The 143,303-nt window shown below is 54.2% G+C and overlaps 2 protein-coding genes across 8 annotated transcripts; one reads left to right on the plus strand and one right to left on the minus strand.

The window, feature by feature from the left end:
* Positions 1–1,025: 1,025 nt before the first annotated feature.
* On the minus strand, positions 1,026–58,322 carry fhip1b (FHF complex subunit HOOK interacting protein 1B). 7 transcript variants are annotated; one of them, XM_052026439.1, is made up of 13 exons: positions 58,228–58,280; positions 57,520–57,575; positions 35,711–36,082; positions 32,863–33,462; positions 30,600–30,758; positions 28,306–28,392; positions 26,718–26,885; positions 23,295–23,374; positions 19,717–19,886; positions 14,333–15,550; positions 6,826–7,004; positions 4,910–5,072; positions 1,054–1,711 (listed from the first exon to the last, which is right to left on the minus strand). In XM_052026439.1, the coding sequence occupies exons 3-13, from the start codon at positions 35,837–35,839 to the stop codon at positions 1,416–1,418; spliced, it is 3,249 nt and encodes a 1,082-aa protein (XP_051882399.1). In that variant the 5' UTR covers positions 35,840–36,082; positions 57,520–57,575; positions 58,228–58,280; the 3' UTR covers positions 1,054–1,415. The 7 variants fall into 7 exon arrangements, with proteins under 7 accessions (XP_051882402.1, XP_051882400.1, XP_051882399.1 ...); XM_052026442.1 differs by lacking the exon at positions 57,520–57,575 and having other exon boundaries at positions 1,026–1,711; positions 58,228–58,322; XM_052026440.1 differs by lacking the exons at positions 57,520–57,575; positions 58,228–58,280 and adding an exon at positions 37,372–37,675 and having other exon boundaries at positions 1,026–1,711.
* LOC127576106 (cyclic nucleotide-gated cation channel alpha-4-like) lies at positions 52,588–74,630 on the plus strand. Its single transcript, XM_052026492.1, has 7 exons — positions 52,588–52,685; positions 54,976–55,104; positions 57,160–57,240; positions 68,285–68,389; positions 69,994–70,100; positions 72,686–73,681; positions 74,146–74,630. Exons 1-7 carry the CDS (start codon positions 52,588–52,590, stop codon positions 74,628–74,630), a joined length of 2,001 nt encoding a protein of 666 aa, XP_051882452.1.
* Positions 74,631–143,303: the final 68,673 nt, after the last annotated feature.

A 143,303-nucleotide genomic window follows, 5' to 3' on the forward strand; every position in this document is an offset into this window, starting at 1 on the left:
AGGAAGTGCTGCAGTGATGAGCTGGGGTGGACTGTGATGATCTCCATAGTGATTACAAGGTACAACCCCTCCAGTGCTCATTCCCAGCGACCCCATCAGTGCTGCCTCAGTGTCACGTCCCACTTTGTGTCTGGAGCTCAGCTCCATGCTTTGACCACGTGGTGCGGAGTCCACCGTCCTGACCAAGGCTGATCCCAGCATGGGTGTGTGGGTTATTGGTAAACGCCCCTTAATTACACAGCCAACAACACCCTCAATCATTGAGCTGATAATCTGTACTGGCCCACTGAAGTGATAGTGGTGGTGTCCTGCTTGTTATGGACATAACAGGTGAGGTTACCAGATGATCACACCAGCACTGACGGTGGTGGTGTAGCTGAAGGAACAGCTTGGCTGGAGTCACACCTAGTTCTGGACCACACCGTCTGTGTCCGACACACAGCTCAGGGTGGTTGAGGACTAGCCTCTGTGATGGTGGGAGCCTCACGGAGCAGGTCTGTGGATTGTGCCCTTCACACCAGCCTGTCTCTGGGAAGGACAGGAAGCTGAAGGGACATTTAATCTAAGTTACGAGAGGCTTCCTCTGTGAGCTGGGAGGCTGATCCCAACTGGCAGCGAGGGTTATAACCAGTGACAACAGATTCAAGGAGAATGGGAGAAGGATTAGAGGAGAACATCTCCCAGAGGTTGGGGTCTGGAACTCACTGCCTGAGGAGCCCTCCCCACATTAAACCCACCATGACCTGCATGGCTAAAGGCACTGTGTTGGGAAGGGGGAATTATTGGATCGATCTTTGTTGACTAGCCCAGACAATGGGCTGAAGGGCCTCCTGCTGTGGGGTAAAGTTTCTGTGATTCCCTGTCAGTGAGGGGCTGGCAGAGGGATGAGGCTGGGATATTCGGATAACTTGCAGACCCCATGGGACAAGTGGACCCCTTCTGTGCTTTAGATATTGACCATTCCAATACTCACAAGCAGCAGGAACGAGAGGCATGAAATGAACTCCCACAGGCTGATTTTTCTTAAAAAAATATTGCAATATTTACACAGCAGAAATCTCTGCTTTACATCATCCATAGAATAGTTGTGTGACTGTAGCACCCCTCGAGGGTCCCCCAGTACTGCACCCCCTCACTCCAACGTGTAGCGTGTTTGGAGAGACGATGCTCCTGTTTGCACTATGCCCAGAGAGATGTGTGTGTGTCAGGAGGAACCTCAAACAGCAAGGAACTGTGGACACTTGACAGGTAGATCAAGTAATACATTCTGATTCCAGATGCCGCTGAGGAATTCTTTGGATGGAGTTGGGAGTGTCTACCTCGGCACCAGTTGGGAGTGCGACGTACGTTCCTCAGCAGTGGTGGGAGTGAGCTGCTCTGCCCAGTGCCATGAGCTGCCTCTGCTCCCAGTCTGCTCACTCCCCCTCGTCTTCCAGCAGGAAGGGAGAGGTCACGGCGTGCTCCTGAGCAATGGCGGCCAGTTCCTTCAGGAACTCGGAGAAGATCAGGGAGCAGTAGACGGCGTTCTTCACCCGCAGTGCCTCGTTCTGCTTCTCCGCTGAACTTTTGAACATGGAGCTCCCTGTCAGGGTGTGCAGGACCTGCCCCTCTCGTACGTGCTGCAGGGCCAGTTGGGCAGCTTGCCGAGCCCTGGTCGGACTGTTGGTGTGGCGAAGGATCAGCTCACCGAGGGACGGCTTCCGACTCTTCACTGGCAGGAGGAACACAACAGGCTCAGTGAAGGGGCAGTGGGAGGAAGGAATCAGTCCAGTACATGTGAACACACACTCACTGCCTGCATGAACTCACCATTCCTACACACACTCACCGTGTGAACACACATTCACCACCCCAACGCTCACAGTCACCACCCCAACTTGGTCACACTCTGAGCACAGACACACACTCACCGTCTGAAATGGGGAAGCGAGGGTGAGTGTGTGTTGTGGTGAGTGTGTTCATACACTGACTGACTGTTGTTGAGACAGTGAGGGTGCATTGAGATGGTGTTAAGGGGAAACACCATGTACAAACACAAGAGTCACAGGGACAAAACAGAGGTCTCCTTGCCTGTGCACACACAGCATTTACAACAAGGTGGATGAATGAATGAATACACAGGTTGAGATGTGGTTGCACAGTGACCTTTGATGGGGAACGGATATCCCAGGATCCTTGACTTTTAGTATTAATGACATCTGAGTCATTAATACCTATCACAGCAAGGGTCCCAGCACTGAGCCCTGTGGTACACCACTGGTCACAGACTCCCGTCAGAGAAGCATCCCTCCATCACCACTCTCTGCCTCCTACCACCATGTAGCCAGCTCACATGCCTTAGCGTTCTGGCCCAGCCTACCATGAACGACCTTTTCAGATGAGTTACTAAAGTCTATCCAGATAATGTCTACTGCCCTGCCTTCATCAATCCTTAGTTACAGAGTCAGAGACACACAGCACAGAAACAGGCCCTTTGGCCCAACTTGTCTAGCTGAGCTAGTCTCATTTGCCCGCGTTTGGCTCATATCCCTCGAAACCTTTCATGAACCTGTCCAAGTGTCTTTCAAACATTGTAACTGACCCACCTCTCCCACTTCCTCTGGCAGCTCATTCCACACACCCACCACCCTCTGAGTGAAAGACTTGCCCCTCAGGTCCCCTTTAAACCCCTCCCCTCTCATCTTAAACCTGTGCCCTCCAGTTTTAGACTCCCCTACCCTGGAGAAACACTGTGACCATCCACCTTATCTGTGCCCCTCATGATTTTATAAACCTCTGTTAGGTCACCCCCCAGCCTCCTGTGCCCCTGCCTTTCCAAACCATAGAACCATTGAACAATACAGTACAATACAGGCCCTTCAGCCCACCATGTTGTGCCAACCTTCAAACCACTCCTGACTATCTAACCCCTTCTTCCCACATATCTCTCTATCTTAAATTCCTCCATGTGCTTATCTAACAATCTCTTGAACTTGACCAACGTATCAGCCTCCACCACCTAAAGGTACCTAAATCCTATGCCTTAGGATTGTCTGCAACAATTTCTGTACCACTGCAGCAAGGCTCACTGAGCTGTTCCCTGGCTCACCCCTGCTGCCTTTCTGAAATAAAGGACTGATTAATAAGATGAGAGGTCATGGAATTACAGGTAAGATAACAGAATGGGTGGAACATTGGCTGGTTGGCAGGAAGCAAAGGGTGGGAATAAAAGGATCCTGTTCTGGTTGGCTACCGGTTACCAGTGGTGTTCCGCAGGGGTCGGTGTTGGGGCCGCTTCTTTTTACTCTGTACATTAACGATTTGGACTATGGAGTAAATGGTTTTGTGGCTAAGTTTGCAGACAACACCAAGATAGGTGGAGGAGTAGGGAGTATTGAAGAAGCAGGAAGGTTCCAGAGAGACCTAGATAGTTCAAGAGAATGGGCAAGGAAATGGCAGATGAGATTCAATGTTGAGAAATATGCTGTTGTACACTTTGGAAACAGAAATATACGGGCAGATTATTATCTAGAAGGGGAGAAAATTCAAAGTACAGAAGTACAAAGGGACTTGGGGGTACTCGTGCAGGATACCCTAAAGGTTAACCACCAGGTCGAATCGGTGGTAAAGAAAGCGAATGCTATGTTGGCATTCATTTCAAGAGGTATAGTGTATAAAAGTAAGGAAGTGTTGATGAGGCTCTATGGGGCACTAGTGAGGCCTCATTTGGAATACTGTGTACAGTTTTGGGCCCCATATCTTAGGAAAGATGTGCTGATGTTGGAGAGGGTTCAGAGGAGATTTACGAGGATGATTCCCAAAATGAAAGGGCTTACGTATGATGAGTGTTTGTTGGCTCTTGGACTGTACTCACTGGAGTACAGAAGAATGAGAGGGGACCTCATAGAGACATTTAAAATGTTGAAAGGACTGGACAGAGCAGATGTGGCCAAGCTGTTTCCCTTGGTGGGTGAGTCCAGGACCAGAGGGCACAATCTTAGAATTAGAGCGCACAGGTTTAAAACAGAAATGAGGAGAAATTTCTCTAGCCAGAGGGTAGTGAAATTATGGAATTCCTTGCCACGTACAGCAGTGGAGGCCAGATCACTGGGGGCGTTTAAGGAGGAGATTGATAGGTATCTAATTAGTCAAGGTATCACGGGATATGGGGACAAGGCCAGAAATTGGGGCTGGATAGGAATAGTTTTAGTTTAGCTCATGGAGCAGACTTGATAGGCTGAACGGCCCACTTCTGCTCCTTTGTCTTGCGATCTTGTGACCGATATTCGCTCACCTCCAGTCTCTGGAACCTCACCCATGGATACTGAAGATGCAGAGGTCTCTGTCAGGGCCCCAGCTATCTCCTCCCTTCCTGCAAATAACAACCGAGGATAGATCCCAGCTGGCCCTGGGGATTTATCAACCCATGACATCTAACACCTCCTCCTTCTCAATACTGACCAGGTTATCCAGGAGGTGATCTCAATGAAATGTGCAATATTTTTATGGGGCCTGACAGCCTCAGAATTCAGGACAGAGATGAGAAGGAGTATCTTCACCCAGAATTCTTGACCCAAGGGGCTCAGTCACTGAGTGCAGGAAGATTTTTGGATATTAAGGGAGTCGAGGGATATGGGGTCAATGCAACAGTGGGACTGAGGCAGATCAGGCAGGTGGGTCGAATGGCCAGCGGCCCACTCCTGCTTCTTTTTGCTATGCTTCATATTCACTGTTTATCCACTCACAAGCTCCCACCACCAGAAGCACTGGCACAGTCGATGCCCAGGAGGCGTGTGGTATTCCCACAGGTGAGGATTGGGACCTGGCGTCTGGGGACAGGGGAGGGGACGGGGCAGCGGTTTGGAGGTTTCTTGTCCTGGACCGATCTCCATGCGGAGCCAGGAGCTGGGGAGAGAAGGTGAGAAGTTACCTAGGCTCTCGGAGCGCCGCAGGGGAGGCACTGAGTTGGGGGAGTCGGACCAATCAAGCTTCCCTCTGGCGATTAAATATTTTCTGGCTTTGTACAGCATCATGGGAAAGTCTTCCTGAGAGGCAGCGAACACCTCGATCTTGTTCTTCACCGACCCGAGTACCTGAGGGAGGGGACAGACGGGTCACCAGAGAGCTTCAACATAACATGATAGCCGTTGTCAGTACGAGTGGGTGCAGTGTGACCCTCCCTCAGTACTGCCCCTCCCACAGTGTGACCCTCCCTCAGTACTGCCCCTCTGAACCACAGAACTCTCCCTGTGTTATACGGAGGATCTGGGTAGATTTGTACCAAGTCTGTGGAGCAGGACTTGAAGCTGGATGCAGCCTGACCAGAGGGGACCACCTCAGGATGAGCCACTGCAGGTAACGGCAGTGCCTGGCATTAGTCCGGCATCACCTGAGGAAACGGGTGAACCGCTCCTGCTCCACATCCACCCGCCTCCTCTACTTCACGCTCTCCCTCAGATCTGCTGGGTCGCTGCTGCCTCACGAGCCCTTCCAGCAGCCTCCCTCCCTCGTTTCCCTGCAACCTTTCCTCTCTCACCTGCCTGCCTCTCCCACTACCCACCTGCAGGAGCCATCTGCAGTGACTGATCCACCAACCTGAGGCGTGGGAGGAAACCGGAGCAGCAGGAGGATGCCTGTGTGTTCAGAGGAAGAACGTGCAAACTCCACACAGACAGCGCAGAGGTCAGGGTCGAACCCAGGTCACTGGAGCTGGGAGGCAGCAGCACCACCACTGCACCACTGTTCGGCCACTGGATCGGCCAGGTCCTGCAGTTCCTTGTGCTCCCCGAACCCCCCACACCAACTCCCATCTCCTTATCCTTCGGTTTCACTGCCCCTGCCGTTCATCCCTTTGGATATCACCATTTGATTCAGCTCATTCCGTGACAGCAGTTGGACCTTCCCACTGCTCCGGGTGAACGGGGTTTGCTGGGAGTCCTGCTGGTTTACTCTCTCTGTGCTGGTCGGGAAATGCCTGGGTACGTACGGCTGCAGAAACCCAGCGGGCTGAGCATGCTCTGAGCTGGATGGAGGTGGCAGAGGGGTCTCCCCATCTGCCCAGGAACCTCCGACGATGTCCAGCTGGTTTCAGTGTCTGGTGCTTCAACAGTGACCCAGAATGTTGATCTGATCTTTACAGAGGCATAAAATCTTCTGGATCCAACCATTTTATTATTCTATTAATCTCTATTTCATTAGGAGGGGATTCGGTAGGTCACCAAAGACCGTTACAAATTTCTACAGATGTACAGTGGAGAGCATTCTGACTGGCTGCATCACCGCCTGGTACGGAGGCTCCAATGCACAGGATCGCAAGAGGCTGCAGAGGGTTGTAGACTCAGCCAGCTCCATCACAGGCACAACTCTCCCCGCCATTGAGGACATCTTCAAGAGGCGGTGCCTCAAGAAGGTGCCATCCGTCGCTGAGGACCCTCACCATCTGGGACATGCCCTCTTCTTGTTACTACCATCAGGGAGGAGGTACAGGAGCCTGAAGACCCACACTCAACGATTCGGGAGCAGCTTCTTCCCCTCCGCCATCAGATTTCTGAACTGTCCATGAACCCATGAACATTGCCTCGTTATTCCAGTTCCGCATTATTTATTTATTTTTGTAACTTATAGTAAGTTTTATGTCCTGCCCTGTGCTGCTGCCGCAAAACAACACATTTCACAACATCTGTCAGTGATAATAAACCTGATTCTGATTCAACCCTGGTCAGAAACGTAAACTGCTGCTAAGCATTGTCGCTGCGCACCTCGGGGCCAGACACTGGGCATGAACCACTACCTGACCCTGAGGGTGACAACACCCACTCAGTGTGTGGGGAACCACTAGCACCATACCTGGATGAGGGACTTGACACTGGGCTGGAACACCATGTTGGTGTTGAGCAGGAAGGAGCGCAGGAGGGGCTGTGGATAGCAGGCGAGCTGTGCAATGATTCCCGTCAGTAAGAAATTGACATAGAGCGAATTCTGTAACATGTTCTCCAGCTTCGCAAACAGGACAGCGATGAACGAACCTGAAGGGGAGAGACAGAGGGGGGGAGAGAGAGGGGGGGGAGAGAGAGGGGGAGGAGAGAGAGGGGGAGGAGAGAGAGGGGGAGGAGAGAGAGGGGGAGGAGAGAGAGGGGGGAGAGAGAGGGGGAAGAGAGAGAGGGCGGGAGGGAGAGGGCGGGAGGGAGAGGGCGGGAGGGAGAGAGGGAGGGAGAGGGAGGGAGAGAGAAGGTGGAGGGAGGGAGAGAGGGAGGGAGGAGGAGAGAGAGGGCGGGAGGGAGAGAGGGAGAGGGGGAGGGAGAGAGAGGGGGAGGGAGAGAGAGGGGGAGAGGGGGGAGGGAGAGGGGGAGGGAGGGAGAGGGAGGAGGGAGAGGGGGAGGGTGGGAGAGGGAGGAGGGAGAGGGGGGAGGGGGAGAGGGGGGCAGGGAGAGGGGGAGAGGGGGGGAGGGGGAGAGGGGGGAGGGAGAGAGGGGGGAGGGAGAGAGGGGGGGAGGGAGGGGGGGAGGGAGAGAGGGGGGGAGGGAGAGAGGGGGGGAGGGGGGGGAGGGAGAGGGGGGAGGGAGAGAGGGGGGGAGGGAGAGAGGGGGGGAGGGAGTGGGGGAGGGAGAGAGGGGGGGAGGGAGGGGGGAGGGAGAGAGGGGGGAGGGAGAGAGGGGGGAGGGAAAGAGAGGGGGGAGGGAGAGAGAGGGGGGAGGGAGAGAGAGGGAGAGGGGGAGGGAGAGGGGGGAGGGAGAGAGAGGGGGGAGGGAGAGAGAGGGGGAGGGAGAGAGAGGGGGGAGGGAGAGAGAGGGGGGAGGGAGAGAGAGGGGGGAGGGAGAGAGAGGGGGGAGGGAGAGAGACATCATCAGAATTAGAGACCAGCTGCACATGGTCAGCATTTCTAAACCAGCACACAGGGACCGGGGGGGGAGGCGCGGTTTGGGGTGGAGAGAGAGACATAGAGGAGAAAAGGAGAGGGGGAGAAAGGGAAAGGAGAGGGGAGGAGGGAGAGAGAGAGAGCACGTGAGATGGAGAGGGAGGAAGGGAGAGACTGATGGAGAGAAACTAATGGGTGTGAGCAGCTCATAAAATCAAACACAGGGAAAGGCAGGGAGTGAGGGAGGGAGGGAGAGGAAGGGAGAGAGAGAGGGGAAGGGAGGGAGGGAGGGAGGGGGATGGATGGAGAGAGGGGGAGAGAGGGAGAGAGAGAGGGAGAGAAGGAGAGAGAGAAGGAGAGAGAGAGAGAGAGGGAGAGAGAGAGAGAGAGAGGGAGAGAGAGGGACTGAGGGAGCATTAGGTCGTGAGAAAGGGTGTTTGGACTGAAGTGAGTAGCCGAATCTGTTATACTTGCTCTGGTCACACACTGATGGATCTTCAGTGCCTAATTTGGGGGCTGCATTACCACTACCCGACCCCGAGGGTGACAACACCCACCTTTGTGTGTTTTTTACAAGCAAAGTGTCTGTTGTTGAAACGGTTCTGGCGACTGCACCAAACATTGCTGCAGCTGACAAGCGTTGCGCAAGTTTAACATGAGACTGACGCAGGGACAGGAGGCGATTGCTCAGCCTCTCACCTGCTCTGCATTTCAGTTAGATCAGGACTGGTGCAATGAGCCCCATTTACCCACCCTTCACCCACACACCTAACTAAACACATCAATGTACCCCAGCCCTGGAAGCATCAGAACCTCTCAGGCTTTGGGTGAGAGTGCACTGCATCTCCAGAGCCCCCTGAGTGACACATACCTTCCAGTCAGCACAGTATTCTGGACTCCTCTTCCCACACCATACAGTCTGAGCAGTACAGCACAGATCAGGCCCTTCAGCCCATTTCAACCATGCAGACCAAGGTGCCCACCTAGGGTAGTCCCATTTGCCCGTGTTTGGCCCATATCCCTCTAAACAGCTTCTATCCCACTGTTATATGACTATTGGACGGTTCCCTTATATGATGAGATGGACTCTTGACCTCACAATCTACCTTGTTATGACCTTGCACCTTATTGTCTGCCTGCACTGCACTTTCTCTGTAACTGTAACACTTTACTCTGCATTCTGTTATTGTTTTACCCTGTACTACCTCAATGCAGTGTGTAATGAATTGACCTGTACGATCAGTATGTAAGACAAGTTTTTCACTGTACCTGGGTACGTGACAATAATAAACCAATACTTTATTACGTGACAATAATAAACCTTTCCTATCCATGGACCTGTCCAAGTGTCTTTTAAATGTTGTTAATATACCTGCCTCACCCACTTCCTCTGGCAGCTCGTTCCACACACTCACCGCCCTCTGTGTGAAGCAGTTGCCCCTCAGATGCCCTTTAAATCTTTCCCCTCTTACCTTAAACATACGCCCTCAAGTTTTTTGTCCCTCTCCCTGGGAAAAATACTGTGCACATTCCCCCTGCCTATGGGAGGAGTGGAGGGAGGCGGTGGTCAGAAGAAAAGAACTCAGACAAGTGCGAAGTGTTGAATTTTGGGACATTGGACAGTGAATGTCAGGGAGTGTTGTAGATCAGGAGATCTAGAGGTACAAGCACATGGTTCCCTGAAAGTGGCAGCACAGGTAGACAGGGGGGTGAAGAAGGTGGTTGACCTGTTGGCCTTCATCAGCCAGAGCACTGAGTACAAGAGGTGAGACATCGTGCTCAAACCTCCAGGACTTTGGTTAGACCACACTTGGAGTATGTTCACCTAGCTACAGGACGGATGTTGTTAACCTAAAGGAGCTGCAGAAAAGATTCATGAGGATGTTGGTGGGACTGGAGGGCTGGAGTTACAGGGAGACTGGAGAGGTTGGGCACTTTTCCCTGCAGTGTACGAGGCTGAGGGGTGAACTTATCAAAACTTGCTCACACCCAACCCAATCTCGCTCACACCCAACCCAATTTCACTTACACTCAACCCAATCTCACTCACACCCAACCCGATTTCACTTACACTCAACTGAGCCTCACTTTTAAGGGGTGACCTTAGAGGTATATAAAATAATGAGGAGATTAGATAAGGTGGATGGTCGCAGTCTCTTCCCCAGAGAAGGGGAGTCTAAAACTAGAGGGCACAGGTTTAAGGTGAGAGGGGAAAGATCTAAAGGGGACCTGAGGGGCAAGTTTTTCACCCAGAGGGTGGTGGGTGTGAGGAATGAGCTACCAGAGGAAGTGTAAGATGCAGGTACATTAACAACATTTAAAAGACAGTTGGACAGGTCCATGGATAGGAAAGGTTTAGAGGAATATGGGCCAAATGAGGGCAAATGGGTTTGGCTTAGATGGACGATCTGGTTGGCATGGACGAGTTGGGCCGGAGGGCCTGTTTCCCTGCTGTATGACTCTTCTGGCTCTGTAATAAGATGGCTGATTTTTGTCCATGTCCACACTTCCCGACACAATAGCAGGGAAAGAACATGGATGAGACTGAAGATGGAGGCTGGAGCATAAGATGAAGGAAATCTTGCTGCAACTGTACAGGTGAGGCTACACCTCAAGCCCTGTGTGCCGGTTTGTTCTTTGTGCTGAGGATGAATCATTATGTTTTTCTGCATTTTAATTGGTCCCCTGTTCCTCAGAACCTTTGTTCCCAGTTCGACCTGTGTCATTGGTTCCTGAGTGGACCACAACAACGGAGTGTCTGTAAGAGGCAGCGAACAGTGTCTATTCCCCTGGCCTCTCACAGCACCTTCCCTTCACTCCCGCCCTTTGAACAGACTCCTGTACTGTGGTGCCGTGGCAGACTGTCCAACCTTCCCGCAGTCTCTGTCACATCTGTCCCTTGTACCTGGTGAACAAGGTCGCGGCTGAGAATCACCACCTCCAGCTCTCTGTACCTGTCTGATCACTGCCCAATCCAGACTATCCCTGAGCAAAGGGGTACGACTTCCTCCAGCTCTCTGTACCTGCCGCTCTCCTTCCCGAATGGAATACCAGCTCAGTGGCCCTGAACCAAACTCCTCAAGATGTAGACGTCAGCACAGGCGATCGCTGAGATCTCACTGCTCTCCAATAACTCCCACACCACCCGCCCTGCTATATCCGTGCTCAGTCACAGAGTCAGAGGCATACAGCACAGAAACAGGCCCTTCGGCCCAACTCGACCATGCTGACCAAGGTGCCTATCTGAGCCAGTCCCATTTGCCTGCATTTGGCCCGTATCCCTCTAAACCTTTCTCATCCATGGACCTGTCCAAGTGTCTTTTAAACATTGTAATTGTCCCCGCCTCTGCCTCTGGAAAGGGTGCAGAGAAGATTTACAAGGATGCTGCCAGGATTTGAGGGACAGATTTGCAGGGAGAGGTTGGACAGGCTGGGACTTTATTCCTTGGAGCGTAGAAGACTGAGGGGTGACCTTATAGAGGTGTATAAAATCATGAGGGGCATCGATAGGGTGAATGCACTCAGTCGTTTCCCCAGAGTTGGGGAATCAAGAACTAGGGGGCATGGGTTTAAGGTGAGAGGGGAGAGATTTAAGAGGAACTTGGGGGCAACTTTTTTTTTTACTCAAAGGGTGGTCCGTATGTGGAACGAGCTGCCAGAGGAAGTGGTTGAGGCAGGTACAGTAACAACTTTTAAAAGCCAGTTGGACAGGTCCATGGAAAGGTTTAGGTTATGGGGCAAACGGGACTAGCTTGGATGGGGCATCTTGGTCAGCACGGACCAGTTGGGCGAAGGGCCTGTTTCCGTGCTGTGTGACTGTGACTTTCTCTGGCAGCTCGTCCCACTTACCACCATCTGTGTGAAAACGTTGCCCCTCAGATCCCGTTTAAATCTCTGCCCTCTCCTTCCTGATTTCCCTCTCCTGGGGAAAAGACTGTAACCATTCACCGTATCTGTGCCCCTCATGACTTCATACACCTACAAGGTCACTCTTCATCCTCCATTGCTCCAGCCTCTCCTTAGTGCATTTCATTAGTTTCTATTTACTTTATATTTAGTCATTAGTTGGTTTATCGACTTAAAGTTAATCAGACCCCATCATTTACAGCTAGTATGCTAGTTCGCCAAATTTAAAATAAAAAGGAACACAGGACCTCTTTTAGAACTATAACTTCTTGTTTCTACGTCATCTTTGCTTTGTTCTTGCCACATGTGAACACATCACCTTTCTCGGCATTGAACTTCACCTGCCACCTCCCCAGCTCTCACTGAAGTCCATCACTGTCCATCACATTGAAGTCAAGTTCACTGCTGCTGATCATTGTCACCTGGAAATCTGCCCTGTTCACTCGAGCCCAAAGCACTATGGATATTAAGGAAAGCCGTGGGCCCAGTACCAACCCTGGGGACTTCCACTATACACCTCCCCTGTCCGAGAAACCTCCTGTCTGAGGAACACCTTCCACCATAACTGTCTGCTTCCTGTTGACTAGTCAATATTCTATCCAGCTGCTTCAAGCCTTTTATCCACGACCTTCAAACTTGATGATGTTTATCTGTGTGTCCAAGTGTATTGTTTCCAGAACTTTCCCCACCACTGACGTTAAGCTGACCGCTCTATTGCTACTGCTGCTTGCCCTGCACACACAGAGTGCTGGAGGAACTCAGCGGGTCAGGCAGCATCCGTGGAGGGAAATAAACAGTCAACGTTTCGGGCCGAGACCCTTCATCAGGAACAGAAAGGAAGAGGAACAGCACCGCCCTTGTCTGTGGGTTTGGTAGTGAGATTAGGAGTAGTGCGGAGAGGATGGAGGGCAGTGTGTTCTGAGGGCGTGAGGTTGGAATGGTGAAGCTGAGACGGTTAATGTCCCGTCAGCAGTTGGAGATGAAGAGATCCAGAGCAGACAGAGGCCAGGTTCACGGATGGGAGAAGGATGGACCAAGGGGATATGCCCTACAACGAGGTGCAACATTTGTGACTTTCCAGTCCTCGGACATGGTCTTGGATCTAATGGTAACTGGCAGGTTTATTTCCCTCATCAAAACCAAAGAACAACAGACACTGGAAATCTGAAATAAAAACAGAAGATGCTGGAAACACTCAGCGGGTCAGGCAGCGTCTGTGGAGAGAGAGAGACAGAGTTAATGTTCCAGGTCGAAGACTCTTTATCGGAATGGGTGATCCCATCTGGACCAGGGGATTTATCCACTTTACCTTCTGATCACCTTTCTACCCCATCCTTTAGCCCAGCCAGAGTCTCAGGCACATCTTGCCTTGCTGAGACTCCAGCAGCATCCCCTTCCAGGGTGAAGACCGATGTAAAGGCTTTGCTCAGTCCTGTCTGGCAGCTCTCTCCCTCTTCACCTACCCACAGACTCTAGTTGGATGCCCTGTGGTGGTTGCTGCCAGTCCCTCTCTCTCTCTCTCTGATGCTCTCGCTTTTCCTCTCTCACTTCCCCTTTGACCTTCCTGTTACCAGTTTGGTTCCACCTGACGTCTATCGGATGCTCCTTATTTCTGCTCTGCTTTATTCCCTATCTGGTCATCCAAGGAGCTCAGACTTTAATGTCACAGAGTCACACAGCACGGAGACAGGCCCTTCGGCCCAACTCGTCCATGCTGACTAAAATAATCCCATACTCATTACCCTTATTATAATCATTCTACACTTTTAAACTTAAATTCTATGTACGTCAGTGCACTCTGTACTAACCCAATGTAACTGCACTGTGTAATGAATTGACCTGTACGATCGGTTTGTAAGACAAGTTTTTCACTGTACCTCGGTACAAGTGACAATCATAAACCAATACCAATTTGGCCCAAATCCCTCTCTGATCCCTGAACCTGTCCAAATGTCCTTTACATGTTGTAATCGTACGCACCATTTCCTCTCCAGCCTACACCTCTGCCCTCTCGTTTCAGACTCCCCTACCCCAAGGAAAGGACTCTGACTGTCTACCCTGTCTATGCCCCACATAATTTTATAAACCTCACCCCTCAACCTCCAACATTCCAGTGAGAATAAGCCTGGCCTGTCCAACCTCTCCCTATAACCACAGCCCTGTATTCCAGGCAAATCCTGGGGAATCTCCTCTACACCCTCTCTGTTGCTGCCGCATCCCTCCTGTGGAGTGGTGACCAGGACTACACACAGTGCTGCAGATGGGGTCCACCCAATGTTTTGTACAGCTGCAGCCTGATGTCCCAACTCTTATACTCAGTGCCCGGCCAACAAGGGTAGCCATTCCATTTGCCTTCTTCACGACCCTATGCCGTGCTGATACGTCCAGAGGGCCGCGGACGTGAGAGTCTCTGCCTGTACCAAGCCCTCAGGCCGTGCGTTCCAGATTCCTACCCACCTCTGGGGGAGAACATTTCTCTTCAGATCTTGTCTAACCATCTTACTCCTCACGTTAAACCTCTGCCCCCAGTCAGACCCCGTGCCATGGGGACAGGGGTCTCACTCGCCGCTGCTCTGGGCTGGTGTCTCCTACCTGTGTACGGCTGGCCCTGTGCTTGCTCGGGGAGATGAACACTGACAGGCACCGGTGCCCCGACTCTCTCTGATGACCGACTCCCGGGGGCTGGCCGGCACTCGTCGTTCTGATGCGAGGGGCAGCCCTCGTCCTCCTCCTCCTCCTCTTCTCCCTGCTCCTCCTCAGAGGCCGCGCTGTCCTCCGCCCGGCCCCAGCCTCCCATCTGGGCCTCCATCTCCTGCAGCTCCTGTGAGAACTTCTCCACGTTGAGCGCCTTGCCGTTGGCCTCGGCCGGCGCCTGATCCAGCAGCTCGTCGATCAGGCTGTCGATGGACTTGCAGGCCGCCAGGGCCTCAGGGCGTGGCTCGTCACCCGCCCGCCGCTCCTGCTCCCCACCCTCCGCCAGCGGTCTGCGGGCCGAGCCGCTGGGGGCTTCTCCCGGCCCCCTCGCTCCGCTCCAGGTCCCGGTCACCTCCCTCCTGCCACTCTCTTCCCCGGGCCCGTTCCTCCGCACCTTCTTCACCACCACACAGTTCTCGGGCCGCTCAGGGGCTCCCAGCACTTTGCCGTGCTCGTCCTCGCGCATCCCGTTCAGCAGGGAGCCGCCCTGCCCGCCCGGCTGGTGTCCGCCCAGCCCCCGCTCACTGTCACTGCACCCCCTGCCCCTGGCAGAGCTTGGGGGAGCCCTCTTCTCCCTCTCCCTCTGCAGGCCTCGCTTCTGGCTGCGCGGAGTGGTGTTGATCTCCCGCTTGCCATCCCAGTCGCCGTTTTCCAGCCGCTCCCTCCTGCCGTCCGGTTTGAGCTGGGCTGGGGCCTGGGCCTGTGCCGGGGCCTGGGCTGGGCTGGTCCGGAGCTGTTCTGGCCCAAAGTGATCCATGTGCAGGCTGATGATGTCAGTGTCCCCCAGGATGGGCCGAGCGGAGTGGGGGTCAGGTTCCCGGCCGTCGTACGGAGCCGACCACTTGCCGCAGGCCTTGACGCAGAGGTCGATGTGTCTGCGCGCGTCCCGCAGGTACTCCAGGTAGTTGGAGTCGAGCTCGGACACCTCCTCCCACCGGCTGTGGGCAGGGCTGCAGGCGGCGGACTCACCAGCCGCCCCTCCCGGCGACCGGGGCGGGTTGCCCCCCTCCGAGCCTGCGCTCTGCTGCCGCATGAAGAGCGAGAGGCGGGCGGGGGTCGAAGGCTTGGGCACGGCCGCTGTCACCGTCGAGGTGTCGATACTTGGGCTGCCGTGGGCTGCAGGAACACATGGACCGTGTCAGCACAGCCTGCCGTCACGTGGGAGCACCGCGATGGCACCCCCACCCTCACCCCCCACCACACACCCCCAACCCCAACACACACCCCACCCCCAACACCACCCGCAGTCACATGGGAACACTGTGACACGACAGCCCCCACCATCACCCCCGACACTCCCCCCCACCCCCACCATATCTCCCCCACCCCCAACATCCCCACCACACCCCCCACACCCGCAGTGACGTGGCAACACCTTTGCAACACGGCACACCCCCACCCCCATCAACCCCCACACACCCAGACCACCCCACAAGCCCCGACACCACCCACACACCACCCGCCCCCCGACCACCAGCAGAGGGGAGGTGACCACCTGCACTCCCACCAGGCCTCTCCCACCAGCTCAGCCACTCACAGCTCGACTTTTCCCCAACTGACCTGGAGCCAGAGTCACACGGCATGGAAACAGGCCCTTCGGCCCAACTGGTCCATGCCGACCCAGACTCCCATCTAAGCTCGTCCCGTTTGCCTGCATTTGGCCCAATCCCTCTAAACCTTGTTGTTATTGTACCTGCCTCACCCACTTCCTCTGGCAGCTTGTTCCATATACGGACCACCCTCTGGGTGGAGAAGTTGCCTCTCGGGTCCTGATTAATCACTCCCCTCTCACCCTAAACCTGTGCCCTCTGGTTCTTGATTCCCCAACCCTGGGAAACAGACTGTGTGCATTTACCTTTTCTTATGACTTTATCCACCTCTATATGATCCCCCCTCTGTCCCCTACGCTCCAATGAACAAGTCCCAACCTGCCCAACCTCTCCCCATAGCTCAGTTCCGAGTCCCAGCAACATCCCGGTAAATCTCCCTGCACCCTGCTTCTTCAGATCTCTGTCCGCAGCAGTGGAACTATGCTGAACCTGACCCACAGACCTAAGCTTACAGGTGGTGACTGCAGGTTTAGTGGTTGGATACTGAGCTGGTTTGATCCTGGGGATCACCACTGACCAGAAACTCAGCCGAACCTGCCACATCAATCCTGTGGCTACAGGAGCCGGTCAGAGGCTGGGGACCCTGCGGTGAGTGACTCACCTCCTGACACCCCAAGGCCGTTTCACCATCTACAAGGCACAAGGCAGGAGTGTGATAATTTATGTGTAGTTTATATTCTGTGTGCTGTCTGTACCTCTGTGCCTGTGATGCTGCTGCAAGCAGGGTTCTCACTGTGCCTGGACCTCACTGTACTGGTGCACATGGCAGCAAACTCGACCTGATGGAACATGCATCCCCCAAACCCGCCACCCCCACCGCGCAGAAGGACAGGTCAGCAGGCGCAGGGGAATACCACCAAGATTCCCTCTGGCTCGTGCACCAGGCTGACTTGTGGCTACTGTGGCAGCACCTTCACCAGAAGGTTGTCAGTGGTTCAAGAAGGACACACATCACCACCTGCCTCAGGACAGTTACGGATGGGCAGTAAACTCTGGCACTGCGTGAATTTATAGAAAGCAATGACAAACAAGCTGCCTACTGCAGGGCAATGAAATCGCCCAGGTCACTGGGAGTGAACACAGAAATGAAGTGCACTACCTCTGCTCTAAGGCTGGGAACTGGACCTCCGCGGAGTGTGCCCTGAGATCCCTTCAGTAATCTGCATTGGCCACAAGATGGGGCAGAAGCCCAGGTCCCCCACACAGCAGGGCCGTGTGTACTGGTTGGGGAATGTACTGCTCTGTGTTCACTGAGGGACTGATCTGACCAGGGCACTGGTCTCCACAACCTCCTCCTGTGCAAGCACACTTACTCTGAACTGAAAGATGGTACGAACAAAGACCCCTTCAGAGACCTGGCACAAGGTCCCAGCAGGCACAGTACTGAGGGAGGGTCACACTGTGGGAGAGGCAGTACTGAGGGCCCAGGGCCCGGCGTCTCTCGCGGGAGGCGGCTCGGCGCAACCTGAGCCGCCTGGCGGACACGCCGATGGTGCCGTTCCGTGAGGCGCTGAGGCGGTTCTTGTACGGGCTGCTCCTGCACACCTTTCACTTCCTCGCCCTGGTCTGCCGGCCGGACACGCCGTGACAGTCCATCTTGCTGGCGAGGGTGGTCCCCGGTGGGGGTACCTCTACGCGGGAGTCCTCCCGCTGTACATCGGGGACCTGGGGTGGAGGGTGTTGCACCGGGCCGTGCCGTGCAACCGATTCTTGAGCCGGTTCACCGACACCCCGGCCGCCCGTCACTTCTGCGGCTGGGAGGAGACGGTGTACCACGCGTACGTGGAGTGCGAGAGGTTGCAGCCCCTCTTCGGGTATCTGCGGGGGCTGCTGCTGAAGTTCTGGTTGCACTTCAGCCTGGCGCTGTCGGTCTACGGGCACCCGGTGCGGCGCGGGGAGGGGCGCGTGGTGGATCTCCTGGTGGGTCTCCTGCTGGGCCTGGCCAAGCTGGCCATCCACGGGACGCGGCGGCGGGCGGCTGAGGGTACCGGCAGGTCGGCCTGCCTGCCTGTCTTCCGCGCTTATGTGCTCGAGCGGGTGCATTTAGAGAGGGAGCACGCTGTCTCCGTGGGTGCCCTGGCCGAGTTCCGCGCTCGGTGGGCCCCTTAGGGGATCGCATGTGTCGTGGATGACACCAATACGATTTTGATATGAAGTATTGAGTGTTGTGGTAGCAGGCGTAGTGATGTATGTGTGTTTTCGCGGGTGTCAGTTTACAGAAATCTCTGAAGTTCTGTAGTTAACTAGCTGATCCTTTCTGTATTAGATGTATATATTTGTTATTTGTAGTCTTCTGTAGTGCTTTGAGCTAATAAATGTTTTAATAAATGAGGGAGGGTCACACTGTGGGAGGGGTGGTGAGGGAGGGTCACACTGTGGGAGGGGTGGTGAGGGAGGGTCACACTGTGGGAAGGGAGGTATTCAAGCAATGCTCCACAGGGTGTGAGTGCTGGGTGTGCTGTAGGAGTGGGGGCACGTTGTAGTCTGTGGGAGCTCGCTGTGCGCCAACTACCTGCCCTGTTTCCGAGGTAACCTGGTGACTACTCGTTGGCAGCTGAAACCGTGTCACCAGCCCAGGCTCTGCAAATGCCAGTCTGCTGATCTACCCGACTGGAAAGGATGTGGGGGCTTGGAGAGCTATCCTTCCCAGCTCTGCTGACATTCCCGCGGCTGGATTTAGATCGTGGGATGGGGAACCCAGTCTGTATGAGACACTTTGGACAGGAGTCATGTTGAGCTGCTTCTCGATGTGGAGATCACTGAGGGGACATGGGGAGACATACTGGGGCTACCTTCCAGTGGAGACCATTCACTCACCTGACTGTGCTGGTGGGATCCCCCCGGCCCCCATCACCCCATCCCTTCCCCCTCCCACACCCTCTGCCCATCACCCACACACCCCTCCCCACCTCCCTCCCTTACTCCATGCACCACCTTCCTCTCCCATTCAGCCCTATGTCACTTCCACCAGCTTCTGACACCATCCCTCCCTCACCCGCCTGTCACCCCCCCTCACCCGCCTGTCACCCCCCCTCACCCGCCTGTCACCCCCTCACCCGCCTGTCACCCCCTCACCCGCCTGTCACCCCCCTCACCCGCCTGTCACCCCCCTCACCCGCCTGTAACCCCCCCTCACCCGCCTGTAACCCCCCTCACCCGCCTGTAACCCCCTCACCCGCCTGTAACCCCCCCTCACCCGCCTGTAACCCCCCCTCACCCACCTGTAACCCCCCCTCACCCGCCTGTAACCCCCCCACCCGCCTGTCACCCCCCTCACCCGCCTGTCACCCCCTCACCCGCCTGTCACACCCCCCTCACCCACCTGTAACCCCCTCACCCGCCTGTAACCCCCCTCACCCGCCTGTAACCCCCCCTCACCCGCCTGTAACCCCCCCTCACCTGGATCCACCTATCGCCTGCCAGCTCCTGCCCACCCCGCCCCCACACCTTTCTACACCGACTACCTGCCATCACTGAGGGAGACCCTCATCTCCCCTCATTCTCGCTCCCATCCCGGTCCCCTCTGCCTCCTGACGACTGTCCCTCTGAATTCGCTCGTGTCCTTCCCTTTCCCCACTCCTGCCGCCTGGATCGCCCAGGCCGCAGCCCACCCTGTCGGACGCTATCCCAGACCCCAGTCACCGCGCCCCTCAGCTGTGGGCGGAAGCTCACCTTTAGACCAGACTGCGTGCTCCTCCTCTCTCTCCAGGACTCGCAGGTTGTGGGGCTTGCAGCATTCCGGGATCAGCGACAGGAACTTATCTGCTGTCTTCCCGTAGAAGTCTTGATCCTTGACGGCACATCGTTGGCTCAGCATCACGTGATTGCATGGAATCAGGTACCTGCCGGCATTGTGACGATATCTGGTAACAGGTGGGTCCCTGCCCTGACAGTGTTGTGCCGGGTCAACAGTACCTGACCCACCCACGGCAGCCTGGCACCACCCCTGCACCGTCCCTTGGGTGAGAGACCTTCACTCAACAGAGTGCTTGTCACAGCAGTCTGGCTGGACTGTAATGCTCCACACTAGTGTCCTTCCGTGTCAGGAAGGGGTTAGCCCACCGTGTCTATGCTGACCACACCTATCTACACTAATCCCACATCCCTCCCCACCACCTTAAACCTGTGCCCTCTGGTGTTAAGACACCCCGACCATGGGAAACAGACTCTGGCTGTCTCCCCTACCCATGCCTCCCATCACGTCGCCCCTCAGCCTCCTTTGTTCCAGGGAACAGTCCCAGCCTCTCTGGTCTCTCCTGTCCATGCAACATCCTGGTGAACCGTTCCTGTACCCTCTCCAGCTTAGTCACTCTATCCTGTAGTGTGCTGACCAGAACTGCACACTACTCCAGGTGTGGTCTCACCAGCCTTTTGTACAGCTGTAACATGGCGTCCCAACTCCTGTACTCAGTGTCCTGATCGACAAAGGCCAGCGTGCCATACACCTTGTTCACCACCCTGTCGACCTGTGTGGCCATTTTCAGGGAACTGTGTACCTGCACCCCGAGGCCTCTGTGTTCTACAACACTCCCCAGGTCCCTGCCGTGCACTGTGTAAGTCCTGCCCTGGTTTAACTTCCCAAAATTCATTATTTTGCACTTGTCCAAGTTAAATTCCACCTGCCATTCCTTGGCCCACTTTCCCCGTTGGTCAGGATCCTGTTGGAACCTCAGACAATCTTCTTCACTGTTCACCTCTTGACCAATTTTGGTGTCATCCACAAACTTACTGACCATGCCACCTAAGGTCTCATCCACATTGTTAATGTAGATGACAAACAACAGTGGACCCGGCACCGATCCCTGCAGCACACTGCTGGTCACAAGCCTCCAGTCTGAGAAACACCCTTCACTACCACCCTCTGCCTCCTTCCACCGACTCACCCTGGATCCCATGTGAGCGAACCTTCCGGACCAGCCTTGCTAAAGTCCATATCAGCATCCACCGCTCTGCCCTCATCAATCACTCAGTCACCTCTTCAAAAACTCAATTAACTTCGTGAGGTGTAACTTCCCATGCACAAAAGCCGTGCTGATTATCCCTAATTAGTCCTTGCCTTTCCAAATGCAGGTCCTGTCTCTCAGAATCCCGTCCAATAACTTCCCACCACTGATGTTCAGCTCACCGGCCTGTAGTCCCCTGGCTTGTCCCTGCAGCCCTTCTTAAACAAAGGCACAACATCAAGAACATAGAACACTACAGCACAGTACAGGCCCTTCGGCCCACAGTTGTGCCGACATTTTATCCTGCTCTAAGATCTATCTAACCCTTCCCTCCCACATAGCCCTTCATTTTTCTAGCATTCATGTGTCTATCTAAGAGTCTCTTAAATGTCCCTACTGCATCTGCCCCCACAACCTCCAAACCACCTCCAGCCTTCAGGTACCTCACCTGTGGCTAACCAAGGTACAAAAACCTCTGCCAGAGCCCCAACACTCTGCTCCCTTGCTTCCCACAACATCCTAGGATACACTGGTCAGACTACAGGGATTTATCCACCTTTATGCATCTTAAGACCTCCAACACCTCCTTTGTTGATATGCTCCAGGATATCACTTGTCCCTCCCCTGAACTCAGTAGCTTCCATGTTCATGGTAAATACAGATGAGAAGTATTCATCTGAGATCTCACCCATTTCCCGTGGCTCCACACATAGATTACCACACTGATCCTGAAGGGGACCTACTCTCTCCCTGAGTACCCTTTGACTCTTACCCTACTTGTTGAATCTTTTAGGGTTCTCCTTTATCTTACCTGCTCCCTTTCTGCCCTCCTAATTTCCTTCTTAAGTGTTCTCTTGTACTCAGGAGATTTGCTTGATCCTCATTGCTTACACCTGACACATGCCTCCTCCTTATTCCTGACCAGACCCTCAATATCCTTCATCAACCAAGTTTCCCTGCTCCTGCCAGCCTTGCCCTTCATTCCACAGGAACATTGGCCCTGAACTCTCCATCTCACTTTTAGAAGCCTCCCACCTGCCAGACGATGCTATAAACAGCCTCTCCCAATTAACCTTTGAGAGTTCCTGTATGATACCATCGAAATTAGCCTTCCCCCAATTTAGGACTTTAACTTGAGGACCAGTCTGATATTTTTCTATGACTATCTTGAAACAAATAGAATTATGGTCACTGATACCAAAGTGCTCCTCTGCTGGTGTGCTGTCTACCTCTATGACCCTAATATTAGGGTAGTTAAAACCACCTACTATTACAGCCCTACATCTGTCTGCCACCTCCCTACACATCTACTCCTCGAATTCCCGCCGACTATTGGGGCAGCTATAGTATAATCCCAGCAAAGTGATCACCCCTTTCTTATTTCTAAGTTCTCCCCACATGGCCTCGCTGGACATTCCCCTGGGATATGCTTTCTTTGGAACAGCTATCCAATGTCCCATTACCGCTTCCCCCAGTTCCTTACCAATAACTCTGCCAACCTGCCCCTCCAAGTGCCTCTTGAACCCATCACCTGTTGAGGCAGCACCCTGTAGATCACACCCTTACTGCTGATGTTCCCACCACTTGAGGCTGCACTAGTGTGAAGGTAATAGTCTCTGTCTGTCTACAAAGACCATTCTGTAATCAACCTGCCCTGCCGACTCGGATAAAGCACAAGTACTATTTGTGTAACAGAAAGGGTGAGGTTCTGAAAGGGGTGCAGTGTCTTTCTCCTGTTGTCCTGTCTTTCATTACTATCCTCTCTCTTCACTGTACTTGGGTATTTGATACCTGCACACACAAATCAAAGTCATTCACATCACCAGTAAGAGCAATGTTCTCAGTACCAACCCCTAGGATACACATCCGGCTACCTTCCCCCAGTCACCACTACCTGCTCTCTGTCCATATCTGCCGCTTCCCTCTTACTCCACACATTTCAGCCTTGACAACATTTAAGTTGTATTTACAAGACACTTGAAATGCCAAGGCACAGAGACTCTGGGCTGAGTGCTGGGAAATGGGACTCGTATAGTTAGACACTTGATGGTGACAGAGTGGCGCAGCGGGTAGAGCTGCTGCCTCACAGCTCCAGAGACCAGGGTTCAATCCCGACCTCCGGCGCTGTCTGTGTGGAGTTTGCACGCTCTCCCTGTGACTACGTGGGATTCCCCGGTGCTCCGGTTTCTGCCCACATCCCAACGATGTGCTCTGTCCCAATCTCTCTTTCCCCACGACTGCCAAGGTGTGCGTCGGCCTTGCACCCACCCCGTGCCCGGCGCGCACACTCCACCCTCCGCCCAGTACCTGAGAACAAGCTGCAGCATGATGTCCTCACAACTGAGAGTCAGCAGCGTCCTGAAGAGACTGAGGGACACCATACAGAGCTGGGGAAAGGACAAGGGGACAGTTACAGGCAGCAATGCACCATCAGCAAGGTGCAAGGTGCAAGGCAGCCATCCACAGACAAGCAGCTATTCACATACCGAGACACATTCAATCCTCATCCTACTCACACCAACACAGTCCCGCTCACACCCAGCCCCGTCCCGCTCACTCCCAGCCCCGTCCCGCTCACTCCCAGCCCCGTCCCGCTCACACCCAGCCCCGTCCCGCTCACACCCAGCCCCGTCCCGCTCACTCCCAGCCCCGTCCCGCTCACTCCCAGCCCCGTCCCGCTCACTCCCAGCCCCGTCCCGCTCACTCCCAGCCCCGTCCCGCTCACTCCCAGCCCCGTCCCGCTCACTCCCAGCCCCGTCCCGCTCACACCCAGCCCCGTCCCGCTCACACCCAACACAGTCCCGCTCACACCCAACACAGTCCCGCTCACACCCAACCCCGTCCCGCTCACACCCAACCCCGTCCCGCTCACACCCAACCCCGTCCCGCTCACACCCAACACAGTCCCGCTCACACCCAGCCCCGTCCCGCTCACACCCAGCCCCGTCCCGCTCACACCCAGCCCCGTCCCGCTCACACCCAACCCCGTCCCGCTCACACCCAACCCCGTCCCGCTCACACCAACCCCGACCCACTCACACCTAGCCCAGCCTCACTCATAAGGGGTGTCAACAGAGGTTTATAAGATCATGAGGGGTATCGATAAGGTGGATGGTCACAGTCTTTTCCCCAGGGTGGGGGGAGACTAAAACTAAAGGGCATAGTTTAAAGGGCAAGATTTAAAGGGTCCCGAGAGGCAACTTTTCCACACAGAGGGTGGGTGTATGGAACGAGCTGCCAGAGGAAGTGGTAGAGGTGGGTACAGTTACAGTGTTTAAAAGACAGTTGGACAGGTACAGGGATGGGAAAGGTTTACAGGGATATGGGCCAAACGTGGGAAAATGGGACTGGCTCAGGAACACACCTCGGTCGGCACAGATGAGTTACGCCAAAGGGCCTGTTCCTGTGACTCTATCACTCTGTGACTCGCACCCAGCCACACTCACGCCGGCCCAGCCACACTCACGCCAGCCCAGCCACACTCACATCCATATCAAGCCGGCTCACACCCAGTACAGCAGTGCTCACACCTTTACCCCACACCTGCTGTGTGTACTTCAGGCTGAGTCGCTTAAGTTTATGTCAACATGTAAACGAGAAATTGCAGCAGTTAACAGTCACCTTCACGTGCCTCTGCTTCTTGTAGGTGAAATCTCATCAGAATGCATGACTAGAAATCCCACGGCGAGCAGCAGGGTTGCAATGCCCAGGGAGTGTCACACGAAGGGAGTGATAGCCGGCCCTGCCCTGGGCTTTGTGGACCTGCTGCTCCTGCCTGAGAGTGGGGTGAGGTGTCCGCAGCCGAGGGGTGGTGGGACACATCGGCTGCTGAGGTTGGGAAGGCAGAGAGGGGCCACAGAATGGATCAGGATCTCAGCTGAGAAGATTGCAGGGGGATTAATAGTTCAGAAGACATGGGAGACCCTGAGCAGCTCAGGGAAAGGGACGTACACCGGCTGAGGCAGGGAGGATGACCCCACAGTCAGCTGACTGGACGCGAGTGGTGGTGGGGGTGGGGGATGGCGGAGACTGGTGCGGGGGTACAGGCGGCGGTCTGCTGCTGCTGGGAGTGCGTGGTGACAGGCAGCTCCAGCGTGACACGGTCTGAGTGCTCCTGCAGAGCTCCCCGGCATCAGACCATGCCCTCCTGATGCACAGACCTGTGAGTGAGCCTGGGCAGTCCACGTGGTGTGAAGGAACAGAAATGATCAATGTGTCTCACTCCAGAACAGGTCAACCTTCACACACGGGATGCTGAAGGGAACAGCAGAATGCAGTTGAACTGCTAGGCATACAAGAGCAAGAAGTAGGAGCTAAGCTGGCTGTTCAGCCCTTCAACCCTGCTCTGCTGTTCCTCAGAATCAGTGCTGCTTAACCTTGGCCTCCACCTTCCTGCCTAATCCCCACACCCATGAACTCAAGGATCCAAAGATCTGTCCATCTCAACCCTTAGCATATGCAAGTTCAACAGTGGTAACTCAGGCGGAGCTGGTGATAAGACAGGAACTCCCAACCTACCCAGAACTCTCTGGCTCATTGCCACAAAACACAACCCCTGATTGGCCAAGGCAGAAGCAAAGCCTCGGCAGGTCTACGACAGCCTTATGATCCTGTCCCAACAGGCTGATGTGTTTGTGCAAAACCCCAACCCCTTTCCCAACAGTCAGTGTGAAGGATTCTGCATCTGCCTGTGGCTGGGATGCTGAGGTCCTGAGGGAGAGCTTCTCCATGGGCTTTGTTGGAATTCAGGTCAATGGGACAACAAGCTGGAACACCTGGGAGAATCCAGTGGGAATCTCTGGCATCCGGGAAGACTCATCAAACAACAAAGGGAGCAGAAAACCTGTCCAGGACTACACCAGCTGCCATCCTTTGAGAAGTAACCCAGCCATCCCCACCAGGCCTAGTACTGGCTATGACTCCATTGAAAAGATGTAATGGAGCAAACCTGGGTGTGGATAGTTGACCTTGTCCGTGCTCTCCAGCTGAATGTGGGAGCGATCCATTCAGCTCCCCACACCTTCCCCCTCCAGTGAATTCCCGGCTGACCTATTCCCTCAGTACTTCCACTTGCACAGTCCCAACAACAACCCCGGAACATCGCACTGTGCTCACAGCCCATGGAACACTTTGGCGTTCATTCCTGAACTCAGGACGCTCAGCAGAACGTCTGCACAAGACCAGCTGTCACAAACAGGAGTGAGGTAATGGTGGTGGTTGTGGAGAGCGAGTGGCCCAGGGGAGAGGGATCAGCTGCTTGTCATTAACGTGGTGTCACCTCAGCCACCCAAGGGGCAGGCAGAGCTTGTTCAGTGTGCCTTCGGAAAGTCCGCACCACAGGGGCCGACAGCGCGGGAACACGGGAGGGAGGTCGCCCCACAGGAGGCCGTGACGGCTCGTCAAAGCTGGCTGATAACTCCTCTGGGTGTGGGCAGCAGTGAAGAGGGGGGTCAGTGAGGGCAGAAGCAGTGATGGGGGGGGTCAGCGAGGGGGGTCAAAGTGTGGGGGTCACTGGGGGTTCAGTGAGGGGGGTCAGTGTGGGGATCAGTGGGGTGGGTCAGTGCGGGGGGTCAGAGAGGGGGTGTCAGAGAGGAAGGGGCAGAGAGTGGGGTCAGTGAATGGGATCAGTAAGGGGGTGTAGTGAGGGGGGGTCAGTGTGGGGGTCACTGGGGGTTCAGTGAGGGGGGTCAGACGGAGGGACATAACGCGAGGGAGAGGAGGGAGTCTCACCCTGGAGTTACTGTTGATGCGGCTGATCAGAGTGTCAAGGATGGTGATGTTCTCATGCCGGTGCAGGACCACGAAGCGCAGGAAGGTTTTAAGCAGCGCCACCTCGGTGATACTGCGCAGGAAGAGGTCCAGGTATGCCGTGCTGGCGATCATTTCCTCGATGGAGGTCTGTGGAGATCAGAGCAAGCACACAGTCAGCAGACCCGACCTCAGTAACATTGGGAGCCAATCTACTGACAACCAGGGTAGGGACACTCTGCAGCCGAGGGGACGTGTGTATGGCAAGACTCCGGCCCGCACAGGGAACATGGGAATGCAGTCACATTGACAGAACATAGAACAGTACAATATAGGCCCTTCGGCCCACAATGATGTGCCAACCTTTAAACCTCGCCTAAGACTATCTAACCCCTTCCTCCCACATATCCCCCTATTTTAAATTCCTCCATATGCTTATCTAGTAATCTCTTGAATTGGACCAATGTACCGGCGTCCACCACCGCCCCAGGCAGCGCATTCCACGCCCCAAGCACTCTCTGGGTGAAAAACCTTCCTCTGACATCTCCCTTGAACTTCCCACCCATTACTTTAAAGCCATGCCCTCTTGTATTGAGCATTGGTGCCCTGGGAAAGAGGTGCTGTCTGTCCACTCTATGTATTCCTCTCAATATTTTATACACCCCTCTCATGTCTCCCCTCATCCTCCTTCTCTCCAAAGAGTAAAGCCCCAGCTCCCTTAGTCTCTCCTCATAATGCATACTCTCTAAACCAGGCAGCATCCTGGTAAATCTCCTCTGCACCCTTTCCAATGCCTCCACATCCTTCCTATAATGAGGCAACCAGAACTGGACACAGTACTCTAACAGTTGTTGCAAAAATATTCGCTGCCAGTATTTCCATGTCCCACAGCGCATCCCACAGCGTGCCCTACGTCAGCAGAGCTGACGTTTCTCAGTCACACCTGTTGATGTAGAAATAATAACCTGGAACCAGAACAATACCTCCCCTGCTCTTTTACACAAAGGCCGAGGGGACTCCTCATCTCCCCAGGAGGCAGACACGGCCTCAGGATATCAGGGCATCTGAAACTGCCCCTCCCACAGTGTGACCCTCCCTCAGTACTGCCCCCCCACAGTGTGACCCTCCCTCAGTACTGCCCCCCAACAGTGTGGCCCTCCCTCAGTACTGCCCCTCCCACAGTGTGACCCTCCCTCAGTACTGCCCCTCCCACAATGCTCCCAGTTGGACAATGACTGGATCATATTTAGAGCTGCACCATAGAAAGCATCCTATCTGAATGCATCGTGGTGCGATAAGATGGACTCTTGACCTCACAATCTACCTTGTTATGACCTTGCACCTTATTGTCTGCCTGCACTGCACTTCCTCTGTTACTGTAACACTTTATTCTGCATTCTGTTATTGTTTTCCCTTGTACTACCTCAATGCACTGATGTAATGAAATGATCTGTATGGATGGCATGCAGAACAAAGCTTTTCACTGTACCTCGGTACAGGTGACAATAACAAACCAATTTCCCAATTTACTCTGCATGTGGAAGAAGGGTGTTGGTGTTGCCTGCCTTACCTTATGGAGTGCAGGTCCCATGACTGGCACCAAGAATCCATTGTGAACGTAGTCTACCAGCTGGTTACGCACCAGAGGGTGGGCCACCTACCGAGAGCAGACAGGAGATGGTGGAAAAACACATATCACCAGGCATCGGGGTACCTGTGTATAGTATCCTGCCTGTAACCCATTCCACTAGCTCTTGTTCTATACATAAAGCCTCCAAACCTTTGGGTTGGATTCCAGCTTGATCTGTTATTTTATATATACAACCTCCCGAGCCACTCAATTAGATTCAAGCCTGAAGCTCCCCACAGGCATCTGTCATTCTATATATAAAAATCCTGCACCCCTCAATTAGGTTCCAGTCCCTTGTCTCCCAGGTATCTGTTATTCTATATATAAACCCCCCAAAGCCCCTGGATCAGATCCCAGTCTGTAACGCACTCCTAAGTACCTGTTATTCTATGTATATAAACCACCCGTACCCCTGGATTAGTTACAGTAACCCACTCCTGAGTACCTGTTATTCTATATATAAACCCCCTGAACCTCTGGATCAGATCCCGGCCTGTGACCCACTCCCGGGGACCTGTTATTCTATATATAAACCCCCTGAACCTCTGGATCAGATCCCAGCCTGTAACCCACTCCCGGGGACCTGATATTCTATATATAAACCCCCTGAACCTCTGGATCAGATCCCAGCCTGTAACCCACTCCCGGGGACCTGATATTCGATATATAAACCCCCCCCCCCCCCCCGAACCCCTGGATCAGATCCCAGCCTGTAACCCACTCCCGGGGACCTGTTATTCTATATATAAACCCCCTGAACCTCTGGATCAGATCCCAGCCTGTAACCCACTCCCGGGGACCTGATATTCTATATATAAACCCCCTGAACCTCTGGATCAGATCCCAGCCTGTAACCCACTCCCGGGGACCTGATATTCGATATATAAACCACCCCCCCCGAACCCCTGGATCAGATCCCAGCCTGTAACCCACTCCCGGGGACCTGTTATTCTATATATAAACCCCCTGAACCTCTGGATCAGATCCCAGCCTGTAACCCACTCCCGGGGACCTGATATTCTATATATAAACCCCCTGAACCTCTGGATCAGATCCCAGCCTGTAACCCACTCCCGGGGACCTGATATTCGATATATAAACCCCCCCCCCCCGAACCCCTGGATCAGATCCCAGCCTGTAACCCACTCCCGGGGACCTGTTATTCTATATATAAACCCCCTGAACCTCTGGATCAGATCCCAGCCTGTAACCCACTCCCGGGGACCTGATATTCTATATATAAACCCCCTGAACCTCTGGATCAGATCCCAGCCTGTAACCCACTCCCGGGGACCTGATATTCGATATATAAACCACCCCCCCCCGAACCCCTGGATCAGATCCCAGCCTGTAACCCACTCCCGGGGACCTGTTATTCTATATATAAACCCCCTGAACCTCTGGATCAGATCCCAGCCTGTAACCCACTCCCGGGGACCTGTTATTCTCTATATAAACCCCCTGAACCTCTGGATCAGATCCCAGCCTGTAACCCACTCCCGGGGACCTGTTATTCTCTATATAAACCCCCTGAACCTCTGGATCAGATCCCAGCCTGTAACCCACTCCCGGGGACCTGTTATTCTATATATAAACCCCCTGAACCTCTGGATCAGATCCCAGCCTGTAACCCACTCCCGGGGACCTGTTATTCTATATATAAACCCCCTGAACCCCTGGATCAGATCCCAGCCTGTAACCCACTCCCGGGGACCTGATATTCTATATATAAACCCCCCCCGAACCCCTGGATCAGATCCCAGCCTGTAACCCACTCCCGGGGACCTGATGTTCTATATGTAAACCCCCTGAACCTCTGGATCAGATCCCAGCCTGTAACCCACTCCCGGGGACCTGTTATTCTATATATAAACCCCCTGAACCTCTGGATCAGATTCCAGCCTGTAACCCACTCCCGGGGACCTGTTATTCTATATATAAACCCCCTGAACCTCTGGATCAGATCCCAGCCTGTAACCCACTCCCGGGGACCTGTTATTCTATATCTAAACCCCCTGAACCTCTGGATCAGATCCCAGCCTGTAACCCACTCCCGGGGACCTGTTATTCTATATATAAACCCCCCGAACCCCTGGATTATCCACTCCTGGGGATGTGTCATTCTGCTGAAGCCTGATTAGATCCCTTGGTTACGGAGTAAACCACCTGCCTGTGGATTAGCGTGGTGTGGGACTGAGGCTGCAGTCAGCGGGTGAGGAGTGGCCGGTTCCTACCTGGATAACAGCATTGCAGAATTCCAGCGAGTTCATGAACATGGCAATGGAGGAGACCCCCATCCAGTCCTCGCGCCTCAGTGCCTGCCAGGCATCCCCCCGCACCTCAATCTTTCGCGGTAGGGAGGAGTAAAGTGCACTCAGCCCCGTGGCCAGCACCTGGAGGGAAAAGGTGAGAGGTCAGAGGGGAAGGCCACTGATGTCGGGGGAGGACAACACTGAGCTTCAGAAGGTAAGGACCTCTGTGGGCAGAGCACCCGGTGGCCCCAGGAGGACTCTTCCGGAAGATTCTGCAAGTTCCCGCTGGAGGATGTTCTGAGATAAAGTTCCATTTATATCCAAACCCCTGCCCACTGTGTCCGTCAGCTAACCCCTGGACAAATGCTGCAGGTCACTTCAGGACCAGCCCACCACTCAGTCTGTGGCTCAGGGAAATTATTTGGGAGAAAGGACGTCCCAGACTGATACCATGTGAGGCAACCACTTTTCTATTTAACTACAGGGTACCTTGTCCAGGAGAGGATGACAGGCAATCCCATTCCTACTCCCTCCCCCTCCATCAGGTCCCTTCCCTCTCTTCCTCCACACCCTCCTGACATCCCATTCCCTCTCTCCCCTCCGTCCAACGTCAGATGTCAGCCTTTGACGGCTGGCAAGATCGGAAGAGGTGCTCAGCCTTCGGTGGGTGGGTTGTGGGTGGAACCTGTGCCTGGACCACGCCCAGGTACGTTCACTTCTGACTGCACAATCTGCACCACTGTGTCCTGACCTGTGGCAGCATTGCTGTAGGTCACTGCCTGCGAAAACCTTCACCCCATGTGGGACACCAGCTGCCTCTGTCAAGCACAGGATTGTTGGGTGGTGTCCCAGCCACTTACCACGAGCAGGGAGCAGACAGCTACTGTGTTCTGCTGAGGCAGACGGTCACACAGTGCAGGACACTTACTCATCTGTCCATTTTCCCCCAAAAAATCAACTCATCACAGCCTCCAAAGATCCGATTAAGCCCCAGCAAATGGCCTGTGTGCCAGGGAGAAAGCCTAGCTACAGTCTGCTGGAGGAACTCAGCGGGTCGAGCAGCATCTGTGGGGATAGTCAACTATCGGGTCAAAACCCTGCATCAGGATCTCCCACAATGATATCAAAACACTGACATTTCCTCTCCTCCCACAGACGCTGCTCGACCCACTGAGTCCCTCCAGGAGATTGTGTGTTGCTTCACACTCCGGCGCCTGCAGTCACCCACGTCCCCAGTTTTTCACTACCTTCTGTACCAGGATGAGCTTCCTGAAGTGGCAACTGAACACTGGGCTCTGGTTTTATTCCCTTTTATTTCAGAGTCTTCAGCTGAGGAAACAGGTCTCTGAAGAGAACCCATCAACCCTCTTCACCTTTCCACCCCTGCAGTTGAAACAGCCCAGGATGGAACGTCACTCCTGAAACCCACCGTACACAGCCCCAGCGCCGTCTGCAGGTTGTGAGCTGGGCTGTGGTCGTCTCCCGTACACAGAGGGAACACACCCTGTCAGTCTGTTCAGGAATCGTCTAGCACACTCCACACGTTGCAGTCGCAGGTCACGGACTGGGAGTCCAGGCACACTCTGATCACAGTGCGGGTTAATGCTGGGTCAGCACTGGGGTAACGCGGGGTCAGTGTTGGGGTAACACAGGGTCAGTGCCAGGGTTAACGCAGGGTCAGTGCCGGGTTATTTAAAAGATATTTGGATAAGTACATGAATTGGAAAGGTTTTGAGCGACATGGGCCAAACCTGGGCAATGTGGGATTAGCTTAGGTGGGAATCTTGGTCAGCATGGATGAGTTGGGCTGAAGGGCTTGCTTCTGTACTATGACTCTTCAACTATGACCTCCTACCCCACCATCCCTCCCTCCCCTCACTGCCCCTCCATCCCCTCCCTCTCCCCCAACCCCCTCCCTCCCCCTCCCCATCCCTCCCCTCGCTCCTCCCCACCCCTCCCTCCCCCTGCTCCCCCCACCCCCCACTGCCCCCCAACCCCTCCCTCCCCCCACTGCCCCAACCCCCTCCCTCCCCCCGCTCCCCCTCCACGCCCTCCCTCCCCTCGCTCCCCCTCCACGCCCTCCTTCCCCTCACTCCCCCTCCACCCCCTCCCTCCCCTCACTCCCCCTCCACGCCCTCCCTCCCCTCACTCCCCCTCCACGCCCTCCCTCCCTCCCCCCACTGCCCTCCACCCCCTCCCTCCCCCCGCTGCCCCTCACCGCCCCCCCCGACGCTCGGACACTCACTGGGCAGAAGTAGGAGTTGTTGGCGATGTAGCCTGCCACGGTGCTGCTCTCCGCCGAGATGGCCATGATGAGAAGCAGCGCATCTCGGGCCTGCTGGCCGATCAGCCCCTCGCGGTGGATGAAGGGGATGAGGATGGAGAAGATGAGGAGGTTGGCCGGGCCCTGGTTGGTCTGAGTGTGGAAGAAGAGCTCCAGGATGGAGGGCTCCTTGGACAGCGAGACACACACCTGGTTGAGGAGCAGCACGAGGCTGTTCTCCAGTGCCGGGGAGCGGGGCTCCACGCAGGCCCCCAGCAGCCTCATCAGGGGCTTCAGCACGGGCTTGTGGCGCAGCAGTGGCTGCTGGGACTGACTGACCAGCAGGTCGAAGAGCTTCAGCTGCTCGATCTTCCTGTCGTCGTCGAACTGCCAGCGCAGGTTCCAGCACAGCAGCCGGTCCAGAATGTCCTCCAGGAGGACCAGCTCCAGGATGGGGCCCAGTCCCGTGTCCTCCTGCGCCCTCTCCTCCGCCAGCAGGTACATCATCTGGTCCGTGTAGTTGCGCACTGCGCTCGCCTCGTCTGCTGTCCGCGCGTCCCGACGCTCCAGGATACGGCTCACCTGTAACACCAAGCATGGCGGCACATCAGCAGGGGAGTGGGGAGAGGAGGGGGGAAGGGAGAGAGGGGAGGAAGGGAGGGTGGGAGAGAGGGAGAAGAGGGCAAGAGAAGGAGAGGGGGAGGGCGGATGGGAGAGGGAGGAGGGGGAGGGGAGTGGGGGAGGGAGAGGGAGAGAGGGAGAGGGACAGAGGGAGAGGGGGAGGGGGGAGGGGGGAGAAGGGGAGAGGGGTGAGGGAGGGGGTAGAGGGGGTGAGGGAGGGAGCAGAGGGGAGAAGGCTGAGGGATGGGGTAGAGGGGGGAAGGGAGAGCAGGAGAGGGGAAGGGGGAGAGGATTTTTGGCTGGAGGGCTGCCAGGCTGGTCTGCATCCTAACCCCGTCTGCCACCTTCGGTCGGACCCCCAACACTCCTCCCTCAGCGCATGTCTTGCTCTTGCATCTCTGAGCTGACCCACAGCCTAGCGGAGAGGGCTCCAGATTTCCATTCCCCTCCTAGTGGGAAGATGCTCCCTGGAATGCCTGGATCTGGCTGTTCCGGCCTCACTGCCACCTCCCGCCAGTGGAAACTGATGGACGAGGGTAACCGCTGGCAATGCCAGGGGTGGCTGCTCACCTACACCTGCTGTTGAGAAAGTCGGGGTGAGCTGCCTTCTTGTACCACACCAGTCCGTGTGGTGATGGTGCTCCCACTGTGCTGTTGGGGAGGGAGTTCCGGCGATTATTTCCGAGTCGGGATGGTGCGTGACGTGGAGGGGAGGGAACCCGGGGGTGGTGGTGTTCCCCTGCACATGCTGCCCTTCTCCTTCCTGCTGGCAGAGGTGATGGGTTTGGAAGAAAATGATCACCTCTCAAACATCCACATTCTCTGCACTGCCCATCCCCGTGGTTTAGACCCTCTAACCCTTTAGTCCTGATGACATTCTGCTGTGTCTGCCTGCACTTCCTCCAAGGCTGCTTCCTGAGGGACTGAGTCCAGACTGGAATGTAGCTCCCTGGAACTTCTGCAGCCGGAACTTAACTCCCTACCCTCTGTACGCAATCAGCTTGAGATCAAGGTTAACATTCCATAACTCTCTTTAATTAGTTCAACAACAGAAGCAGAAGTAGGAGGAGGCCGTTCGGCTCCTCGAGCCAGTTCGATAAGATCACTCATAGAGTCATGCAGTTATACAGCACGGAAACAGGCCCTTTGGCCCATCTCCTCCATGTCGACCAAGATGTCAATTTAAGCTAATCTCGTCTGTGTTGGGAACCCACTTTGCCACTTTTCTGGCAGCTCATTCCACACACCCACTGCCCTCTGTGTGAAAACATTGCCCCTCAGGTCCCCTTTAAATCTCTCCCCTCTCACCTTAAACCTGCGCCCTCTAGTTTTGGACTCCCCTACCCTGGGGAAACAACTGTGACCATCCACATTATCCACGCCCCTCATGATGTTATAAACCTCCATAAGGTCACCCTTCAGCCTCCTTCACTCCGGGGAAAACAGTCCCAGCCTATCAAATCTCTTCTTCTGCCTCAAGCCCTCCAGTCCAAGCAACATCCTTGTGAATATTTTCTGCCCCCTCTCCAGCTTAATCACATCCTCCCTGCCGTGTGGCGACCAGAGCTGCACACAGTGCTCCCTGCGTAACCAACTGTAACGTGGAGTCGCACTCTCACACTCAGTGGCTCGGCTGATGAAGGCAAGTGTGCCGCATGCCTTCCTCTCCACTCTCTCCATCCGTGTTCCCATTTGCAGAGGACTAAGTACTTGTACTCCGGGTCTCTCTGTTCACAACACTCCCCAGGGCCCTGCCATTCACCGCATGTGTCTTTTAACTATTGTTGTTGTACCTGTCTCAACTACTTCCTCAGACTGCTTGTTCCATATATTCACCACCCTCTGCTCGAAGAAGTTTCCCCTCAGGTCCTTTTCAAATCTTTCCCCTCTCACCTGTGCCCCTAGTTTATGATTCCCTTTTCCTGGGAAAAAGACTGAGTGCATTCACCCTATCGATGCCCCTCATGGTTTTATACACCTCTGTAAGGTCAGTCTCCTACACCAGTGAATAAAGACCCAACCTCTCCCTATAACTCAGGCCCTCGAGTCCCGGCAACATCTCTCCACTTAATGATATTCCTCCAGTACGGGGTGATCAGAAGTGTACACAACACACTAATGTCTCGTACAACCGAGAGGGCACAGAACTGGACTGGGAGTGTGTAATGCCCACCCCGAGGTCTTGCCCAATGACAAGAGCTGAACTTACCTGTGCCCAGTGATTCTTAAACACCATGAAGCAGGTCTCAGGGTCGGCAGTGACGGGGCTTTGGTGGCCTGTAGAACGGCTCACCCTGCTCCCGGTGCTTCTGGGGGTCAGCTTACTCAGCCAGCTCATTCTTTCCACACGCTCTGTAGATTGGATGCTGGGTGGGAGCAACTGGGGTCAGGGCAGGGTGGGTGTGAAATGTGGGGAAAAGGCACAGGTAGGTGGGGGTTGGGGGACAGTGGGTTCAGGGGAAGTGAGGGGGTGTAACTCCCCTCGGGCGTGTCTCCGTGCTATCCGGTCAGTGTCCTCCTGCCAGCCAGAATCATCCTGTCTGCAGGTGCCTCCCCTCCATCTTGCCTCAGTCACACTGCACTGCGGAGGAAACAGAGAGGAAAGTGTTAATTCACCAGCAGGTAGATGGGACAACAGTCCCAGAGATGTGCACGTCTTCAGAAGTCACCATGGTGCTGTAGTCTTCTCTTTGGTAAATACAGACTTCCCACATAACCCTATAAACCAGTCGTAAACCCAGAGCTGGACAGAGCAGGCCACAGAGGTTTACACCGAGTACATTTTATCCAATTCACTCCACTTGCCCAGTCATTAAACCCCTGTAAACACTGGACACACCCAGTGATCTCTTGTGAAAACTGGCACAGACGGAGAGCTCCTGTGAATACTGATACACCTGGGAATCTCCTGTAAATACCGACACACTCCCCGGGGCCCCCTGTAAATACCGACACACTCCCCGGGACTCCCTGTAAATACCGTACACTCCCATGGACCTCCTGTAAATACTGACACATTCCCTGGTACACCCTGTAAACACACACCCCTAGGACCCCATAAACACTGAAACATCCAAATAATGTGTAAATGACACACTCTCTGAGATCCCGTGTAAACACCGACACACCCAGGGATGGCCTAATGAAAACACACACACACATACACACACACACACAGAGAAAACACATGTCCCCCTTGCAAATAATAACATACATCTGGATAAGAAGTCACAGAAGGTTTGAAAGGTTTGAAAGGTCACGTTTAATAAATGGAAGGACAAAATTCTAGCAAAAGCCTGAAATTTCTCATCCTTAGATGTGAGGCCTTATTCTTAAATTGTCAGCAGCACTGGGGTATTTCATTTAGTCACATGGTCTCACACACCACACACACACACACACACACACACACACACATACAAATTACACACAAAAATGACACAATCCCTCGCTCTGCGCATTCACTAGTGTGCGCACGTAATCACCACCCCTGCATACCCACATACAAAGCCACACATTGCCAAACACCCACACACAATCCCTTGCTCCATGTGTGCGCTCACTTGCAGACACACACATGCACACACACATACACAAAATCACACCCCTGCCCACATATAAAGACATGCACACACGCCCATAAACAACGATCACCCTCACACACACAGATATCACCTTCCGCCCCCGACACATCCACAAGGAAACACAAAACACATTTGCCTCACCCTACACATCAGCACAGAGGACACAACACACGTACACAACTCACACACGTCCACAACACACCCAGTCTTCCCACATACACAGGCACACAGTGAGTGACACACACTGACACACCCTCCCCTCCCTGACTGCATGTACTGAACTCACATCTCACTGTGATCCAGGCCCCAAGCACTGCTGAGGTGTTGTTTCAGTGAAGGCCAGACTCCATTCACAGCAGCATCATGTCACTATGACAGGAATAACGCCAGCTCACAGCAAGCTGTGCTGCTGCAAGGCAGGGTACGGCTCCCAGCAAGGAAATACTCAGCACAATCTGCAGCAGCCAAATCACACAGCAGTGAGAACCCCTGAGAGGAGGGAACAGCACCCTCACTGCCAGATCTTCTGAATGGTGAGACAAACGATTGTATTAATCACCACGCACACGTCATCCTTTGCCAGAGCTGCAACTCCCTGCATTCCCTCTCCAGCCCGCACTCTCCCTCCAGAACCAATACCCTCCTGAGCACCACTTAACCCCCTCCCTGTCAACAGAGGTTCCAATCAGCACCTCTGGGGGATCACAGTACGTTCCGCCCGTCCACACATCAGATAACCTCCTTCCACAGAACCTGGCTTCAAATAAATAATGTCCTGGGAGTGCCAGAGCATTTCCTGAATGCAATTGTTTTTTTCTAAAAGGGATATACTTTTGTGAAAGCCTTTGTGGGTTTCTGTAGGAGTCAGACCCAGTGGGAGAACTCATTCCTTCCCAACCAGGGTGTGTGCTGATGTGTAACATGCAATCATTTCTCTCCTGATCCTTCCCACTCAGTGACACATTTACAGTGAAGGGTGTGCAGATAAATCATACGCTTCGTGGCAGCAGTTCCTGAATAGACAGAGTCTGGGAAGATGTGGGCAGGATTGTGCAGCTCATTTTCAGCACCAGTTAGTTTTACCATTGACGCCACAATGCTGAAACAAGCAATCTGAGAAGAGCTCGTGTCCCACATGAGCCTCACCCACTTCATCCCCTCCCGTAAGCAGATCCTTCCAGTCCCTCTCCCTCCGTTGTTATCCAGCCCCTACTTAACCCTGCTTTCCACCTCACTCATGAGAGACATTCACAGTCTCACGGCTCTTCGGAAGGAGCTTTAACCCCAAATCCCAGTGGATTTATTATTAACTCCCTCAGATTTACAATTTCTAATCCTGGTCTTTCCCAAGTCTTTACTGGAGTATATAACGGGGCAGGTTGTGATGCAAATTTACAGGATGCTGGTGTGACACAGCATTAGAGAGGGCCCACACACACTGACCCTCGCTGGGGGACAGGACCCACACACACTGACCCTCACTGGGGGACGGGTCCCACACACACACACTGACCCTCACTGGGGGACGGGTCCCACACACACACACTGACCCTCACTGGGGGAAAGGTCCCACATACACACACACTGACCCTCGCCGGGGGACGGGTCCCACACACACTGACCCTCGCCAGGGGACGGGACCCACACACACTGACCCTCGCCGGGGGACGGGACCCACACACACTGACCCTCGCCGGGGGACGGGACCCACACACAATGACCCTTGCCGGGGGACGGGACCCACACACACACAATGACCCTCACTGGGGGACGGGTCCCACACACACACAATGACCCTCACTGGGGGACGGGTCCCACACACACAATGACCCTCACTGGGGGACGGGTCCCACACACACGCTGACCCTCGCTGGGGGACGGGTCCCACACACACTGACCCTCACTGGGGGACGGGTCCCACACACACTGACCCTCACCGGGGGACAGGACCCACACACACTGACCCTCACTGGGAGACGAGTCCCACACACACTGATCGTCACTGGGGGACGGTCCCACACACACACACACTGACTCTTGCTGGGGGACGGGTCCCACACACTGACCCTCACCGGGGGACGGGACCCACACACACTGACCCTCACTGGGGGACGGGTCCCACACACACTGACCCTCACTGACCCTCACTGGGGGACGGGTCCCACACACACACACACACACACACACACACTGACCCTCACTGGGGGAACGATCCCACACACACACTGACCCTCACTGGGGGATGGTCCCACACACACTGACCCTCATCGGGGGACGGGTCCCACACACACTGACCGTCACTGGGGGACGGTCCCACACACACACACACACACACACTGACTCTCGCTGGGGGACGGGTCCCACACACTGACCCTCACTGGGGGAACGGTCCCACACACACACTGACCCTCACTGGGGCATGGGCCCACACACACACCGACCCTCACTGGGGGACGGCCCCACACTCACTGGGGAGTGAGTTGGTTAAGCAGTGCCTCTTCATGATGATGGCTTTCTGTGTGGAGATGCAGGAAGAGATTTTCTGAATTAGAAGGCAGAGGTTACCGTCGCCAGCCCTGTTGACCTGGGAGACAGGGTGGGCTTGGGGAGTTGTTGGCAGCCTGCCCGGGCAGACCAGAGAGGGACATAGCAGGAAAAGCAGTAGGGGTAGGGGTGAGGGTGGGGGTGGGGGTAGGGGTGAGGCAGAGGGGGGAGTCAGTGTGGTGCAGGGGGGGTGGGGGGGAGTCAGTGTGGTGCGGGGGGTTGGGGGGAAGGCAGAGGGGGGAGTCAGTGTGGTGCACAGCAGGAGCAGGGCAGTGCGAGGTGCAGTGAGGGACCTGTAGCTGGGTGAGAGCACATGCAGGCCTGGTGCCGTCAGTGGAGCCACAGCCTGAGGTAGATGAGATAAGATAAAATCTTTATTAGTCACGTGTACATTGAAACACACAGTGAAATGCATCTTTTGCGTGGAGTGTTCTGGGAGCAGCCCGCAAGTGTCGCCACGCTTCCGGCACCAACATAACATGCCCACAACTTCCTAACCCGTACATCTTTGGAATGTGGGAGGAAACCGGAGCACCCGGAGGAAACCCACGCAGGCACGGGGAGAACATACAAACTCCTTACAGACAGCGGCAGGAATGGAACCCAGGTCGCTGGCGCTGTAATAGCGTAACGCTAACCGCTACACTACCGTGCCTGCCCAGGTAGACCTGATCAGGTGGCTCTGTACTACCTCACCAGGGTCCCACACTCAACTGCTGAACATTGCCATGTTTCAGAGGGTAGGTGCTGGCTCCTCAGAGGCCCGCAATGAATGACAGCGAAGGTACAACACTGGATTCGGCCGTTACATCCCTCCACCCCAACCCCACCCCACCCCAGCCCAGCCCAGCTCCACTCCACCCCACCACACCTCAGCCCAGCACCACCCCACCCCAGATCTACCCTACCCCACCCCCACCCCAGCCCACCCCACCACAGCTTCCCTCCAGCCCTCTCCATCTCCACATCCTTCTCTCCCTGCCTCATTCAGCCTCTCGGGAACACCACCTGTGCTGCTCGCTTTGGCATCTGCACATTCACACTGCTCTTTGGAGAAGAAGTTCCCCTGAGTCCCCAACTTTATTGGTCAATGTCTGGTGTTCACAGCCCTTCAACTAGACCCCCTTGGGCAGGGTAAACAGGGGCAGTGTGAATGAATGGGAAGGAGGGCAGAGAGAGGAAAGTCAATGACAAAAGGAGTGAGAGACAGAAATCAGCACAGGCTGTGAGCACAGCACAGGGAGCCCTGGGGAATAATGTGGCAATGGGAAGGCAGGAGAGTGCCCTCCAAGGACCACCAACCTGACGTTCATACCGAGTACACCAACCTCCATGCAGGGAGCTGAAGAATTTCTAAAAGCAGTGTCTGACTGTAAAATTCCCAAAACAGACAGCTCAATTGTAATTCCTGAACAAAGTGCATCAGTGAAAGACCTTTAATGATCATTGTCTCCAATTGACCTAACGAGCTGTTTCCTCTCTGTTCAGGCACTCTGGTGCTGCTGGTAGTTTTATTGTGCTGTCTCTGTCTCCTGAGGGCTGACCTGACAGAGATTTATACAACTACAGGAAGCAGATAGGGTCGTTTTCCCAGGGTGAGGGATCAAAAACAAGGGCACAGACTTAAGGTGAGAGGAGATTTCAAGAGGATCTGAGAGGTAAGTTTCTTTACACAGAGCGCTGTCAATATATGGAATGCACTGCCAGAGGAGATGGCCAAATCAGATACAGTTACTACAATTAAAAGACATTTAGACAGACTTTTAAACAGGCAATGCACAGAACGATACAGACCTAATGCTGGCAAATGGGATTAGCATGGTTGGGCACCAAGATCAGCATGGACAGGGTGGGCCAAAGGGCCTGTTGTTGTGCTGCATCAGAAGGCAGTGCAGGCTCCGTCTGATACAGGAGTACAACGACCTTGAAAACAGCTCCTGCGATAGGAACACTGTGCCTCAGCAAATTTATTACAAAGTGCAGTGGTTAATCAGGAGGCTGGGTTTATAATTGATTCGTGCAATTACCTCACTCAATGTCAGTAACTCACAGAATTGTCTTCAGACAGGCCGTGAATCACAAGACACAGCTCACACAGGTTAGAGACACAACTCTTTCCACTTAAAGCTAAAAGAGGCATCACCAAACCAGGGTCAGACACAGAGTGAAGCTCCCTCCACACTGTCCCATCACACACTCCCGGGGTCAGACACAGAGTGAAGCTCCCTCTACACCGTCCCATCACATACTCCCAGAGCAGGGGCCCTGGTTAGACACACAGCTGCTATAGCAGCAAGCACCAGCCACACTGCTATGAGGAGCTGCCTGTCTTTTACTGGGACTTTTTCATGGGACGTGGTTGCCTCCAGTCAGAGTGCTCCGATACCGGTGAGGGAGGTGCTCTTGCTGCCGGGTGGGGGAGTGAGCTGCCTGCTACTGAGGCTCATGGCCCAAGCCTCCAGGAGTCCAGTCACAGTAGATGTTGAGGGAGCTCAGGAGTGTGGGGTGATCCAGACTGAGCTGACCCCCACTCAGCCAGAATTGCTCATCTGTCCCAGGCCCCAAAACAAGCATCGGGAGCCAGTCCCACACAGCATGAGCTGTCTCTAAGAAATATTCTGTGTTATTGGTTAACAGGTTTATCACTGTCACACATACTAAGGGACAGGGAGAAGCTTTGTTCTGCATGCCATCCATACAGATCATTTCATCTCATCAGTGCAGTGAGGTAGTACAAGGGAAAACAAGAACAGAATGCAGAATAAATTGTTACAGTTCCAGAGAAAGTGCAGTGCAGGCAGACAATAAGGTGCAAGGGCCACCATGAGGTAGATTAGGAGATCAAGAATTCATCTTTAACGTACAGTGCACATTCCAAATTGCACAGAGGCGTTTCCTGTTCGGGCTACTCCTGCACATTCTCCACTCCCTCGCCCTAGTCTACTGTGCGACTGCACCTTGGCGGTCTGTTCTGCCGTTTGACTGCAGAGGTGGACCCAGTGGAGGTCTCTCTGTGCAGGAATCCTCCCCCTTTACAGAGGATGTGTGTTGGAGAGGGTGGCATGGAGCAGTGCCATGCAACAGGTTTTTAAGCTGGTTCCTGGATTACATAGAACATAGAACAGTACAACACAGAACAGGCCCTTCAGCCCACAATGTTGTGCTAACATAGCTAATCCCTCCTACCTACAGAATGCCCACATCCCTCCATTTTCCTCTCATTCATGTGCTCATCCAAGCCCCTCTTAAAAGCCCCCGATGAATTTGCCTCCACCACCCTATCAGGCAACGCATTCCAGGCATCCACCACTCTCTCAGTAAAAATGTACCCCTCACGTCTGTTCTGAACCTACCCCCCTCACCTTAAATGCATGCCCTCTGGTACAGGATCGCTCAATAATGGGAAAAAGATACTGCTTGTCCACCCTATCTATGCCCCTCATAATTTTATACACTTCCAACAGATCACCCCTCAGCCTCCACCGCTCCAGAGAAAAGAGCCCAAGTTTGTCCAGCCTCTCCTGGTAGCACATGCCCTCTAATCCAGGCAGCATCCAAGTAAACCTCCTCTGCACCCTCTCTAAAGCCTCAACATCCTTCCTGGAATGAGGTGACCAGAATTGCACGCAATACTCTAAATGCGGCCTAACCAGAATTCTATAGATTACTGGGCTGCCTGCCATTTCTGTGGCCTGGAAGAGTTCATGTTCCATGTATGCATGGAATCTTCTGCAACTGAACATTAAGAAGACTGAATCCATTGTCTTCTACATTACACAGTCCAGTCCCCAGCTCCCAGCTCCACCTCTCTCCCCATCCTCCCCACTGAGCCATAGTATCGGGTCTGACCTGCAGATACACTTCCAGTCCATGAGTGCTTCCTCTCAACCCTGTAACACGGAGTGATTCTACCCACCTCAGCTTACCTGCTGCTGAAACTCTCCTCCATGCCTATGTCTCTCTGGACTTGACCAATTCAAGGCACTCTCCTTGTCCATCTCATCCAAACTCGGGCACCTTGTACCAATCCCTGTTCCCATTTAACCTCAGCTCTGCCCCAATCTGGCACCCAGTCTGGTCATGCCGAGATTTTAAACATTCTGCCAGTTTTCCTCAGCCTTCCCAATCCGCCTAACCTCCTCCTGTCCTACAACCTGCTGGGTTCTCCGCACTGTTCCAGTTCCGGCCTCTTCCTCACCTCCAATTTTGATGGTTCCACCATTGGCTGCTGTGTCCTTAACTGCCTGGGCCCTATTCTCCTGGGCACCTCTCGGCCTCCATCTCCTCCTTTAAATTGCTCACTAACATTTGCCTCTTTGACCAAGCTTTTGGTGACTCGTTCCTATGTCTCATTACAGAGCTCCATGCCAACTTTTGTCACAATGCTTCTGTGAATCACTCAAGCATGTCTTACTGCATTAACGGCCTTTTATCAATGCAAGGCTGATTATTAAATAACAGGTGGCAGAAGGGAGACCTTTCACCAGGCTTGATATAAACAAAGATCCCACAGTCCACATAACACAGAACAGTACAGCACAGGAACAGGCCCTTCGGCCCACCATGCCTGTGCTGACCACCATGCCAGTCCAAACAAATCCCATCTGCCTGTTCGTGTGTCTATCTAAATGCCTCTTAAACATTGCTATTATATGCTGATACCAAGATGAAGGTGGTGTTGGGACTCTTTAAAGGTGGATAAGTCAAACGCCATCTATAAATTGGCCGATGACACCACTGTTGTTGGTAGAACCTCAGATGGCGATGAGGAGGTGTACAGGAGTGAGATAGATTGGCTGGTTTAGTGGTGTTACAACAACAACCTCGCACTCAACCTCAGCAAGACCAAGGAATCGATTGTGGACTTCAGGAAGGGGAAGTCGGGAGAACACACACCAGTCCTCATTGAGGGGTCAGTGGTGGAAAGGGTGAGCAGCTTCAAGTTCCTGGGCGTCAACATCTCGGAGGATCTATCCTGGGCCCAACACATTGATGCAATCACGAAGAAGGCAGGCCAGCGGCTCTACTTCATTAGGAGTTTGAGGGGATTTGGTACGTCACCAAAAATTCTTACAAATTTTGATAGATGTATGGTGGAGAGGATTCTGACTGGTTGCATCACAGCCTGGTGTAGAGGCTTCAATGCACAGGATCGCACGAGGCTGCAGAAGGTTGTAGACTCAGCCAGCTCTATCACGGGCACAACCCTCCCCACCATTGAGGACATCTTCAAGAGGCGGTGCCTCAAGAAGGCGGCATCCATCACTGAGGACCCTCACCATCCAGGACATGCCCTCTTCTCATTACTACCATCAGAGAGGAGGTACTGGAGCCTGAAGATCCACACTCAATGATTCAGAAGCAGCTTCTTCCCCTCCGCCGTCAGATTTCTGAACTGTCCATGAACCCATGAACACCACCTCGTTATTCCTTTTTTTGCACTATTTATTTATTTTTGTAATTTATAGTAATTTTATGCCTTTGCACTGTACTGCTGCTGCAAAACAACACATTTCACAACATATAAATCAGGGATGATAAATCTGATTCCAATTCTGATTTGGAAGGGCTTGTTTCTGTGCTGTTCTATGTTCCAGGGATAATCCAGCAAATTATAGGCCAGTGAGCCTTACATCAGTGGTGAACAGAGAACAAAGAACATAGAACGCTGCAGCACAGTACAGGCCCTTCGGCCCACAATGTTGTGCCGACATTTTATCCTGCTCTAAGATCAATCTCACCCTTCCCTCCCACATAGCCCTCCATTTCTCTATCAGGTGGGGAAGCTACTGGAGAAGATTCTTAGGGATAGGATTTACTCACAATTGGAAAAACATGGGCTTATTAGGGACAGTCAGCATGGCTTTATGCAGGGGAGGTCATGTCTTACAAACTTGACTGAGTTTTTTGAAGAGGTGATGAAAATGATTGAAGGGTAGGGCAGTGGATGTTGTCTGCATTTGACAAGGTCCCTCATTCTCCGTAGAAATGTTGCTTGCACATCTCCTTCAAACTTTCCCCTTCTCACAAACTTATGTCCTTCAGGAGAAACACTGACAGGATTTCCCACGTGTGTCAGAAGTGGTTCACCCCAAAGGGCATCAAAACCAGCTGAATTGCATAATGGCTTGGAATGAGGGCAGGGTGGGGGAGCGTTAGAGAGGGGGTTACAGAGGCAGCAAGAGACAGAGAGGGCGGCACAGTAGCGTAGCGGTTAGCGCAATGCTATTACAGTGCCAGCAATCGGGGTTCGATTCCCACCGCTGTCTGTAAGGAGTTTGTACGTTCTCCCGTGTCTGCGTGGGTTTCCTCCGGGTGCTCCGGTTTCCTCCCACATTGCAAACACGTACAGGTAGGTTAATTAGGGTTTAAAATGGGCGGCGCGGACTCGTTGGGCCAAAAAGGCCTGTTACCACGCTTTTTAAATTTTATTTTTTAAAGAGAGAGTGGGAGAGAGTTTCAGAAAGAGTCAGAGTGTTTGTGTGCGTGTGTGAGAGAGAGAGAGGGAGAGAGAGCGAGAGAGAGAGCGCGCAATAGTGCAAGGGAGAGATTGAGAAACAGAAAGAGGAGGGGGAAATGGACAGTTGACGTTTCGCGTCGAGACCCTTCACCTGGATTGAAAGAAAGAGGGAGGTAGCCGGTATAAAAAGGTGAGGGTAAGGGGTGGAGCAAGAGCTGGTGGTAGGTGGATCAAGGTGAGGGGGGTGATAGGCAGATAAGGGAGGGGGGGGGAGAGAAAGAGAAAGCATGTCAAAGAGAGAGTGAATGTGAGAGAGTTTAAGACCAAGAGTTTGAATGACTGGTCACACGTAGTGAGGGAGAGTGAGAGTGCACTGTAGACAGCAAGTGTGTAAGAGAAAGGAAGTGTGAGAGAGGGGGTGATAGAGACAAAGTGTGGAAGAGAGAGAGAGGGGTGGAAGTAAGAGTGTGGGGCAGAGAGAGAGAGAGAGCATGAACGTGTGAGAGAGAAAATGTATGGGAGCTAACAAGAGGCAGAAAAAGCTGTTGGGGGAAGAGCAGAGAAAGAGACAGAGAGGAAAGGACAGTGAGAGAGAGTGTGTGAACTTGTGTGTGGGACAGAAAGGGAGTGAGAAAGGGAGATTTCATGTGGTGACTCGTATCCTGAAACTCTCAAGGCAGAACCTTGAGTTTGTGGAAGTTAAGAGTTAGCCAGGAATTCCCTGGAACCGCTGAGCAGACTGGCCAAGGTAAGCCAGGGTAAGTCACCGTTTGGAACACCACTGATCAGGGGCATGAGACTCCTGCTTTAATGCAGCCACCAACACTCATGACCACTCTGCTTAACTCAGCAGACTGAACGTGAATCCTGATCCATTCCAAGTGCTGAAATGCACCCATCGTCCCCACACACTGCAGGGCAGGTGTGAGCAAGATGAATTACCGGACAATCTCCAACTCAGCACATTGCGCGCACACACACACACACACACACAGGGTGAGCAGGAGCAGGTGTCAGAGGCTCAGGCTCACGTCCCAACAACAGCTCCTTTACGAGAGAGAATCACAATGCCATCACTCTCCAGGCTACACCTCCATATGTCAACTGGATGGAAGTCTGGGGTTTAATGTACAGAACCTTGTGCATCAGCAGGGTTCAGTCTGGGTCCACACCACAGGAAGGAGGGATCAGCCTGGGGGGGGTGGGGGAGGGGGAGGAAGGGAAGGTTGGCGAAGAGGGTATCATCACAGAGTTGCCGGGGCAACACTGGGGCTAAAGGGGTACGTTATGAGACATTTGAGACAGTGCCTGTAATCTGTAGCCCCACTGTCAGACCCTCCGCTCCATATTACTCACCCACACCCAACCCAGAAACAGGCCCTTTGGCCCACCATCTACACGCCCACCTTGAGCAGCCATCTATACTAAACCCCCTAACCAGACCTTGGTCCATAGCCTTCATACACATATGATTCAAGTGACCAGCGAGAGACTTCTTAAATGTTGTGAGAGTTTCTGTCTCCACCACCACTTCAGGCAGTGCATTCCAGTGACAGACCCATCCCCACCGGTACTGTACCTCAGTGTTATACAGCAACAGACCCCTTCCTGCCAGTACTGTACCACGGTGTTATACGGCGACAGACCCGTCCCCACCAGCACTGTACCCCGGTATTATACAGCGTCGGACCCCTCCCCACCAGTACAGTAACCCAGTGTTATACAGTGACAGACCCATCCCCACCGGCACTGTACCCCAGTGTTATACAGTGACAGACCTGTCCCCACCAGTACAGTACCCCAGTGTGAAACAGCGACAGACCCGTCCCCACCAGTACTGTACCCCAGTGTTATACAGCGACAGACCCCTCCCCACCGGTACTGTACCCCAGTGTTAGACAGCTATAGACCCATCCCCACTGGTACTGTACCCCAGTGTTATACAGCGACAGACCTGTCCCCACCGGTACTGTACCCCAGTGTTACACAGCGACAGACCCATCCCCCACCAGTACTGTACCCCGGTGTTATACAGCGACAGACCCATCCCCCCGGTACTGTACCCCGGTGTAATAGTGACAGACCCATCCCCACCGGTACTGTACCCCAGTTGTTATACAGTGACAGACCCATCCCCACCAGTACTGTACCCCGGTGTTATACAGTGACAGACCCGTCCCCACCAGTACTGTACCCTGGTGTTATACAGTGACAGACCCATCCCCACCGGCACTGTACCCCAGTGTTATACAGTGACAGACCTGTCCCCACCAGTACAGTACCCCAGTGTGAAACAGCGACAGACCCGTCCCCACCAGTACTGTACCCCAGTGTTATACAGCGACAGACCCCTCCCCACCGGTACTGTACCCCAGTGTTAGACAGCTATAGACCCATCCCCACTGGTACTGTACCCCAGTGTTATACAGCGACAGACCTGTCCCCACCGGTACTGTACCCCAGTGTTACACAGCGACAGACCCATCCCCCACCAGTACTGTACCCCGGTGTTATACAGCGACAGACCCATCCCCCCGGTACTGTACCCCGGTGTAATAGTGACAGACCCATCCCCACCGGTACTGTACCCCAGTTGTTATACAGTGACAGACCCATCCCCACCAGTACTGTACCCCGGTGTTATACAGTGACAGACCCGTCCCCACCAGTACTGTACCCTGGTGTTATACAGTGACAGACCCGTCCCCACCGGTACTGTACCCCGGTGTTATACAGTGACAGACCTGTCCTCACCAGTACTCTGTGCCAATGTACCATAGCTCTCAAGGTTCTTTCTGCACACTGCCCCGATCTGTAGGAAGAGGATCTCTAATTGCACTGCTGAAGGTATTTCACAAACCACGATGGAAGTTCCCTCACCCACCAGTGGGCACAGTTACAACATCGGTGCTCCCCCGGTACACAGCATGATGTTGAATCATAGTCATTGAATCATACAGCATGGAAACAGGCCGTGCAGCCCAAGTCATCCCACTGACTCCCAGTGACCTCGACAACACCTCTGCCCACCCTGGCTCTTGCAAGAACGCAATTCCCTTTTCTCAGTTCCTCGTCTCTGCCGCATCTGTTCTCGTGATGAGTCCTTGCACTCCAGGACATCAGAGATGTCCTCCTTTTTCAGAAAATGGGGATCCCCCGCAGTGCTATCGATGAAGCCCCCACCCAGATCTACTTCCCACACATCTGCCCTGGCCCCACCCCATTCCCCCAGGCAGAACAGGTATATGGTTCCCCTTGTCCTCACCTACCACCCCACCAGCCTCCACATCCAACATATCATTCTCCGCAACTTCCGCCACCTCCAACGGGTTCCCACCACTAGGCACATCTTCCCCTCCCCTCTCCTCTCTGCTTTCTGCAGGGATCACTCTCTCCGCAACTCCCTTGTCCACTCGTCCCTCCCCACCGATCGCCCTCCTGGCACTTATCACTGCAACCATGTAAAGTGTTACACCTGTCCCTACACCACCTCCCTCACCACCATTCAGGGCCTTAGACTGTCCTTCCAGGTGAGGCAGTGCTTCACCTGTGAATCTGAGGGTGACATTTATTGCATCCAGTGCTCCCGGTGTGGCCTCCTCTACAGTGGGGAGACCTGACGCAGATTGGGGGATTGCTTCTTCGACCACCTTCGCTCCGTCCGCCGCACTAGCTGGGATTTCCTGGTGGTAGGCCATTTTAATTCCACTTCCCATTCCCACACCAACGTGTCTGTCGACGGCCTCCTCTACTGCTGAGGTGAGGCTAGACGCAGATTAGAGGAACAGCACCTCTATTCTGCTTGGTCGTCTCCAACCTGATGGCACGAACATCGATTTCTCTAACTTCTGGTAACCCCTCCTCTCTGTCCTTTTCTTTTTATTTCCCCTTATACCACTGGCCCATAGAACCATAGAACAGTACAGCACAGTACAGGCCCTTCGGCCCACCATGTTGTGCCGACCTTTAAACCCCACCTAAGACTATCTAACCCCTTCCTCCCACATATCCCTCTATTTTAAATTCCTCCATATGCTTATCTAACAATCTCTTGGACTTGACCAATGTACCTGCCTCCACCACCACCCCAGGCAGCGCATTCCATGCCCTTCCTCTGATATCTCCCTTGAACTTCCCACCCATTACTTTAAAGCCATGCCCTCTTGCATTGAGCATTGGTGCCCTGGGTAAGAGGTGCTGGCTGTCCACTCTATCTATTCCTCTTAATATTTTGTACACCTCTATCATGTCTCCTCTCATCCTCCTTCTCTCCAATGAGTAAAGCCCCAGCTCCCTTAGTCTCTCCTCATAATCCATACTGTCCAATCCAGGTAGCATCCTGGTAAACCTCTCCTGCACCCTCTCCAATGCCTCCACATCCTTCCTATAACCCCATCTCTTCTTCCTCCCCCACCGTCTCCATCTGCCCATCACTCACACACCCCTCCCTCTGGTTCTTCCCTTTATTCCATGGTCCACTGTCCTCTCCCATCAGATTCCACCTTCGAAAGTTGTTCCTGAATGGCCTCACGAGATGCATCTTCCCAACCCATCCAGAAAATCCACTTCAAGTATTTATCTCTTTGCCTTTTTGGACATTCCTTTTGAATCTGCCTGTGCTTTGAGGAGCTGCACTCTGAGGAAATTGAACCCAGCTTCTGCATTCTCCACAGCACCCCAGCCCTGGGATTCTTCCAGTGAAACTTCCCTGTGCTGTCTTCGAGACCTGCCCGGAAATGTGGGGTCCACACCTGTGCTCAGTTCTCCAGCTGAACCAACCAACGTTTTACAAAGAATAGCAATAATATCTTCCTTTTCACCCACTACATCTTTACTAAAAAAAAAGCATTTCAAAGAATTACCAACAGTCAATGTTAGGTAGACAAATGCATCAACAACATCAGGCACAGCCAGGCTCCCGATGGTCCACAGATAAATTGAATCATCTACAGCTGGATTGTTGAAGGAGATAAGGAAAGATCTGCATTTCCAACACAGAATGAACCCCAGAAAGCCCCACAGTGGCTTACGGTAGTGAAGCTCCTTTTGAAAATATAGAGCAAAACAGCACGGATACAGGCCCTTCGGCCCAGCCAATCCATGCCGACCACGGTGCCCACCCAGCTAGTCCCAATTTCCTGCATTTGGCCCATATCCCTCCAAGCCCCGCCCCTGCATGTACGGATCCAAGTGCTTCTTATATGATCCTATTGTACCCACCTCTACCACTGTCTCTGGCAGTTTGTTCTATATACCCACCACCCTCTGCGTGAGAAAGTTACCCCTTGGGTCCCTTTTAAATCTTTCCCCCTCACCCTAAACCTGTGCCTCTTGTGTTGGCAACATGCAGCAACATTTGTAATCAAGGAAAAATGGTTGTACCTTAGTCGAAATGTGGTTGTGTCCTGGTTAATGGTTGTGGGGATCAGATACTGGTCCCAGGACCAGGCCACCACAGGGACCTCCCTGACTCCACTTCCAAGTAAGATCACGGGATCTTTTATATCCATCTGGGTGGGGATTGGAGAGATGGTTTGGACTGCACTTTGTACAGCACGGGACTCCCTCATTACTGCCCCTCCAAAAGTACAGCCCTCCCTCAGTACTACCCCTCCCACTGTGACAGTACTGCCCCTCCCACAGTGTGACCCTCCCTCAGTACTGACCCTCCCACAGTGTGACCCTCCCACAGTATCGCCCCTTTTTTAAGATACACAAGTTTATTCACTAAAAGCGCCACAAAGTGACAGAGTAAAAAGCTACAGCAACTATTACAATAGCCACTACAACAAAATGAACTACACAGATGCATAACCACATCAGATGCGAACCAAACTACTGCAAAACCCACCACTTCAAATCAAAATAACGTTGACACCGTCAACAACACACGTGATCCCCTGGGGACAGTACTGCCCCTCCCACAGTGTGACCCTCCCTCAGTACTGCCCCTCCCACAGTGTGGCCCTCCCTCAGTACCGCCCCTCCCACAGTGTGGCCCTCCCTCAGTACTGCCCCTCCCACAGTGTGGCCCTCCCTCAGTACTGCCTCCCCACCACAGTGTGACCCTCCCTCAGTACTGCCCCTCCCACAGTGTGGCCCTCCCTCAGTACTGCCCCTCCCACAGTGTGGCCCTCCCTCAGTACTGCCCCTCGCACAGTGTGGCCCTCCCTCAGTACCACCCCCCACCACAGTGTGACACTCCCTCAGTACTGCCCCTCCCACAGAGCAGGGCTCCCTCAGTACTGCCCCTCCCACAGCGCAGAGCTCCCTCAGTACTGCCCCTCCCACAGTACGATGCTCCCTCCAAATGTCACACCAAATTAGGGGAGCCAGGTCCCAGAATGAGACCTTCTAACTCAGAATGAAGTGTTGTGCTGGCATACAGGTGCCCCAGTGGAATGTGGGCTGCCAGCAACCCCCCGAATGTACTTTCCACAACGCCATGGTCCAATCTGAAGTTGACAGTAGAAACTAAACCAAAGCAGTTGTCAAGGCATGGTCCAGGGAACAGGGGGTAGCTCAGGGGAGCACTCAGTTCGAGCAGCAAGCAAGCACACCCAGTGGCGCCTCCCAGGACACAGCCTGGGAGCTTTGTACCTGCAATGAGCACTCAGACGGTGTTAGCCTCCCCTTAATGATCCATAAATAAATCAGCTTAACTCCGCCACGATCAGAGCCAGGACAGGGGGCGGTTAGTGAGTGTTCTACGCCTGGCAGAGGGGAGACTCACCAGATGCAAGGCAGCCCTCACCTGAAACATACACCTTGCTGTTTCTGCATCTGTCTGGGACTCAGCCTCTGAACATCGCTAGCAGCTTCTGTGTCTGCCTGTGGTGACTGCACCAGCGGCTCTGAAGGCATTCCACGCACAGCTCAGCCTGCATGCTCATGAATATTGCAGCAGGTGCAGTCAATATTTCACAGCAGATCTGTGCCTGCCCCTCCCAGCTCACTGCAATCAGCTGCAACACAGGGAGAGCAGAGGGAGGGAGATCAGCCTGCTCAGTCCCAGCTCTGCACATGGTAACAGGTTAATGGGACTGAGCATCAAGCCTGTGACAGAGCAAACAGCTGCTGGTGTTGTATTCAGAAACACACTCAGCCCGAACCAAAATATCTCAAAGCCCATGTGAGCACAGTGGGAACCTAAGTGACACTGCAATGAGCTGGCACTGCAGAACGGTGTTATGTAAAATCTGAAGGACATGGCTTCAAGTCCCACACCACAGAATTCCCACATTACACTATCACTGCAGCACCAAGGGAGTGCAGCACTATCAGAGGACAGTGCTGAGAGGTGGAATCTAGGAGGCAGTGTACTACTGGAGGGACAGGACTGACGGAGCGCCGCACTGTGGGAGGGGCAGTACTGAGGGAGGGTCACACTGTGGGAGGGGCAGTACTGAGGGAGGGTCACACTGTGGGAGGGGTGGTACTGAGGGACGGGCACACTGTCAGAGGGCGCAGTACTGCCGGAGAGCTGCGTTATTGGAGGGCCAGTCTTTTGGACGAGATTCAAACCAAGATGCCATCTGCTCTCTTGGTTGAAAGGTCCCCGGCAACATTTTGAAGAAGAGCGAACGAGTTCTCCGCAGTGTGCCAGGGACAATATTTATCCCTCAACCAATGTCACTAAAATAGACGATCTGGTCCTTATCGTATTACTATTCAGGGATCTCGGAGTCACAGAGTAACCCAGCTCAGAAACAGAACCTTCGGCTTGGCCTCGTGTTTCACCAGAGACTCCACTTCAAATGTAGTTCACTGGCTGGGAAGTGCTTTCGGGAACCCTCAGATGAGAAGCTTCATCAAATACACCACCTTTTCCTTTTGTTGAGAAGGAACAGCAGAGACTTTACAGCAGTGTTTAAAACTCATGCCCTTTTCCTATCCTTGCCCTGCAGCAGCAGACATCGGAGCGTAGCCCACACCCCACCTCAGCTGAAGGCCACCTGTCCATCAGAGGTCACCTGTGTGTACAGTCACCTCGCTGCTTGTTAATCCCATTCCGACTGCAGTGACCCTTCCCCATCCTGCCCTGTCACAGGGTACAGCTGAGGGGAGACGTGGTGCACAGCCAAATACTGATGGGGATTTTGAGTTGAAATCCTCCCACCACTGGTGAAACGATGCTAAATAAATTCAGCAACAACTCTGTCATCGTTTCTATTGACAGCAAACCACCTCAGCACGTCGGAGAGGCTGCCTGGGATTTCCCTGTTCCAGTCCCTACATTGGTGAAACAGCACTCTGGATAAAAGACATTTCCGTACTTCTGTCATTAACTGGGAATGTTTGCATAATGCAGCCAGACTACTCCCTGCACAATAACCTTCCTGCCAGACTCAGAGGCAGCATGCAGCCTAAGTATTTGTACGGTAAAATGCCGCTCCCACATGTTTCAGCTTCTGACTAGCATGGCTTCAATACCCTCTGGCTGGGATGGGGCGGAGAGTGGGATAGACAGAGAATAACATGGAGAGACGGGGGGTTCAGGCAGAATTTTCTCTTGCTCTACTTCCCTGCCTAGGACTGTGGAATCTCCCAAATCTGACAGCACTGATCCTTCAGACTGGATAATGAGGAGTGTTGGAAGGAGCAGCCTGTGAGGTTGTCAGCACCCTGATTTTGGGAAGGTGGGGGAAGGGCGCGTTGATTGGCGGAACTGAGATAATCCTGTCATCCAACAACCTCCAACCTGTGGAACGGGAAATGGTTATGAATGGAACCAGGTTTCACAGCTGGTTAACTGGTTGCTCTCAGTGCTGCTGGTTAACTAGTTACCCTCAGTTCTGCTGGGGAAGTGAGTACCCTCAATTTCACTGGTTAATTGTTTCCCCCCGGATCCCACTGGTTAACCAAACTCCCCTGGGATTTTTGCAGCAGTCTGCCGCCACCACAGTTTGGTGTGGGTTCCTCAGCCGAGCGGAACCAGATGAGAGACCAGAGGCTCCAGTCGCAGTCGCAGCTGCAAAGGGTGACTGGACACCTCTGGGTGAGACATGGGGCAAGGTAACGTTGTGAAATCAGCCTCTGACAACAGACCTGTGCTCAGCTGTTATAACCAACAGATTATACTGATCACCGTGGCCCAGCCACTCCCTGTCTAGTCTCCACACTATAGCGTCGTCTTATGCTTCCAAGTTAATTAAATACGCAAACCCTGTATTACCAGATCTCAAAGGTACCTTGTGCCTCGGTGCTCCTGCCCTGTGAATAAGCAGGAATGAGCCATCAAGCCACCAGCCTTACTGCCCTCCACAACGGCTTCTCAGGATAAAGCAGCAAGTCACTGCAGCAAAGGAGCAAAGGTTCCTTCCACAGGTTCTGGTTCCTGCCACACCTGCCCCACAGTTTACTCTTGGCATTTATCTCCCGGGGGAAGGGCTTGAAAGGTCCTGCTCATTTCTACAATCTGTTCCTCACCATACAGTACAGTAAACTACCCTCATCTTACAGTACCGTAAACTCCCTCACCATACAGAACAATAGAACAGTAATTCTTCCCTCAGCTGTTGCACTGACAAATCACACAACAATTTTGGGGAATTGTACAAAATTAGTTCTTTAAAATTTGGAAGGTGCTGAAGTCAGAAGAACCAACAACATTCTCCCTACATCTCACCGGTAAAGCCTGCCTGCACATGCCAACCCCTCCGGCACTGAGTGAACTGAACCACAGGCCAAGGGGTGGGTGCAGAAGGAACACTCTGCATGTTCAGGCACGGCTTTCCTGAGCAGATGGTTTAACTGAAATACACTTGCTGCAAGTCCTCCCCCAGTGACGTCAACACACGTACCCAAGGCCACACTCCCAGTCAGAGAGTGAGCTACACACTGAAGGGTGGTACTGAAGGACAAAAGCCATTGCTGCTAGGGCAGCAATGAGGGAGTGCTGCATTAACAGAGGCAACAGTGCTCATAGAGTGCTACACTGTCAGACGGGCAGTACTGGAGAGCTGCCATACATCTGGAGGTGTAGTTCTGAGGTTGTACTGAGGGGTAGGACTGCACCATCAAGAGGCAACAAACAATCTGCTGAAGAAGCAGCACCTGTGGAAGGAAAGAAACAGTCGACGTTTCAGGTCGAGACCCTGCAACAGGCCGGCATGCCGCTCAACCCACTGAGTTCCTCCAGCAGAGTGTGTGTTGCTCCAGATTCCAGCATCTGCAGTCTCTGGTGCCTTCATTTCCAGAGGTACCCGTTCTCAAATGTGACATTAAACCGAGGTCCCCATCTGCCATCTATTTCTGAGATGGATTGGAAAGACCTCCCTGAATTCTTGGCCAACGGCTTTTAACATCACAAAAGCAGGTTTTCCACTCACTGAGGAAAATTATTCAGTCAGAATCTCATCACTGCTTTGGGAGAGCTTGTTGCGAGGAATTTAGCTGCCTGGTTTGTCACAGAAGCACACATTCAAATCTATCCCCCGATTAAAATGCACTGCGATATCTTGAGAGTATTTAAGGCAAAAGATAAACATTGCTGATGGGGAAATCTGAAATAAAAACAGAAGCTGAAATCCTTGGAGGGGGGGTCAGGCAGCAGCAGTGGGGAGGGGAACCATTACAGGTGCGACTGCCAGTGCTGCAGGTAGTGCAGCTGACTCACAGCTTCAGAGATGGGTTCCTCCAGGGCTGTCTGTGTGGAGTTTGCACATTCTCCCTGATGCTCCAGTTTCCTCTCTCAGCCCAGAGACGTGTGGGTCGGCAGGTTAAATGGCTGCTGTAAACTGCTCTGAGTGTAGGTGGGCAGTGGGAGAGTCAGCAGGAGGTATTGATGTTGGAGACAACCGGTTACAGGGAAATAATGAGGAAATGGGACAGATGGAATTCCTCTGAGAGCCAACAGAGTCACGAAGGGCAGAATGGCCTCCTTCAATGTTGTAAGAAAATATGTAAATGTATGAAAATATGGTTTGTGATCTCTCATTAGAAAAAGAGCTGCAGCATAAGTTCTGTCTCCCCCCATTGCCCCATCACAGCTGGCGCCTGACAGGCGGAGGACGTCCAGCATTTTCCAGTTCGAGTTTGTATAAATCCAGGTGTGTTCTTAATTTCCAGCTTGAACAAGGTTGGTGGACGGAATCTCCCAGACCTTGTCACAGATATGCCAGACTCGGGAAAGCTGAAGATGTTGGACATGTAAACTGAAACAGAAAATGCTGGAAATGCTCAGCGGGTCAGGCAGTGTCTGTGAAGGGAGAAACAGTCAATGTTTTACGTCAGTGACCTTTCATCAAGCTCAGTAAATGTACAGGTTAAACACGCTTTGAGTTGCAAAGAGGGAGAAGGGTGGTGAGAGCAAATGGAATGCCCACAGAGACCAGCTCCCGAGGATTGAGCTGGGAACAGCAACGTGTGAAACCTGCATCCTTCCAAGGCAGAGCAGTGGGATCACACAGCCCAACACTGGACACCCACCTCCACAGAGCATCAGACCTCACAGCGCAGAAACCAAACACATTGCCCACTGCGACCTGCAACAAGAACTGGGAGTCAGGGACATGGATCGTCTGGGATCAGGACTTGGGATCAGCATCTCAAACCAGGAACTGATTTCAGGCATACGGTTCAGGTTCTGGGACCGGGGTTATGGGCTGGGAGCAGGAACTGAGATCACAGTCTGGGATATTGGAATGGGATCAGGAAGTGAATTCAGGGGAGTTGGGATCATGGACCTGTAAAGTGGCTGAGATCGGGGGTCTGGAACCCAGGACTGAGGTCAAGGACCAGAATGGGATCAGCAACTGGGACAGACGGCTGGGATTGAGGATGTGGATCAACACCTGTAACCTGGCACTGGGATCAAGGGTTGGGGTAGGGCACTGGGATTAGGGGACAGGGATTGGGGTCTGGGACCGGGGAATACAGTCCATGACTGGGGTGCTGGCGCGCAGCTCCGGGAAGGGATGGGGGACCGGGGACGGGACGACGACCGGGGTGGGGGGGGGACCGGGGGGGGGAACAGGGGGCCGGGACAGGACAGGGGACCGGGGGAGGGGGGCCGGGGACTGGGGGAAGGGGGGGCCGGGGGAGGGGGGCCGGGGACCGGGGGAGGGGGGGGGGACCGCGACCGGGACCGGGACCGGGACCGGGGGGGGGGGGGACGGACCGGCCGCTCTCACTCACCCTCAGTGTCCCCGGGCCGCAGCGCCGCCATTGACAACACGTGACGTCATCGCGCATCACGTAGCAGCCGCGCTCTCTGCGTCAGTGTTAGCCCCGCCCCCACACTGACAATTTGGACTGGCACCTAACCGGACCAATCAGAATCAGGCTCCCAATCCGACCAATCAGGTGCCTCATACCCCCCCCTCTCTCTCTCTCTCTCTCTCTCTCTCTCTCTCTCCCCCCCCCCCCCCCCCCACGAAGGTGTGGAGAATTCTCACCTTGGTCCCAGGTAACCCCTCCCCACCCAGGGGTCCCCGACCCCCGCCCCCTCCCGCCCCCCAGGTAACCCCGACCCCCCCCTCCCCACCCAGGGGTCCCCGACCCCCGCCCCCTCCCGCCCCCCAGGTAACCCCGACCCCCCCCTCCCCACCCAGGGGTCCCCGACCCCCGCCCCCTCCCGCCCCCCAGGGAACCCCGACCCCCCCCTCCCCACCCAGGGGTCCCCGCCCCCCCGCCCCCCAGGTAACCCCGACCCCCCCTCCCCACCCAGGGGTCCCCGACCCCCGACCCCCCCCTCCCCACCCAGGGGTCCCCGACCCCCGCCCCCTCCCGCCCCCCAGGGAACCCCGACCCCCCCTCCCCACCCAGGGGTCCCCGCCCCCCGCCCCCCAGGTAACCCCGACCCCCCCTCCCCACCCAGGGGTCCCCGACCCCCGCCCCCTCCCCCCCGGTAACCCCGACCCCCGACACCTGGTCCCTGCCCCTCCCCCACCTCAACGTCCTAATGCCTTGGTCCCACCCGCCTGATCCTCACCGTGGACAGCAGTCCCTCTCCACCTCTGTCCCCCACCCGCAGGGTCCGGGGCTCCCCACTGGTTAACTCATTCCCGCCTCTTCTCCCTCGACTCCACTCACTCCAGATCAAAGGCACTGGCAGAGGGCCGCACTACGCCTGAGGGATATGTGAAACACTCCTTATCTCACTCCTACTAAGGCCCACTCCCCCCAACTCATTCTCCAGTACGCCTATGACTGCATTGTTGCTGCCTTCTACACTCGTGCATCACTTTTGCTGCCAATTCCCACTGTGCTCTCACCTTCAGCTCTGACCCTTTCTGTCCCTTCATGCTTTTCCCCATCTCAGGGGATAGGCTTACCACACACATCCACTGTGAGCCACAGCTACCTTGAATATACCTTCTGCCACCCCACCTCCTGCAAGGACACAGTCAGTACAATGACATCTCCCCCCCGCTGACAATCAACATAGACACACCTCAAAGATCAGAGGGCTCTGGGAGTTCTGGTGAGAGTTGTAGAGATGTGAGATCTGGGGGTCCCAGTGCATGGTTTACAAAAGGCAGGTAGACAGGAACACTGAGTAATTAGAAAAGCTCGCAGAATGCAATTTCATATTTCCTTATGTTTGGTCTATCAAGTCGGTGCTGCTTCTCAGAGCAACCCATCTCCCCTCCGATCTCACTCACATGGCCACCAATTCCCACTGATTCTACCACCAGCCACCTACACTTGGGGCCTTTGGGATGTGGGAGGAAACTGGAGCATCCAGGGGAAACCCACGTGGTCATAGGGAGAACGTGTAAACTCCACATAGACGGGATTGAACCTGGTCTCGAGCTGTAAGCTAGCAGCACCAGTGCTCATCCTATTGTTTGTTGTAAGGGGAATTGAATACAAGAGTTCGAGATCGCATTCAGAGTAGTTAATGAAGGACATTAATGTGTTGGAAGCAGTGGAGAGAAGGTGTACTGGACTGAAACCTGAAATTGAATCAGAATCAGGTTTTATTATCACTGACTTACATGTTGTGAAATGTGTTGTTTTGCGGCAGCAGTACAGTGCAAAGGCATAAAGTTACTATAAATCACTAAATAAATAAATAGTGCAAAAAAATCAGCAATGAGGTAGTGTTCATTGGTTCATGGGCAGTTCAGAAATCTGATGACAGAGGGGAAGGAGCTGTTCCTGAATCATTGAGTGTGGGTCTTCAGGCTCCTGTACCTCCTGTTATGTACCAGCAACAATAGAAACACACCGAGTCACGTATAAGTGTTAGAAACTATTTTATTAATAACTACTTATGATAATAAGAAAAGTAAAAATGAAAAGATATCAAACATAAACGCCAAAACTAAACTCAAAGTGTGTGTGTGGCAAATTCCCAAACCCCAAGTCTAGGAACAGTTCTCAAAGTTCAGTTCAGCAAGTCATAAAGTGAAACGTGAGCAAAGGCTTTTTCAAAACCACTGTTGACTGAAGAGAAAATGTAGAGAGAAATTACGAAATCCACATGTTCCCCGATGGAACCCATACGACACTTCAATCTCTGATGATCTCCATTGCTTTGTTCTGAAGTATCTGCCACCCCGAAGGCATTCGATACGTGGCCGCCCACAGAAATACCTGTTTCTCATTCTCACTCTCACTTCAACTCACTGAGCAAAACAGCCAGCACATTGTTATCTTGCTGTCTTGATGACACCACACACGCACTACTACTCTACTGTCCAGGTGCCTTAAAAAGGACCTTCACCAAATAGCAACCTGCTCCGTAACTCTCCTCCCCGATGGCAGTAACGAGAAGAGGGCATGTCCCAGGTGGTGAGGGTCCTTAGTGACGGATGCCGCCTTCTTGAGGCACCACCTCTTGAAGGTGTCCTCGATGGTGGGGAGGGTTGTGCCCGTGATGGAGCTGACTGAGTCTACAACCCTCTGCAGCCTCTTGCGATCCTGTGCATTGGAGCCTCCGTACCGGGCGGTGATGCAACCAGTCAGAATGCTCTCCACTGCACATCTATATAAGTTTGCAAGAGTCTTTGGTGACGTAACAAATCTCCTCAAACTCCTAATGAAGTAGAGCCGCAGAGAAAAGGTTGGACAGGCTAAGTTTTAATGGTAAAAGGGTGTATGGGCTTGGCAGTGTAGATCCTGGGCTACTGTTTAACAATAAGTCGTCACCCACTGAAGATGTCTAAATATTCTTTAGAAGTTTTGCCCTTCTCTGTGAATATTTTTTCTCAGAGGGTCAGGAGCCTTTGGAACTCTGTCTCAAAGGGTGGGAGAAGCAGAGTTTTTGGATATCTTTAAGGCAGAGGGTGATAAATTCTTGAGAAGCAAAGAGGTTCCTGACAGAATGCAGAATTAAAACTGGAGCAGTTGAGAGGGCTGAGCGACCAAACTCTTGTTTATGTATAACCCTTGTGGTGTGTTGGCAAAGGAAATCTGCTGCCCTAACCTGGACTGGCCGCATGTGACTCCCAATGCATCAACGTACGTGACTCTTGAATGCCCAGCAACACATTCAAACCCCGTCAGGGATGGACAGTAAATGCTGCCTCCTCCCTGCTCCCTCTTCCATCTCCTTCAGTCATCCTCCTAAATATCTATCTCTCTATCTCCCTCCCTCTCCCTCGCCCCCCTTTCTCTTCCCCACCTCTCTCTCTCCCTCCCTGTCTCTGTCTCTTTCCCTCTCTCTCCCTCCCTCCCTCTGTGTCTCCCTCCCTCCCTCCCTGTCTCTCTCCCTCCCTGTCTCTCCCTCTCCCTTCCTCCATCTCCCTCCCTTTCTCCTCTGCCTCCCTCCTCCCCCTCTCTCCCCCGGGCTACCGCCCAGCTGACAGTGCAGCCCGCAGTGTTTGCAGCCCCGGGGGGTGCTGCTGGGGATACCTGACGCCTTGTTGCCGGGTGTGCAGCCATGGTGCTCGTTGCTAGGAGCTATTTGCCTGCAGGAGTCCCTGGGGCTCCCAGTGGCAGGATGAGGTGAGCTGGAGGTGATCTGCTCAGACACGGCTGTAGCCACCGGCAGAGAGGGGACGGCAGTGAGAGGCAGAAGGAACATCACCTCGAACTATGCAGCACTGGGCAGGACAGGTCTCAGTGTGGGCCAGAGCCACTGGTGGGACGGTCAGCGCTTGGGTCAGCAGGGTGAGGCAGACGGCGGCCAGTTGGGCCAGACGAAGGTAAGTCAGCTGACCGTTGGAGTCAGACCCCTGGGGCACAGACAAAGGACCTTCAGCCCATCGTCTCCGTGCCAACCATTAAATCCCCATTTACCAGCATTTGGTTCATACCTTGGCAATTCAGTGATGTTGTGAGTCTCTGCCTCCACCACCCCCTCAGGCAGTGCGTTCCTTATTCCAACCCCACTCTGGAGGAAACATTCCCCCTCAGAGCCTCTCTGAACCTTTATCCCCCTACCCTAAATCTACTCCCTCTCGATTCTTTGCCTTGGGGAAGTTTTGTACTACTACCTATCAATTCCTCTCATAATTTTGTACACCTCTGTCTTATCCTCCCTCAGTTGAAAGTGGAATTGGTTTATTATTGTCACATGTACTGAAGTACAGTGAAACACTTGCCTTGCATACCGTTGGACAGGTTACACCTGAACTGGAGAAGGACAAATGTCCTCGTGGGCAGGTTTGTGAGAGCAGTTAAGGGGGGTTTAAGCTCGTGGGCAGGGGGATGGGAACCTGAGTGTCTGATTAGAGGCTGGATCACTTGGTGTAGAAGTAGATGCAATTGTGTACAGAGAAGGTGAGGAAGGATAGGCAGGGGACGGGGCATAAACGCAGTCAGTTAGATGGGTTGACGTGTGTTTACCTTCATGCCAGAACTGTTAAGAATAGGTTAATGAACTCAGAGCGTGGGTCAGTACATGGAATAACGATGTTGTGGCCATTACAGAGACTTGGCTGTCGCAGGGGATGGCTGCTGGATGTTCCGGGGTTTAGATATTTCAAAAGGGACAGGGAAGGGGTGGGGGGGGGGAGGTGGCATTGCTAATCAGGGATAATATCACAGCTATAGGAAGGGAGGACATCACAGAGGGATCGATTATTGAGTCAGTGTGGGTGGAGGTCAGAAACAGGAGGGGAGCAATCACTCTATTGGGAGTATTTTACAGACCCCCAGTAGCCACCAGGACACCGAGGAGCAGATAAGTAGGCAGATTTTGGAAAGGTGCAAAAATAACAGGGTTGTTGTCATGGGAGACTTCAACTTCCCTAATATGATTGGCACCCCCTTAGTGCAAAAGTTTTAGATGGGGCAGAATTTGTTAGGTGTGTCCAGGAAGGATTCCTGACACAGTATGTGGACAGGCCGACTAGAAGAGAGGATCTAGTACTAGGTAATGAACCTGGTCAGGTGACAGACCCCTCGGTGAGTGAGCATTTCAGGGACAGTGACCACAACTCTCTGACCTTTGGCATAGCCATGGTCAAGGATAGGAGCAGAAATTATGAGAAAGTATTTAATTGGGGGAGGGCAAATTATGATGGTATTAGGCAAGAACTTGGGAGTATAAACTGGGAACAAATGTTATCTGGTAAATGCACCGCAGAAATGTGGAGGTTGTTTAGGGATCACTTACATGGGGTTCTAGATAGATTTGTCCCACTGAGACAAGGGAAGGATGGTCGGGTGAAGGAACCATGGTCAACAAGAGAGGTGGAAGGTTCAGTCAAGAGGAAGAAGGAAGCATATTTAAGGTTTAGGAAGCAAAGATTAGACAGGGCTCTTGAGAGTTGTAAGGTAGGCAGGAAGGAGTTTATAAAGGGATTTAGGAGAGCTGGAAGGAGACATGAGAAGGCCTTGGCGAGTAGAATTCAGGAAAACCCCAAGGCGTTCTACACATACGTGAGGAACAAGAGGATGACTAGAGTGAGGGTAGGACCGCTCAGGGATAAGGGGGGAGAAACATGTCTGGGGGTGAAAGAGGTAGTGGAGGTCCTAAGTGAATATTTTGCCTCAGTGTTCACCAGGGAGCGAGACGAATGTGAGGTCAGGGTAGAACAGGCAAATGTGTTGGATTATGTCGAGGTTAAGAAGGAAACAGTGTTGGAACTACTAAAAAGCATCAGGATAGATAAGTCCCCAGGGTCAAGCAGGATATACCCCAGGTTACTATGGGAAGTGAGGGAAGAGATTGCTGGAGCGTTAACGATGATCTCTGAGTCCTCCCTGGTGACAGGAGTGGTCCCGGAGGACTGGAGGATGGCAAACGTTGTTCCATTGTTCAAGAGAGTAAAAGGAATAATTCTGGGAATTACAGACCAGTGGTGGGCAAATTATTAGAGAGGATTCTTAGAGACAGAATTTATGAGCATTTGGAGGAGCATCGTCTTATTAGGAATAGTCTTTGTGAGGGGCAGGTCGTGCCTCATGAGCTTAATAGAGTTTTTTGAGGAAGTAACGAGACAAATTGATGAAGGTAGTGCAGTGGATGTGGTATATATGGATTTTAGCAAGGTGTTTGATGAGGCTCCCCATGGTAGGGTCATTCAGAAAGTCATGAGGTACGGGATCCATAGAAAATTGGCTGTGTGGATTCGAAATTGGCTTACCCACAGAAGGCAGAGGATGGTTGTAGAAGGGGAGTATTCGACCTGGAGGTTGGTGACTAGTGGTGTTCTGCAGGGATCTGTTCCGGGACTCCTGCTCTTTGTGATTTTTATAAATGATTTGGATGAGGATGTGGAAGGATGGGTTGGTAAGTTTGCAGATAACTCAAAGGTTGGTGGTGTCGCAGATAGTGTAGAAGGTTGTCGTAGGTTGCAATGGGATACAGACAGAATGCAGAGCTGGGCAGAAAAGTGGCAGATGGAGTTCAGTCTGGAAAGGTGTGAAGTGATACACTTTGAAAGAACGAACTTGAAGGCTGAGTACAGCAGTGTGGAGGAAGAGAGGGATCTTGGGGTCCAAGTACATGGATCCCTCAAAGTTGCCTCACAAGTGGATAGGGCGGTTAAGAAGGCGTATGGTGTGCTGGCCTTCATTAGTTGGGGATTGAGTTCAAGAGCCGCAAGGTGATGTTGCAGCTCTATAGAACTCTGGTTAGACCACACTTGGAGTATTGTGTTCAGTTCTGGTCACCTCATTATAGGAAGGATGTGGAAGCTTTGGAGAGGCTGCAGAGGAGATTTGCAAGGATGTTACCTGGGTTGGAAAGCACGTCTTATGAGGAAAAGTTGAGCGACGGAGGATGAGAGGAGACGTGATAGAGGTGTATAAGATTATGAAGGGCATAGATAGAGCGGACAGCCAGCACCTTTTCCCCAGGGCGGCAATGGCCAATACTAGAGGTCACCTGCTTAAGGTGCATGGAGGGAGGTTTTCTTTACACAGAGTGGTGGGTGCGTGGGATGCACTGCTGGGGGTGGTGGTAGGGGCCAATACAATGGGGTCATTTAAGAGACTCTTGGATAGGCACATGGATGAAAGAAAAATAGAGGGTTATGGGAGGTGAAGTAGAGGGGGGAATAGATTGAATGGCAATAAGGTTTACATAGGTCGGCACAACATCGTGGGCCAAAGGGCCTGTACTGTCCTGCATTGTTCTATGTTGTACATACAGATCAGTTCATTACACGGTGCATTGAGGTAGTACAAGGTAAAACAATAACAGGATGCAGAATAAAATGTTACAGTTACAGAAAGAGTGCAGTGCAGGCAGACAAGAAGGTCATACTGAGGTAGATTGTGAGGTCAAGAGTCCATCTTATTGTACTAGGGAACCATTCAATAGTCTTATAACAGTGGGATAGAAGCTGTCCTTGAGCCTGGTGGTACGTGCTTTCAGGCTCCTGTATCTTCTATCTGATGGGAGAGGGGAGAAGAGAGAATGACCCGGGTGGGTGGGGTCTTTGATTGTGCCGGCTGCTTCACCAAGGCAGCAAGAGGTAAAGACAGAGTCCATGGTTTCCATGACGTGCTGGGCTGTGTCCACAACTCTCTGCAGTTTCCTGCGGTCCTGGGCGGAGCAGTTGCCGGACCAAACCAAGCCCGGGATCGTTATTTTTCTTCATCTGGATTCCAGCATCGGCAGTCCTTTGTTTCTCTAGTTGCTGTACCAAGACGTGGTGCATCCTGATAGGATGCTTTCGATGGCACGTCAATAAAAGTTGGTGAGTGTCGACAGGGACATGGCAAATTTCTTTAGCCTCCTGAGGAAGCAGAGGCACTGATGAGCTTTCTTGGCCATGGCATCTACGTGGTTGGATCAGCACAAGCTATTGGTGATGTTCACTCCCAGGAACTTGAGCTCTCAACCATCTCGACCTCAGCACCATTGATGTAGACAAGTGCATGTACACCGTCCCCTTTCCTGAAGTCAATGACCAGCTCTTTTGCTGACCTTGAGGGAAAGATTGTTGTCATGACACCATTCCACTAAGCTCTCTTATCTCCTTCCTGTACTTGGACTCATTGTTATTTGGGATATGGCCCACTACAGTGGTGTCACCTGCAAACTCACCGCTCCAAGGAAAACAGACCCAGCCTCTCCAGTCTCTTGTAAAAATTCTTTATTCTTGTAAACATTGTGTATAATTTATGTTTAATTTGTTTTTCTTGTGAATGTTGCTTATCTGACACTATGTGCCTGTGATGCTGCTGCAATAAGTTTTCCATTGCACCCGTGCACACATGGACTTGTGTATGTGACAATAAACTTGAATTTGACTTTCTCTCCTCATAGCTGAAACACTCCAACCCAGGCAACGTCCTGGGGAATCTCCTCTGCACCCTCCCAATGCAGTCACCACCCTCGTGCTGCAGTTGACCAGAACTGCACACAGCACTCCAGCTGTGGCTGAACCAATGTTTTATAAAGACAGAGAAACAAAGGACTGCAGATGCTGGAATCTAGATGAAAAACACGATGATGCTGGAGGAACTCAGCAGGCCAGGCAGCATCCGTGGAGAAAAGCAGGTGGTCAACGTTTCGGGTCAGGACCCTCTTCAGGACTGAAGATAGGAAAAGGGGAAGCCCAATATATAGGAGGGAAAAGCAGAGCAGTGATCGGAGGACAACAGAGGGGAGTCGGGGTGGGCACAGGGTGGTGATAGGTAGGTGCAGGTAAGAGACAGTGATGGGCAGGTGTGGGGAGGAGGGGAGAGCAGATCCACCGGGGGATGGGTCAAAGGTAAGGAGAGAGGGAAAAAACAGGGTAGAAAAAAAGGCTGGGAAAGGGAAGAGAAGAAGCAATGTTTTATAAAGTTGTACCAGGACTCTCTGCACTTCTGTGCCCCAGCTAACGAATGCCAGCATCCCATGCACCTTCTGCACCACCCAATCCAACTGTGCTGCCTCGCCTACTCCATGTTATAGGGGAGGAGGAAGGGTGCCATTCTTGGCTGGCAATGTCAGAGGGGCTGTACTGAGGGAGGGTCACACTGTGGGAGGGGCGGTGCTGAGGGAGGGTCACACTGTGGGAGGGGCGGTGCTGAGGGAGGGTCACACTGTGGGAGGGGCGGTACTGAGGGAGGGTCACACTGTGGGAGGGGCGGTACTGAGGGAGGGTCACACAGTGGGAGGGGCAGTGCTGAGGGAGGGTCACACTGTGGGAGGGGCGGTACTGAGGGAGGGTCACACTGTGGGAGGGGCAGTGCTGAGGGAGGATCACACTGTGGGAGGGGCGGTACTGAGGGAGGGTTCCTTTCAAATGTTGATAACGTACCTGCCTCGACCACTTCCTCTGGCAGCCTGTTCCATACATTAACCACCCTCTGGGAAAAAAGTTGCCCCTCAGGTTCCTGTCAAATCTCTCCCCTCTCACCTTAAACCTGTGAAAAGATCACCCCCCATTCTCCTACGTTCCAATGAAAAAAGTCCCAATCTGCCCAACCTCTCTCCATCACTCAGTCCTTCGAGTCCCGGCAACATCCTCGTAAATCTCCTCTGCGCTCTCTCCAGCTTAATGACGTCTTTCCTACAGCAGGGCGACCAAACCTGGACACAATATTCCAAATGCAGCCTCACCAATGTCTTGTAAGATAAGATATCTTTATTAGTCACACGTACATCGAAACACACAGTGAAACGCATCTTTTGCGCAGAGTGTTCTGTATGACTGCAACATAACATTTGAAAGATCGAAGAACTGAGGGTGTGGAGGTGAGGCCCGGGGCAGATCAGCCCTTGGGTGGTAGGGCAGGCTCGAGGGTCCGAGTGGCCTCTTCCTGTTCCTATTTTCTCGTGTTCTGTCTGTGTGCTGCCACCACAGTGTGAGCAGAGTTCAGTCTCCCTCTGTCACTCCTGGCTTTGCCTCCACAGTGTTGGCTCTCCATGGATCCTGGACCCTATGGGGGATGTGTACTACTACTGGCTGGTCATCTCCAGTGTCCCTGTTGTCTACAACTGGACCATGCTGGTCAGCAGGTGAGGCTCAGTCACGCCGGTCAATGAGGGAGGCCACCTCACGAGTTGGGACCCCGCTGGCCCAGGGAGCCTGTGTCGGGGACTCACTGAGTGGACGGTGGGAGGAGGGTCTCCACTTCTGACAGGAGGCTGGGGCTGTTCTCTCCCCTGTGGAGCAGATTAAGGGGAGAGTTATTCGAGGCATTCAAAGTCGCAGAGAGTGTCTTCAGTGGCGGGGTCAGTGACCAGAGGACACGGTGTGAAGGAGATGGGCAGAAGAACTGGAGTGAGTGTTGTTTCACAGCAAGGGACTGTGGGTCCCAGTCTGCTGCCTGTGGGCGGTCGGTGGCAGCAGATCCAACATGGGTGTTCCAAACACCTGGGGAAACATAGATGTCTGTGTGGCAGTGGAGAGGGCAGGGGGTGACCATCAGAGAGCAGGGGTGACCATCAGAGAACAGGGGTGACCATCAGGGAGCAGGGGTGACCATCGGGGAGCAGGGGGTGACCATCAGGGAGCAGGGGCGACCATCAGGGAGCAGGGGGTGACCATCAGAGAGCAGGGGTGACCATCAGGGAGCAGGGGGTGACCATCGGGGAGCAGGGGCGACCATCAGAGAGCAGGGGGTGACCATCAGAGAGCAGGGGTGACCATCAGGGAGCAGGGGGTGACCATCGGGGAGCAGGGGCGACCATCAGAGAGCAGGGGGTGAGACATTGGGGAGCAGGGGGTGAGACATCGGGGAGCAGGGGGTTAGTACCTGGTCCTCTCCTGGGCTCACATTTTACCCGCCATTAATGTCAGAAATGTAATTTTGGTGCAAATGGACTGAGAGAGTGATCTCTGGGCTCTGTCTGGGCTCTGCCTCAGTGACCAGGGTGAATTAACTCCATCTCAATGTGTTCAGCACCCTCCTGGGTACAGGGAAGTCTGCATTAACCACAGGATTTCACTAATTCCTCAGGGGGAGGGGGAGGAGGAGGGCGCTCAGAGCCCTGGCAATAGGTGGGGAGAGAGTTACAGAGGGAGGGGGAGGTGTACGGGGGGGGGGGGAGGTGTACGGGGGGGTGTACAGAGGGAGGGGGGAGGTTACAGAGGGAGGGGGAGGTGTATGGAGGGGGAGGTGTATGGGGGGGTGTACAGAGGGAGGGGGGAAGTTACAGAGGGAGGGGGAGGTGTACAGAGGGAGGGGGGAGGTTACAGAGGGAGGGGGAGGTGTACAGAGGGAGGGGGGAGGTTACAGAGGGAGGGGGAGGTGTACAGAGGGAGGGGGAGGTTACAGAGGGAGGGGGAGGTGTACAGAGGGAGGGGGGAGGTTACAGAGGGAGGGGGAGGTGTACAGAGAGGGAGGAGGAAGGGATGGAGGGGGAATGTACAGAGGGAGGGGGAGGTGTATGGAGGGGGAGGTGTACGGGGGGGTGTACGGAGGGAGGGGGGAGGTTACAGAGGGAGGGGGAGGTGTACGGAGGGGGAGGTGTACGGGGGGGTGTACAGAGGGAGGGGGGAGGAGGGTTCAGAGAGAGATGCATCAGAGGACGACAGTGAAGGAGGGAACATGGTTTGGGAACACCATCTCTCGGCCGCTCCTTGGTTTATTGGACACTCACCTCCGCTTGGTCCTCAGGTGCAGCTTCAGTGAACTCCGGTGCAGGTACCTGTCCACCTGGCTTGCTCTGGATTACCTGTCCGACTTCATCTACCTGCTCAATGTGGCTGTCAGATTTAACACAGGTCAGTGTGCGCACCTGTCAGTGTTGCTGTAAGAAAGGTAACCTGTCATCCCCGACTCTGGGGTCTGGGTGGGGTTGTCCTGGGGCAGATGTTGACCTTCCACCCCATGTGACCAGGGGTCAGGTTGTACCATAACATATATTCAGCATTGGCTTGGCCACAGAATACAGGGGGTAGTGCTGGAAGAGTGTCACTCTGGCTGGAGGTCTGTGACCAGTGGTGTTCTGCAGGGATCGGTGCTGGGACTGATCGGTGATGTGTGTGTATGTGGATGACTTGGGTGAAAATGTAGATGGGTGGTTTAGTAAATTTGCAGAAGGCACAAAGATTGGTGGAGTTGTAGAGAGTTGTCAAGGAATACAGTAGAATATAGATCAGTCACAGATATAGAACATAGAGCACTACGGCACAGTACAGGCCCTTCGGCCCACAATGTTGTGCCGACATCTTATCCTGCTCTAAGATCTATCTAACCCTTCCCTCCCACATAGCCCTCTATTTTTCTATCATTCATGTGTCTATCCAAGAGTCTCTTAAATGCCCCTAATGTATCTGCCCCCACAACCTCTGCCGGCAGTGCGTTCCACACACCCACCACTCTCTGTGTAAAAAATTTACCTCTGACATCCCCCTTATACCTTCCTCCAATCACCTTAAAATTATGTCCCCTCGTGTTAGCCATTGTCGCCCTGGGAAAAAGTCTCTGACTGTCCACTCGATCTATGCCTCTTATCATCTTGTGCACCTCTATCAAGTCACCTCTCATCCCCCTTCTCTCCAAAGAGAAAAGCCCCGGCTCACTCAACCTATCCTCATAAGACATGGTCTCCAATCCAGGCAGCATCCTGGTAAATCTCCTCTGCACCCTCTCTAAAGCTTCCACATCCTTCCTATAATGAGGCGACCAGAACTGAACACAATGGGCGGAGAAATGGCAGATGGAGTTTAATCCGGGCAAATGTGAGATGTTGTTGTTTGGGAGGTCAAATGTAAGGGGAAAATGTACAGTAAATGGCAGAGTCCTCAACAGCATTGATGTACAGAGGGATCTTGGGGTCCAAGTCCATTGCTCCCTGAAAGTGGCCACACAAGTAGATAGGGTGGTAAAGAAGATGCTGGCCTTCATCAGTCGGGGCATTGGGTACAAGAGTCAGGAAGTCAGGCTGCAGCTGTATAAAACTTTGGTCAGGCCGCACTTGGAGTTTTGCGTGCAGTTCTGGTCGCCCCCGTTACAGGATGGATGTGGGGGCTTTGGAGAGGGCGCAGACCCTGGATTGGAGGCATGTGCCATAAGCAGAGATTGGACAAACTTGGGTTGTTCTCTGGAACGGCGGAAGCTGAGGGGAGATCTGATCGAGGTTTATAAGGTTATGAGAGGCACAGATAGAGTAGACAGTACCTTTTTCCCAGGGCAGAAATGTCTAATACCAGAGGGCGTGCATTTAAGGGAGAGGGGGAAAGTTTAGAGGAGATGTGCGGGGCAAGTTTTTACACAGAGAGTGGTGGGTGCCTGGAATGTGCTGCCAGGGTTGGGGGTGGAGGCAGGTACGATAGAGGGGTTTCAGAGGCTGTTACAGAGACACCTGGATGTGCAGAGACTGCAGGGACATGGATCATGTGCAGACAGAAGGGATTTAATTTAATTTGGCATCATGGTCGGCACAGACATGGTGGGCCGAAGGGCCTGTTCCTGTGCTGTACTGTTCTGTGTTCTATGTTGTACAGGAGGGGATGGGGGGGAGTTACAGGAGGGGGAGGGTTGGAGGGTGTGAGGGGCGAGGAATGGAGGTGTGCGATGGAGGCGTGGCTGGGCTGGGAGCCAGAGGGGGGGAGTGTGTTGGGGTAGACAGTGATTGGGACCCCGCAGTTCTGGGGTAGACAGTGATTGGGACCCCGCAGTTCTGGGTAGACAGTGATTGGGACCCCGCAGTTCTGGGTAACAGTGATTGGGACCCCGCAGTTCTGGGGTAGACAGTGATTGGGACCCCACGGTTCTGGGGTAGACAGTGATTGGGACCCCGCAGTTCTGGGTAGACAGTGATTGGGACCTCGCAGTTCTGGGTAACAGTGATTGGGACCCTGCAGTTCTGGGTAGACAGTGATTGGGACCCCGCAGTTCTGGGGTAGACAGTGATTGGGACCCCGCAGTTCTGGGGTAGACAGTGATTGGGACCCCGCAGTTCTGGGGTAGACAATGATTGGGACCCCGCAGTTCTGGGGTAGACAGTGATTGGGACCCTACGGTTCTGGGTAACAGTAATTGGGACCCTGCAGTTCTGGGGTAGACAGTGATTGGGACCCCACGGTTCTGGGGTAGACAGTGATTGGGACCCCACGGTTCTGGGTAACAGTAATTGGGACCCTGCAGTTCTGGGGTGGACAGGAATTGGGACCCCGCAGTTCTGGGGAAGCCCAGTTGCTCCGAGGGAGACTCTGCAGCCAGTCCCACAGGGCAGGATAAAACCCTCCGGATTTCACAGTGACCCCAAGAGTAGGCAGTGGGTGTGGGGGTTCCCCAGTGACGGGGGTGGGTGTGGGGAAGTGTGCTGCCCACGTCCGGCTGAGACAGTTCTCCCTGCCCACAGGACACCTGGAGCAGGGGATGCTGGTGACAGAGCGCCGGGCCATTGCCCGCAGGTACGTCCGCACTGCGGCCTTCCGGCTGGACGCGGCCTCCCTGCTGCCCACCGACCTGCTGGCCGTGTGGCTGGGTCCCTGCTCGCCTGCGCTCCGCCTGAACCGTCTGTTGGGGCTGCCCCGGCTGCTGGAGCTGCTGGAGCGGGCGGAGACCCGCACCTCACACCCCAACGCCCTGCGGGTCGGCCGGGTGATGGGACTGATGGTGGTGGCCATCCACTGGAACGCCTGTGCCTACTTTGCCCTCTCCTCCCACCTGGGCTTCGGCATCGACGACTGGGTGTACCCCAACCTCTCGGAGCCTGCCGGCCCCCGCATCTCCCACCAGTACCTCTACAGCTTCTACTTCGCCACCCTGATCCTGACCACCATCGGCAACACCCCCGTGCCCAGCAGGGAGGAGGAGTACCTCTTCGTGGTGGTGGACCTCATCATGGCCGTGCTGCTGTTCGCCAGCATCGTGGGCAGCGTGGAGTCCATCATGACGGAGATGGACAGGGCCAAGCGCGTCTCCTTCCCCGACCACCAGCAGATGAAGGACTACCTGCGCAGGAAAGGGGTCAGTCCCAGCCTGTGCCAGCAGGTCACCCAGTGGTCCCAGCACTTGCAGCTCCACACCAAGCTGACCAATGAGAGCCGGGTGCTGCGGCTGCTGCCCGACCGCCTGCGCGCCCAGGTGGCGGTCAACGTGCATCTGCGGACGCTGAGCAAGGTGCAGCTGTTCCAGAGCTGCGAGGACAGGCTGCTGGAGCAGCTGGTGCTGAGGCTGCAGCTTCAGGTCTTCAGTCCGGGCGACTACGTGTGTCGCAAGGGGGACGTGGGCCGTGAGATGTACTTCGTGCAGGAGGGGCGGCTGGCGGTGGTGAGCGACGACGGGCACTCGCAGTTCGCTGTGCTCGAGGACGGCAGCTACTTCGGGGAGATCAGTATCCTCAACATCCCAGGTAATGGGCAGCACGGGCACCTCACCTCGAGGGAGAGGGGCAGAACCTAACCTTGAGGGAGAGGGAGCGGGGTGGAGCCTCACCTCGAGGGAGCAGGGTGGAGCCTTATCTTGAGGGAGAGGGAACAGGGCCTCACCGAGGGAGCGGGAGCGGGGCAGGAGGTACCTCACCTCAAGGGAGAGGGAGCCTTGGATCACGGACAACCCCAGCCCCAGGCTCAGACCTGGGCCTACCCCAGGCCTCAGGCCTTGGATCACGGGCAGCCCCACCCTTAGCCCCAGCCCCAGGCCCAGACTTGGGCCTACACCAGGCCCCAGACCCAAGATCACAGACAGCCCTCGCCACTGTGCACACAGCAAGATCCCAGACCTGGCCCTGCACCTCCAGACCTGGCCCTGCACCTCCAGGCCATTCCCCTTCCTGCTTTGGTGACAGGTTTGTGTTCTCTCTCCTTATCCTGGAAGGGAGTAAGGCCGGGAACCGGCGGACGGCGAACATCCGGAGCCTCGGATATTCTGACCTGTTTGTACTGGGGAAGGACGAGCTGACGGAGGTGCTGCTGGAGTTCCCCGAGGCCCGGACGGCCCTCGAAGGAAGGGGGCGGGAGATGCTGATGAAGATGGGGCTTTTGGAGGAGGATGCGGCCCAGCGGGATGAGGGCCCGGAGGGACTGGCGAGCAAGGCCCAACGCCTGGAGACGGCGCTGGACTCGCTGCACACCGGGCTCGCTCGGCTGGTGGTGGAGCGCCAGTCCGGCCTCCGGAAGATGAACCTACGCCTCAGTCGCCTGGAGCAGGAACTCAGTGGGTGGATGGGGGATGGTGGGCTGTCGGAGAGTAGAGGGGAGGGCCTGGCCCTGACGCAGGCCCCATCCCAGATGCAGATCTGGGCCCAGGCCCAGGCCCCATCCCAGACCAAGGCCCAGTCACAGCTGCAGGCCCAGGCTTAGGACCTGTCCCGGACGCAGGCCCAGCCCCTGTCCCAGATCCAGGCCCAGACCCTGTCCCAGACCCAGGCCCTGTCCCCATCCCGGACCCAGGCCCAGGCGCTCTCCCGGATCCAGCCCCAGCCACAGCCCCGGACCCAGGCCCCGCCCCAGACCCAGGCCCCATCCCAGACCAAGGCCCAGCCACAGCCCAGGCCCTGTCCTGGACCCAGCCCCAGTCCCAGATCCAGCCCCTGACACAGCCCCAGGCCCAGGCCCAGCCTCAGGCTCTTATGTCATGGACCCAGGCCCAGCCCCAGGATCATGGGCAGTCCACGGCCCAGCTGCAGATCCAGCCCCAGGCTCAGACCCAGAACCAGGTCCAATACCAGCCGCAGGGTCAGAGTCGGGCCCTGGTCTGTGGACATCCCCAGGGCGGTGACCAGTGACCGGCCCCAAGTCCGTGACCAGTGACCGGCCCCAAGCCCGTGACCAGGACTGGCCCCAGGCCCAGTGACCAGGCCAGTGACCAGCCCCAGGCCCGTGACCAGTGACCAGGCCTGTGACCGGTGATCAGTCCCAGGCCAGTGTCCAGTCCCAGGCCCGTGACCAGCCCCAGGCCCACTTGCAGGGACATGGAGAGCTCCCGGCTCACACCAGGAGTTCAGGGTCACTGATGAGGCCAGGCGCAGAGCCAGGGACTGTCGGAGGCTTAGAGACGGGGAGAGCCCCAGGATCACTGGCAGCTGCAGGCCCGGTATTAGGAGCACTAGGGCTGGACCCAGTCCGGGACACCCTACTGCCAGAGTTTGCAGGTCAGAGGCCCAGACACTGGCCTGGCTCAGCCCCAAGCTGAGGCCTGCAGGTGCGGCAGCCACTGTCTGAGCCGTGTGGTGAGGGCCCTGGGGAGGCTGGGCCCGAGGCACGGATTGTGGGCTGGAACAGATGGAGGCTCAGCAATGGGATAACTGGGGACGGTTATCTCAGTGCCTGTTCCAGACCCACAGAGGGCTTCATCCCACATCAGGACTCCACACCGGAGCTGTCCCAGCTTGGGTGCTGCCCTGGGGCAGGACCAACCCAGTAACAGGACGGCTTACAATGACCCTGCTGTAACTGGCACTGATACACAATAAAACATTCTCCACAAAGTGACATTGTCCACTCCTTGGGATGATGAGACACCGTCTACATTGTGTGTCAGTGTTTGCAGAGGGTCCCGGGGAGTGTGTCGGTGTTTGCAGAGGGTCCCGGGGAGTGTGTCGGTGTTTGCAGAGGGTCCCAGGGAGTGTGTCGGTGTTTACAGGGGGTCCCGGGGAGTGTGTCGGTGTTTGCAGAGGGTCCCGGGGAGTGTGTCGGTGTTTGCAGAGGGTCCCGGGGAGTGTGTTGGTGTTTACAGGGGGTCCCGGGGAGTGTGTCGGTGTTTACAGGGGGTCCCGGGGAGTGTGTCGGTGTTTGCAGAGGGTCCCGGGGAGTGTGTCGGTGTTTACAGGGGGTCCCAGGGAGTGTGTTGGTATTTACAGGGGGTCCCGGGAAGTGTGTCAGTATTTATAAGGGGTCCCGGGGAGTGTTCAGTATTTACAGGGGGTCTCGGGCAGTGAGTTGGTTCTCATCAGGACATGTTATTCCAGATGTTTCCAGCAGTGGTCAGCAGTGCTCCGTGTTTGAGAGACGACCCAGAAAACACACTAGGAACTGTCTCCAGAACGGGGTCCTTACTCTCCCTGTGGGAGGGGCGGTGAGGGAGGGTCACACTGTGGGGGGGCGCGGTACTGAGGGAAGGTCACACTGTGGGAGGGGTGATGAGGGAGGGTCACACTGTGGGAGGGCCGGTAAGGGCGCGGTGGCGGGCGGCCGAGGGTACCGGCAGGTCGGCCTGCCTGCCCGTCCTCCGCGCTTACGTGCGCGTGCGGGTGTGTCTAGAGAGGGAGCACGCGGTTTCCACGGGCACCCTAGCTGAGTTCTGCGCTTGGTGGGCCCCTCAGGGGATCGCGTGTGTCGTGGACGGTATGAACGCGATTCTTATTTGAAGTGTCGCGTGTCGCGTTGACGGGTGTAGCGTCACGTGTGTGTTTCATTAGTATTAGTTGCATTCTCTATCGTAGTATGTCGTTGCGTAGTTTCTTCTTTTCTGTATTAGATGTCGTGTATTGACACCGGTTGTCTTTTGTAGTGCTTTTAGTGAATAAACGTTTATTATTAAAAAAGGGGCGGTGAGGGCTGATCTCCTAGCGGGTCTCCTGCTGGGCCTGGCCAAGCTGGCCATCCACGGGACGCGGCGGCGGGCGGCCAAGGGTACCGGCAGGTCGGCCTGCCTGCCCATCTTCCGCACTTACGTGCGCGCACGGGTGTCATCGGAACGGGAGCACGCGGTCTCTGCGGGCGCCCCGGCCGAGTTCCGCGCTCGGTGGGCCCCTCAGGGGATCGCGTGTGTCATGGACGAGACGGATGCGATTCTGGTGTGAAGTGTCGTGCGTTGCGGTAGCGGGCGTAGTGTTGCGCGGGTATTGGTTTTGGCCGGGTTGTTTCTTTCTGTACGAGGTGTAACGTGTTTGCTGTTGGTTGGTTTTTGTAGTGTTTTTTAATGAATAAACGTTTTGTACAAAAATAAAGGGGCGATGAGGGAGGGTCACACTACGGGGAGGAGGTACGGCGGGAGGGTCACACCGTGGGACGGGGGGTACTGGAAGACTGCAATGTTTCTGTGATCTAGTGGACACGAATTCTGACTCCACCCAGGGAAATGCCTGGTGTGTTTCTGTTCTCTGCCTTGGAGGCAGGAGCTCCCCCTCGCTGCCTGCCCAGCGATCTGCCCCTGCCCCTCACCTTCCCTCACCTCCTCCCTCACCGTCCCTCACCTCCTCCCTCACCTTCCCTCACCTCCTCCCTCACCTTCCCTCACCTCCTCCCTCCTCCCTCACTGCCCCTCACCTCCTCCCTCACTGTCCCTCACCTCCTCCCTCCTCCCTCACTGCCCCCTCAGTCTGTGGGTCAGCTTCCTGCTGACCATCTGCTCTGGCGGGGATGTTGTTGCTGTGGTAATCGGTGCTGGATTGAGGAATGTGAGCTGGAGTTTACATTCCAGAGTTATCGGCGTGTCTGTGGGTGTCCGTCCTGACAGCGTTCTGTGTAAACTGCACCGTGTAGGGAGTCCAGCTGAAGGGTCCGACTGTTGGAGCGAGGGGGACTGGGAGGGAGGGAGATACTGAGGGGGAGGGGTAGAGGGGGTTAGGGAGAGGGGGAGTGAGTAGCTCCTCCGGCCTCTCCTCATAACTGAAACCCTCCATCCCAGGCAACGTCCTGGTGAGACTCCTCTGCAGCCCCTCCAGTGCGACCTGTACTGTGGTGACCAGATGTGTCGTCCAGCTGTTGGGTCACTAATGCCTTACAAAGTTGCAGCTTAACCTTCGGAATGAAGCAAGGATCCCGCAGACTTGCCTCAGCACCTTGTTCACCAGTGCCGCAGCCTTCAGGAATCCTTGGATTATTTGCCGGTGTCCCTCAGTTCCCCGGCACTCCCTGGGGCCCGACCACATGCTGTATATTTCTGAGTCTAGTTAAGTGCAGCATCTCACATTTTTGCGATTAAATCGTATTTGTGTTTTATGGCAGCTGTTTTATTCTTTTATTACCTGGGAATGATGTCTGATCCAGGCAGTCTGCTTCACAGGCCGGGAATGTGAATGGGACGGGCAGGAGACAGGCGGTGGGAACAGGGCACACCCTGATCTCCAGCTGCATTCACTCACTGCCAGCACCCAGTCCTCGCCGTACAACACATCTCTACCCTCTGCTTTTCGTCACTGACTCCACCCCTCGTTCTCTCCCTCCCTCCCTCCCTCCCTCCCTCCTCTATTCCTGCTCACACACACTTCTTTCTCTCTCTTTCCTCAGTCACTAGCCCATGAGTTGCCCAATTTTTGGACTTGGTGGGGAGTTAAGGTCGTGGGGAGAGGACATAGAACATAGAATAGTACAGCACAATACAGGCCCTTCGGCCCACAATGTTGTGCCGACCTTTAAACCTCGCCTAAGACTATCTAACCCCTTCCTCCCACATATCCCTCTATCTTAAATTCCTCCATATGCTTATCTGGTAATCTCTTGAATTTGACCAATGTACCTGCCTCCACCACCACCCCAGGCAGCGCATTCCATGCCCCAACCACTCTCTGGGTGAAAAACCTCCCTCTGACATCTCCCTTGAATTTCCCACCCAATACCTTAAAGCCATGCCCTCTTGTATTGAGCATTGGTGCCTTGGGAACGAGGCACCGGCTGTCCGCTCTATCTATTCCTCCTACTATTTTGTACACCTCTATCAAGTAACCTCTCATCCCCCTTCTCCCCAAAGAGAAAAGCCCCAGCTCACTTGACCTATCCTCATAATCCATACTCTCTAAACCAGGCAGCATCCTGGTAAATCTCCTCTGCACCCTCTCCAACGCCTCCACATCCTTCCTATAATGAGGCGACCAGAACTGGACACAGTACTCCAAGTGTGGCCTAACCAGAGTTTTGTAGAGCTGCATCATTACCTCGCGGCTCTTAAACTCGATCCCACGACTTATAAAAGCTAACATCCCATAAGCTTTCTTAACTACCCTATCCACCTGTGAGGCGACTTTCAGTGATCTGTGGATATGAACCCCCAGATCCCTCTGCTCCTCTACACTGCCCAGAATCCTGCCATTTACCTTGTATTCCGCCTTGGAGTTTGTCCTTCCAAAGTGTACCACCTCACACTTCTCCGGATTGAACTCCATCTGCCACTTCTCAGCCCAGCTTTGCATCCTATCAATATCCCTCTGTAAGCTTCAACAGTCCTCCACACTATCCACAGCACCACCGATCTTAGTGTCATCTGCGAACTTGCCAACCCAGCCTTCCACCCCTTCATCCAAGTTATTTATAAACATGGGGAGGGGAGGGGAGGGGAGGGGAGGGGTGGGGTGGGAGATGGGGAGGGGAGGGGAGGGGAGGGGAGGGGAACGTGGGGAGAGGAGGAGCTGGTGGGGAGGGGAGAGGAAGTGGTGGGGAGGGGGAAGGGTGGTGGGGTGGGGAGGGGAGGGGGTTGGGAGGAAGAGAGGAAGGGAGGGAGTGGGGAGGGGAGGGGGTTGAGGGGAGGGGAGGGGGAGAGGGGCTGGGAGGGGATGGGTAAGGGTGGTGGGGAGGGGAAGGGATTGGAGAGGAGGGGAGGGGTAGAGAGGGGAGGGGAGGGGAGGGGAGGGGAGGGGTGGGGTGGGGAGGGCAGGAGTGGGGAGGGGAGGGGTGGAGAGGGGAGGAGTGGGGAGGGGTGAGGTAGGGAGGGGAGGAGTGGGGAGGGGTGAGGTGGGGAGGGGAGGGGAGGGGTGGGGAGGGGTGGGGAGGGGAGGGGAGGGGTGGGGTGGAGTGGGGTGGGGTGGGGTGGGGAGGGGTGGGGAGGGGTGGGGTGGGGAGTGGTTGGGTGGGGAGGGGAGGGGTGGGGTGGGGAGGGGTTGGGTGAGGAGGGGTGCGGTGGGGTGGGGAGGGGAGGGGAGGGGAGGGGTGCGGTGGGGTGGGGAGGGGTGGGGTGGGGTGGGGTGGGGAGGGGAGGGGAGGGGAGGGGAAGCGAGTGGAGGGGTGGGGTGGGGAGGGGAGGGGTGGGGTGGGGTGGGGAGGGGTGGGGAGGGGAGGAGAGGGGTGGGGAGGGGAGGGGAGGGGTGCGGTGGGGTGGGGAGGGGTGGGGTGGGGTGGGGAGGGGAGGGGAGGGGAGGGGAGGGGAAGCGAGTGGAGGGGTGGGGTGGGGAGGGGAGGGGTGGGGTGGGGTGGGGAGGGGTGGGGAGGGGAGGGGTGGGGTGGGGAGGGGAGGGGAGGAGAGGGGAGGAGAGGGGTGGGTAGGGTGTGGAGGGGAGGGGTGAGGGTGGGGAGGGGTGGGGAGTGGAGGGGAGGGGAGGGGAGGGGAGGGGTGGGGTGGGGTGGGGTGGGGAGGGGAGGGGAGGGGTGGGGTGGGGAGGGGAGGGGAGGGGTTGGGTGGGGTGGGGAGGGGAGGGGAGGGGTGCGGTGGGGTGGGGAGGGGAGGGGAGGGGAGGGGAGGGGAGGGGTGGGGTGGGGTGGGGTGGGGAGGGGAGGGGAGGGGAGGGGTGGGGAGGGTTTGGGTGGAGAGGGGGGGAGGGGAGGGGTGGAGAGGGGAGGGGAGGGGTGGGAGGGGTGGGGTGGGGTGGAGAGGGGGAGGGGAGGGGCAGAGGGGGAGAAGCAGGAGTAGTGGCATGGAGCAGAGGGTTTGTGCCATTGACTCGATGTTCAGGTCAGACGGAACCCAGCAGCTCCTGCTGGGAATCTGGGCAAAATCCTTTAAGAATCCACAAATATTTTGATTGGGAGATGGATAATACTGCTGGAGATGCCAACGTGCTTCTGACATGAATCCAATTGAAATTAAACTGCTGTGGTATCATGATTGCAGCCTGCGAATCTGTGTCTATAAATGAATTACCTTGTTGCTATTAAACACCGATGTGAATTGGCTGAGTGGAGAGCCAATTTAAAGGAAATTACACATATCTCCTTTAAAGGAATGACAGGTTCTTATCGTGTCTGCCCATTGATTAAGTATCAAGCTGTAACGTGACTGTTTAATTCCCACAGACTCCTAGAATAAGGAAGCTGGGCATCGGATTAGAAACAAAATAAGTTCACGGAGCCTCCTGAGTGTTTGCAATGTTCTGGTGAAACCCTCAGCCGCAGACTGAGCAACCCAGAGCTGCAAAGTCCCCGAATTATTAAATCCTGATTGCGAAACCTCTCTGACTCATTCAAGTGAAGTATGAAGTATCAACACTGGAGTCTGTGAATTTTGATGAATGTCTCCATTCTCCTGTCTCTGCGGGAGTCTTGTTTTAAATTTGTTTTTTGGGACCTGGACAACGCTGGCAAGACCAGCATGTGTTGCCCATCCCTGATTGTCCCCAGGAAGGTGGGGGGGGTGGTGGTGAACTGCCTCCTAGAACCACCTCTGGTGAAGGTGCCCCCACAGTGCTGGTGGGGAGAGAGCTCCAGGGTTTAGACCCGGTGAAAAAATGGGGAGAGACTTCCATGTCAGGGTGGTGTGTGACCTGCAGGTGGTGGTGCTGTTCCCATGTGCCGTCTGTCCTCGTCCTTCCTGGTGGGAGTGACGCACCAGGCTTGGGAGGTGCTGTCGGAATAGCCTCAGTGTCACTGCAGTGAGTGGTTCACTGTGTGCCAGGGGGGAGGGAGGGAGGGTTGAGGGAGGTGGATGGGCTGTCCATTGTCCTGGCTGGTGTCAACCTTCCTGAGAGTTGTTGGACCTCACTCACCCGGGCAAATGGAGGTGCTGGTGGTGGAGACGGCGGAGAGGACATGGGGTATCAGGAGGTGAGTCACTCACCACAGGGTCCCCAGCCTCTGACCGGCTCCTGGAGCCACGGTAGTTACCTGGCTGGTCCAGTATGTTTCTGGTCACTGGTGACCCCCATCCATGGACAGGGGCTGGGAGGAGTGTTCCGACTCTCCCCTGTTGGGGGTGGTCGTTTCCTGGCACTTTGGTGGTGCCCATGTTACTCACCAGCACTCAGCAGGGTTGTGGATGACACAAGTAACTGGAACTGCCATGGGAATGCTCTCCCTGACTGCTGGCATTGCCCGCACACCATATCCTGGGAACTCTGCAGGAGAGAAGTTCCCAACCACGGGATTACAGATTCAATTAGTCCACACAGCCAATGAGGGAACTTGGTTGTTGGATGTGTAATTTCCCCCCCACCTCACTCCCTGCCCACGTTAATACCCCTCCGTCTAATCCCCCACTCCCTGCCCACGTTAATACCCCTCCGTCTAATCCCCCACTCCCTGCCCATGTTAATAACCCTCCGTCTAATCCCCCACTCCCTGCCCACGTTAATACCCCTCCGTCTAATCCCCCACTCCCTGCCCATGTTAATAACCCTCCGTCTAATCCCCCACTCCCTGCCCACGTTAATACCCCTCCGTCTAATCCCCCACTCCCTGCCCACGTTAATACCCCTCCGTCTAATCCCCCACTCCCTGCCCACGTTAATACCCCTCCGTCTAATCCCCCACTCCCTGCCCACGTTAATACCCCTCCGTCTAATCCCCCACTCCCTGCCCACGTTAATACCCCTCCGTCTAATCCCCCACTCCCTGCCCACGTTAGTACCCCTCCGTCTAATCCCCCACTCCCTGCCCACGTTAATACCCCTCCGTCTAATCCCCCACTCCCTGCCCATGTTAATAACCCTCCGTCTAATCCCCCACTCCCTGCCCACGTTAATACCCCTCCCATTCTAATCCCACCTGCCAGCCATTTTTATTGCCCTCCCCATTCCCCCACCGACCTGTCTGCCCTCGGCCTCCTCCACCGCTGGGTGAGTCTAAACACACACTGGAGGAACAGCCCCTTGAATTCCCCCCCGCCCCCAGAGGGGGGGGGGGTCTACACCCCCACAGCATGGACATTGCATTCTCCAATCTCTGCTAACTTGTCCCCGTCCCCTCCCCTCCCACACCCCCATCACCCTGCGCCCCTCCCCTCCCACACTGCCATCACCCTGCCCCCCTCCCCTCCCACACCCCCATCCCCCTGCGCCCCTCCCCTCCCACACCGCCATCACCCTGCCCCCCTCCCCTCCCACACCCCCATCACCCTTCGCCCCTCCCCTCCCACACCCACCCATCACCCTGCGCCCCTCCCCTCCCACACCCCCATCACCCCTGCACCCCTCCCCTCCCACACCCCCATCACCCTGCGCCCCTCCCCTCCCACACCGCCATCACCCTGCCCCCCTCCCCTCCCACACCCCCATCCCCCTGCGCCCCTCCCCTCCCACACCCCCATCACCCTGCCCCCCTCCCCTCCCACACCCCCATCACCCTTCGCCCCTCCCCTCCCACACCCCCAGCACCCTGCCCCCCTCCCCTCCCACACCCACCCATCACCCTGCGCCCCTCCCCTCCCACACCCCCATCACCCTGCACCCCTCCCCTCCCACACCCCCAGCACCCTGCGCCCCTCCCCTCCCACACCCACCCATCACCCTGCCCCCTCCCCTCCCACACCCCCATCACCCTGCACCCCTCCCCTCCCACACCCCCATCACCCTGCCCCCCTCCCCTCCTCCACCCACTACATCTGCCCACCCCCCACACGTGCCCCCACGGCCCTCCCCCCCGCTGGTCCCCTCTGCCCTCCCCACCTCCCTCCCTCAACTCCACACTCCGCCTTCCTCTCCTGACTCCCTGCTCCCCCCCTCACCTGCCTATCACCTGGATCCACCTATCACCTGCCGGCTCCCGCCCCACCCCTTTATACTGACCATCTCCCTCTACCTTTCAGTCCAGACGCAGGGTGTCGACCGGAAGCGTGTGTGCAGCTCCAGATTCCAGCGGCCGCAGTCTCTCCTGTCTCCGCATCCCACTCTCCCCTCCCTCCCTGCTCCCTTTACCACCTCCCCCTGACCGGCTCTCCCCACTCCGTAGAGCAGCTGGAGTGGGGTTGAGGGTGAGGGCTGTCGGTCAGAGAGGGGAGATTGAGGGTCACCCCACAATGGGTTTAAGGAGCCGTTGGCTATGTGCGCGACGAGAGGACAGACGGTGGTGGTGGGGGGAGACGGAGGTCAAGGCATCGGCCACACACCCGCCTTCTCTGCATTACCACCATTCTGTGAATGGCCATTGGGGGAAGGAGACAGTTCATCCCTGGGCAGCCATCCCCTGGCACCCTCTCCCTGCCCTGACGGAGTGAACCCCTGCACCATCTCAGTCACTCCCAGTGAAACGTACCAACCAGAGGGTGTAAGGGTAATAGCAAGCGGCCAGTTGTGGTGAAGACAGGGGAGTCCTCACTTACATCTGCAGTTGTACTCATCCCAGAGATGAAACGATGGTGTTTAATGTTTAAATCAAATGGTTTACATACCACTTCAGCTGAAAAATTAAATCTAAAAATAAATGTTCTTGACAGCTTCTGATAAAAGAGCTGTGTTATAAAGGCTTTCAACTGTTCAGCATGACTCTTCTGTACAGTTCCACGTGAAGGGAGTGATGGATTTTTAAACAGAGCTGTTTGTGTCTATTCTTAACATAAATTTGTTCAATATGATTGCTTGTCTGTTAAATTGCAGTGAGGAGTCATCTGATTGCGGGAGGAGAGAGCTGGTTCTCCGTGTTAGTCACACGTCTGTACACGGACCTGTTGCTGCAGCCGCCTCGCTCTGTGTGTGGGTGAACCAGGAGTCCTAACTAACCGGCATGGAGTTCCAGGTTTAACCCCAGTGTTCCCCCCCCCCCCCAACCCCCAGGAGGGGAGGGGAGGGGAGGGGCTACACAAACCTGTCCCAGTACAGTGGAGATATTACTGGGGCTCTCCCACTGAGCAACAACACTGGGACACCAGATGAATTTCAGAGGCTTTATGAACACGACCTTCAGTCCCGTCAGCCCGCATTGGCATTTCCTGCAGCTCCTTGGGCCAGGACTGCAGGACCTTCCCGAATCTCTCTGCCTCTCTCCCTCCTCTAAGTCATTCCAATCCCCCTCCCCCGACCTCTGCCTGTGTCAACCTGTGATTGAAGAACACTCCCGCTCCCGGGAACACACAGAGGTCGTCATTGTGCCCAGGGTCCTGTCTGGGTGCTCCCAGTGGCCCTAAGTTGTTACTGACCGGTCTCAGTGACGGGGGGGATGGGCTCCATGTCAAGGGGAGGTGGATGGATCCTCTTGAGACAGCAGGGGCTTGTGGTGAACATTTGTTGTTTGGTCCGGAGGACGTTAGACGCTGGTATCCAGGGGCCAGTGTGGGGACCTGGGTGATCCCTGAAGTTAAGAGTTCAGGGCCAACTTTCCAAAGTTATGGATAAACCGCAGTAAACGGAGGGGAGGATGGTCATGGAGTCTTCACATTTCTTCATCACATTCCTACTGATGTGGGCTATTCAGCCCATTGTGTCCATGAACCCATTCTCCAGTAATTTTCCCTTAACCTATTCTCTCTTCAGATCCATTCTTCCCATCAGCTCCCCCCAGATCCCACCCCATCACCCACACACTGGGGGCAATTTACAGCGGCTGATTATCCCACCGACCCGCACGTCGTTGGGATGTGGGAGGCTCCCAGGGGAAACCCATGCGGTCGCAGGGAGAACATGCAAACTCCACACAGACAATGCCGGAGGTCAGGATTGAACTGGGGTCTCTGGCGCTGTGAGGCAGCAGCACTACCCGCTGCACCGCTGTGCTGTTCACAATGGGTGGCCAAGAGGCAGTTGGTGAAGTCCATGAGTGGCAAAAGGGATGAGGTGAGACTGCAGGCTCAAGGGGGTTCGGGAGGAGGGGGAGCGGTGTGTACAAGAGCAGCTCCCTCCCCGTCAGACACCCACTGCCCCACCCAACACTGGCCTCGACGTCCACCTGGGGACTCACTGATCCTGAGGAGCTGCGTCAGGAGGAACCTTCAAGGGTGGCAGTGCATGTCTGAGAGAGAGAGAGAGATCAGTAATGCAGCAGGGTCCTGGGGCTGATGAGTAGAGGCAGAGAGAGCAGGTAGCGAGGTGTCGTGCCTGCATTAACACTGGTCAGGCCACAGCTGGAGCGCTGTGTCCAATCCTGGTGACGGCAGCTCCCCAGCTGATGAGTATTCCCAGCACGCCTGTCTATGTCAGCTCCCACTGCAGCAAGAGCTCACTACTCTCCACGGCACTGACCCCGGGGCTCTTCATAAATCACTGCGACTGAGCACAGTGGGAGGGGAGCGCAGGAGGCAGGGAATCCAGCACCGGCTCTACGTCGGGCATGTCAGGGAGACAGAGCCGAGGGGAGTGAGGGCAGCTCATCGCGGCCCTTGGTGGTACTGAGGGAAGGTCACACTGTGGGAGGGGTGGTACTGAGGGAGGGTCACTGTGAGAGGGGCAATACTGAGGGATTGAATGGGCTGAATGGCCTCCTCCCCACACCAAAACCGTCAGCCCTTTCACTGCGATCACTGCTCACCTACTGACCGCTGGAGAGCGGAGGTCCAGTCTGCACGGACTCTCCTCGTTGGACAAAGTCTCCCCTCAGGAGTCGGGCTGTGACCCTTCACTGCACTTCCTCTGTTATGTACACCCTTCCTCAGGTACAAGAGCAGCCCTGTTCACAGCACTCCACCTGCAGCCCCACCGTGGCTTCCTCAACGAGCAGGTTGGCTCTGCCCTTGTACTCTCGCCGTCTGACGATGAGGCCCAGAGTCGGCCCTTGGTTCCTCGCTGCACCTGCACCTTAACCCTGAGCACCAACACCTCCCAGTTCTTCACCATTTATTACATTCCCTGCCTTTCTATCTCCCACCAAACTGAAGGCATATGGGACACAAGGCCTGATGGCCAACTGATCCCAAACTGCTTGGTGATAGGAGGCAGAAGGTGGTGGTGGGGGGTGTCTGTCTGTCTGGAGGTCTGTGGCCAGTGGTGTACCGCAGGGGTCAGCACTGGCACCTGTTGTTTGATGTAAATGACTTGGCTGAACATAGGTGGCTTTGATGAGTTTGCTGATGACACAAAAAATTGGCGGGGTTGTACATGGTGAAGAAGGTTGTCCAAGGACACAGCGGGACACAGATCAGTGGGAACGTTGGGTGGAGTGCTGGCCGATGGAACAAGTGTGAGAGAATGTGCTTTGGGATGTCAGGACCTAGACAGTAAATGTCAGGAACCTCAGGAGAGTTGATACATGGAGGGATCTCGGGGTGAAAGTGCCAATATAGGTGGACAGGATAGTGAAGAAGGCAGTTGGCATCTTGGTCTCATGGACTAAGAGTTGGGACATCAGGCTGCAGCTGTACAAAACATTGGGTGGACCCCACCTGCAGCACTGTGTGCAGTCCTGGTCACCACTCCACAGGAGGGATGCGGCAGCAACAGAGAGGGTGCAGAGCAGACTACCCAGGATGTTGCCTGGAACGGAGGGCTGTGGTTACTAGATTGGAGAGGCTGGGATTACTCTCACTGGAACACGGGAGGCTGAGGAGTGACCTGATAGAGGTTTATAAAATCTTGAGGGGCATAAATAGGGTAGATGGTCACAGTCTTTTCCCCAGGGCAGGGGAGTCTAAAACTAGAGGGCACAGGTGTAAGGTGAGAAGAAAGAAACGTGAAGGAGATCTAGGGGTAAGTTTCTCACACAGAGGGTGGGGGGTGTGTGGAACAAGCTGCCGCAGGAGGGAGTGGAGCTGGGTACAGTTACAATGTTGAAAGGACAGTTGGACAGGTAGTTGGGTGGGAAAGGTGGACAGAGATACGGCCTAAAGCAGGCAAAAGGTAGCAGTGTGGATGGGCATCAGGGTCAACATGGACGAGTTGGGTCAAAGGTCCTGCTTACAATTCTATTCTATGAATGACCGCATGATTTCAGCTCTTCTTAAAGATGTTTTGGCACAGCACTTAGAAAAATTTGTGATCAGACAGAGGGAGCATGGCTGACTGATTTATTGAAGTTCTTTGTAGATAAAGGGGAACTGGTGAATGCATTGTACCAGACTTCCAGAGGAATTTGATAAAATGCTGCATCAAAGGTCATAAGGAAATGAACGCTCACAGAGTGAGGGGTAACATGTCGTGTGGATGACAGGAAACCGGTGGGCAGTTTTGGGGGTTCTGGTCGGACAGATGTGGTGTGCCACAGGTGCTGGGCACTTTCTATAGGATGAAGGCACCAAGAGATAGGTTGCTCGATATGCTGACGACACAAACCTACATGGGGAAATACGATGTGAAGAGAAGGTAAGGAGGTTTACAGAGGGTCATGGACCGGGCAAAGATCTGGTCAATGGAGGACGATGTGGGAAAATGGGAAATTTCCCACCCTGGCAAGAAAGAGAAAACACAACAGGTCCCCCGTCGGCCCCCTTTGCTCCAGGGAAAACAAACCCAGCCTGTCCAGTCTCTCCCCAGAGCTAAAGTCCTCGATCCAGGCAACACCCTGGTGAACCTCCTCTGCACTGTCTCAGCACAAGCACACTCTTCCTGTGGTGTGGTGATCAGAACTGCACGCACTACTCCAAGTGTGGGCCACGTTGTATTCAGCTCCCCATCAGTAAGCATTAACATTCTATCAGCCTCCTAATTACCCAGTGTATGATGGAAGAGCGGAACAAGCTATTAATGGAAATCCCTAAACACAGGGAGTAATTTTACGGCCACGTCCCCACCAGCTGATTGTTGAATGCTGGAATACTTCCTCAGCCTTCTCTGCAGTACAGTCACGTCCACCCACAGTGCAGTGACCAGGAGCTCGCATGGAACTCCAGCTGTGGCCTTACCAGTGTTTATATAACAGCAAATGCTGCAGACACTCGGCAGGTCAGGCAGCATCCGTGGAGAGAGAAACAGTTAATGATTCAGTTTGAAGAAACACTTGGCCAACTTGCCCTGGATCCATGGGCCTAACCTTTTGGACCAGTCTCCCTCATGGCACCTCGGCAACCACGTAAACGCCGTCAGCTGCACTGACCTCATCAGCACAGTCACCTCCCTGAGGATTCAATCAAATTGGTCAGACCAGGTCTCCCTCTAACAAAGCCATGCTGACCATCTTTTGGTTAACGCCCCGCCTCTCCCAGTGCAGATAATCCTGTCCCTCAGAATGTTTCCAATTACATCCTTACCACTGACATTAGACTCACTGGCCTGGTGTAAAGGGATCACATCTGTTGTCCTCCAGTCATCTGGCACCTCACCTGTGGCCGGTGAAGATGTGAACATTTCTGTAAATGTCCCAGCAATCTCCTGAAAACGATTCTTGTAACTTTATCTCCCTTTTGTAAGTTTACACTGACTGTCCGAGCCCGTCACTGATTTCCAAACTTCATTATTGTATCTTTGGTACCGGATTCCAGCACTTTACACGGAGAGGGGTGGGTGCCTGGGACACGCTCCCAGGGCTGGGGGTGGGAGCAGGTACAACAGCAATGTTTAAGAGGCATTTAGGCAGACACATGAACGGGCAGGGAATGGAGGGATATGGGATTCGTTGGATTGGTCAGCACAGACATGGTGGGCCGAAGGGCCTGTTCCTGCGCTGGACTGTTCCATGTTCTATGTGCATTTTCTCCGCAGGTGACGCCAGGCTCCCTGGTCTCCATCTCCCTTTTCTCTCTCCCTTTTTTAAACAAACATTCACTCCCACTGACCGGCAGGTTCAGCACAAGCAGCGGGGCCCGGACTAAGTGTGTGTAGTGGAAAGATCGAAACATTGCAGGCAGAGAGAAAGTTCGATGATATTTTCTTGAACTAACAAGATTAGCCTTTTGTACAAACCACCTGATCCAATCAGTAATTACACTTACAGCTGGCACTTCCGGCTAAATTTAGGTTGACTCCGTAATAATTTTAAATTCATTCTTCACTGAGTTGCTTTCCACTGTTGTTTCATCTGGAAAGCGTCCAAGCGGCAAATGTAATGGTTTTCTGCCGTCTGAGGCTATTTGTCATCATTAAATGGACAAAGAACGTCTCCACAGAGTTACAGCCCCCATCTCAAGGAGATCAGTCCCAGAGAAGCCTCCACTGCATCTTCAGGGGAATGGATGGTGAAATCCCGACACTGGATGCCCCAGAGATCACGGAGTCACAGGGTGTACAGCACAGAAACAGGCCCTTCACCCCATCTCATCCAGACCCGTCTGTTCACGCCCCCCCCCCCCCCACACTAACCCCATCTGCCTGCATTAGGACTGTCTCCTTCTACACCCTGCCTACTTTAGTGCCTGTATCTGAGTCCACTCACCGCAGCTCCTTCCAGATATCAACCCCTCTCTGTGTAAAAATGCTCCCCTCAGATCCCCTTTAAACCCCCTTCCTCTCACCTTAAACCTGTGACCTCTTGTTTTTGAGAACCCACCTTGGGGAAAAGATTCTGAACATCTACCCTATCTATGCTTCTTATCATTTTATACACCTCTCTATCAGCTCATCCTTCAGCCTCCTTCGCTCCAGGGAAAACAAGCCCAGTCTGTCCAATCCCTTCCCATTACTGAAGTCCTCCAATCCAGGCCACATCCTGGTGAATCTCCTCTGCACCTTCTCCAGCACATCCACATCCTTGCAGATCTTTAAGCCAATTCCCCAGAGATCAATGGCGAGATTCCTACATTGAATCTCCCTGGGATAGATGGTAAGATTCTTGCATCCTTAATGCAAGGTAGATGAGCTGAAAGCTTTCATTGTCACATGGGACTGCAATATTGTCGGCAGCAGAGGACTCGTTGAAAGACGGGCAGGACTGGTAACTCAGTATCCCAGGGTACAGAACTTACAGGCATGATAGGGAAGGACGTAAAAGGGGAGGAGGTGTTGCTCTGTTGGTCAAAGATCGCATAACTTCAGTATTGAGGGAAATCTCCTCATCAAATGAGGCCATACAGGGAGAGACTGTGAACAAAAAGGGTGTTGTCACTTTGCTGAGGGTGCATTACAGAATGGCCCAACAATCACAGGAGGTAGAGGAACATATATGTAGGCAAAAGGCAGAGACATGTGATAAAAATAGGGTTATAGTATGTGGGGATTTCAGTTTCCTGAATATTAACTGGGATTGCCTTCGTGTAAAAGGATCAGGAGGGCCAGAAGTTTTGACAAGTGTCCAGAAGAAATGTTGAAACTTCTTCCAGACCTGTCAGGAATAAGAGGATAACGAGGGAAAGGGTAGGACCACTTAAAGATAAAGAAGGGAATCTGTGTTTGGATGCAGAGGATGTGGGTGAGGTTCTGAATGAGTGTTTCTCTTCAGTATTTACCCGGGAAAGGGACATGCAGGACGCAGAAATTGGAACTGAGGGTGGAAACATGTTCGGGCATTTAGACTTCAAGGAGGAGGTAGTGTTAGGTCTCCTAAACAGTATTAAGGTGGATAAGTCCCCAGGGCCCGATGGGATATACCCAGGGAGGCGAGAGAAGAAATTGCTGGGCCTTGAGCAGTATCTTTGTGTCCTCTTTGACCACGGGTGAGGTCCTGGAGGACTGGCGAGTGCTAATGTTGTTGCTGTATTTAAGAAAGGAACAAGGAAAATCTGGGGAACTATAGACCGGTGAGTCTCACGTCAGTTGTAGGGAAATTGCTGGAGAAAATTCTTCGAAATAGGATATACGAGCACTGAAATCCAATGGGTTGATTAGGGAAAGCCAGCATGGCTTTGTGCGGGGCAAGTCGTGTCTTACTAACCTGGTTGGGTTTTTTGACAGGGTGACGAGAGAGATTGATGAAGGTAGAGCTGTGGATGTCATCTATATGGACTTCAGTAAGGCATTTGACAAGGTCCCACATAATGGGTTAATCAAGAAAGTTCGGATGTGTGGGTCAGTGAAGAATTGGCTGCGTGGATCCAGAACTGGCTTGCCCACAGAAGATAATGGGTGATTGTTGAAGGGACTCATTCGGGCTGGAGGCCTGTGAGTAGTGGTGTTCCACAGGGATCTGTACTGGGACCTCTGCTGTTTGTGATGTACATAAATGACCTGGATGAGTATGTTGATGGGTGGGTTAGTAAGTTTGCAGACGATACCAAGATTGGTGGAGTTGTGAATAGTGTAGAAGACTGGCGATGGATACAGTGTGATATAGATCAGCTGCAGATGTGGGCAGAGAAATGGCAGATAGAGTTTAACCCGGATAAATGTGAGGTGTTGCACCTTGGTGGGACTAATGTCAAGAGGCAGTACACTCTTAAGGGCAAGACCCTTAACAGTGTTGAAGAGCAGAGAGACCTTGGGGTGCAGGTCCATGACTCATTGAAAGTGGCTACACAGGTAGACAGGGTGGTTAAGAAGCCTTATGGAATGCTTGCTTTCATTAATCAAGGTATTGAGTACAGGAGTCACGAAGTATGATGCATCTCTATAGAACTCTGGTTAGGCCGCATTTAGAGTGTTGTGTGCTGTTCTGGTCACCTCTCTATAGGAAGGATGTCGAGGCTTTAGGGAGGGTGCAGAGGGGGTTTACTAGGACGCTGCCTGGATTAGAGGGCATGTGCTATCAGGAGAGGCTGGACAAACTTGGGCTCTTTTCTCTAGAGCGGCAGAGGCTGAGGGGTGATCTGTTGGAAGTGTATAAAATGAGGGGCATAGATAGGGTGGACAAGCAATATCTTTTTTCCCATTATTGAGTGATCCAATACCAGAGGGCATGCATTTAAGGTGAGAGAGAGTAGGTTCAGAACAGACATGAGGGGTAAGTTTTTTACTCAGAGAGTGGTGGATTCCTGGAATGCGTTGCCTGATAGGGTGGTGGAGGCAAATTCATTGGGGGCTTTTAAGAGGGGCTTGGATGGGCACATGAATGAGAGGAAAATGGAAGGATATGGCCATTCTGTAGGTAGGAGGGATTAGCTATGTCAGCACAACATTGTGGGCCGAAGGGCCTGTTCTGTGCTGTACTGTTCTATGTTCTATGTTCTAAGAAGGTCCCACATGGCAGGCTGGTCTGGAAGGTTAGGTCCCATGGAATCCAGGGAGAGCTAGTTAGGTGGATTCAAAATTGGCTCGGAGGTGGGAAGCAGAGGGTGGTTGAAGGTTGTTTCTCAGAATGGAGGCCAGTGACTCGTGGTGTGCCGCAGGGGTCGGTGTTGGGACCCTTGTTATTTATATAAATGATTTGGATGTGAATGCACAAGGCTTGATCGGTAAGTTTGCGAATGACACAACATTAGGAGGCGTTGTTGGTAGTGAAGGTTATCGTAGATCACAGGGGGATCTAGATCAGTTTGGGAAGTGGGCTGACGAGTGGCAAATGCAATACAGATAATGTGAGGTGGTGCATTTTGGAAAGTCAAACCAACGTGGGACTTGTGCTGTGAATGGTCAGGCACTCGGGAGTGTAATGGAACAGAAGGACCTAGGAGTACAAGTGCATAGTTTATTGAAAGCAGTGTCACAAGCAGACGGTGGTGAAAAAGGTGTTTGGCACTCTGGCCTTCATCAATCAGGGCACTGAGTACAGGAGTTGGGACATTATGTTCCAGTTGTAGAAGTCATTGGTGAGGCCACACTTGGAGCACTGTGTACAGTTTGGGTCACCCTGTTATAGGAAAGACGTGGTTAAACTGGAAAGAGTTCAGAGAAGATTTACGAGGATGTTGCCAGCACTAGAGGGCCTGAGTTATAGGGAGAGGTTGGCCAGGCTGGGTCTTTATTCCTTGGAACGTAGCAGAAAGAGGGGGTGACATGGAAGTGTTTAAAATTATGAGAGGCATAGATTAGGTGGACGGGAACAGTCTTTTCCCCCAGGGAAGGGGAGTCCAAAGCTAGGGGGCATAGGTTTAGGGTGAAAGGGGAAATATTTAAAAGGGACCTGAGGGGCATCTTTTTCACGCAGAGGGTGGTGAGTGTATGGAACGAGCTGCCAGAGGAAGTGGGTGAGGCAGGTACAACAGTATCATTTAAGAAGCACTTGGACAGGTACATGGAGGGGCGGGGCTTGGAGGGATATGGGCCGAATGCAGGAAATTGGGACCAACTGGGTGGGCACCGTGGTTGGCATGGACTGGTTTGGCTGAAAGGCCTGGATTGCTCTATGCTCTATGGCTCTGAGACACCATGTAGATAGACCAACGAGGGAAGGAGCAGTACTGGACCTTGTCTCGGGGAATGCAGCTCATCAGGTGAAGGGAGTGTCAGTGGGGAGCATTTTGGAAATAGTGATCACAACTCAGTGTATTTCAAAGTGGTTTTGGAAAATGACTGGGCTAAACCAGGAATAAAAATCTTAAATTGGGCAAGGCAAATTTCATAAAAATAAGACAAGACCTGGCAGAGGTAAACCAGGAGCATCTACTTGCAGGTAAGTCTACACCTGCAGAGTGGGAGGCACAGCGAGGGTCTCGGACCAACATGTTGCCGTGAGGGTGAAAGGCAGGGGTATCACGTACAGGGAAGCCTGGACATCGAGGGATGTCAAGGGTTGGATATGTGGAAGCATGTGACGGGTATGGAGGACCAAAGGTGGGGCAGGTCTGTCGGGTATAAAATATGCAGGGAAGTTCTTACAAAGGAAAGGGGGGAGAGGGAGAGAATGGAGGGGAGAGTTCAGAGTGAGGATAGAGTGGATAGAGAGGGGGAGGGTGACATTCACCAGGAGACCGGCAGGAAGGGAGAATGCAGGCCTCGATAATTCCCACAGCTCTGGTTTCCAGATACTGGGGAACTTCCTCCATCCTAATATTCTGTCTTCGTTTTCCCATCCTGACCAGCCTCTCCCACCCTGGCCCCACCCTCATCCAACGCCCAACCCCTCCCCATACCACTCCCCTCCATCCTCTCCCCAGAGGCACCTGCTCCCACACACCCACCCCCTCCCAAGCCTCAGGGACAGAGCCAAGGAGACCTACAGCATAGGAACAGGCCCTTCAGCCCATTGTGTCTATGCTGACCATCAGGTACCTATCTACTCATCCCATTTACTCTGCCTTGGTGATTCAAGTGCTCATCCAGATACTTGGGCAATGCTGCGAGTCATAGACAGCATGGGAGAAGGCCCTTTGGCCCATCGTGTCCATGCCAACCAGGATGTACATTCAAGCTGATCCCATTTGCCAGCACTTGGCCCATCTCCCTCTGAACTCCTGTCACCTACGGACCTGTCCACAGACTTCTTCAATGTGCCTGATGTACCTGCCTCACCCACTCCCTCTGGCAGCTGGGTCCAGACACCTACCACCCGCTGGGTAAAAAAGTTCCCCTCAGGTTGTTATTGAACCTTTCACCTCTCACCTTAAAACTATGTCCTCCAGTTTTCAATTCCCCACCCCTGGAAAAAAGACTCTCAGCCGATCTCTGCCCCTCGTGATTTTATACACCTCCATGAGATCACCCCTCAGTCTCCTACGCTCCAAGGAGTAAAGGCCCTGCCTGTCCAACCTCTCCTGGTAACTCAGTTCCTCGCCTGGCAACATCCTCCTGAACCTTCTCTGTACTCCTTCCAGTTTAATCACATCCTTCCTGTAGCAGGGCGACCAAAACTGGACACAACGCTCCCAGTGCGGCCTCACCACCTGTACAACCGCACCAGGACCTCCTAACTTTGATACTCAGTGCCCTGACCGATGAAGGGCAGCGCGCCAAAAGCTTTCTTCACCACCCTGTCTACCTGTGACTCCACTTTAAAGGAACTGTACACCTGTGCTCCAAGGTCCCCTGTTCTACAACAGTATGCAGGGCCCTTCCGTTCAATGTAAAACTCCTACCTTGATTTGTCCTTCCAGAATGTAACATTTCACACTTACCTGAACTAGATTCCATTTACCATTCCTCGGCCCACCTCCCCAGCCGATCAGGGTCCCTCTGCAGTTCTTGGTGCTCCTCTTCACTGGCTACGACACTGCCTATTTTAGTTTCATCTGCAAACTTACTACCTATTCCTTGCATGTTCTCATTCAAGTCATTAATATAGATGACAACTGACAATGGGCCCAGCACCGACCCCTGGGGCACACCACCAGTCACAGAGCTCCAGTCTGAGGAACATCCTTTCACCGTCACCCTCTGTTTCCTACCATCCAGCCAATTCTGTACCGTTTGTTCGCTCTCCCCGGATGCCGTGTGATCTAACCTTCCAGAGCAGCCTACCATGTGGAACCTTATCAAAAGCCTCACTAAAATCCATATATACTACATCTACTACCCTCCCCTCGTCAATCCTCCTCGTTACTTCATCAAAAAATTCTATCAAATTCATCAGACAGGATCTCCCACACATGAGGACATGCTGGCTCCCCCGAATCAACCCTTTCCTATCCAAATGCAAGTATATCTTGTCCTTCAGGGCGCTTTCCAGCAACTTTCCTATCATGGATGTTAGGCTAATGGGTCTATAATTACCAGGTCTATCCTTACAGCCCTTCTTAAATAAAGGCACAACATTTGCTACCCTCCAGTCTTCCGGCACCTCACCAGAGGACAGAGATGTTACAAATATCTCAGCGAGGGCTCTGGCAGTTTCTTCTCCATCTTCCCACAGTGTTCTCAGGTATACCTCGTCTAGACCTGAGGATTTGTCTACCTTCACGCAACACCTCTTCTACTGTAATATGGATGCTCCAAAAACATCTCCGCTAATTTTTCACGTTTCTCCATGGGAAATACAGAGGAGAAATAATCACTGAGAACTCTGCCCATCCCCAGCAGCTCCACACATAGGCTTCCGCTGTGGTCTCCCAGAGGTCCTCTTCTCTCAGCCACCCAAATATACTCCAAAAATCTTTCAGGATTCTCCTTAATTTTCTCTGCCAAAGCCAAATCCTGCTTCCTCTTGGCCCTCCGAATTTCCTTCTTGAGTATCCTCTGGCACCCTCACACCTCCGGTGGTTCGCTTGGTCCCACCCACCTGCACCTGACCCAAGCCCCCTTCCTTCTCTTGCCCAGAGTTACAACATCCCTGGACATCCAGGTTCCCAACTCCCAGCAGCTTTGCCTTTTACTTTAATAGAATCAGATTATTATCACTGACAGATATCGTGAAATGTGTTCTGTGGCAGCAGTTCAGTGCAAGACCTAAAAATTACTATAAATTACAAAAATAAATAAATAGTGCAGAAAAGGAATAACGGGGTGGTGTTCATGGGTTCATGGACTGTTCAGAAATCTGGTTAGGCCACACTTAGAGTACTGTGTCCAGTTCTGGTCGCCTCATTATAGGAAGGATGTGGAGGCGTTGGAAAGGGTGCAGAGGAAATTGACCAGGATGCTGCCTGGATTAGAGAGTATGGATTATGAGGAGAGACTAAGGGAGCTGGGGCTTTACTCATTGGAGAGAAGGAGGATGAGGGGAGACATGATAGAGGTGTACAAGATATTGAGAGGAATAGATAGAGTGGACAGCCAGCGCCTCTTTCCCAGGGCACCAATGCTTTAAGGTAATGAGTGGGAAGTTCAGGGGAGGTGTGAGAGGGAGGTTTTTCACCCAGAGTGGTTGGTGCATGGAATGCGCTGCCTGGGGTGGTGGTGGAGGCTGATACGTTGGACAAGTTCAAGAAATTGTTAGATAAGCATATGGAGGAATTTAAGATAGAGGGACATGTGGGAGGAAGGGGTTAGATGGTCTCAGGTGTGGTTTGAAGGTCAGCACAACATGGTGGGCCGAAGGGCCTGTATTGTGCTGTATTGTTCTATGGTTTTTTGATGGCGGAGGGGAAGAAGCTGTTCCTGAATCGTTGAGTGTGGATCCTCAGGCTCCTGTACCTCCTCCCCGATGGTGGTAACAAGAACATGTAGTCTCTGCCTCCACCACCCCCACAGGCAGCGCGTTCCAGATCCCAAACCCCACCCCTCGGGGGAATAATTCCCTCAGATCTACTCCATCCCTCCTCCCCTTGACCTTCCATGTTTGTCCCTGCCCCCTGACCCCTGCCTACTGACCCACCGCACCCTGCCCCCGACCCACCGCCCCCTGCCTGCTCTCCACACTCTATCCCGATGCTGTCAGTGATGCCTCCAGCTGCCTGCCCAGTTCCCGGTCTCAGGAGCACACTCAGTGGGGAGGGGGGGGGGGAACACTGCCCCCACCCACACACAGGATCAGACGTTGCACATCAAACGGGCGTTGGCACGGTGATGGCTCCTGGCCTTTCCCAGCTACGTCAATCCCGCAAATGTCAGCCTCGTATTCCAACCAAAGCTGCACACGCATGGCTGTGTGGGGGTCTCATAAGTGGAGGTCTCAGTCCTGGGGGTCTCAGTCCCCGGATTCTCAGTACTGGAGTCTCAGACCTGGGGGGTGGTGGGGGTCAGTACTGGGGGTCTCAGTCCTGGGGGTCTCAAGTACCAGGAGTCTCAGTCCGGGGGCGTCTCAGTACTGGTGGTCTCAGTCCCGGGGGTCCCAGTCCCGGGGGTCTCAGTCTTGGGGTCTCAGTCCCGGGGGTCTCACTACTGGAGTCTCAGACCTCTGGAGGTCAGTACTGCTCTGCCCATGACCGCAAGAAACTGCAGAGAGTTGTGGACACAGCCCAGCACATCACAGAAACCAGCCTCCCCTCCGTGGACTCTGTCCAACCTTCCCGCTGTCTCGGGAAAGCAACCAGCATAATCACAGACCCATTCTGTTATTGTTTTCCCTTGTACTACCTCACTGCACTGATGTGATGAAATGATCTGTATGGACGGCATGCAGAACAAAGCTTCTCCCTGCACCTCGGTACAGGTGACAATAATAAACCAATTTATCAACCACTTACCCGGACACATTCCCTGACACCAGGTCCAGCACTGCCCCGTCTCTGGTCGGACTATCTACGTCCTGGTACAAACAGCTCTCCAGGGCACACCCTCCGCACCATCCACACTGACGTGATCCCAGGGAATATTGGGGAGGCTGAAATCCCCGACCACTATAACCCCCTTCCTGCTCCCCCTCTCTGTGACCTGTCTACATATCTGCCCCTCAGTCTCCTGCTGACTGTCGGGAGGCCTGTCGTCCACCCCCTGCAAGGTGATCGCTCCCTTTCTGTACCAGATTTGCTCTTGCTGATTTAATCCGTGCTGAATCTCCAGCCTCTGACAATCAATTATTTAATTAACAATTGGCCGCAGGGTCATTGAGGGGAGGGGCAGGCACACATCTGTCACAACTGTAATGTCACAGCTGTTTGGAGATTGGGGTGAGCACCTCTCTCAGGAGGTTGTACGATGAGTGTGGATCGTTATAGGCTGCAGATGGGGTCAGTCATTGATGAGTTGGTGCAGGACTGCAGTGGAGACCAGATCGTCTGCCACTCCTTCCCAAAACGTTCACCCTTTACAGCTCACACCCCCCCAACCTGGTCACGCTCAGCTGGGGCAGAAGAGAGAGGATGGAAAACCAGACAGGCTCATCTCTGCTCCAGAAGGGAGACGGCTGGGATCAGAAAGGTGGAGCGGTGGAGGATGTTCCTGCCTTGGGGGTGAGCAGAACAGGGAGGGGCATCAAAGGGGACTCCTTCTGCACCGTCCCATCTCACAATCCCGGGGTCAGACACAAAATGAAGCTCCCTCTACACTGTCCCGTCACACACTCCTGAGGTCAGACACAGGGTGAAGCTCCCTCCACACCGTCCCATCACATATTCCCGGGGTCGAACACAAGGTGTAGCTCCTTCCACACCATCCCATCACACACTCCCGAGGTCAGACACAGAGTGAAACTCCCTCCACACTGTCCCATCACACACTCCTGGGGACAGACACAGAATGAAACTCCATCCACACTGTCCCATCAAACCCCTCGCCCTGGGTGTGTTTGAGGGCACAAGGTAAACCGTGTGTCTGAAGATGTTTGGGAGTACAGAGCAATCTGCAAGCACTGTGACAAGACAATTGAAGATGAACCACAGTTGGGTGGGTGTACGACACAGAAGCTGCATTCTCTGGGAGTGGGAATATTAACAACCTGACTAATCCTCTCGTTTGACATCCAGACATCATAAAATAGGTCAGTGATTGTGGGAGCAGAGTGAGTGGGAGTTATCTGGCAGCTCACTATCTCTCATTAACTGCACCGAGCTCCCAGCAGGAGCTGCAGAAACCTCCCAGAACCACAGGCTGCCAGGAGACAAGGTATGCAGGACAAAAGCTGCCTCCTCCCACAACTGTGGGACGTACCTTCCCCATGTCACAGCCGCTCAGAGGCAGGTTGAGCAATGAGTTTGTCACTGACCACGTACTGAGTGAGGAGAAACATTACACTCAGTGATCTTACAACGTGAACTGTCTGGGGGTAATTGATACGAGACGTGGAATATCCTGTCAAGAGGAAGTAAGAAGCTTAACTGAGGTTTAGAAAGCAAGGATCAGACAGGGCTCTGGATAGTTACAAGGTAGCCAGGAGGGAGCTGAAGAATGGACTTAGAAGAGCTAGAAGGGGGCATGAGAAGGTCTGGTGAGTAGGGTCAAGGAAAACTCCAAGGCGTTCTACATGTACGTGAAGAACAGGAGGATGACTGGAGTGAGGGTAGGACTGATCAGGGATAAAAGGGGAAACGTGTGCCTGGAGTCGGAAGAGGTAGGGGAGGTCCTTAATGAATACTTTGCCTCAGTATTCACCAGAGAGAGAGAGACCTTGACGTTTGTGAGAATGGCATATGACAGACTGATATGCTAGGGCATGTCGATGTGGGGAAGGAAGATGTGCTGGAACTACTGAAAAACATTAGGATAGATAAGTCACTGGAATGGGAAGGGATATATCCAAGGTTATTACGGGAAGCGAGGGAAGAGATTGCTGTGGCTTTGGCGACGATCTTTGTGTCCTCACTGGACACAGGAGTAATGCCAGATGATTGGAGGGTGGCAAATGTAGTTCCTTTGTTTACGAAAGGGAGTAGGGATAACCCTGGGAATTACAGACCAGTGAGTCTTACTTCAGTGGTGGGCAAATTACTGGAGAACATTCTTAGAGACAGGATTTATGGATATTTGGAGAAGCATAAGCTGATTAGGGACAGTCAGCATGGCTTTGTGAGGGGCAGGTCGTGCCTCACAAGCCTGATTGAATTCTTTGAGGATGTGACAAAGCACATTGATGAAGGTAGAGCAGTGGGTGTGGTGTACGTGGATTTCAGTAAGGCGTTTGATAAGGTTCCTCATGGAAGGCTCATTCAGAAAGTCAGGAGGCATGGGATCCAGGGAAACTTGGCAGTGTGGATTCAGAATTGGCTCGCCCATAGAAGACAGAGGGTGGTGGTAGATGGAGCGTATTCTGCCTGGAGGTCGGTGACCAGTGGTGTTCCACAGGGATCTGTTCTGGGACCCCTGCTCTTTGTGATTTTTATAAATGACTTGGATGAGGATGTGGAAGGGTGGGTTAGTAAGTTTGCTGATGACACGAAGGTTGGTGGTGTTGTGGATAGTGTAGAAGGTTGCTGTAGATTACAACAGGACATTGATAGGATGCAGAGCTGGGCTGAGAAGTGGCAGATGGAGTTCAACCCGGATAAATGTGAAGTGATACACTTTGGAAGATCGAATTTGAAGGCAGAATACAAGGTTAATGGCAGGACTCTCAGCAGTTTGGAGGAAGAGGGATCTTGGGGTCCACGTCCATCGATCCCTCAAGGTTGCCACGCAGGTCAGTAGGGCTGTTAAGAAGGTGTATGGAGTGTTGGCCTTCATTAGTCAGGGTATTGAGTTCAAGAGCCGCGAGGTGATGTTGCAGCTCTATAGAACTCTGGTTAGACCACACTTGGAGTAATGTGTTCAGTTCTGGTTGCCTCATTATAGAAAGGATGTGGAAGCTTTAGAGAGAGTGCAGAGGAGATTTACCAGGATGCTGCCTGGATTGGAGACCATGTCTTATGAGGATAGGTTGAGTGAGCTGGAGCTTTTCTCTTTGGAGAGAAGGGGGATGAGAGGTGACTTGATAGAGGTGTACAAGATGATAGGAGGCATAGATCGAGTGGACAGTCAGAGACTTTTTCCCAGGGTGACAATGGCTAACACGAGGGGATATAATTTTAAGGTGATTGGAGGAAGGTATAAGGGGGATGTCAGGGGTAAGTATTTTACTGAGAGAGAGGTGGGTGTGTGGAACACACTGCCGGCAGAGGTTGTGGGGGAAAATACATTAGGGACATTTAAGAGACTCTTGGGTAGACACATGAATGATAGAGAAATGTCGGGGGCTACGTGGGAGGGAAGGGTTAGATAGATCTTAGAGCAGGATAAAATGTGGGCACAATATCGTGGGCCAAAGGGCCTGTATTGTGCTGTAATGTTCTGTGTTCTATGTAATGTCCCAGATACCCACAGGGGGAAAGAGACAGGGTCGCCCCACAACGTGGCACTCGCTCAAATTGACCCCTCCCACAATGTGACACTCCCTCACCGACCCTCCCACAGTGTGACCATCCCTCACCGCCCCTCCCACAAGGAGTGCGCTCTCTGGGGGGAACCTTCTTCTGTTGCACAGGTGGTCCCAGGACCCTCGTCACTGACAGTTCCTCCTCCGGCTCGCTGAGTGGGCACTGTCCCTCCCTGGTCCTGGTCTCAGCCACTGTAGGAGTCAGGAATTGTGGCTGTGTGGGAGTGAGCTCAGCCTCCGCTCCTGCCAACTGACACCCTCCTCACTTCCACACTCTGACCTCTGCCCCTCCACCAACACCAGCCCCCCACCTCCCCAGACTACCCGCTGCCGTACACACTTTTACACGGAGACCTGGCCTGGATACATTTGTGGGCTTTCTGCCTTCTGCGGTTGGATTCAGCCAGCGTTAGGAAGTCATAATTTAAAAAACCATCATTTTTTTGCAGTGCCTGTGCAATATCCAGTTTGAAATTGCTGGAAATTACTTTTAATGTTTGAACAGTTGACTTTGTGGTTTGGTTCCTGTCAGTGTTGAACCCAGAACTAGAGGTTCCTCTGCTTGGGGACAGGACAGCTGTCTGCCATCTTCACATCGCCATAGTCACAGAGAGCTTACAGCATGGAAACAGGCCCTTCGGCCCACTGAGTCCATGCTGACCATCAATGAGGCGAGGACAGACACCACGAATGGGGGGTCATCGGAAGTATTGATGAGCCAATGGAACGGTGCATTCACAGGTTCCAGCAGAGGTGGATACCGTGGTTCCCAAGGAACATGAGACACTGGCCGTCATTCACTGGGACGTTGAGTGCAGAAGTGGGGGGGTGACGCACCAACTTTATAAAACATTGGTCAGACCTCAGCTGGAGCACTGGGTGCAGTTCTGGTCACCACCCTACAGGAAGGAGGTGACAGCACTGGGGAGGATGCTGAGGAGACTCACCAGGATGGTGCCCAGGATGGGGTTCTGTTGTGAGGGGAGACCAGGGAGGCTGGGAGTGTTCTCCCTGGAGGTTAAGGAGGGATGTGATTGAGGGATGTAAAACATTGAGGGATATGGATAGGTAGATTGCAGGAAACATTTCCCCACATCAGAGGTAGATGAAAGAACACATGTAGGGTGAGGGGGAGAGACGTACAGGGGATCTGAGGGTGGAGGGTACCTGGGGCACACTGCCGGAGAGACTGGGTGGGCGATGCTGCGTCACTGCCAGTGTTCGAGAGCTGCCGAGTTCAACGGTCGAATTGCTCAGGCGTAGAGGGCTGGGAGGTGGGACTCATACAGAAGGTGCCCACGGGTCAGTATGGAGGAGTCGGGCTGAACAGCCCTGTTTCCGTGCTGTACGATTCTATGATTCTCCATAAAATGGACCATGAGAGTTTCCTTAGGTCGGTAAAAAGGACAAGAGGGGTCCAGGTGAACTTTGGGTCCTGGGAGATTGAGGCTGGGGACACACTTACAGGGAAGAAGGAAATGATAAAGTTAATCAGATACTTTCCGTCAGTCCTTACGGTAGAGGATATGCAAATATCCCATTAATGGTGGGGAGGAGTTAGGGACTACCACCATCACTGGAGACTTGGTGTTGGGCAGCCCAGTGGGTACCATGGATCCCACTGGAGGCCTGAACATGGTTAAGGCAGTGGCCTCTTCTTGATCCTAACTCCCTGTCAGTTGCAGGTGGAAACAGTCAGCTGGGAGGAGGGGAGGGGGGGAGGGAATGAGCTGTGGGCTGAGGGAAGTCACAGAGTCACAGAGTCACACAGCATGGAAACAGGCCCTTCGACCCATCCATCCATGCCCACTAAGCCAGTCCCACTTGCCCGCATTTGGCCCAAGCTGTTCCTGTCCATGGATCTGTCCAAATGTCCTTTAAACATTGTAATCGTCCCCGCCTCTACCCCTTCCTCTGGCAGCTCGTTCCACACACCCACCACCCTCTGTGTGAAAAACTTGCCCCTCAGGTCACCTTTAAATCTTTCCCCTCTCACCTTAAACCTACACCCTCTAGTTTAGACTCCCCCACCTGAGGGAAAGTGCGACCATCCACCTTATCCAAGCCCCTCGTGAGTTTATAAACCTCTACAAGGTCCCCCCTCAGCCTCCTTCGCTCCAGGGAAAACAGTCCCAGACTGTCCCATCTCTCCTGATAACTCCAGCCCTCCAGTGCTGGGAACGTCCCCGTGGTTCTGTTCTGCACCCTCTCCAGCTGAATCACATCCTTCTTGTGGTGAGCAGTGGGACTGCTGGTATTGGTATTGGAATTGGTTTATTATTGTCACTTGTACCGAGGTACAGTGAAAAACTTGTCTTACATACCGATCGTACAGGTCAATTCATTACACAGTGCAGTTACATTGAGTTAGTACAGAGTGCTTCGATGTAGTACAGGTAAAAACAGTAACAGTACAGAGTAAAGTGTCACAGCTGCAGAGATGGAGCTGGGACAGACAGGATGGGACAAGTGTCCTCCTTATCTGGGGAGGGTGGTGTGAGAGACCTTGGCCACTGGAACCAGCGAGGATTCGGTCAGCCCTGGGCAGTGACTCGGTGCAGAGCTCCCTGCTCTCTCGGGCTGAGTGCTTCAGATGAGAGTAATCTGCAGAGACAGTGAAGGCTTACACCTAGCAGTGGCTGGGACACCACTGAAGATCCTTTGATCTCCCCACTCTCTGTGTAAATGGTTTCTGTCTGAGTGGCAGCCACCGAGTGAGCTGCCAGCTGTTTGAGCTGTTCCTGGCTGCTTGCATAGACAGCGGAGAACTGGCATTTATATACAACCCGTGATCAAAACAACCCAGGAACACTTCACAGGGGTGAAACCCCCAATGGCACAGAAACAGCCCGACCACCATCACCCGGATGAAAGGATGGTGTTTCTGTCTCATCTTCCATCCCTCAGTGTCAGCAGTGGGGCAGGAGTCACATTGACTGATTGGCTAAGGGGGGCATCCACTGCCCCAGTGCCAGGGTGACCCCAGAATCCAACTGTTCAGTCACTGACTGACCCCAAAGTAACTTGTGGAGTTTACCCTCTCTCTGCCAAGTCAGCCCGTTCTGTCAGCCAAAGCCTTGTTGCAGTTGGAAGCAGCACCCTGTTGGCGACACCTCCAGCTCTGGTATCGTGGGCAAACGTTGACGTTTGACTCTGTCCTCTAACTCCAACACCAAAGTCATTTAAATACATCAATGAAGCAGTGGATCTAGTCTGGCCCAAGGGGAACACCACTGTCCACCACCCAGTCCGAACAGTGAACCATTTACCACAATCTCTGCTTTGTATCCTCAGCCATTGTTTTATCTAAACCTACGCTGATGCTCCTGTTTCACCAGCCTCAGCTTTACAAACCATCCCTTTATGTGGTAGATTATAAACCCCTTAAAGTTCATACAGATGGCTTCAGCTGCACTCCCTTAATCAACCTTCTCTGCTACTTCTTCAGAAAAAAATCAATGAGTCATCACAAGCCGTCTCTTACAAATCTGCATGGCTTCTCCTTAATCATCTCAAACCTCCCCAAGCACCTGTTCATTTTGTTCTGGATTATTGATTCGACAACCATCCATAGACTGACGTTAAACATTGCACCTGTAGTTACAGGCAGTGTCCTTCCATGCTCTCCTGAACAAGGGTGTCACATTCGCAACTTTCCAATCCTCTGGCACCTCCCCAATATCTCAGCAGGATTGGAAGATGTGGGAAGCCCTTCCAACATCAAGGGAGGGGAAGAGGAAGGGAGGGGAGGGGAGGGGAGGGAGTGGAAGGGGGAGAAGGGAGGGGAAGAGATGGATGGGGAGAAGGGAGGCGTGAGAGGGAGGAAAGGGGGAGGAGAGGGAGGGGAGGAGGTGGGGAGAGGGAGAGGCAAGGAGAGCGGGTCAGCACCCGACAGCACTGTCCCAACCCCCAGGGGAGGGGTGGGCGGTAACGAGCATCGGACACTCTCCAGCTGAGGTGGGTGACACTCCGGCCTTTGGGGAACACGGCTTCACCCCAGGGCTCGGCCCACGCCCGTCTCCGTGGTCAGTGGGGCTGACTGCCCCCTCTCCAGTCGCTGGGATTGAGTCTGGGCCCCTGAGCCCAGATACTCCCCACCCCCACAGACAGACAGACAGGCAGGCAGACAGACAGACAGACAGACAGACAGACACACACACACACACACACACACACACACACACACACACACACACACACACACACACACACACACACACCTCCCATTCGCGGGACTTGGGGCAGGAGAGTGACTGAGGTGGGGGATAAGGGGAGTGGTCAAGGCCGCTCCCTCAGCTCCCTGACCTGGGACCCCAGGATGACCGGGGTTGTAGCTCTAACTGCAGCTGTGATTTGTCTGGGTGGGTGTCTGTGTTTCCCTAAACCCTGCTCTCAGTCTTGTTTTCCTCACTGTTATTTATAGTTTAATAAACTCTGCAGTTGGCGGATGGAGAGACTCCACTTCTGTGTGAGCACCAGGCGCCTGCGATACATCACAGCGCAGAGCCCAGGAGAAGCATACTCATCACTGGATACCTCTCAGCCCGCGCCCCCCCTCTCGGGGAGACTTTCTGTGCGCCCATGAGGTGTGAGTCCCTCATGGGCCAGAGCTGACACTCAACAGCCCTCTGTACAGCAGGAAAACCGCAGAACGATGGGCAGAAGTGCCTGATATCTGAGCCCGACACTCCCACAGGACCTTCCCCTCAACCCCTCTCCACAGGGTCTGGGAAACAACAGCTTCGTCCAATTATCCCAGTGTAGCCCTGGCCCACCTCTCTTGTTCTAATCTTCTAAATCTGCTGCCAGATCCGAACTAGTTCCCATCTCCCTTCTCCCATCCCACACATCCACACGCCCTCTGGGATTGGCAGAGACACAAGTGGGCAATACAGCACGGATACAGGCCCTTCGGCCCACCAGTCCATGCTGACCACGGTGCCCACCCAGCTAGTCCCAATTTCCTGTGTTCGGCCCATCTCCCTCCAAGCCCCACCCCTCCATGTACCTATCCAAGTGCTTCTTAAATGATACTGTTGAACCTGCCTCACCCACTTCCTCTGGCAGCTCGTTCCACACACTCACCACCCTCTGCGTGAAAAAGATGCCCCTCAGGTCCCTTTTAAATCTTTCCCCTCTCACCCTAAACCTATGCCCCCTAGGTTTGGACTCCCCTACCCTGGGGAAAAGACTGTTCACCTCATAATTTTAAACATTCTCCTACATTCTAAATATAATGTTACAGTTACTGAGAAAGTGCAGTGCGGGGAGAAAATAAGGTGCAAGGGCCACGCCGACATGGATTGGGAGATCAAGAGTTCATCTTTATCGTATGAGGGGTCCGTTCAAGAGGCTGATAACAGCGGGATAGAAGCTGTCCCTGAGCCTGGGGGTACGTGTTCCCAGGCTTTTTTATCTTCTGCCCAATGGGAGGGGGAGAAGAGAGAATGTCTGGGGTGGGTGGTTATGTTGGCTGCTTTCCCGAGGCAGCAGGGAGTGTAGACGGAGTCAGTGGGTCCAACATCCCTGTGGAGAGGTTTGCTCATGCTGTTGAGGAAGGTTTAAGCTGCTGTGTCAGGGAATGGCACAGAGAGTAGACGTACAGTGGGCAGGGGGAGGTTCTGTCAAATATCGAAGGAACACTAACTTGGTCCAGTCCGCAGAGCAGAGGTGGGTGTGATGAGGCAAGGTTCAGGCAACGTTAACACTCTATCTGTTTTAATGCAAGGAGCCCACAGGTAGGGCAGATCAATTCGGAGTGTTGACCGGCACAAAGACGTGGTTGAAAGAAGGGCAGGACTGGCAGCTCCACGTTCCAGGGATTGAATCTTCGGGGGGTGGGGGTGTAAACGAGGAGGGGGCATTGCAATATAGGTTAAGGATTCCATTAGTGAGGTAATGAGGGAGGGTGCCCAGAAGGCTCTTCAAATGAGGCCCATGTGGGCAAGTTGAGGAGCAGAAATGGGGCGAACACCTTGTGGGGGGTGGACGACAGGCCTCCCAACAGTCAGCGGGAGACTGAGGGGCAGATATGTAGACAGGTCACAGAGAGGGGGAGCAGGAATAGGGTTATAGTGGTCGGGGATTTCAGTATTCCCTGGGATCACGTCAGTGTGGACGGTGCGGAAGGTGCGCCCTGGAGAGCTGTTTGTACCGGGACGTAGATAGTCCGACCAGAGACGGGGCAGTGCTGGACCTGGTGTCAGGGAATGTGTCCGGGTAAGTCGTTGGATCGTCGGTGGGAGAGTGACCCTCGGTCTGTACGTTTCCAGGGAGTTACGGAAAGGGGTGAGGGTGCTCCGAAAATTCAGGTCTTGAATCGTGGGAAGGCCAGTTCCAACATCACAGGACGGGGGCTGCGAATGTTGGCCGGGAGCAGCTACTTGCAGCTCGGTGGACATCAGGCAACATGAGGTGTTCAAAGGGGAAACAGCGGAAGTTCAGGCCAACGTGTCAGGGTGAGAGGTAAAGTCAGTGAGTCCAAGGAACGTCGGTGCCAATGGGGATCGGGGCCTGGATAAAGGGACAGGGAAGAAATTGGAGGGTTTATGGAATGAGGGAGTGCTTTCAGCGGTATGGAGACAGCAGGGGTACTGAGAAAAGGGATTGGGAAGTTAGAGAGAGGACACAGAATATCACTGGTGGGCAAGACTCGGAAAAATCCCAGATTTAATCCCAATAAGTATGAGGTGATGCATTTTGGGAAGTGTAGTAAGGAGAGGGGGTTGACAATGAATGGTGGTACCCCAGGGAGTGTTGAGGGACAAAGGGACCTTAGTATCTGAGGGCCAAGGATCCCTGAAGGTGAGTGCACAGGTAGGTAAGGTGGTAAGAAGGTATATGTGATGCTGACCTTCAGTACCAGGACATGGAACAGAAGAGCAGGGAGGTGCTGGTACAACTTTATAAAGCATTGGTCAGATCACAGCGGGAGCACTGTGTGCAGTTCTGGTCACCATACTGCAGGAAGGGTGTTAATGCACTGGAGAGAGTGCAGAGGATATATAGAGTCATACAGGGCAGGAAAAGGCCCTTCGGCCCATTGTGTCCATGCCAACCAGGATGTACAGCTGATCCCATTTACCAGCACTTGGCCCATCTCTCTCTGAACTGCTGTCACCTACGGACCTGTCCACAGACTTCTTCAATGTGCCTGATGTACCTGCTTCACCCACTCCCTCTGGCAGCTGGGTCCAGACACCTACCACCCGCTGGGTTAAAAAGTTCCCCTCAGGTTGTTATTGAACCTTTCACCTCTCACCTTAAAACTATATCCTCGAGTTTTCGATTCCCCACCCCTGGGAAAAAGACCACTCACCCGATCTATACCCCTCATGATTTTATACACCTCAATGAGATCACCCCTCAGTCTCCTATGCTCTGAGGAACAAAGGCCCTGCCTGTCCAACCTCTCCCAATAACTTGGTCCCTCAAATCCTGGCAACATCCTTGTAAATCTCCTCTGCACTCTGTCCAGTTTAGTCACATCCTTCCGTCCTTTTGGGTGACCGACCAGAGCTGAACACAGTCCCAGGGTGGTTCCTGGGATGAGGGTTTCAGCTCTGAGGAGAGACTGGGAGGCTGTGTTTTTTTCTTGGAGCAGAGGAGGGGGAGCTGACTGAGGTGGACAGGCACCCATAGGATAGGCGGTAAGAAACTTTTCCTAAAGCTGCTGATGTCTAAGACCAGAGGGCATAAGTGCGGAGTGAGAAGTTTAGAGGGGATCTGAGGGAGAAATCTTTCCCCAGAGGGGGGTTGGACTCTGGAATGCACTGCTGAAGTGTGGGGGGGGGGGTGGAGGCCGAGACCCTCAAATATTGAGGAAGTATCTGGATCAGCACTTGAATCACCAAGGCAGAGAAGGCTACGGACCAAGTGTAGGTGGGTATTTGATGGTCCGCATGGACCTGATGGGCTTAAGGGCCAGTGCTGAATGATTGTATCCCCAGCCCTCACCCTCCCACTTCCCTCAGCCTTTCCCTCTCCCCACATCCCCACATCCCCACCTTGGACTTGTTTGGCCCTACATATAAAACATATAATTTTATAATTATATAGAGTGGAAAAGGGTGGCTAAAGTGAATGCAGGTCCCTTGGAAGATGAGGAGGGGGAATTAATATTGGGCAATGTGGAAATGATCGAGGCCTTGAACGATGACTTTGTGTTGGTCTTCATGGTGAAGGACTCATCCAACATGCCAAAGAGAGATGTTATGGATGTGATGGGAGGTGAGGACCTCGATACAATCACTGTCACTAAAGAGGTAGTGATGACCAAACTAGTGGGCCTAAAGGTAGACAAGTCCCCTGGTCCTGATGGGATGCATCCCAGGGCACTGAAAGTAATGGTGGCGGTTATAGTAGAGGCATTTGTGATAATTTACCAAAATTCTCTGGACTCTGGCAGGTCCCAGCAGATTGGAAGAGAGCGAATGTCACGCCAGTTTAAAAAGGATGAAGGGAAAAGGCAGGTAACTATCAGCCAGTTAGCTTAACGTCTGTAGTCGGGAAAATGCTTGAAGCTATCATTAAGGAAGAAATAGCGAGACATCTGGATAAAAGTGGTTCCATCGGCAGACACAGCACGAATTCAGGAAGGGCAGGGCCTGCTTGATAAACTTATTGGAATTCTTTGAGGATATAATGAGCGCAGTGGATAGAGGGGAACAGGTGGATGTTGTATACTTGGAGTTCCAGAAGGTGTTCGATAAGGTGCCACATAAAAGACATTCGTAAGACAAGGATGCATGGAGTTGGGGGTAAGGAATCAGCATGGACAGAGGATTGGTTAAACAATAGAAGGCAGAGAGTTGGGATAAATGGGTGTTTCTCTGGTTGGCAATCAGTGGTGAGCGGGGCACTGCAGGGGTCGGTGCTGGGCCCACAACTGTTCATGATATACATTGATGATTTGGAAGAGGGGACCAAGTGTAGCGGATCTAAGTTTACTGATGACATTAAATTGAGTGGAAAAGCAAATTGCACAGAGGATGCAGAGAGTCTGCAGAGATATAGATAGGTTAAGTGAGTGGGCAAGGGTCTGGCAGATGGAGTACAATGTTGGTAAATGTTAGGTCATCCACTTTGGAAGGAAAAATAGAGCAGATTATTATTTAAATGGTGAAAGATTACAGCATGCTGTTGTGCAGAGGGACTTGGAAGTGCTTGTGCATAAATCGCAAAAGGTTGGTTTGCAGGTGCAACAGGTTATCAAGAAGGCAAATGCAACGTTGGCCTTCATTGCTGGAGGGATTGAATTTAAGAGCAGGGAGGTTATGCTGCAACTGTACAGGGTACTGGTGAGGCTGCACTTGGACTACAGCGGAGACGCAAGAGATTCTGCAGATGCTGGAATCTCCAGCAACACACACACCTACCTCTCTATTCCCCACCTCCTCCCCTTTATTCCATGGTCCACTGCCCGCTCCGAGCGGATTCCTTCTTCTTCATCCCTTTGCCTCTTCTACCCATCTCCCCCCCTCCCCCACCCACCCTCCTACCCTCCCCCCTCACCTGAGCTCACCTGTCACCTGCCTGCGTGTGCTCCTCCCCCTCCCCCCACATTCTGGTTTCTGCCCTCTTCCTTTCCAGTCCTGATGAAGGGTCTCAGCCTGAAACGTCGACTGTTTATTTCCCTCCATGGATGCTGCCCGACCTACTGAGTTCCTCCAGCACTGTGTGTGTGTTGCACCTGGACTGCTGCGTGCAGTTCTGGTCTCCCCACTTGAAGAAAGATATACTGGCTTTGGAGGCAGTGCAGAGGAGGTTCACCAGGTTGATTCCGGAGATGAGGAGGTTAGCCTATGAGGAGAGATTGAGTCGCCTGGGACTATACTCGCTGGAATTCAGAAGAATGAGAGGGGACCTTATAGAAACATATAAAATTATGAACGGGATAGATACAATAGAGACAGGAAGGTTGTTTCCACTGGGAGGTGACACTAGAACTAAGGGACATGGCCTCAAGATTCGGGGGAAGAGATTTAGGATGGCGATGAGGAGTAACTGCTTTTCCCAGAGAGTGGTGAATCTGTGGAATTCTCTGCCCAGGGAGGCAGTGGAGGCTACCTCATTACATATATTTAAGACACAGTTAGATAGATTTTTGCACAGTAGGGGAATTAAGGGTTATGGGGAAAAGGCAGGAAGGTGGATCTGAGTCCACGACCAGATCAGCCATGACGTTATTGAATGGCGGAGCAGGCTCGATGGGCCAGATGGCCTCCTCCTGCTCCTGTTTCCAATGTTTTTGTGTTCCTACCCAAGAGTTACTGTCCCTGAAGATGTTGTGAGTTCAGGCTCTGAGCTTGTCCACCTCCCCAGAGGTCTGGGACAGGTGCCAGTCCCTGAGGAACAGGTTAAAGAGATCATAACTTTCCACAGAAACACGGACGACAAACACAGCGGCTGAATTTACTGTGCTCTCCGAGCTAAGTGCTTTCTGCTTGGTGAAGGCAGCTTTTGCCAGCTCACCAACAGTCGCCGCTCTGTAACAGTCGCCACAGTCTGACACCCAGCCTCTGAACACAAGAAGGCCATTCAGCCCCTTCAGACCAACCTTTGCTGCTGCCCGTTTAACCCTGGTCACCCCGACCCCTGTGTGAGTCGGTGCTGGGTTTACCCAGAGTTCACTGTTCACGTTCAGTCAGGGGTCATGTTCTGTTCCCTGCCCCTCCTCATCCCCCCTCCCCATCCCCCCTCCCCACCCCCTCCATCCCGACTGCCCACCCCTTCCGCACACCCCCACCCATCCCCTCCCGCCACCCCCGTCCCCTCCCACACCCCCACCCACCAACACCACCCCCACCCCCACCCGACTCCTCCCCCAAGCCCGTCCCCTCCCCCACCCCCACCATTGACCTTCCCCACCCACCCCCGCACCTCCCCACCCGTCCCCCCAACCCCCACCACCCACCTGTCCCCTCCCCCCCCACCTGTCCACTCCCCCACCCCCCCCCCATCCATGGGGGACTCTGTGGTTCCACCTCAGCTGCCTCAGATGCCACAGAACCAGAGTGGAGGCGAGTCTCCCTTGATCTCAAGGGGCTACGTGAGGGATGACGCTGAGGTCGAGGGTGTGTGCTCCCATCAGGAATGTCTCAGATCCTGAGGAGCCTCGATCAGCGGTGACGGGAGCCTGAAGAATTACGGCTGAAGTTAGACCACCCAGGTGCATCGCAGAGGGCTCCGGCAGGAATAATCTGCCCCGTGGATGGAGGTGTGGTGATTCATCTCCTACCAAGCCCGCAGTCCGAGAGAGTGGTCTTAATAAAGCACTTCCTGTTAGTAAACAGGCCTGAGAGCGATGGCAGATCCTGTGTGTTCAGAATTAATTTCACCAAAATACCCAATTGGCTGGAATTTTCATCAGCAGGATCTGGGGTTTATATTCGCTGGGAGCCTCAGCTGTGAAATGACTTGAAGTGAGTGTGTGCTGAGCTGTGTGTGACAGAGTGAGTGTGTGCTGAGTGTGTGACAGAGTGAGTGTGTGCTGAGTGTGTGACACAGAGTGAGTGTGTGCTGAGCTGTGTGAGGCAGAGTGAGTGTGTGCTGAGCTGTGTGACGCAGAGTGAGTGTGTGCTGAGCTGTGTGACACAGAGTGAGTGTGTGCTGAGTGTGTGACAGAGTGAGTGTGTGCTGAGTGTGTGACACAGAGTGAGTGTGTGCTGAGCTGTGTGAGGCAGAGTGAGTGTGTGCTGAGCTGTGTGACGCAGAGTGAGTGTGTGCTGAGCTGTGTGACACAGAGTGAGTGTGTGCTGAGTTGTGTGGGGCAGAGTGAGTGTGTGCTGAGTGTGTGACACAGAGTGAGTGTGTGCTGAGCTGTGTGAGGCAGAGTGAGTGTGTGCTGAGTGTGTGACACAGAGTGAGTGTGTGCTGAGCTGTGTGAGGCTGAGTGAGTGTGTGCTGAGCTGTGTGACACAGAGTGAGTGTGTGCTGAGCTGTGTGAGGCAGAGTGAGTGTGTGCTGAGCTGTGTGAGGCAGAGTGAGTGTGTGCTGAGTGTGTGACACAGAGTGAGTGTGTGCTGAGCTGTGTGAGGCTGAGTGAGTGTGTGCTGAGCTGTGTGACACAGAGTGAGTGTGTGCTGAGCTGTGTGAGGCTGAGTGAGTGTGTGCTGAGCTGTGTGACACAGAGTGAGTGTGTGCTGAGCTGTATGGGGCAGAGTGAGTCGGGGGCATTGCCGCTCTGCCTCAGGGTCTCCGGACCACGAGATGCCAGTCAGCCTCACGGTGCAGCCAGTGGCCCATCACAGGAAAGGGGAGAAGTGGGAGAAGGGCAGGAGATCGAGGAGGATCGGGGGGACGGACTCCAGCGACCCCCTCATTCATGGATCAACAGTTTTGATTGATGAAATCAAGCATCCCAGCTCCAGGACCTCTCTGAGGGAGTTCCTCAGCGCAGGGTCCTGAGTCCAACCATGAGTGACCCTCCTTCCATCAGCAGATCGGGACTGGGGCCGTTCCCTGAGGACTCAGTGTTCAGTCCCATTCACCACACCCAGAAGTGAAGCAGATCCCACCCGCAGCAGGACCCAGACACGGGCGGAGAGGTAGCGAGTCACATTTACACATTCCAGGAAATGGCCGTCTCCAGCGAGAGGCTGTCTGAACACCACCCTTCACCTTCAGAGACCTTCCCATCGACAGGTTCCCCGCCATCAGCTCCATTGACCAGAAACTCCAGTGGACAGGGCACATGAACACCGTGGACAGACAGGCTGGGGATCCCGTGGACACGGGCTGGGGATCCTGTGGTGGGCAACTCCCCTCCTCACACCCCTTTGCCTTTTCGCCATCTACCAGGCCCCTGTCAGGCATGTGGTGGACACCCCCACCTGCCTGATCACCCCCACCTGATCACCCCCACCTGCCTGAACACCCCCACCTGAACACCCCCACCTGCCTGATCACCCCCACCTGCCTGATCACCCCCACCTGATCACCCCCACCTGCCTGAACACCCCCACCTGATCACCCCCACCTGCCTGAACACCCCCACCTGCCTGAACACCCCCACCTGCCTGATCACCCCCACCTGATCACCCCCACCTGCCTGAACACCCCCACCTGAACACCCCCACCTGCCTGATCACCCCCACCTGCCTGATCACCCCCACCTGAACACCCCCACCTGCCTGATCACCCCCACCTGCCTGATCACCCCCACCTGATCACCCCCACCTGCCTGAACACCCCCACCTGCCTGATCACCCCCACCTGCCTGAACACCCCCACCTGAACACCCCCACCTGCCTGATCACCCCCACCTGATCACCCCCACCTGCCTGAACACCCCCACCTGCCTGAACACCCCCACCTGATCACCCCCACCTGCCTGAACACCCCCACCTGCCTGAACACCCCCACCTGCCTGATCACCCCCACCTGATCACCCCCACCTGCCTGAACACCCCCACCTGCCTGATCACCCCCACCTGAACACCCCCACCTGCCTGAACACCCCCACCTGATCACCCCCACCTGCCTGAACACCCCCACCTGCCTGAACACCCCCACCTGAACACCCCCACCTGCCTGAACACCCCCACCTGATCACCCCCACCTGCCTGAACACCCCCACCTGCCTGAACACCCCCACCTGCCTGATCACCCCCACCTGATCACCCCCACCTGCCTGAACACCCCCACCTGCCTGATCACCCCCACCTGCCTGAACACCCCCACCTGCCTGAACACCCCCACCTGCCTGATCACCCCCACCTGCCTGATCACCCCCACCTGCCTGAACACCCCCACCTGAACACCCCCACCTGCCTGATCACCCCCACCTGATCACCCCCACCTGCCTGAACACCCCCACCTGAACACCCCCACCTGCCTGAACACCCCCACCTGAACACCCCCACCTGCCTGAACACCTCCACCTCCACAGTTGGAGAGGTGTTCTTTTCACGAAATTCTGCACCCTTTTTTCTCCAAACTTTCCTGTGTCCTCACCACAAAATTCAGCATCAGAAGTTTGCAAAGAAACATCTAAACAAGCCTGATGCATTTTGGAAACAAGTCCTGTGGACTGATGAAGTTAAAATAGAACTTTTTGGCCACAATGAGCAAAGGTATGTTTGGAGAAAAAAGGGTGCAGAATTTCATGAAAAGAACACCTCTCCAACTGTTAAGCACGGGGGTGGATTGATCATGCTTTGGGCTTGTGTTGCAGCCAGTGGCACGGGGAACATTTCACTGGTAGAGGGAAGAATGAATTCAATTAAATACCAGCAAATTCTGGAAGCAAACATCACACCATCTCTTTAAAAAAAAGCTGAAGATGAAAAGGGGATGGCTTCTATGACAGGATAATGATCCTAAACACACCTCAAAAACCACAATGGACTACCTCAAGAGGCACAAGCTGAAGGTTTTGCCATGGCCCTCACAGTCCCCCGACCTAAACATCATCGAAAATCTGTGGATAGACCTCAAAAGAGCAGTGCATGCAAGACGGCCCAAGAATCTCACAGAACTAGAAGCCTTTTGCAAGGAAGAATCGGTGAAAATCCCCCAAACAAGAATTGAAAGACTCTTAGCTGGCTACAGAAAGCATTTACAAACTGTGATACTTGCCAAAGGGGGTGTTACTAAGTACTGACCACGCAGGGTGCCCAAACTTTTGCTTTGGGCTTTTTTCCTTTTTTGTTATTTTGAAACTGTAAAAGATGGAAATAAAAAAAGTAATATTGCTTAAAATATTAAAGAAATGTGTCATCTTTAACTTTATGCCTTTTGGAAATCAGGTCATCGTTTACTCGCTTAGCTATTCACAGTAACAGAAATTTTGACCAGGGATGCCCAGACTTTTGCATGCCACTGTATACACACACACACACACACACACACACACACACACACACACACACACACACACACACACACGGACAAACACACACACGGACAAACACACAGGGACAAACACATAGGAGAATCATAGAAAATGTACAATGTAGGAGGAGGCCTGTTGGTCCATCGTGTCTATACTGGTCTAGAACCAGAGAACCATAGAATACTACAGTGCAGAAAACAGGCCATTCGGCCCTTCTAGTCTGTGCCAAAACTTTATTCCGCTAGTCCCATTGACCTGCATCCAGAGAAAGAGAAAGAGCCTGATGTTACTTCCAGCACTGGGCCCATCCCTCGCAGGTTACAGCTCTAGGGACAGTGTCAGTGTGATTCAGGTCTCTGTCTCTCCCACCCTCAGGCAGTGTGTTCCAGACCCAAAACCTCCCCCCCCCCCCCCCACCCTCTGGGGGAGAAACCTGTCCCTCATCTCCCCTCCAACCAATCCAGACATGGCTTTAAATCTCTGCCTCCTGCTGTCTCACCCCTCTGCCTCGGGAAATATATTGTGTGTGTGTGGGTGGGTGTGTGGGTGGGTGTGTGTGTGAATGTGGTTGTGTGTGTGAGTCTGTGTGTGTGGGTGTGTGTGTGTGTGTGTGTGTGTGTGTGTGTGTGAATGTGTGTGTGTATGAGTGTGTGTGTGTGTGTGTGTGTGTGTGTGTGTGTGTGTGCATGTGTCTTTATTCTATCCAGACTTCTCCTCACTGATACACAGTTTCCTCTCCCTACTGTCTCTTCTGTTCCATAGGAAACAACGCTCCTTGTACAGCCTCCCCTCATGGCTACAATTATCCACTCCTTGCAATGTTTTGTAAATCTCGTCTGCACCCTCTCCAGTATAATGTGGTGATCTAACTGCGCACAGTGTTCGAGCTGTGGTCTAACGAGTGTTGTTCAGCGTTCCTACTCGAATATCTGTTATCTCAGTTTCTGCAGGGAAGACTCAGCGGGTCACACAGACCCGTCGGGGGAGCAGACTGTCGATGTTTCGGGTCTGAAGGGGTAAATGCCAGAATAAAGAGGAGAGGGGTGGGGGTGGAGAAAGAGCTGGCAGGTGATAGGTGGATCCAGGTGAGGAGGGCTGATGGACAGATGGAGTCAGGTGGGGGATGGAGGGGTGGGATCCTTCTTTACTTTCCTCAGCCCCACTTCAACCTTTCCCCAGGGTTGGGGAGTCAAGAACCAGAGGGCACAGGTTTAAGGTGAGAGGGGAGAGATTTAATGGGAACCTGAGGGGCAACTTTTTCACCCAGAGGGTGGTGGGTGTGTGGAACGAGCTGCCAGAGGAGATGGGTGAGGCAGGTACATTAACAACATCTGAAAGGTGCTTGGACCGGTCCATGGACAGGAAAGGTTCAGAGGGATATGGGCCAAACACAGGCAAATAGGAGAAGCTTGGATGGGCATCTTGGTCAGCATGGACCAGTTGGGCCGAAGGGCCTGTTTCTGTGCTGTTCTAACCTCACCCCCTCTGAACCCACAGCTGTTCACTCACTCTACATACATTTCACTATTGCAGGAAGATATTTCTTTGAACCACCTTATTGACCTGCTCTGCTACCTCTAAGGATCTGTGGGCTTTCAGACCAAGGTCCCTGTTTCTCCCACCACTCAGCATCCTGCCATTTACTGTACATTCCTTTGTCCAAATACATAACCTCACACTTCTCTGGATTAAATCCCATTGACCATTTTACTGCCCAGCTGACCAGACCATCTACATCATCCTGCTGTCCAAAGCCCTTCAGCAATGCCAACCACACCACCAGGGTTTGTATCATCTGCTCATTTCCTTATCATGTCCACATATTAAACTCTAAAGCATTGACATCACAAAAGGCGAAGTACTGAGTCCTGAGCCCTGTGGAGTCCCACTGGTAACAGCCTTCCAATCATGAAAATGTTACCCTTTGCTTCCTGCCAATGAGCCAATTTTGGATCCAATTTGCCTCTCCCTTGGATCCCACGGGCTTCTACTTTTTAACAAGGGACCTTGGTAGAGGTCTTGCTGAAAGCCACACAGACGGCATCAAGCACACAACCTCCTCAAAGCATTCAGTCAAGTTATTCGGATTCAACTTTTGCTGATCAAATCAGAATCAGAATCAGGTTTATTATCACTGACACATGTCGTGAAATGTGTTGTTTTGTGGCAGCCGTACAGCGCAGGACATAAAAATTACTAGAAATTACCAAAAGATAAATAGTGCAAAGGGGAGTAACAAGGGAGTGTTCATGGATTCGTGGACCGTTCAGAAATCTGACAGCGGAGGGGAAGAAGCTGTTTCTGAATCGTTGAGTGTGGGTCTTCAGGCTCCTGTACCTCCTCCCCGATGGTAGTAACGAGAAGAGGGCATGTCCTGGATGGTGAGGGTCCTGTGTGATGGATGCAGCCTTCTTGAAGATGTCCTCAATGGCGGGGAGGGTTGTGCCCGTGATGGAGCTGGCTGAGTCTACAACTCTCTGCAGCCTCTTTTGATCTTGCAAATTGGAGCCTCCACACCAGGCAGTGATGCAACCAGTCAGAATGCTCTCCGCCGTACGCCTGTAGAAATTTGCAAGAGTTTTTGGTGACGTACCGTATCTCCTCAAACTCCTGATGAAGTAGAGCCGCTGGCCTGCCTTCTTCATGACTGTATCAATATGTTGGGCCCAGGATAGATACTCCGAGATGTTGATGCCCAGGAACTTGAAGCTGCTCACCCTTTCCACCGCTGACCCCTCAGTGAGGACTGGTGTGTGTTCTCCCGACTTCCCCTTCCTGAAGTCCACAATCAGTTCCTTGGTCTTGCTGACGTTAAGCGCGAGGTTGTTGTTGTGACACCACTCAGCCAGCTGATCTATCTCACTCCTATACGTCTCCTCATCACCATCTGAGGTTCTACCAACAACAGTGGAAATTTGCGAATTTATAGATGGTGTTTGAGCTGTGCTTAGACACACAGTCATGAGTGTAGAGAGAGTAGAGCAGTGGGCTCAGCACACATCCTTGAGGAGGAGAGATTTTACTACCGATCCGCAACGACTGTGGTCTGCCGATAAGGAAGTCGAGAATCCAGTTGCAGAGGGAGGTACAGAGGCCCAGGTTTTGAAGCTTGTTGATTAGTACTGTGGTGATGATGATGTTGAACGCTGAGCGGTAATCGATAACCAGCAGCCTGACGTGTGTTTTCTGTTGTCTAGGTGCTCCAAAGCCGAGTTGAGAGCCAGCGAGACTGCGTCCACTGTAGACCTGTAAGTGAATTGCCATGACCAACCTCTTGAACCACTTCATCACAGTAGATGGGAGTGCTGGGTGATAGTCGTTGAGGCAGCTCACCATGCTCTTCTTGGGCACCGGTGTGATTGATGCCCTTTTGAAGTAGGTGGGAACCTCCGACTGCAGCAGTGAGAGGTTGAAGATGTCCCTGAGCACCCCAGCCCTGAGTACCCTGCCAAATCCATACTGCTTATCCCTTTCTAACTCAAGGTCTGGACCACCTCATAGAACTGATGCCACTAATCTGCCCCGCACCAATGTTAACTGGGCAGTGCAGGTCCTCTCTGGGTTGTGAGCACCCAGCTGATGGACACCCCGCACATACCAGCCAGCATTTGTGAGTCCAGTGGGATGGATGGGGATGGATTTGCCTGCTGCTGCAGGGCTGCAGGTATCTTCTGCCAGGTGGGAATGGGGCATTTCTGTATGCCTTCTCCCCCTCCTCCTTGAGACACAACCACCGGGGTCTGGGTGGAGCCGAGCAGAGCTCAGAGTGCTGAGAGGACTCACTCGCTCGCTCATGGAGTCAGTGAGGCCAGCCCTCGGCCTGATGTCACCGCTGTTTCTGTGACCCTCTCCCACACACTGCTTCTGTTCATTGCTGACTGACGGACAGTTCAGGTCACGGACAGTCGTCAGGGCCAGAAGCCCTGGGCACTGCCTGTAATTAGAGCAAAACATTGTAGATGCTGGAAATCCAAACAACAAACAGAAGGCACTGGAAATAATCAGCGGGTCAGGCAGCATCTGTGGGAGCTGAACCAGGATCAATGTTTCAAATCACGGACCCTTCATCAGAATTGGAAAAGTGAGAATACAAAGTGTGACTTAAGTTGCAGAGACAGGGTGTGGAGAAATGTTCGTCATAGACCAGGTTGTCTTGGTAACAAGTACTTTAGAAACAAACAGTTGGATACAGAAGAGAAAAGACAGAGAGTCATAGAGCCTTACAGCACGGAAACAGGCCCTTTGGCCCAACTGGTCCCTGCTGACCAAGGTGCCCACCTGAGCCAATGCCATCTGCCTGTGTTTGGCCCATATCCCTCTAAACCCTTGCTACCCATGTACCTGTCCAAGTGTCTTTTAAATGTTGTAATCATCCCCACCTCAACCACCTCCTCTGACAGCTCGTTCCACACACCCACCCCCCTCTGTGTGGAAAACTTGCCCCTCAGGTCCCTTTTAAATCTCTCCCCTCTCACCTTAAACCTGTGCCTCCTAGTTCTTATCCCCCAACTCTGGGAGAAAGACTGTGTGCATTCACCCTATCGATGCCCCTCATGATCTTATACACCTCTATAAGGTCACCCCTCAGTCTCCTATGATCCGAGGAATAAAGTCCCAGCCTGGCCAACCTCCCCCTATAACTCAGGCCCTCGAGTCCCGGCAACATCCTCGTAAATCTCCTCTGCACTGTCTCCAGCTTAATGACGTCTTTCCTAGAGCAGGGCGACCAAACCTGGACACAGTGCTCCAGGTGCAGCCTCACCGACATCTTCTACAACTGCAACGTAATGTCCCAATTCCTGAACCCACTGCCCTGACTGATGAAGGCCAGCGTGCCAAACACTTTCTTCACCGCTCTGTCTACCTGCGATGCCACTTTCAGGGAACAATGTCCTTGTACTCCTCGGTCCCTCAGATCTACACCACTCCCCAGGGCCCTACCGTTCTCTGTTTGTCTTCCCAAATGACATGAAGCAGCAACTTGAAACGAGGAGGTACAATCAGAATCAGGTTTATTATCACTGACACATGTCGTGAAATGTGTTGTTTTGCAGCAGCCGTACAGTGTGAGACATAAAGCATGGGTCAGTACATGGAACTGTGATGTTGTGACCACAACAGAGACTTGGGTGAGAGAGGGACAGGAACGGGTGCTTAATGTTCCGGGGTTTTGATGTTTTGATGTCACAGCTGCACTCAGAGGGGACACAATGCAGGGCTCGTCCACTGAGTCTATGTGGGTAGAACTCAAAAGTAAGACAGGTGCAATCACTCTGATGGGATTATACTGCAGACCCCCTGACAGCCACCGGGACATTGAGGAACAGATATGCAGGCAGATTAGGGAAAGGTGTAAAAACAATAGGGTTGTTGTAACTTCATCTTCCCGGATATAGACTGGGGCCTCCTTCGTGTAAGAGGGTTAGACGGGGCAGAATTTGTTAGGTGCATCCTGGAGGGTTTCTTAAACCAATATGTCAATAGTCCAATGAGACGAGGGGCCGTACTGGACCTGGTGTTGGGTAACGAGCCTGGCCAGGTGACCGACCTTTCAGTGGGAGAACAGTGAGGGAACACTGACCACAACTCCTTAAGTTAAGATCGCTATAGATAAGGATAAGTATGGACCTTGCGGAGAGTATTAAATTGGAGCTGGGCAAATTACGGGAACATCAGGCAGGAACTAGGGAGAGTTAACTGGGAACAGCTGTTTTTGGGCAAGTCCACATCTGACATGTGGAGGGGGTTTAAAGACCAACTGCACAGAGCACAGGACAGGGATGTTCCAGTAAGGAGGAAGGACGAGGACGGCAGGGGAAGGGAACCTTGGATGTCGAGAGAGGTGGTGAACTTAGTCAAGAAGAGAAAGGAAAAGTATGTAAAGCTCAGGAAGCTGGGATCAAACGGAGCACTTGAGGATTATAAAGAAGCCAGAAAGGAACTCAAGAAGGGAATTAGGAAAACCAGGAGGAGCCGTGAAAAGTCCTTGGCAAGTAGGATTAAAGAGAATCCCACAGCATTCTATACATACGTCGAGAGCAGGAGCATAACTAGGGGGACGGTAGGACCACTCAAGGATAAAGGTGGGAACCTGTGCTTGGAAGCAGAGGAGGTGGGTGAGGTCTTTAATGAGTACCTTGCATCAGTATTTCGCAAGGAGAAGGATGTGGGGGAGAGGGAGATCAGTGCGGAGTGTGCTAATGCACTGGGGCATTTCGAGATAAAGCAGGAGGCAGCGTCGGGTCTCTCAGAGCATTAAAATGGATAAGTCCCCAGGGCCTGATGGGATATACCCCAGGTTATTGAGAGAGGCAAGAGATGAGATTGCTGGGGCCTTGACCAATATCTTCGTGTCCTCTCTAGCCACAGACGAGGTCCCAGAGAACTGGTGAGTAGCTAATGTTGTTCCATTATTCAAGAGGGGAACCAGGGATAATCCTGGAAACTATAGACCGGTGAGTGTCACGTCAGTGGTAGGGAAGTTACTGGAGAGGATACTTGGGGATAGGATGAGCATTTGGAAAACCATGGCCTAATTAGGGACAGTCAGCGTGGCTTTGTGTGGGGCAAGTCGTGTCTGACTAACTTGATTGGGTTTTTTGACGAGGTGACGAGGGTGATTGATGAAGGTAGAGTTGTGGATGTTGCCTACATGGATTTTAGTAAGATGTTTGACAAGGTCCCTCATGGGAGGCTCATCCAGAAGATTAAGATGCATGGGATCCACGGTGAATTGGCCGTTTGGGTTCAGAACTGGCTTGTCTGTAGAAGACAGAGGGTAGTGGTCGATGGGACTTATTCTAGCTGGAGGTCTGTGACTTCTGGTGTTCCTCAGGGATCTGTACTGGGACCTCTGCTGTTTGTGATGTATAGAAATGACCTGGATGAAAATGTACATGGGTGGGTTAGTAAGTCTGCAGATGATATGAAGATTGGTGGTGTTGTGGATACTGTAGGAGACTGGCAGAGGATACAGCAGGATAGATCAGTTGCAGACATGGGCGGAGAAATGGCAGATGGAGTTTAACCTGGCCAAATGTGAATTGTTGCACCTTGGGACATCAAAGGTAAAGAGACAGTACACTGTTAATGGCAGGACCCTTAACAGTGTTGATGTACCGAGGGATCTTGGGGTCCTAGTCCTTAGCTCCCTAAAAATGGCTACACAGGTTGTTAGGGTGGTAAAGAAGGTGTACGGCATGCTTGCCTTCATTAGTCGAGGCACTGAGTTCAAGAGTCAGGAAGTTACGCTACAGCTTTATAAAACTCTGGTTAGGCCGCATCTGGAGTATTACATTCAGTTCTGGTCGCCCCATTACAGGAAGGATGTGGAGGCTTTGGGGAGGCTGCAGAAGAGGTTCACCAGGATTAGAGGGCATGAGCTATGAGGAGAGGTTGGACAAACTTGTGTTGTTTTCTCTGGACCGGCGGAGGCTGAGGGGAGACCTGACAGAGGTTCATAAGATTATGAGAGACACAGATAGAGTAGACAGCTGGTTTCTTTTTCCGAGGGTTGAAATGTCTGATACCAGAGGGCGTGCATTTAAGGTAAGGGGGGTAAGTTCAAGGGAGATGCATGGGGCAAGTTTTTTACACAGAGAGCGGTGGGTGCCTGGAATGTGCTGCCAGGGGTGGTGGTGGAGGCAGATATGACAGGGGTGTTCAAGAGGCTCTTAGATAGGCCCATGAATGTGAGGGAAATGGTAAGAAGTGGACATTGTGTAAGCAGAAGGGATTAGTTCAGTTGGGCATTTTATTACCAATGTAATTGGTTCGGCACAACATTGTGGGCTGAAGGGCCTGTTCCTGTGCTGTACTGTTCTATGTTCTATGTTAAAAATTACTATAAGTTACAAAAATAAATTGTGCAAAAGAGGAATAACGAGGCAATGTTCATGGGTTCATGGACTGTCCAGAAATCTGACGGCGGAGGGGAAGAAGCTGTTCCTGAATCGTTGAGTGTGGGTCTTCAGGCTCCTGTACCTCCTCCCCGATGGTAGTAACGAGAGGAGGGCATGTCCCAGGTGGTGAGGGTCCTTAGTGATGGATGCCGCCTTCTTGAGGCACCGCTTCTTGTAGATGCCCTTGATGGCGGGGAGGGTTGTGCCCGTGATGGAGCTGGCTGAGTCTACAACCCTCTGCAACCTCTTGCGATCCCGCGCATTGGAGCCTCCGTACCAGGCGGTGATGCAGCCAGTCAGAACGCTCTCCACCGCACATCTGTAGAAATTTGAAAGAGTCTTTGGTGACGTATGTGGAGCCACATCTGTGGGGGTTGTTCCTCAGCTCACACCGAGCCTCACTGTACAAGGTAGGAGGTCAGGGTCATAGTGGGAGTGGGCAGAGAACAGAAGTGACAGGGGGGCTGAAAGCTCAGGTCACCCTGTGGCTGAGCACAGCAGCCATTAATTATTTAGTTAATCCCTTCGTGACATCTTAAACAACAGAACAGTGACGGTTCTCACCAGTTGCTGGCACCCTTCCCACAGCCAGGGAGGACAGAGCCTTGCAGTTTCCTCCCGTGCTGCTTTTCACAGCCTGGAGGACACGTCATCTGGTGATTTATTCACCTTCAAAGCCTCTTAATGCCTGTGCTGGCACCGGGACCACCACAGCCAGAGCGTCACACTGTGGTCACCCTCACTGATCACCTCCTCCTGCCCTGCTTTCTCCTCGATCAGCCCTTCTCTCACCTTAGTTATCCTAGTTTTTTATTTTCTTATGACAGGCCATTTGGCCCATCGGGTCCATGCCAGCTCCCAGCAGAACAACCCCATATGTCCCATTCCCTCCCTCCTGTCCCCCTGCCTCATTCTCTCTCTCCCACACCCCTCAGCACCCCTTTGATTCTCTTGACATTTAATTACCCCACCGACACACATGTCTTCGGGATGTGGGAGGAAACCGGAGCCCCCGGGGGAAACCCACGCGGTCAGAGGGAGAACGTGCAAACTCCACACAGACAGCGCTCAAGGTCAGGATTGAACGGGGATCACTGGAGCCATAGGAACTTGTTTACCCTGACCCCCCACATCTCCTTGAGTGCCTCCCCTTGCCCTCAGACCGATACACCTCTGTAGACATTCCCAGTCCACTTTTGCTAAATTTTCTTGTGCCCAGCAAACATCTCCACCTTAGAACCTCCACCTTACCTTTGAGCTCTTCCCTGTCTCAACCCGAAGCATTGACAATTCCTTTCCCCAAATGCTGCTGACCCGCTGAGTTCCTCCAGCACTTCGTGCATTGCTCCAGATTCCAGCATCTGCAGTCTCTGGTGTCTCCGTCCTTTGTTCTATGTTGCCCCTCCTCTTTCTTCTTGCTGAAATGCATCAGCTTGCATTGCCATGCAGGAATCAGCGTGCATTGCCATGCAGTGATCAGCTTGCATTGCTCTGCAGTAATCAGCTTGCATTGCTCTGCAGGAATCAGCTTGCATTGCCATGCAGTGATCAGTGTGCATTGGTCTGCAGGAATCAGCTTGCATTGCCATGCAGTGATCAGCTTGCATTGCTCTGCAGTAATCAGCGTGCATTGCTCTGCAGGAATCAGCTTGCATTGCCATGCAGTGATCAGTGTGCATTGCTCTGCAGGAATCAGCTTGCATTGCTCTGCAGTAATCAGTGTGCATTGCTCTGCAGTAATCAGCTTGCATTGCCATGCAGTGTACTTCATTTGCCACGCCTGCCCACTCCTGATTGTATCCTGCTGCAGTTTATCTCTTCACGGTGCCACAGAGTCAGAAAGTGTGGCTCACACCCTAAATCTCGGTCATTAATATCGATTGAAAAAAGCACGGATCCCCGGGGAACGTTACAATTCATCTCCCTTCAGTCTGAACAACAACCATTCACCATGAATCGTTCAGCCTCAGAACAAAGGAACGGCTCTTTACAACTGAGATAAGGAGGAATTTCTTCAGCCAGAGGGTGGTGAATCTGTGGGATTCGTTGCCACAGACGGCTGTGGAGGCCAAGTCACTGGGTGTGTTTAAGGCAGAGGTTGATAAGTTCTTGATCAGTAAGGGGGTTAAGGGTTACGGGGAGAAGGTGGAGGCAGGGGGGGTTAAGGAAAAAATTAGCCATGATGGAGCAGACTCAATGGGCCGAATGACCTAATTCTGCTTCTAGATCTTGTGGTCTCCAGATGTGTGCTGCCTGTTACTGAGCCAACTTTGTACCCATGCTGTCAATGTCCATGTTATACCACGCATGTCAACCGTTGCAGATTACATGTTACATGGCATCTTATCAAAAGCCTCTGGTAGACCACCTACTCCACCTTCATGCATTACCCTCATCAACTCAATCTGTCACCTCATCAACTAACCAGCACACCCTCCACAGGCCAAAAGCACCCCAGAGCCCACACCTCAAACTCACTGCCAGCCCCCTCCAAATCCTGGGGCTCCCTCCCCACCACACGTGGGAGCACCTTCACCAGGAGGTCTGTAATGGTTCAGGGAGGCAGCTCAGCCCCACCTTCCCAAGGGCAGTTAGGGATGGGCAATAGATGCTGGCCACACCACTGATGCCCAGCTCCCCTGAACAGATGGGGAAAGGTTCCTGCCCTCAGCCGGCGTGGAGGGATTGGGAGTGACGCACCTCTGTGCCTGGAGCGGTCAGGACTGTCAAACCCCGTCCACTCTGTTTGTTTATTGATGCAGCTGCTCACAGCTGGAAGGTGTCAGCTCACCATCGGTGAATACAGATTCTAGATGTGAACAGCAGGTGATGATTAGTGCCTGTGTTTGCAATGGACTCATTATAAATATGGAGAGACTCAAGCAGCCTCTAACCTTGGCATCAGAACATCCCAGCCCACTGCTCACTCTGGTTTTGCATTCTTTTTATCTTTTAGAGTCACAGAGTAATACAGCACAGAAACAGGCCCTTCAGCCCAACTAGTCCATGTTGACCAAGGTACCTACCTGAGTTCATCTCACTTGTCTGTGTTGGGACCATATCCCTCTGAACCTTTCCCATCCACGTACATGTCTAATGTCCTTTACAATTTGTAACTGTCCGCACCTCTACCACTTCCCCTGACAGCTCGTTCCTCACACCCACCACCCTGTGAGTGCAAAAGTTGCCCCTCAGGTCCCCTTTAAAACTTTCTCTTCTCACCTTAAACCTGTGCCCTCGAGTCTCCCCTACCCTGGGGAAAGACTGTGACCCGCCACCTTATCTACACTACTCATGATTTTATAAGCTCCATGAGGTCACCCCTCAGCCTCTTTCGCTCCAGGGAAAACAGCCCCAGCCTGTCCAGTCTCTCCTTATAACTCAAGCCCTCCAGTCCCAGTACAAATCCTTCTGAATATTTTTTTCACCCTCTCAAGCTTATTTCTCACAGGTGTGGATGTGGCTGGCAGTGCCAATGTTTATTGCCCCAGAATTAGAGAGACAGGAAGGTACCATCGTTGGAGGGTCTGGGTCTGTGGAAGGAATGGACCATCGTTTGTGGGTCTGGGTCAGGGGGAGGAAGGGTCCATCGTTTGTGGGTCTGGGTCGGGGTGAGGAAGGGTCCATCATTGGTGGGTCTGGGGCAGGGGGAGGAAGGGTCCATCGTTTGTGGGTCTGGGTCGGGGTGAGGAAGGGTCCATCATTGGTGGGTCTGGGGCAGGGGGAGGAAGGGTCCATCGTTGCTGGGGCTTTAGTAAAACATTTGGGACTTTTTGAATCATTTGACCTTACCTCCCAGCTGTGTGTTCAGCTCAGGTCTGTGGATCAGTGGCCAAGGCTCTGATGCTCATCCAGCAACTCCAGCCCTGTGCTGACCCATGACCTGTGCCAGTGCAGACTCACCCCAGCCTTCCTCTTCACTTTCCAGATCTGGGTGACACCAGCAAGGCCAGCATTTATTGCCTGTCCCTTACTGCCCCTGCGAAGGTGGGGGTGAGCTGCCCCTTGAACTGCTGCTGCCCTTCTGGTGAAGGTACTCCCATGGAGCTGATGGGGGGAGTTCCAGGGTTCGGACACAGTGACAGTGAAGGAATGGTGAGGTGTGTGACCTGGAGGGGAAGCTGTGGGTGGTGGTGCTCCCCTGCCCCTGTCCTTCTGGGCGGGAGAGGTGGTGGGTTTGGGGGGTGCTGTCCGAGCAGCCCGGGCGAGTAACTGCAGACTCTGTGCGCTGGTGGTGGAGAGTGGGAACGCTGAGTGTGGTGGACTGGCTGCCAATCGAGTGGCTACTGTGTCCTGGATGGTCAGAGAGCCGTAGAGTCACACAGCACAGAGACAGGCCCTTCAGCCCATCACATCCATGCTGACCTTTTTCCCATATGCTCTAATCCCATTTACCTGCATTAGGACTGCCTATGCCTTGTCTGTCCAAGTATCTGTGTAAATGGCTCTGAAACGCAGTGACTGTACCTAACTCCATCACCTCCTCTGGCAGCACCTTCCAGATATCAACCCCTCTCCATGTAAAACCTCACCCCTTAGATCCCCTTTAAACCACCTTCCCCTCACCTTAAACCTGTGACTCCTTGTTTTTGATAGCCCGACCCTGGGAGAAAGATTCTGACTCTCTACCTTATCGATGCCTCCTATAATCCTATACACCTCCATCTGGTGACTTCTCGGCCTCCTTCACTCCAGGGAAAACATCCGTGGTCTGTCCAATCCTCCGCATGGCTAGTCCTCCAATCCCGGCAACACCCTGGTGAATCCCCTCTGCATTCTCTCCAGCACAGTCACATCCTTCCCGTAGTGTGGTGACCAGCGCAGCACACAGAGCTCCGCGGATTCTAACCAGTCTTCTGTAAGGTTGCAACGTAACGTCCCAGCTCCCAACCATGCCCGGTGCCTCCTTCAGCACCCGTCTTGGCTATTTTCAGGTAACTATGGACTAGGATCCCAAGGTCTCTCTCACTGAGGAATCCACATTCCTCAGTGCCCCACCATTTACTGTACGTGTCCTACCCCCTATTTGTCTTCCCAAAATGCATCATCTCACATTTGTTGGAATTAAATTCCATCTGCCAATGCTCTGCCCAACTTTCCATCTGACCCATATGCTGTTGTAGCCTTAGCAACCTTCCTCACCAGCCTCAGCACCAACTTCTGCGCCATCTGCAAACTTACTAATCATTCCTCCTGCAGTTACAGCTAAGTCGTTAATATACCTATCACACACAGCGCGGGTCCCAGCGCCGATCCCTGTGGTCACCACTGGTCACACACTTCCAGTCAGAAGGACATCCCTCCACCACCACCCTCTGCCTCCCATCACCAGGCCAACTTTGGATCCAATCAACCAGCTCAGCTCGGATCCCACCTGGACCAGCAGAAACCTTGTCAGATGCCTTACTAAAGTCCATCTAGACAACATCTACTGCCCTGTCTTCATCAATCTGCTCAGCCCAACTGGTCCATGCCGACCAAGATGCCCATCTAAGCCAGTCCCATTTGCCTGCATTTGGCCCAAATTGCTCTAAACCTTTCCCATCCATGGACCTGTCCGAGTGTCCTTTTAAGTGTTGTTAATGTCCCTGCCTCACCCACTTCATCTGGCAGCTCGTTCCACACACTCACCACCCCCTGGGTGAAAAAGTTTCCCCTCAGGTTCCGATTAAATCTCTCCCCTCTCACCTTAAACCTGTGCCCTCTAGTTCTTGATTCCCCAACCCTGGGAAACAGGCTGTGCACATTCACCCTGTTGATCCTGAACTTCACCAACACCTGTACAACGTCACCAGCCCTCTGTACACATTCACCAACCCCCTGTACACATACACCAACCCCCTGTACACATACACCAACACCTGCACAACTTCACCAACGCCCTGTACAATTTCACCAGCGCCCTGTACAACTTCACTGACGCTCTGTCCAAGACCCTTTGCTCATTCTTTCTCCACAGGTGCTGCCTGACCCGCTGAGTGTTTGTCCCGTCTGGCTATGTGTCTCTGAGCTGGAGTTTTGGAGTGAAGCAGGGCTGATTTGCTGGTGTTTCACAGGCAGTCTGAGTGGGCGCCTCTCACTGACACATTCGGAATAATATTTAGCTTGGGGAAGTTTTATTGGGCTGCAGACTACTGCTGCTACTTTACCAGGACGCGGTTGTCTGGGAAGGAGTTACCATGCCAGTGGTGGAGTCCGGACAGCTGTGGACAGCTGTTGATCCATACAGCTGGAGAGCTTGACCCACAGTGACGAGGAGGGTTGTAGGCTCTCATAGGTCACACTGTGAGGGTCCCAGATCCTGGGATTGGTCGTGAGCTGTCCCAGGACTGTGGCCAAATCACTTGTCCTCTCCCCTCACCCCCAGCTCAGGATTTGGGGTCCCAGGAGCACACAGAGTGCCAACCTCATCTCTACCCCTCACCCCACACCAACCACCCCCAAAACTGGACCCCAAACACTGCACGTTCCCCACCAGCAGCTTCACCCTCCCCACCCTCCCCCCTCTCCCCATCTCTGGGGACCCCAGCCCAGCTAAACCTGGCCTCCTGAGTTAGCCATCTGACGATTCTACCCTGCTCACCACCCCCCCCCCCCACCCAAAGGTACAGCATAGAAACAGGCCCTTTGGCCCATCATGTCTGTACCGACCATCGGGCTTACCCACACTAATCCCACACCTGCATTAATTCCATCTCCCTCTGGCCCTGCTCATTGAGGTTCCTGTCCAGCTGCCCACTGAACACGTCACCCACTCCGGAGTGCCCAACACTCTGCCCCCTCTCTCCTCTCCTCCCCTTCCCTCCCCCTCAGCCCCTGTCACCGTCCCTTCCCAACAACCGCAGGAGACGTAAACCTGCTCCTTCATCTCGTCCCTTTCCCACCACCCAGGGACCCGAACCGTCCTTGCAGGTGAAGCAGGGATTCACTTCCCATCTGGTTACCACACTGTGGCCTCCTCTACTCTGGAGAGACCAAAGGCACATTGGGGATGACTATGGAGAACCCATGTCCAGTCCATGGGGATTCCCTGACCTGCCTCTTGCTGCCGCTTTACTCCCTCCTCCCACTCCCACTTGGACAGGTCCATGGATAGGAAAGGTGTAGAGGGATATGGGACCAGCTTAGCTGGGCACCTTGGTCAGTATGGACCAGCTGGGCCGAAGGGCCTGTTTCCATGTTGTATGTACCTATGACACTCTGACCTCCTGCAGTGTCACAGTGAGGCCCAACACATACTTGAGGAACATCACCTCGTCTTCCGCCTGGGCACGTTGCACCTTCTGGGCTCAGTACTGAATTCCACAATCTCGGATCACCAACCTTTCCCATCTCATCTCCCCCTTTCTCACGTCAGTCTCTCTCTGGGGGTAATTCAGATCTTGTTTCTCGCCTATTTACCTCTCTCTCAACCCTCCCTGACCCACCAGCCCTCACCCCTCTCTCAGCCCCCACCGCAGTATCACAGCCCCTCCTGCTCCCTCCACCTTCCCTCTGTCCTCACTGCCCCTCCTACCTCTCCCCCATTCCTTCCTGACTTCCCCCAGCCCCGGTGAAGGGTCATTGACCTGAAACGTTGCCTGTGCTTCTCCCTCCACAGACGCTGCCTGACCCGCTGAGTGTTTCCACCAAATCCTGTTTAGTTTTGGCCTCCCAACATCTGCAGTATTCTGCTGTTGGTTCTACGTGGGTATTTGCTCCACCCCACCCTCTGTGTCCCACACGGGGCCGATATTCCATTGGCTTTTCCACTGACTGCTGCCTCCTCCTTGACCTGCTCCATCAGCTGCAAAGACCCCGGGCCCCAGGGTCTGATATCCCCCACCCCAGGACCCGAGCTGCCCACAGGACACACGCTGAGCAGCCACGACCCGTCAGGGCACAGGGACCAGGAGCACTGCCTCATGTCCCACCACAGCCCGATGGTCAGGCCTTGGGCTCTCTCCCTGTGTTCCTTCCCCACTCCCACCGGCCCACCCAAACTCTCTCTCCCCTTATTCATTTCCATCCCCTCCCCGTTACCTCGATCCGTTACCCTCCCACACCTGGTTCCACCTCTCCAGCACCCCCAGACCAATCTACCTGGGCTTCTTCTACCCTTGGCCTAGTCCTCCTACCTGCCCCTCCTCACCTGGTTCCACATATCACCTGTCCGTAACCGCGACCTGCCTCTCGCCGTTGCCAGTCACTTCAACTCCCCCTCCCATTCCGTCACTGATACGTCCGTCCTCGGCCTCCTCCACTGTCAGAATTCCAAGCCCAAACTGGAGGAACAGCACCTCATTTTCCATCTTGGGACCTTGCAGCCTAACAACATGAACATTGAATTCTCCCACTTTAGGTAATCCCCACCCCCTCCCCTCTACAAACCCCCCCCCCCACCACCAACCAGGCTTCTTCTCTTCTTCCCTTTCCTAGCCCTTTTCCTCCTTACCTTTGACCCGTCCCCCAGTGGATCTGCTCTCCCCTCCTCCCCCGCACCTGCCTATCACTATCTCTTACCTGCATCTACCTATCACCACCCTGTGCCCACCCAGCCTCCCCTCTTTTGTCCACCTATCACTGCTCTGCTTTTCCCTCCTATATACTGGGCTTCCCCTTTTTCTATTTTCAGTCCCGAAGAAGGATCCTGACCCGAAATGTTGACCGCCTGCCTTTCTCCACGGATGCTGCCTGGCCTGCTGAGTTCCTCCAGCGTCGTCGTGTTTTCATCTAGATTCCAGCATCTGTGGTCCTTTGTTTCTCTAGATTCGCCTGCCCACCCCTGTCTCACCCGTCACCCCTCCCCTTCCATCATCCTGCTACACCCTCAGTCCTGATGCAGGGTCTCAACCCAAAACATCGACCATCCCTCTCCCTCCACAGACGCCGCCTGACCCGCTGAGTTCCTCCAGCACTGTGTTTTCAGCACAAGGAAACACGAGGCAATATGTTATCTTGTTTGTGTGTGAGCTAACGTCGGTCGCACTTGAAGGTTGGGATGAATCAGCGGAGGTTTTTTGGAGCAGGACTCGAAGAGAAGTTCATGTCGTTTCCTCTGTCAACCACTGACCCTCTCCCTGGCTTCAGGCAGGGACTGGGGAGCTGATATCCCACCTGTGAGATACAATAAACACTGACATTTGTGCAGCACCTTAAATAAGGCAAAACGTCTGCAGTGCCGGGAGTCACCTCTCACCCTGAACCAGCACACAATGGGTTCAGGTGAGGACCCTGGAGACAGAAACCACGGCCGGTCTCAGCACAGTGCTGGGCCGTGTTAACCACTGTAGGCATCACCGGCAGGGCCAGCATCTACTGCCCATCCCTAACTCCCCCCTGAGAAGTTGAGGGGTGGGAGGGAGCCGCCTCCTCGAACCTCTGCAGTCCCTTTTGTGAAGGTGCCCCCACGGTGCTGTTGCGGAGTAGGTTCCAGGGTTTACACCCACTGATGGGGAAACGCCCGTGATATATTTCTATGTCAGGATGGTGATGTGGAGGGGAAGCTGTGAGTGGTGGTGCACCCCCGATGCCCTTGCTGGGAGGTTTGGGAGGAGTTGTCGGAGTAGCCGGGGTGAGTGACCGCTGAGCATCCTGCAGATGGAGGAGGTGCCACATTGACTGTCCTAAACCTCGGCCTCTCCTCCCAAGACCACGGATCCATCCAGGGGAAGGACTGCAACACCCCTGTCCATCCCACAACTCACTGCACTCACAGTCTGCCCTCACGTCAGTTGTGGCTGCACCACCGATCGCCTCACTCCATGCTTGATGCTCCTTGACCTCTCCACCAATGGGAACAGCCCCTCCCTACCTACAGCTGCCAGACCCCTCAGATCCCTCTGTTCCCAGGAGAACAATCCCGGCTTCTCCAGTCCGTCCACAGAACCAAAGTCCCTCAGCCCCGGGATTGTTCTGGGAAATCTCTTCCACACTTCCCCAAAGTATGACCCACAACCGGACATGTCCTCCAGCTGTGGCCCACAACTGGACACATCCACCAGCTGTGGCCCACAACCGGACACAGTCCTCCAGCTGCGACCCACAACCGGACACAGTCCTCCAGCTGCGACCCACAACCGGACACATCCCTCCAGCTGTGGCCCACAACCGGACACATCCCTCCAGATGTGGCCCAGCCAGTGTTGGTAAAAGTTCACCCCAACTGTACTCTGTGCCCAATTACAAAGCCCAGGGCCCCACATACTGCACTGACCCATCTCCCAACCTGCCCCGACACTTCCGATGAGCTGTGGATGTCGGCCCCCAGTTCCCTTCCAACTCTGCCCTCCAGTTTATGGTGCCTCTCCCCAACCTTCCCACCAGTGTAACCCTTCACCTTGTCAGCAGCAAATTCTCTCCACCGTCTCACCAGCTGCCCACATCTCCTTGGAGTCCATCGCTGTCCTGCTCACAGTTCCCCATATCTCCAGGTTCTGCACATCTGGGTATTGTACCCAGTAAACACAATGACATTATGTTGTAGAACTGACCCTGGGGATCTCCACTGTGCACTCCCCTCCAGTCTGTGGGACACCCGAGCTGCATCCCCTCCTGACTTGTACCTCGCAGACGGTGGTACAGGCGGACCTCAGGCTGTGAGGCGGTGAGTCACTCGCTGCAGGACCCTCTGACCTGCTCTGTAGCTGTTCATTTGTGGCTGGTCTGGTGGAGTTTCTGGTCAGTGGTGACCCCCAGGATGATGGTGGTGGGGTCTGGAGCCATAGTAATGTCACAGAATGTTCAGTGTGGGTGGAAGATGGTGGTAAACCGGCACACTCTAATCTGTACCCCGTATTGTTTTACCCTGTACTACCTCAATGCACCCTGTACTACCTCAGTGCACCCTGCGCTACCTCAGTGCACTCTGTACTACCTCAGTGCACCCTGTACTACCTCCGTGCACCCTGTACTACCTACGTGCACCCTGTGTTACCTCAGTGCACTCTGTACTACCTCAGTGCACTCCGCACTAACTCAGTGCACCCTGTACTACCTCAATGCACCCTGTACCACCTCAGTGCACCCTGTACTACCTCAATGCACCCTGTACTACCTCAGTGCACTCTGTACTAACTCAGCACACCCTGGGCTACCTCAGTGCATTCTGTACTACCTCAATGCACCCTGTACCACCTCAGTACACTCTGTACTAACTCAGTGCACCCTGTGCTACCTCAGTGCACTGTGTTACTACCTCAGTGCGCTGTGTAATGAACTGATCTGTATGGAGGGTGTGTGAGACAAGTTTTTCACTGTACCTCGGTACATGTGACAATATAAACAGATTTACCAGTTCACCATTGCCGGGTGTGTCGCTGCGAACAGGACTTGCCCGGTGGGAGCCCCTACCTGGCTCTGTCCAAGTGTGTCTGCTTGGGGGGTTGTGGGGGTGGTCGGTGACTGTGACCAATCTCCCCCCACCCCACACCCACCGCCCCCCGCAGCCGCTACCCCCTGTCCACCAGCTGACAGCGGCTGACAGGCAGACGCTCCGGACATGCACGGATTTCACTGAGAACCAGACCACAGCTCGGTTCAGACAGCAGTGAGTTTAATGACGCAGTCAATGCCTCACAACAGCGCAGCACAGCGCATAACCAGCGGCAACTCGTGAGCACACCGATACATCGAGAGCAGAGGCCATGCACTGCCTTATAGACGGGGTCTTCGCCATACACCCCAACCCAGTCCTCCCCCCCCCCGTAACTCCTTCCCCCAGCACTGGGACACCGAGCCATGCCACGGAGGAACACGTGACGCCGGATGTCACTGCCAACGAGGCTGTTACTGTCCACCCCAGGACCCGGGGGTGGGTCTGCAGTCACAGACCGGTGGGGGGAGGGAGAGCAGACAGGACGGGACTGCACTGTCACCCCCGCCTCTCTCCGGTTCTTCCGTGGGGACTTCCCCACCCCCACGCCCCCGCCCCACACACCCGGCCACCAGGATGGGACAATCCCCAGGCCGGACTCAGCACATTCCCCTCGCCCAGTGGTCAGTGGGACCGCGGACACCGGAACCTGGATCACACAGGATGGAGGGACCCAGCGGGTCGGGCAGCATCTGTGGGGGGAAATGGGCAGTCAACGTTTGGGGTCAAGACCCTTCCGCTGGACTGGCAGCCGACTGCCCACTTTCCTCCACAGATGCTGCCTGACCTATTGATTAGTGCTTCCGTCCACTGACCAGTGGGTACCGTCTGTGGCCCAACCTCCACCCTCTACCGAGAACCATGTGCGATGCCAACCTGTGGCCCGAGTCACCGGTTCCTGTGGCTCTGGTGTTCCAGCGTCCTCTGCCCTCTTCCCAACTATTCCCGCCTCCCCTTCCCGTCTACCTGCCCAATTCAGGGTGCTCCTGCTGGAGAGGGTGCTGAGGGCAAATCCAGGGGCCGTCTGTCTGAGTCGGGGTGGGGGGCTGCCCAGGGGGTGCTCAGAGCCCAGTCTGGGTGAGCCCTCCCTGGATTTCCTGGTGTTGGGACCACAGGGAGATCGGGGGAGACCACGGGGAGAACACAGGCATCACGGGGGACCATGGGGAGATCAGGGTGATCACGGGGAGATCATGGGGAGATCATGGGGAGATCACGGGGATCACAGGGAGATCCTCATGTTGATGTCCAGCCAACAGTCCCTGAGGTCAGGGCAAGTACCAGAGCTACGGGAACCTGCTTAACCCTGGCAGTCAACCGCAGCAATCCCAGGATCATCAACAGCTCTGACTGACGGCAGCTTCCTGCATCATGGGAGAGAAACATGACAGCCCATAATGAGCAGAAAACCTATCACAGGAGCAACAGGTCTCCAGTGATGGCGGAAATACAGCATAGCAACCAACGTAACCAGATCAACACACTAATCACAGAGCGTTTTGCACTGTAACTATGACAACAATATATGAAATAAATGGAGGACGGTCCGGTGTTGTCAGTAAACCTGCATGTTTGTCATCAACAACAGCTACAGTCATCCCCAGGTACAGTCATCCCCAGCTAGTCAACCACAGCTACAACTGACAGCTACAGTCACCACCAGATACAGTCAAGTGCAGCTACAGAAAACCTCCATTACAGTCAGCCTCTGTTACAGTTAGCTCCAGCATCAGTGGCCCTCAGTGAAATTCAACCTCAATTATAGTCAGTCCCAGCCACAGTCAGAACCAAGTAATGTCAGAACCAGCTACAGCCAGTCCCAGCTACAGTCAGCTACAGCCAGTCCCAGCTACAGCCAGTCCCAGCTACAGTCAGCTACAGCCAGTCCCAGCTACAGCCAGTCCCAGCTACAGTCAGAACCAGGTAGCGTCGCACTGTGGGAGGGGCGGTCCTGAGGGAGTATCTCACTGTGGGAGGGGCAGTGAGGGAGGGGCTGAGCAACTTTACAGACAAGTCATTGTAACCCGCCTGCTGTGATGGGACGGGCCAAACGTTTAACCCTCAGTCAGCTGCAGATAATCGGTTACTATCAATGTGATTTATGGGATCATGCTGTGCATAGATATCGGCTACAATTCCAATGCCACACAGCGGTGACCATCTCTCGGGCAGTGGGCTGCTGTGGAACGTGTGGTGGTGGGACCCCTACCCTCGGGGAGGGGGTGCTCAAAACTCCCCTCCTGCCCCTGGGGCAAACAGGAACCTCCCAATACTACACGGGTGTGGGGAGGGTGTCGGTGGGCAGGAGGGTCAGGAGAGAGGGAGGTTGGAGGGTAGGGAGGTGGGGGAGGAGGAGATTGGGGCAGGACAGGGATAGAGGGGCAGGGTAGAGTAGTCTGAGGCAGTGGGAGGGTAAGAGGGGTGGCAGAGGGTAGGGGGCGGGGGCGGGAGGCAGGGGGAGGGGGTGGGGGAGGGTGTGGGGGGAGGCATAGGGGAGGGTAGAGGGTGGGGGTGGGGGTGAGGCAGTGAGGGCAGGAGGGGTCAGGGGGCAGGAGACGTCAGAGGTCAGTGGGGGCAGGATGGATCAGGGGTCAGTGAGGGCAGAAGGGGTCAAGTGGCAGGAGAGCTCAGTGGCCAGGGTCAGGAGATGTCAGGAGTCAGGAGGGGTCAGGGGGCAGGAGAGTTCAAGGGCCAGGGTCAGGAGGGGTCAGGGGTCAGGAGAGTTCAGGAGCTAGGGTCAGGAGGGGTCAGAGGTCAGGAGCGGTCAGGGGGTAGGAGAGTTCAGGGGCCAGGATCAGGAGGTACCGGGGTCTGTCCGTGGTCACGGGGCTCCCACTGTGCTGACGGTGGTGTAGCTGAACTTGGACAGGGAGGTGCCGGTGGTCCCCGGCTCGTCCTCGGGCACCTTGAGGGCGCGGAGGGGCGCGAGGCAGCGGGCGAGGGTGGAGAGGAAGGCCTGGCGGAAGCGACGGTTCATGAAGCAGTAGACGAGGGGGTTGACGCAGGCGGACGTGTAGGACAGCAGGTGGATGAAGGAGATGGGGGCGCCAGCAAGATGGCGGACCGCGGTGGCCCTGTCGAAGGCGCGCCACGTGTTGACGCTGTAGATGGGCATCCAGCAGAGGAAGAACATCACCACGATGACAATCAGCATCCGGATCACCCGCTTCTTGCCCTCCAGCTTGGACTCGGAGCTGGTGCAGCGCGCGCGGTCGACCCTGCCAGCTGCCCCGGCCGCCTGCACCGACAGCTCCATGGAATTCCTCCTCCTGCCCAGCTGCATGTAGCAGCCGTCTCCGTCCTCGTGCTGGGGGCAGGCGCCCCCGCCGTTAACCTGTGCTGTAAATCCAACGTCCCCATTGGTTACTGCAGGAACCGGATGGTTATCCCCCCGGCTCCACCCCTCACCCACACACCGGGGGCAGTGGCCACCCTGAGGTCATGGCCAGGGTCAGGGTCCCACGATACCGGACTGACGCACTCCCAGTGTCCAGTCATGGGTCAGCTCCCAGACCCACCCACAGGGTCCCACTCCTCCGTACTGGGAGGGCGAAGAGCTCAGGGATCCGGACCGGAGCGGGAGTTTCTGCCACGGGAGTGGGGGACATCGGCAGTCGGGGAACTCTGGCTGCTTCCCCCAACCGGAGTCAACACCACCGGGGGCTGGGCTCAGGGCAGGGTCACCCTGAGGTCAGGGGCAGGGTCAGGGTCACCCTGAGGTCAGGGGCAGGGCCCCACCTGAGGTCAGGGCCAGAGGCTGGGTTATCCTGAGGTCAGGGGCAGGGTCACCCTGAGGTCAGGGCCAGGGGTAGGGTCACCCTGAGGTCAGGGGCAGGGTTATCCTGAGGTCAGGGCCAGAGGCTGGGTTATCCTGAGGTCAGGGTCACCCTGAGGTCAGGGCCAGGGGTAGGGTCACCCTGAGGTCAGGGGCAGGGTCACCCTGAGGTCAGGGACAGGGTCAGAGTCACCGTGAGGTCAGGGAGAGGGTCACCCTGAGGTCAGGGCCAGGGGCAGGGTCACCCTGAGATCAGGGCCAGTGGGATGGGTGCAGAGGGGAGACCTGATAGAAGTTCATGGAATTATGAGGGGCACAGTCAGGGAGACAGCCAGAGATTTTCCCCAGGGTGGAATTGTCAGATATCAGAGGGCAGAGGTTTAAGGGGGGGGGGGGGAGTTTAAAGGAGATGTGTGGGGTAAGTTGTTTTCACACAGAGGGCGGTGGGTGCCTGGTACGTGCTGCCGGGGGAGGTGGTGGAGGCAGGTACAACAGCAACATTTAAGGGACACAGGAACAGGCCGGGGACGGAGGGACACGGACCGGGTGCAGGGAGATGGGATTGGTTTAAATCAGTATCGTGGTCGGTACAAACAGGATGGGCAGAAGGGCCTGTTCCTGTGCTGTAAACCATTCAGCCCAGAGTCTGCACAAACACATACCACCCGTTTACACCGATTCCCCTTCACCCCACATTCCCACCAACAGCAACCCCCCCAGATCCCACCCCTCACCCACACACTGGGGGCAATTTACAGTGGCCAGTTACCCCACCAACCCGCACGTTGTGGGGATGTGGGAGGGATCTGGAGCCCCCAGGGGAAACCCACGCATCACAGGGAGAGCGTGCAAACTCCACACAGACAGCGCCGGAGGTCGGGATCGAACCCGGGTCTCTGGGGCTGTGGGGCTGAGGGCCCCTGAGCTGTGGGGCCGAGGGTCCCTGAGCTGTGGGGGTGAGGGGAGGGTCTCTGCACTGTGGGGGCGAGGGTCCCTGAGCTGTGGGGGTGAGGAGAGGGTCTCTGCGCTGTGGGGACAAGGGTCCCTGAGCTGTGGGGGTGAGGGGAGGGTCTCTGCGCTGTGGGGACAAGGGTCCCTGAGCTGTGGGGGTGAGGGGAGGGTCTCTGCGCTGTGGGGACGAGGGTCCCTGAGCTGTGGGGGTGAGGGGAGGGTCTCTGCACTGTGGGGCCGAGGGTCCCTGAGCTGTGGGGCCAAGGGTCTCTGAGCTGTGGGGGTGAGGGTCCCTGAGCTGTGGGGGTGAGGAGAGGGTCTCTGCGCTGTGGGGACGAGGGTCCCTGAGCTGTGGGGGTGAGGGGAGGGTCTCTGCGCTGTGGGGACAAGGGTCCCTGAGCTGTGGGGGTGAGGGGAGGGTCTCTGCGCTGTGGGGACGAGGGTCCCTGAGCTGTGGGGCCAAGGGTCTCTGAGCTGTGGGGGCGAGGGTCCCTGAGCTGTGGGGGTGAGGAGAGGGTCTCTGCGCTGTGGGGACGAGGGTCCCTGAGCTGTGGGGGTGAGGGGAGGGTCTCTGCGCTGTGGGGACGAGGGTCCCTGAGCTGTGGGGGTGAGGGGAGGGTCTCTGCGCTGTGGGGACGAGGGTCCCTGAGCTGTGGGGGTGAGGGGAGGGTCTCTGTGCTGTGGGGATGAGGGTCCCTGAGCTGTGGGGGTGAGGGGAGGGTCTCTGTGCTGTGGGGCCAAGGGTCTCTGAGCTGTGGGGGCGAGGGGAGGGTCTCTGAGTTGTGGGGACGAGGGTCCCTGAGCTGTGGGGGTGAGGGGAGGGTCTCTGCACTGTGGGGCCGAGGGTCCCTGAGCTGTGGGGGTGAGGGGAGGGTCTCTGCACTGTGGGGCCAAGGGTCTCTGAGCTGTGGGGGCGAGGGGAGGGTCTCTGAGCTGTACCACTTGTCTATCTCCAGTAACAGGTGCAAGGGGCTGAACAACCTCCTCCTGTATGACGGGTGCTGTCGGGATGTCTCTCCCACCTCCCCTCTCTCTGCACACAGTCTGTCCCCCAGGATAGGGGAACCAAGAACTGAGGGGCACAGGGAGAAGGTGATAGGGGAGAGATTTGCAGGGGACCTGAGGGGCAGGTTTTTCACGCAGAGGGTGGTGGGTGTGGAACGAACTGTAGGGGGAAGTGGGTGAGGCAGGGACATTAACAACATTTCAGACACTTGGACCGGTCCGTGGATGGGAAAGGTTTCCAGGGATATGGACCAAACACGGGCAAACAGTGCTGGCTTAGATGGTCGGCATGCACCAGTTGGGCCGAAGGGCCTGTTTCCGTGCTGTGTGTCTCTGTGACAGACCGGCTGCCCCCGAGGGGGTTGTTGAGTGGGGCCCGCTGTTGTCCGGGCCCCACGGCAGCGGGGAGCGTTGGTGGGATCATACCCGACGTTTCCCGTGACCCGGGTCCCCGTGGGGTGAGGGTTCGCCCGTGCCCAGCCCTGATCTCCGCGGAGACCTGCCGGCCCCTTACCCCTGGCGTCCTTCCTCTGGCTGAGCTCGAAGCGAATGCCCCTGTAGAGCTCGCGCGAGATCAGTCCGTAGGCAACGACCATCACCACCCCCGGCAGGAAGAAGAGGGCCAGAAGCAGGAAGACGTACCTTCGGGGGGCAGACCAGAGGCGGTCAGCTCACGGCCGGCTCCGGGCCTCCTGACGGCCCGCCCCAACCGCACCACCCCACCGCACCACCCCCACCGCACCACCCCCCACCGCACCACCCCCACCCCCACCCCCCACTCCCACCCCCAACCGCACCACCCCCACCACACCACCCCCACCGCACCACCCCCAACCCCAACTGCACCACCCCCACCGCACCACCCCCACCGCACCACCCCCAACCCCAACCGCACCACCCCCCCCGCACCACCCCCACCCCACCACCCCCACCGCACCACCTCCACCCCCCACCGCACCATCCCCACCGCACCACCCCCACCCCCACCCCCCACCGCACCACCCCCACCCCCCACCGCACCACCCCCACCGCACCATCCCCACCCCCCACTGCACCACCCCCCACCGCACCACCCCCCACCCCCCCCCCC

Source organism: Pristis pectinata, chromosome 11 (assembly GCF_009764475.1).
Source record: "Pristis pectinata isolate sPriPec2 chromosome 11, sPriPec2.1.pri, whole genome shotgun sequence".
Classification (NCBI taxonomy): domain Eukaryota; kingdom Metazoa; phylum Chordata; class Chondrichthyes; order Rhinopristiformes; family Pristidae; genus Pristis; species Pristis pectinata.

What these genes read in the sequence shown, in the direction of transcription:
- fhip1b (XM_052026442.1), bottom strand. Translation starts at nt 35,839, where the DNA reads ATGAGCTGGCTGAGTAAGCTGACCCCCAGAAGCACCGGGAGCAGGGTG. An exon ending in ATGCTGCAGCTTGTTCTCAG is followed by an intron (nt 19,887 to 23,294) that starts GTACTGGGCGGA and finishes CAATGCCGGCAG; the next exon opens with GTACCTGATTCCATGCAATC. An exon ending in GCACGCAGTCTGGTCTAAAG is followed by an intron (nt 15,551 to 19,716) that starts GTGAGCTTCCGC and finishes GTGTTCCTGCAG; the next exon opens with CCCACGGCAGCCCAAGTATC.
- LOC127576106 (XM_052026492.1), top strand. Translation starts at nt 52,588, where the DNA reads ATGGTCCAGGGAACAGGGGGTAGCTCAGGGGAGCACTCAGTTCGAGCA. An exon ending in GGACACAGCCTGGGAGCTTT is followed by an intron (nt 52,686 to 54,975) that starts GTACCTGCAATG and finishes GGATTTTTGCAG; the next exon opens with CAGTCTGCCGCCACCACAGT. An exon ending in GGCTGTCAGATTTAACACAG is followed by an intron (nt 70,101 to 72,685) that starts GTCAGTGTGCGC and finishes CCCTGCCCACAG; the next exon opens with GACACCTGGAGCAGGGGATG.